The sequence below is a fragment of the Salmo salar genome, chromosome ssa09 (genome assembly GCF_905237065.1).
Source record: "Salmo salar chromosome ssa09, Ssal_v3.1, whole genome shotgun sequence".
NCBI lineage: Eukaryota > Metazoa > Chordata > Actinopteri > Salmoniformes > Salmonidae > Salmo > Salmo salar.
This window is the reverse complement of record NC_059450.1, coordinates 119,796,389-119,918,284: the sequence shown is the minus strand read 5'-3', so window position 1 is coordinate 119,918,284 and position 121,896 is coordinate 119,796,389. Positions and strand designations below refer to the sequence as shown.

The window sequence follows — 121,896 nt, the reverse complement described above, 5'->3', positions numbered from 1 at the left end:
CTACCATACCCTGTTCAAAGGCACACATACACAATCCATGTCACAATTGTCTCAAGGCTTAAAAATCCTTCTTTAACCTGTCTCTTCATCTACACTGATTGAAGTGGATTTAACAAGTGACATCAATAAGGGATCATGGTTTTCACCTGGGCAGTCTGTCATGGAAAGAGCAGGTGTTTCTTAATGTTTTGTAGACTCAGTGTATCTGTCAATAGAAACTTTAGGGCTCCCTTATGCCCTGGTCAAAAAGAAACCTTATGCCCTGGTCAAAAAGAAACCTTATGCCCTGGTCAAAAAGAAACCTTATGCCCTGGTCAAAAATAGTGCACTGGCCTCCTGCGTGGCGCTGCGGTCTAAGGCACTTTGAACGGTGTTTCTTCCGACACATTGCTGCAGCTGGCTTCCGGGTTAAGCGAGGCCGGGTGTTAAGAAGCAGGGCTTGACGGGTCATGTTTCGGAGGACGCATGAAATCGACCTTCACCTCTCCCGAGCCCGTTGGGGAGTTGCAACGATGAGACAAGATCGGAATCATAAAAGTAAAAAAAAGGTGGACTACATAGGGAATAGTGTGCCATTGTGGACGTAACCATTGAAATGGTAAATGTCTGTCCCTAATAGGCTTCAGCATGTCCAACATCACGTCCTCAGACCGTTAGTGTTGTACGCGTACCAAGTAGTGCACTACTTTTTAGTGTGGCCCATATAATCTCTCGTGGAAAGATTCTTCATGTAAACCGAGAGAATCTGTCAGGACTGAATGCGGAGGACAATGAGCAGCAGTACTACTGGCGCTGGTTATTTGTACAAATCCTGATTTCTCAGGTGTTCACCTCTTTCATATTTTGGTATGAGGGGGGACATTTGGCCTGTAACATGTGAAGAGAGAGAGGGTTCTGCTCCCCTCTCTAGCATCTCTTCTCAACACGTATGGGCCCAGAATTTAATCGAGCAGCTGACAAATTACGTGACACTTTAGTTCTGGGTTAACCGAGATTATGGCCCATAGGGTTCTGGTCAAAAGTATTGCATTAGAAAGGGAATAGAGTGCCATTTGGGACACAAATGCCATTACTATGTAATGAGCTGTGATTAAATGTTAAAGACTTCCGACATAAAAGCTAACAGCCTGTGAAATCATTCACACCAAGAGGACGGTTAAAGTGTGACTACATGACCCAGAGAGAGAAAGTGAGAGAGATTGTAGTTTGTACAGCTTACCCAGAGATGGTCCTTTTATGCGGCCTTTGGCTTACCTCCTGATGAATGTTTCAAGCATCTCAAGCTAAACAAAAAAGACATACATTTAAGACAATTCACTTGTTTGTTTTTTTATTTTTATTAGAAATGTACAGCTTATGAGTTTCCATTACTATTGACCTTTTTTCAATGTTATACTTTTTACAGTTTTTACTACTGTTAAAATATATTCTCCCATCGCTGATCTCCCAGGTTTGTGATACACAGAAAACCGTACTGGGCACAGAGCAGTGCCACTGTCTGAACAACATGATGACGAGAGTGTGTGTGTGTGTGTGTGTGTGTGTGTGTGTTTGGGATGCATATGTGAACATGTGCACAACATGGAGGCAGACTGACATGTCCCAACATTCCCACTAAAAAGGGACCCTGTACTAAGTGTTCACTAAGAAGAGGGAAGGCATAGCATTGTGCAATAGCCCTTTCCCCTCAGACTTGAGATGAGTTTAGTGCTAACCAGTGGCAGACTTCAGACCCTATTCACTTCCCCCTCAGGCCTGGAACCCACCACGGCAAGCATAAATAGATCAGATCTCCCAAACACAATACCAACATATAGCTTAATAAAAAAATAGCATGAAAATATGTTTATATATAGGCCTCTATTCTACAACAGGTTGTCTGAGAGGTAACAGAGGACATTGTAATGGGGAAAAAAGTATTTGATACTGTCCCAGTGTGTGAGATGGAGATAGATAATCAACTCAGGGAACCCAAACAGCTACAACATCACTAAGTATTAAGCCAGACTAGCAGGAGATGTGCAAAGGCAATCATGATTGGAACGTTACATTTGACAATCTTTTGGACATGATTTGACGGGGAACAGATAAAAGATCTTATCCCCTACAGGTTCATTAAATGTAATGAGCACGAGAGCAGTCAGGCGGATAGTGAAACGACGGGACGCCGTGGCTAAGAGAACATGAGTCAAGCTGACATGGAAGCGCTTTCAGGTGTCTAGGATCACACAAGCCGTGTGTGTGTGTGTGTGTGTGTGTGTGTGTGTGTGTGTGTGTGGGGGGGGGTCCATGTAGTCTCCCTGTTTCAGTCCGTTTTCAACCGTTTAGTTCCTAATTAACATGACCCAGATCCATCCGACAGACGATCACTAAAGTCCTTGAAGCCAAGAAATCAAACTAAATACGTGGAGTGCGTGTCACTAAGCTAAGTGTGACCGTTCATTTGTTTAGCACAGTATAAAAACAGGGCAGCTTCCCCAGTGCCCCCACAACCTACAGCAGGTGCAGTTTGTCATTTTGACAAAACATTTGTTCCCTATCTAGCTAGTCTGCCTCGAGTTGGCATATGTTGAAGAGCGAGCTTTGTATGGATCCCACTGTAGTGCGATTGAGATGATAAGCTTTGCCTAGCGACTGAAGCAGCCAATGGCTGCATAATATATAATACTGTCATGCCGCTTCCAGGGATTTTTCTACTGATCGCATATTATACCCCTTCCCTACCCCTTTGGCATCTGTTCAACCCCTTGGCTACTGACATATTAGAACATGACGGGTAGAGAACAAATCATCTATAGGAAGTAAAAAGTGAAATGTCACCTGGGAGGAATTGGACTGCTCCAGGACCATTTCACAAGTTAAGAGTTTGTGTGTGCGCACGTGTCAAGACCCAGTCAGACAGAAGGAGAGCGAGTATTGTCACAGCGCTTCCTGGTCCCTAAACGGGAACCATCATACATGAGACGACGTCAAAGTAAACATACATGATAATGTAACTCATGACAGTAAAAATACAAATCAATTGGCATAATAATAAATCACAATAATTCCAGTGTAAGTGTTTTTTTTTTTTTTCTTAAGTCAGTAATTCTTGTCCCAGAGGTACAGGCCAATGGATTGGCAAAAAAATAAAATCCCCTAGTCGTTTGTCCACGATGCCAAGACATGCTGTAGTGTACCGGGGGTCTGAGAGAGTAGCAAGGGCCCTCCTTAGCAGAGCCTGGGACTATAGTGGAGGCGGTGTCTGAGAGAGGGGTAGAGTAGGGTGGATCTCTTCCAAGGCCTGGCCCCCTTGTAGGCCACACTGACTGGCCCCAGCCCCAGCCTGCCTCGGTCTCATCAGAGTTTGAGGCGCTGCACAGAGAGGGGTGTTGAAGTAAAAGGATCCCCCCCTCTCCAAAGGAACGATAGACTGAGATCATAGTGAGATGAGAGCTGAGCCGCTGTGGAGCAGTGCCCATCTCCAGCATGCAATTACTCTCTCAATGGTCCACATTCCTCCTCCTCCTTAGAGTCCCCTCCCCCATAGAACTGCACTCAGTCCACTCAGGTATAGTATCAAGGGCTGCAGTGGATTCTCAGCTTTGTTCTATTGTCATATAATATTACCACCTGGTCTTCCCCCACTCTTCATTCCCTACCTTCGACTCCTCATTTTCTATTTATTCATCCTCAGAGATCTTCTTTTCGGTCTGCAGCCAATATAGCTTCTCCCCTTGGCTGGCATTTCCCTCTCCCTCGAGATGCCAACCTTCCAAGTGTCGTTCATCACTCGACTAGGAAGCTTGGAAATCGAGGCAACCTCCATCCCTCTCCTGCTCCCTCTCCCCTCCCTCCGTCAGTCTTGCAGCTCCCCTCGCCACTCCCCTGTCCGTCCCCTCTCTACCCCCGTCACTGTTTCTTCTCGCGGGTGGTGATGGTGACCAGTTGCTTGGCGGCCTTGGCGATGTCATAGGCGCACTGGATGACCTGCTGGGTGAGCAGCTGGTAGTCGACGGCGGGCGCTGACGGGTCCGGGGGTGCCGCCTTGCGACACTCCACCTGGAGGCGGGAGGCGCTGGACGCCAGGAGGCGCAGGGAGCAGTGCACGGCGTCTAGGGCGGGCCGCTGAGGGGAGACGGAGGGAACAGTTAGACACAGAGGAGACAACACTTACTGCTTACAGCTAGAATCTGTATTTGGTCACGAAAATGTGCAGTATATATTCTGCTGTTCTATCAGGCATCCAAAAATATAATGTTTGTTGTTTGAAGCAACCTCTTTGGTAATAATAATAACTGTTGGTGGCAGTTTCACACAATACGGAATCTCTAAGGAAATTCTAGAAAGAGGGAGAGCTAGAGCAAAACCTTACCTTGGGAAAGAGAGAGGCCATTTCAGTGACAGCAGAGTGGATCTTCTCAGAGCATGGAACGAAACTAGGGAACATAAGACATCCTCTTGTTACAACCATAGATAAAACGTAAGCCAAATTCTTGTTACCCCCGTAGACACAACGTAAGCCTCAGTCCGACTGTGTCATGGAGTGAGTCTCGTAGTCGGGGCCCTACCTGTCGTGTTTGAACTCCTGTGCGGCCCTCAGAAGCTCCTGGATGTTTTTGGTCACCTGCTCCGTCTTGAGGATGACGTCTTCGGTGCAGGGCAGGGTAGGATCCGGCTCACCCCCCCTCACCCCCACCCCACTCCTCCGACTCCCCCCGGCCCTCCTCTTCACTGCTGCGCCCCCTACTGTAGGACGCACACAATCAGTACACTAACATTAGCCTGCAATTCCCACATTGAGCAGAGAGTTAAGCATCTCTGAAGTAATCACCCACAGTAAATATGTCCTTGACAAATACAAACAGTCAGCCAGATGTATAGGTAGACCCTAGAGCCTGGCCTGTCTGCCCCTGCTACATGTTGGTGGAGACCCCAGAATGACTCGTTCACTGCCCAGCCACCTGCTCCAGATATCCCCCCCCCCCCCCCCAGCCTTACCTTAGCGACAACTCGTACATCTGAGTGTTGTCATAGTCACTATCAGTGCCACTGCCGTGCTTCTCTCCTTTAGGGACCTGTGGACAAACAGAACACCTTAAGGCTGACATCAGTGAGAGTATGGCAAGGCCTTTATTAACCAATCAAAAGCAAGTCATTCACACAAACATTTACACTAAGCCGCAATATATAATCCTCAGCAATGCATCAGCTCATATTGGTCTATAAAACAGTGTCAGTCAGTATCAGCTTTCATAAGACGCCCCTGAAGGTTTCAGCCGTCACGGTCTGGGGTTGGTCGCGAAGTAATCTAATAACCCTGGAAGTCACAGATGAGCTGACCAACTGTAAGGGAGGGCAACAGCCAGCCAGTCTTACCATGTATCTCCCCATCTCCATGGAGCTAGAGAGGTGCTGTCCTCCATATGGTGTCGGACCTCCAGGACCCCCCTTCCTCACCTGGAGGATAGACAGAACGGGACAGGAACTCAGAGAACGAAAGGAGGAAGCGCAGAAGGAACACTGCCTGACAGAATTTTTACGTTTTAGTAGGAAGATTCCAAATCAGACACTGGGATGCGCTATACATGCTTGAGCAGAGTCAGCTCAGCTTTGTGCAGGGAGATAGTAGCCTATATGTCGAGGTCAAATTAGATTATTTTTGTCAAATAACTGACTGAAACTCAACAGCCAAAGTGCCGAGCAACTTTCCCCAGGACAGGTTTATACTGAAAATGTGTACACCCCAAGATGACTGGAATTCAAAAGGAAATGTGTGAGTCTTGAGCTAGGTCCTGCCAAGTAGTTAGTGAATCACTGTCCCGGAACAACTCACACACAGGAGTACATCATTAACATTACCAGACACACAAACATACTGTCTGACATACACAGGAGAAGACAGAGGAGCCAGTTAACTCTCATTAGCTTGCCTGACATCACGTCTCCTCTCTAGTCACATTCACAACAGATGTATTCATAAAGCATCTGAGTAGAAGTGCTGATCTAGGATCAGCTTAGGCTTTTAAAATTAGAATAAATAGGGGGGGGGCCTGATCTTAGATCAGCACTCCCCCGAAACACTTTATGCAGGCCCAGACAGTCAGCACGATTATAGACACATCTTTAGATACAGCTGGCTGACATAAGGGGCTATGCTGTATGGCCAGTAGGCCACTCTTAGACTCATGGTTCCCTAGCGGAGAGCTAACTAGATGAAGACTGAACATCTGTATGCTGGCATATGCTTTATGATACACAAATAATGTCCATAAAATGAAGTCATCGGCATCGGTGCTTTTCAACAGAGCACTGGGTTTTTACCACTGTGTGGTCCAATATCTATGATGGGGTCCAAACTGTACAACTTTAAAAAGGGGCAATCTGGGATTGGTACATAGATTTTTTTTTGTACTTTTATATTAAATGATACAGTATAGCCATATCATTTTTTTAAAATTACTTATAAATACGGTATGAGCAACAATGCAAGACATATACAGAAAAAAAACACATTGTAAACACAACTTAACACAATATCCTAGCATATAGAACTCTAAATTCTATACAAAATAAAAATGTTTTTCTAACTACACAATAAGAAATTGTGCATTTGCTAATTGCTACGCTGTAATGCCCTACAAAATACAAACTAAAAAGAAACACGGATAAATGCACAGATAAACCAAACTGAATTGGGATTTTGCCTCACCCGCATGGATAATGGAATGTAAAGGTTGAAGGCAACAATGAGCACAACAAAAGACACACAGGATAGATAGATGGAAGTGCCCAGAATACGAGCAACAGATAGACAGAGACAGGAGTCAGGACAGATAGAGAGACAGACTGACTTTACCTCCTGGCTTCCCATTCAAGTTCCACACCAGTCGAAGTGTCTGGAAGCAGGGGTGAGTGTGTGTGTGTGTAAGTAGTGCATTAGCTTAGAGCGCGTCGGACCACAGATCACCGGCCGTCATTTTCTGTTAATTTCCACATGTTGAATTGCCACTGTTTGTCAACACACCCAACAGTTGATCCACACTCGTGTAAGTCAGCCTGCCCTAGTGACCGAGTGGGTCAGTGACTGACAGGATCCATTGAGAAGAGCGTATGGCTATTGGCTAACGGTGCAGGACAAACCACTAACTCTCCTCGTGTTTGAGCTACTCACACTAGAGATAGGGAATGGGAAAGCTATGATAGACACTCCCCTAAGGTTTGGACATCTTCACTCAATGGTGGGAAAGATACCTGCCATCTTAGCTTAAAAAAGAATTCCATTATACACTCAAAAGAAACCTCAATCTGAGAGATAAACTCATGTAAAGTGAGTGGAGGCGAAGAGTGATTTGCCACAGTGTCGAAGGCTCTGTATTTGTGTGTATTTGGGGCAGGTGCGGGCGTGCAGCATCTGGCACAGAAAGCTTTGCGCCAGCGGTAGAGGCTGGGGGTCAAAGGTTAGGGGTTAAAGTAGAGGCGCGCTCCACTGGTGAGCGGTGTGTGCATGCCAGACAGCAGTAGAGAAGGTAGGCAGCAGTAGCGACAGAGAGGGCAGGTGGTGTATATCACCATGACCACGGCAACCTGGGGGCCGTAGCGCGTTGCTCACACTTACACTGGGGTGCAGAGGCTGCAGGCGGCCCGTCAGGGAGTCCAGGCCCGGGGAGTGGGAGTGGGGCTTGGGGGTGGCGGGCCCCGGCTCGTACATAGAGAAAGCCTGTCTGTCCCTCCGGTGGGCGGGCGACGAGGACATGGCTAGGCTGGAGTGGTCCCCTCCCCTACCTCCCCCTCCGCCGCTTCTCACCCCCCCCTTGCCAATGTGCCGGGCTGCCTCCTCCCCCGCCTCCCAAACCGCCAGCTCCCCCTCCTCCGATGACCTGGCCCCCCCGCAACGCACTGTTCTCCGTCTGCATCCGCGAGATCTACGGGGAAAGGTGGGGACGGGGGAGGAGGGTCACCTTAATGTGTCAAAGGTCACATGGACAAGTATCCACATACACAGGTACTGTACAGGGAGCTTCATTTAGCTAACCACATACTAGATATGGATGAAGGTAAGATTATAAATGGGGATCAAGGAGTCTATAGGCCATCTATAGTCTATACTGATGGGTGGATATAAGGGGTTAAACTGGCTAGTCTGTGGATGGGTATAACTACATATTGGGTTACAGTGCCTTCGAAATGTATTCAGACTCCTTCTCTTTTTCCACATTATTAAGTTACAGCCTTATTCTAAAATGGATCAAATTAAATTAAAATCCCTCAATCTACATACAATACCGCATAATGACAAAGCGAAATCAGGTTTTTAGAATTTTCGCAAATAAAAAACAGAAATACCTTATTTACATAAGTATTCAGACCCTTTGCTATGAGTCTTGAAATTGAGCTCGGGTGCATCCTGTTTCCATTGATCATCCTTGAGATGTTTCTACAATTTGATTGGAGTCCACCTGTGGTAAATTCAATTGATTGGACATGACTTGGAAAGGCACACACCTGTCTATATAAGGTCCCACAGTTGACAGTGCATGTCAAAGCAAAAACCAAGCAATGAGGTCGAAGGTATTGTCCGTAGACAGGATTGTGTCGAGGCACAGATCTGGGGAAGGGTACCAAAAAATACCTGCAGCATTGAAGGTCCCCAAGAACACAGTGGCCTCCATCATTCTTAAATGGAAGACGTTTGGAACCACCAAGACTCTTCCTAGAGCTGGCTGCCCAGCCAAACTGAGCAATTGGGGGAGAAGGGCCTTGGTCAGGGAGGTGACCAAGAACCCGATGGTCACTCTGACAGAGCTCCAGAGTTCCTCTGTGGAGATGGGAGAACCTTCCAGAAGGACAACCATCTCTGCAGCACTCCACCAATCAGGCCTTTCTGGTAGAGTGGCCAGACCGAAGCCACTCCTCAGTAAAAGGCACATGACAACCCGCTTGGAGTTTTCCAAAAAGGAACCTCGAGGGATAGATGATCAGAGCAAAGTACAGAGAGATCCTTGATGAAAACCTGCTCCAGAGTGCTCAGGACCTCAGACTGGGGCGAAGGTTCACCTTCCAACAGGACAACGACCCTAAGCACACAGCCAAGACAATGCAGGAGTGGCTTCAGGACAAGTCTCTGAATGTCCGGACTTGAACCCGATCAAATATATCTGGAGAGTCCTACAAATAGCTGTGTGGCGACGCTCCCCATCCAACCTGACAGAGCTTGAGAAGATGGGAGAAACTCCCCAAATACAGGTGTGCAAAGCTTGTAGAGTCATACCCAAGAGGAATCAAGGCTGTAATCACTGCCCAAGGTGCTTCAACAAAGTAATGAGTAAAGGGTCTGAATACTTAGGTAAATGTGATACGTTTTTATTTAAATATACATTTGCAAAGAAATCTAAAAACCTGTCTTTGCTTTGTTATTATGGGGTATTGTGTGTAGATTAAGGGGAGAAAACAATGTAATCCATATTAGAATAAGGCTGTAACGTAACATGATGTGGAAAAAGTCAAGGTGTCTGAATACTTTCCGAATGCACTGTATCTTAACCAATACACATACATATTGGCGGTATTGGGGGTTGATCTTTAGTATCTTGGAAAATAATGGGACTACACATGCATGGTTTATTGAGGGGTACGGGGGGGGGCTGCTCTCACTGACACGGTGTTTTACCTGTATGTACCTGTCAACCTATCAACACTGGAAGAGAACTGCTGTGCATTTCCCAAGTGTGTGTGCAGGGGCTGACGTATGTGTGTCTAGGGGCTGGTATTTCTCCTGGCGTTAGACATGAGTGATGGGACAGACATGGGACAATAGCTCAGGCATTCATGAGAACAAAACAACAATACCACCATGGAGAGACAGGACAGGAACAAAGTGACTAAATATGGCGTAACAGATGGGAACGAAACCTGATATTTTGACAAACTGCAGTGCTTACACTAAAACTAACAGATACTGTTCTGAGCTGCACAATTTGCTTACTACAGTATAAGGACAGCTCTGGGAACAGACTAGATCAACACTGATAGTGATAACACACTAACATAATGAGGTAGAGAGGATACATCTTCCATTAACTAAAAATATAATTGAAAAAGCAGCTCTTGGTGTATTATAACACATCAACTGGTAGACATATTGAAATTCCGCCCATCTTTCTGTCGTGCATCCTGCCCTCCACCCTCCCTAACTCTCTCCCTCTCCACTCTATCCATTCCTCCCGTCCATACCTCCATCCTCTCCCTGCCATCATCCCTCCCTCACATTTTTTTAAAATCCTCCCTCTCCTTACCTCTTTCTGCAGCCGGCGCAGCTCTTCACTCAGGTTGTTGTTGACCTTCATCAGCTGCTGGACTTTAGCCTCGGAGGAGGCCAGGGCCTTCTTAACCTCCAGGTACTCCTGCAGAGTGATGGGCCCGTCTGACAGGTCCGACGAGTCCATGCTCTGAGGAGACACACACACACACAGAATATAGAAATAAAACAATCTAAAATACACACACAAGCATTTGGGAGTCATTTATGTGGGATATTGTCTGAGCAATAAGCGGCACTCGATTTCGTCATCAGTCTTAGCAGTAAATGGAGAAGTTAAAGCACAGCTTAAAATAACACTCTTTTCACATTCAACACTGAAACCATATTTGAGAAATCTCTTCTTAACTGGAAATGACTTTGATCAGCATTCACCATTCACAGCTCAGCCATATCTGAGAAGCACAGAGCTTCTGTCTGTATGACACCAGAACAGTGCTTCTTCACACAGTGGACATGAAATTCTCATTTTACAGCAGCTTTTCCACCACGTCCTGTGGCTGTGGGAGCGTGCTTTAACAGGGTTTCCACCCCCTCTCCCCCACCCCCTCCTCTCACTCACCCTCTCACCCACCCCCTCCTACTCACCCTCTCACCCACCCCATCTCCCCTCCTCTCACGCACTCCCCCACCCCATCTCCCCTCCTCTCACTCACTCCCCCACCCCCCTCCTCTCACCCACCCCGTCTCCCCTCCTCTCACCCACCCCGTCTCCCCTCCTCTCACCTCTCACCCACCCCATCTCCCCTCCTCTCACTCACTCCCCCACCCCCTCCTCTCACCCACCCCGTCTCCCCTCCTCTCACCCACCCCGTCTCCCCTCCTCTCACCTCTCACCCACCCCCTCCTCTCACACTCCCTCTCCTCCCCTGCTTGTAGAACAATGCTCCTCTGATTGAAGACCCAGAATAGCTGTGATGTCACTGTGGAAGTATGTGGCAGCAGCAGCACTGCCACTCCCGCAGGGCATGCTGGGACAGGCTGGGAGGAAGATACAGCTGGCTGCTGGGGATAACACTGCAATCACTAGAAGAAGCTAAGAAGAACTATGTGCTGATTTACGATCAGTTTTGCGTTTTAGATCATAATGAATATGATTACATGGACAGGGGGGACCTGATCCTAGATCAGCACTCCTATTTTGAGACTCTTGACACGTATGGACCCTTAACTCAAAGCAGGGCTGGGAGCATAGGACCACTTCCTGGTCACTTTGCTCCACCTCCATTTCTCTCAGTACACATTTTATCCATCTATTTACTGGGTTTAAGGGGAATACTTTGGCTGTTCTCTGGTACTCTAATATTGGCCTGTAGAGAAAAACATAACGGTTTGCAATGGAAAAAGAAAACAAGAGCTTCTTATTAGGCGAGTTCCAAATAGTACCTCCCCCTTTCACTATGTTTCAGGCTGCTTGGTGCCAAGTGAACACTGTGTATTCATTAGTGCAAACCGGTGCAAAATGTTTCCCATTGGACAAATTCAGGTAGGTCCCTCCTCATTTGGACCTATTCGCTTCCGTTTGATGCTTAATTTCTTATGGATGGTGGCAGTATTGAGTCGCCTGGATGACTGACGTGCCCAGAGTAAACTGCCTCCTACTCACTCCCAGAAACTAAGATATGCATAGTATTAGTAGATTTGGATAGAAAACACTGAAGTTTCAAAAACTGTTTGAATGATGACTGAGTATAACAGAACTCATATGGCAGGCAAAAACCTGAGAAAAAAATCAAACCAGGAAGTGATTTGTAGTTCTATCTAATCCCTGTTCAAACTAGTGTCTGTGGGGTCATTTTGCACTTCCTAAGGCTTCCGTTGGCTGTCAACAGCCTTTAGAAACTTGTTTCATGCGTCTCCTGTTACTGGGCAGAGAATAGGAGCTCAGTCTATCAGTGGACTGCCTGGGACCAGTGAGTTGTTTACTGCGCGGGCACGTTTGGCGCACCTCTCATTCTTTTTCTTCTGTAATGAATACGCTATTGTCCGGTTGGAATATTATCAACGTTTTATGTTAAAAAGACCCTAAGGATTGATTGTAAACATCATTTGACATGTTTCTACGAACGGTAATAGAACTATGACTTTTTGTCTCTTATTTTACGCTCACGCGTTATGCCTTTGGATAGTGGTCTGTACGCACGAACAAAACGTGGACATAAATATGGAGTATTTCGAACAAAAATAACATTTCTTGTGGAAGTAGGAGTGCTGGTAGTACATTCCGTCCAAGATCAGCAAAGGTAAGGGAATATTTATAATACTAATTCTGAGTTTAGTTGACTCCAGAACTTGGCTGGCATCTGTATAGCTTGCTTTGATGGTTGAGCTCTGTACTCAGAATATTGACAAATGTGCTTTCGCCGAAAAGCTATTTTAAAATCTGACACAGCGGTTGCTTTAAGGAGTAGTATATCTATAATTCTTTCAATAACTGTTGTAAATTTTATCAACGTTTATGATGAGTATTTTTGTAAATTGATGTGCTCATTCACCGGGGGTTTTGGTGGGAATACATTTTCTGAACATCACGCGCCAATGTAAAATGGGGTTTATGGATATAAATATGAACTTTATCGAACAAAACATACATGTATTTTGTAACATTGAGTCCTGGGAGTGTCATCTGATGAAGATCAAAGGTTAGTAATTAATTTTAGCCGACTTTCTGGTTTTTGTGATGCCTCTGCTTGCTTGGAAAATGGCTGTGTGGTTTTTCTTGTTTAGGTGCTGTCCTAACATAATCTAATGTTTTGCTTTCGCCGTAAAGCCTTTTTGAAATCGGACACTGTGGTTAGATTAAGGAGAATCTTATCTTTAAAATGGTGTATAATACTTGTATGTTTGAGAAATTTTAATTATGAGATTTTTGTTGTTTTGAATTTGCCGCCGTGCACTTTCACTGGCTGTTGTCATATCGATCCCGCTAACAGGATTCAAGCCATAAGAAGTTAATGAACACAACCCTTCTGTGCCCTTCTCTCCTCACCTTGGCCCGGTTGTTGCGCTGTGTGTTGTTGTTGTTCTGAGTGGTCAGCTCGCTGTCCGTGTCCTCGTCCGACGCTACGCTGTCGTAGTCATGCTGGTCGTCGTCGGCCCCCAGGTCCAGACTAGAATCTACAGGGATGGATCAGAGCAACAACATAGGCCCTGGCTCAATCTCAATTCATCTTTCCTCAATTCCTCGCGTACTCTCCTCGCTTCCTTCTGAAAATGCATTGGAGAAGAAAGTCCGAGGGGAGGGAACTTGGACCGTTTCCTTGAATATGGTTGAGAAGGAGGTGAGGAATTGCAGAAAGACGTTTTGAGATTAAGCCACAGAAAAATCTGGAAATACTACAGCTCAACTTAACTAGTGACAACTTAACCATAACACAACCAGGCAACCCCAACATTTAAAATACATCTCAGTAACTTTTCCTTTTCACTCATACATCGCAATGGAAGGATTGACTGAAGTGTGCCAAAACAGCTTAAAGTCCAGAGCATACTTAATTCATAAAAGACCTTGTTTGAACTGGCTCAGTCCCTGCCTTCTCCTCTCCTCTCCCCTCTGCTCCCCTCCCCTTCACACCTCTCCCTCTCTCCACACCTCTCCCTCTCTCCACACCTCTCCCTCTCTCCACACCTCTCCCTCTCTCCACACCTCTCCCTCTCTCCACACCTCTCCCTCTCTCACCGGTAGGGCTGCTCAGGCCTTTCCCCTGTTGCCTCCTCTTGGCGTCACTCAGGATGTCGATGATTAGCGTTGCGAACTCACGAGCGTTGAAACGGGCCAACTTCTGTCTACCCTGAAAGAGAAAAATAGGCAGGGGACACACGCATTCATTCTTGAGTACGGTACTCAAAAACCCTCCGACGCATAGACGTAGGTTTACAGGAGAAAGATGAATTCAGACATTTTTGGTGTATTATTAAAGAAAACACAAATTGAAGCCACAGTCTCTGGTATTGCAGTCCTGTGGTCACTGGTCATGTGGTGTGGAAAATCATAGTCATAGGGGCTACAGTTGATCATAGTAACACACACACACACTAAACATTGCACCTAGCAATTCACATTTGTGTTTGCATAAGGGGACAAAAATGCAGGCTTTGTATCCATGTGGTTTCAATTCTAAACACGATCCGACCGTGAGCACACTGTCGTGTGTGTGTGTGTGTGTGTGTGTGTGTGTGTGTGTGTGTGTGTGTACTACTGACCAGTCAGATGGCTCCAACCCTATTCAATCCAATCCTAGCTGGGGATCTCACTGTGGTGAGGGTGCTGATGTGTTAAGGCCTATGTTTACACTAACGAGCTAGCCAACTGTGGGAGGACCCACAATCACACACAACCCCTTTCGTTTCCCCTCACCCTCCCCCACAGCTGGAAAATCTCTCTCTCGCTGTCTCTATATCCCACTGGCCAGTGCAGAAGCTCAGACATCCCGGTGCAGCCACAAAACTATTAATAGAATGTGATCTTTCATCCCTCTCTCTCCATTCCAGCCCAGACTTTATCTTTCCTCGTCTGCCCTTCTGTTCTCCTTTTTGTTCCCGTTTTAAAATCTGTCGTGCTCTCTGAGGATTTCTCCGTAGTCTCTTCTACTGCCTGCCTGTGTCACTGTGACTAGCATCGTCTTCAGCCTGCTGTCATCACTAAGCCTACGCAGCGGTTGGAGAAGGATACATACTAAGATATTCAAGCATTTGCTGGCAGTCGTCAAACGTTGTTTTCGCGTGTGTGTGTGTGTGTGTGTGTGTGTGTGTGTGTGTGTGTGTGTGTGTGATAGTAGTGGTGGTGGTTACCTGGTTGCGTGTGGCTGAGTATTCGGGGTTGACAGGCAGGAAGGGCACCGCGCTGCGCTCCGTCACCAGAGTACTGTGGTTCTGAGTCGTCAGCCACACTGGGGAAAGGGGGAGGAAGGACAGAAAGAAAGAGAGATATTATACACTGATGTGTGAGTGAGAGAGAAACAAGGTCATTTCAGCTGGAAGTTGGAACATGCACAGCAACACACCCTGCCTGCCGCCCACACACACACACAGTGCACAGCTCCACTGGAACAGACCACAGAACAGTTACAGTCTTACACACTTTCTCTCCTCCGAGAATGTCCTGCTATACCTAGAGCTGTGTGTGTGTGTGTGTGTATGCATGTGTGTGTGCTTGAGCGTGTCCGGCTCTTGGTCTCTACCCCATCCTGCTTACCTGCGGAGAGTCTCTGTCAGACAACGCAGTCTGCGACTGCTCCTGCTTCCGAGAGAGAGCGAGGGAGGAGAGTGAAAGAGAGAGAGACTCCAGAATTCCTGAGGCACTTTCCTCACCAACTCGCTCTCTCCTTCTCACTTGCTCCTTCCCTCTAAATTGCCTCTCTCATCTTAGACCTCACCCAGTGCCCTTTTACAGACTTTGTTTATGCGTTTTTTTATGTTTCCTTTCTAAACAGTGACTCCTTCTCCAGGGGAACAGCCTACACTAGGGCCATGTCCCACATAACACCCTATTCCCTTTATAGTGCACTACTTTTTTTTTACCAGGGCTTGGTGAAACGTAGTGCACTATATAGGGAACAGGATGCCATTTGGGACGCAGACCCCAGAGTGGCCCAAACAGATTGCATGACTCAAAAAGGCAAAGACAGAAAGAGGAGCAGGATGGGGAGATCTAGAGAGAGGTGGAGGAGAGGGAGAAGCAGGGGATGGGTTACACAGGAGAGGAGAAGAAGAGGAGGGGGGTGTCTCACCTGCATCGTTCTCCCTGCGGTCCACTTCGTCATACACATCCATGGCCAGCTCCTCAAACAACCGATTGTTCAGCTGTCACACACAGGACATTTATGGGACGCAGACAGTGTACACAAGATCAATGACAAACATAAGCAATGCACGGCAAAACAGCAAATACCAGCGAGGGAAAAATATATATAAACACACACGGTTAAAATAATAGGACAACCATGTACAGCAATGCTGTCAAAACAAACAGTAGCACTACACTAAATGGCTCTGTCCTTTTACTGCCCGGGCCAAAGGAGAATTGATTATACCATACACAGGAAATGGGGAAAGTCATTGTCCTCTGTCATAGACAATTAGAGTCACTGATACAGACATGGCTCACTGCTTCAGTTTATTATCAGATTAGCTCGTTTTCTGGGTCGTGTGCATTAGGCACCAAATGGAAGAAAAACAGGGAGGGATACCTCGTTTTTGTTTTCCTTTGAAAAAGGTTTCAAAATGTTTTCCCTTGTGTGTCCTAATGAACACAAGCCAGGAAGTCTACCAGATGGATAGAGCCTTAACTCGAACCCATGACCCCTACCCTTTGACCACCCAGCACTACTCACCGCTTGGAGCTTCTTCTTAGCTGCCTTGGCCAGTTCTGAGAGGTCCAGGCTACGCAGAGACACAGACAGACAAAATGCCACAATGAAACAACCACAAACACCAACAGAGAGAGGGGGTGAGGAGAGAAAGAGAGGACATAAAGGTAAGGGAGGTGGAGGACATGGAACTGGGGGTTTTCTCAGGGTGGTGGGTGGGAGGGGTGAGACAGGAGGGGTGTTAGGTCATGGAGCGAGGGCCATGGCAGATAATCAGGTGAAATATACAGGTAACTGCCAAAATAATGGAAACACTTAGGGATACAAAGTGTGATTCCTGAGTTAATGAAGCAAATAACATCCCATCATGCTTAGGGTCATGTATAAAAATGCTGGGCAGGCCATTATATTGGATACCATGGCAATGTGCTCGTAGGATGACAATGCCCCCATCCACAGGGCACGAGTGGTCACTGAATGGTTTGATGAGCATGAAAACGATGTAAACCATATTCCATGGCCGTCTGTCACCATATCTCAACCCATTTGAACACTTATGGGAGATTCTGAAGCGGCGCCTCAGACAGTGTATTCCACCCTTCCATCAACAAAACACCAACGTTTTGGGAATTTCTTGGGGCAGAATAGTGTCGCATCCCTCCAATAGAGTTCCAGACACTTGTAGAATCTATGCCAGGGGTAGACAACCCTGTCCCAGGAGATCCACAGTTACTGCTGGAGTTTGTTCCAACTAGGCACCACACCTAACCAACTAAGCTGATTGGTCAGTTCAGTGATTGCCAAAATTGAACACACCTGGTCTTCCAGGTCAGTTAAATGAAAAACAGAACCAGGGTTGCCTACCCCTGATCCATGCCAAGGTGCATTGAAGCTGTTCTGGCTTGTGGTGGCACAACGCCATATGAAGACACTTTATGGTGGCGTTTCCTTTCATTTTGGCAGTTACCTGCAGCTCCTTCCATTTCAGTTTGGCAGCATTCAAAACTACAGGCCTAAGTACTTGTATGATCTACAATGAGTACTGGTGGTCTAGATACGGTAACCAACCTGATATTTAAAAGCAAAGGGGCTCTCGTCAATGTTTATTGAATCAAGACATCAAAGTAATACTACTATATAAAAAAAGGCAGACAAAATCTTACAGGAATCCCTCCCTCCCCTAACAACAGCGAGATGATGAGCGCACGGGATAAAAGACGAAAAAGAAGGGGGGGATGTTGAGTGAGTGAGTAAGAGAAAAGAGAGAGATACCTCTGTGTCGGGCACTTAGGGCGAGCTCTGCCTCCACAAGCGCAGCAAAGATGGAGAGAACAGAAAACGAGTGAGCGAGACAAGAAAGAGACAGGTAGAAAGTAAAAGAGAGAGGGGGGGATACACTCCATATCAACACAGTCTCTCAGAGTAGGAGTGCTGATGTAGGATCAGGTCCCCCTCTGTCTATATAACCATATGAATTATTATCTAAGGTAAAACTGACCCTAGATCAGCTACTCAGGCGCTTTGTGAATACCACCCACTAGTTCTCCACAGAGTATAGTACAGAGTACAGTACAGTAATAGCAGTGTTGTAGAAGTCTGTTGTTGCTCAGCAGACAGACATGCAGTCTGCATCAGTGTAACAGGGGCCCTCCTCTCCTATCGAGCAGTACAGACTGACTAACGACAGGGCACAACCTACTGGTCAAAACACTGCAATACACCTAGCCACTTCACTTGTGCCAGAATATTACATGGTATTCATAACATTTCATTGTAGATTCCAGAAAATCTAAGGCATTGCCAGAATATCATGTCAAAGACAAAAATGCTCAATAGAGAATCTCATTTGAAAATACGTTATAGTCCAGGATTAGCCTTAATCTGTGCCTGAAAAAACACCCCTATGTATACTTACATTTACATTTACATTTTTGTCATTTAGCAGAGGCTCTTATCCAGAGCGACTTACAGTAGTGAATGCATACATTTCATACAATTTCATAATTTTTTTTGCTGGCCCCCCCGTGGGAATCGAACCCACAACCCTGGTGTTGCAAACACCACGCTCTACCAACTGAGCTACAGGGAAGGCTGTATACTTAAGCAATAAGGCCAGAGGGGGGTGTGGCATATGGCCAATATACCACGGCTAAGGGCTGGTCTTATGCACGACGCAACGCAGAGTGCCTGAATACAGCCCTTAGCCGTGGTATATTGGCCATATACCACAAACCCCCGAAGTGCCTTACTGCTACTATAAACTGGTTACCAACATAATTACAGCATTAAAAATACATATTTTGTCATACCCGTGGTATACGGTCTGATATACCACAGCTGTCAGCCGATCAGCATTCAGGGCTCAAACCACCCAGTTTATAATAAATATCAACCACCATGCAGATTTATAAATATAGTCCCCACACCCTCCCACCCATTCTATGTTGACCCTGAACACGACCCTTCGACACTTACCTGTCAGCCATCTGAGGAATGATATAATGCCCATTCTTGTGATCTACAGGATAGAGTACAATGGAGTGAAATCATTGTATAGTGTAAAACAGTCATTGGGTGAAAAATCACCCTACTAGTTAAGCCTAACAGTGGGTCCATACTTGGAGCGATAATCAGCAAACTATCAACCACCAGCCAGTCATGTTCAATGGAAGGAGACACAAAGAGACACACAGCGACTTAGCGGTCGGCGAGGAGAGAACTAGTGACCAGAATTGAAAATGTCCCAATATTATGCAAATTTAGGGAGAGGGCAGCTCTTGTTAGCAAGCTCTGACATTAGCGAACAACAAAACTGCTGTCATGCTAGCTGTTTGAAGGATACACCCACCAAGCGAGATCTCAACGACTTGATTGCTGATTATCGCTTCAACTCGGAGCCCTCTGTAAGGTCCTTGGCAGGTGTAAAAAGGTCACCTACCAGGGCGTCGGCCACACAGGTAGAAAGCCAGCCTGTCTGTGAGCTCGTACTGACACTCAACCAGCCGCTCTGCCAGCTCCACCTGGCCCGCTTGCCTGCCACACACACACACACACACACACACAGACAGTACAACGATCAGATCCTATAACTGTATGACACAGCTTACTGACACAATACAGCAGAAAAAAATAACAAATAAACTGACTACCTTATGACAGAGTCATGTGTATGAATACCATGTTTAAAAAGAGTGAGCCGGGGGTGTATTCACAAAGTAACAAAAGCAAACAGGATAAAACGGGAAGGGACTACCTGAACTTGTCTGATAAGAGACCTTTAGAACATGTTTTGGAACAGTGTACACTAATGAATAGACCCCTGGTGTAGCCTACCTGGCGTAGTCCATGGGTGTGCGTCCGTTGATGTCCAGGGCTCCGGGGTCGGCTCCGTACACGACCAGCAGCTCTGCCTGCAGAACCTGGCCTGCCTTGGCTGCCACGTGGAGTGGAGTGGTGCCCTTCTCCTGAGAGGACAACCGCAAACGCACACCATAACTTCGAATTAGGGAGCATGGCCACAGCATAGACCGATTGGACCGATGCTCTATAGTGAAGTTGTGAGTGTGGTGAGAAAGTGGGTAATTTGCAGTAACGGGGTGGCAGGGTGAGTGGTGAGAAAGTGGGTAATTTGCAGTAACAGGGGGTGGCAGGGTGAGTGGTGAGAAAGTGGGTAATTTGCAGTAACAGGGGGTGGCAGGGTGAGTGGTGAGAAAGTGGGTAATTTGCAGTAACAGGGGGTGGCAGGGTGAGTGGTGAGAAAGTGGGTAATTTGCAGTAACAGGGGTGGGAGGGTGGGGGTGAGAAAGTGGGTATTTTGCAGTAACAGGGGGTGGGAGGGTGGGGGTGAGAAAGTGGGTAATTTGCAGTAACAGGGGGTGGGAGGGTAGGGGTGGTATGGGTCTCACCGGGTGGAAGAAGTTGGCCTGTGCTCCCAGAGACAGCAGCCGTAGACATGTCTCCAGACTCCCCGTCCTCACACTGGAGTGCAGTTGCTGAGACAGAAAGAGAGAGAGAGAAAGAGACCCTGTGAATCCCCTCATTAGTGGTGTTTAATAGGTCCACACAGCGGCTTCCATTAGTTATTCCTGTGGTGTCATTAAGGTGCTTCCTTCCTGCCTACAGGGGAGAGAAGAAGAAAGGCAGGCTCTGTGTGTGTGTGTGTGTGTGTGTGTGTGTGTGTGTGTGTGTGTGTGTGTGTGTGTGTGTGTAGCCTCAGTGGGAGGCAGCCCGGCCCACCAGCCATGGCCCTGAGTGGACGAGCCCAGCCTTTGAAGGAGGTCAACCTCTTACCCCTGACCTGAGGGGGCGGGGCCTCACCTTACTGAGATCCTTGGTGGTAACACCGTCGTCATCGCGGCACGGCAGCTTGTGGACGAAGGATAGCATCTGGTACTTGGAGCGGATGAACTCGGACTTGGTGGGACTGTGTAAGACATAAGGTAAGACATCAGCTGTATGTATTTTTTTTACCCTTTTTCATGGTATCCAATTGGTAGTTACAGTCTTGTCCCATCGCTGCAACTCCCATACGGACTTGGGAGAGGCGAAGGTCACGAGCCGTGCGTCCTCCGAAACACAACCCAACCGCACTGCTTCTTGACACAATGCCTGCTTAACCCTTGAAGCCAGCTGCACCAACGTGTCTGAGGAAACGCCGTACACCTGGCGACCGCCACAGGAGTCGCTAGAGCGCGATGGGACAAGGTCATCCCTGCCGGCCAAACCCTCCCTAACCCGGACGACGCTGGGCCTATTGTGCGCCGCCCCATGGGTCTCCCGGTCGCGGCCGGCTGCGACAGAGCCTGGACTCGAACCCAGAATCTCTAGTGGCCCAGCTAGCACTGCGATGCAGTGCCTTAGACCACTGCGCTACTCGGGAGGCCCTCATCAGCTGTATGTATGAATCATTGCAGCAGGAGATGCCGAGGGGCAAATCCTCTCTGATCTCATAATAGTCTGATACTAGTTAATGACCCAAGGCTGAGCTGCATCTAACACATAAGCTTATTAGCCTGATCGGACTATAACAATTGACCGAGTGAAAAGAATCTCTTGAGATCTTGGTGGGGGAGAGTGAGTTCCACAAACAGAGACTAAACGTAAGCGGGGAATGTTCCCACCCAGGTCATCATTGTAAATGAGAATTGGTTCTCATCTGACGTATCGTGAAATATATGTTGTGAAATAAAAAATAAACTTACTGAACTTTGTCCTGTGGGTTGGGTTTCCTGCGGCCGCTCTGCACCTGTGCTGGGTCAAGCAGGGAGTGCTCCCAAATCGAGTTAGCCCCATTACTGGCCAGAGTCTGCACCATCTAAAACACACACACTAATGAGACACACGACAACACAACCCTAACATGAAATTATCTAATGTTGGGGTTGAACGTCCTCGTAGAGCAAATCAAAGCCTCTTCCAGTGCCTGAGGCTGGTCTAGTGGGTAAAGCCACCGCCTGCAGCACCTATACACCACCAAGCGTGGGTGCGAATCCTGACCCCAGAGCCACTCTCTGCATCTTCCTCCCCACTAATTTCCTTCCTGTCTGAATAAAGTACAAATAGAAGAAAAAAACCCCAGTTCCTAACAAAAGTCTTCTCAAATCTTTTCTGTCCAGCAGCCAGGTAACATTTACTTTATATTAGCGATGGAGGAAAAAAAACTATTGATAGTTAAATATTGCAACTTTATTTTAAATGTATTTAATCGTTTTTCTAGGTAGCGTTAGCTAGCGCTAGTCGGCTGTGCGTGCGCCAAAACGCCTGTATTTTTCATCCTATAGCTTGATCTCAATCATCTTTTCAAATAGTGAGCCAACATGTTTTCAGCACTTTTATTTCCATGCTCACTCGTCTCTCTGCAGCAGACATATAGTGAGCAATATGTTTGGGACATCAATTCGCAATAAAAATCGTATTATCGAATCGCAATAAAAATATAGAAATCGGGAAAATCGCAATACATATCATATTGGCACCTAAATATTGTAATATCGTATTGTGAGGTCCCTGGCCCTAATTTATATATAGTTTATAAACTGTTCTTTATCAGTATGGATTTACATGTTATAAATCTGTAATAAACAGGTAAAGGCCTAATACAGTGGTTGAATTGGGTTACTTGTCATTTAGCTGCTTGCCAAATACTGAGCTACTTGTACACCCATCAGTAATGATCCCCAGTGCCCACTCCAGCCCCCTATCTTGTCCCTCCCCCAGGTACCTGCAGCAGTGCAGGGGGCCAGCCGCTGTGCCGCAGGTGCTTGACGATGGAGATGTGGCGTCCCAGGCTACGGTGCACCGAGCAGCACTCGTCACAGATCAGTACGCCCCTGTTGATGCTGGTCCAGCCTGGATCTGAAAACAGAGAAAGAGAGAAAGAGAAAGTGAGAGAGAGGTGGGGGTCAGGAGTGTACAACTTAGGCTATTTAGCAAAGACCCACCTCTGACAACTGTCTACTAGGCCCAGGTCATCTCAGGTTCATCGTTAGGCCTATAGCTTTGTTTTACCGTTTCTTACCGGTAATAAAGTTAGGCCTAATATTTGACATTATTGTTTACTGCACACATTTAAAATAATCAAATAGCCTAATGTGAGGGTGATGAATAGGCTGACAGTTTGCCTGACATGTGGAGTTCACAATGAGGAGTTCTCGAGACCATAAAAACCAACAAAACACGTATTATTAGCATCATACTGTATAGCCTAAATACAAGTCTGACCTTAAAAATTCTGGTACCACCCAATTGTGCCTTTAGGTGGTAATGAGATCATCATACTAGACAGGTCCAGAGTTCAGTGGGCACAGAGAGAAACATGGGCCACACAGTCTAGTCATTAAGTCTGGCTGGGGCAAGGTTAGCCTACACCCTCAGGATCCTGCTACAATTAGGCTAAGCTAACTGTGTACGACATGCAAACGGCCTATTTTATCCGAGGAACTAGATGGAGCATTTTTTCTCAATTGGTAGGCCTAAGAGCTTAACAGATTGGGCTGGGGAGGAGTGAATACGTGCAGAGAGAGAGAGATCTGTTCTTGAGGGACAATTTTGAAAAAAATAGCTATTGGCAATACTCAACAAAGCATGCCTACTGTTTTCCAATATTATAATCTATGAAAAGCAGCTATTCATTAGCCAACAGCATACCACCCTGCATCCCACTGCTGGCTTGCTTCTAAAGCTAAGCAGGGTTGGTCCTGGTTGGTCCCTGGATGAGAGACCAGATGCTGCTGGAAGGGGTGTTGGAAGGTCAGTAGGAGGCCCCCTTTCGTCTGGTCTAAAAAAATATCCCAATGCCCCAGGGCAGTGATTGGGGAAATTTCCCTGTGTAGGATGCTGTCATTCGGATGGGACATTAAACAGGTGTCCTGACTCTCTGTGGTCACTAAAGATCCCATGGCACTTATCATAAGAGTAGGGGTGTTAACCCTGGTGTCCTGGCTAAATTCCCAATCTGGCCCTCATACCATCATGGCCACCTAATCATCCCCAGCTTACAATTGGCTCATTCATCCCCTGTAACTATTCCCCAGGTCGTTACTGTAAATTAGAATGTGTTCTCAGTCAACTTACCATGTAAAATAAGGGTTAAATAAATAAATAAAGCAGAGCGCTAAATCAAATGTTAAGAGTGGGGAGCAGGACTCTTCATTGGTATAGATTCCAATCGTTGACACTAAAAGTTAAATCTCATCATAATTCATGCGTCACAGAACAACCTGGCCTTCCCTGTGGCTCAGTTGGTAGAGCATGGTGTGTGCAACGCCAGGGTTGTGGGTTCGTTTCCCACGGGGGGCCAGTACAAAAAAATAAAAAAATATAAAGAAAATGCATGAAATGAAATGTATGCATTCACTACTGTAAGTCGCTCTGGATAAGAGCGTCTGCTAAATGATTAAATGTAAATGTAAACAACCCCATTGCTCTTCCTCTCCATGTCCACACTTACTTCCACTTAGTGTGTGCAGCACCTAATGTGATTTCATGCACAGACACTGACCTAGGCTACACAGACACAGCGCATATGGGGCCACTCTAGTCTCTGTCAACACTACTGAAGACTATAGCCCTCTCTTCAGTCTAGCATTCTACCACATGCTGTGCTGCCCATCACAACAACCCCATAAAATGAACCATATTATGATAGAAAAACAAATAGGCCTTACGAGTATACTGGCAATAACAACATTTAATAGCCTATAGTGGCTATATGACTTCTTCCAAAATATGGAGGTTGTTTATGAGTCCAGTAGCTATTCCAGTGTGGAGGGTTGCAAGGAGTCACACATTAGTGGCTTGGATCAGCAGCTTGATAGAGCTGCCACTTCCCAGAAGGAGACAGGCTGCCGAGGCAGCAGAAAGCTGACGGTAGACTATAAGTAAGAAAAAGAAACGGCACAGTGCACACACAGAGTAGGTATACAAGCAAGCCAGGCTAACGCAGGTAACTGCAGAGGAGTGATGGTCAGGAGTGTCATAAATCAGCTGGGATAGCAGAAACACATTCCTGAAGGGAGAGCAGCAGTGAAGGAGAGAGCAGCTGCCCTACACCACACTCCAACCAACCCCCATCCCAAACTCTCCTCCCCCCCAAAACATTTGGCCAGTTGGGGTTAAATGTGTAAGGCCAAGGCTATGCCGGCAGAGAGGGCCAGGATGCCAAGGTTGGCATCACATCAGAGTTGTGGGTGCACAATAATGTTGTAGAAAAACACAGTTGGAGAATGTATTCATGATTTTATGAGCAACTACAAAAAAAAATGCCATGAAGGATGAAGCTAAAAAAAATTATGTTTTATGCCTACAGATGGAGCAGTCTAGACAGGTCAGGGGTCCAGATTACAGGCACTCACTCAATCACTATTCACAACCTATACTATCAACGCCCCTACTCTGCCCCGCACTGCTTGCTAACATTGGCTAGTTGCAGGCAGCTAGCTAGCCAACTAGCTTCAACTACTATTTTATGATCATTTAACTAGCTAGCTCGCTAACTAACTCAGTAACAACGTTCAACTAATCTTCTTGACTCTAAACGTTAGCACACTAGCTAGCTATCTGACGTTACACAAATTACAACGTGAAATTGGTCACATTTATAGAAGTACTCTGGAGGAAAACATGCCAAACTAGCTAGCCTGTCGTCTTCAAATGTAACTAACTACCTAGCCAGCTAGCTAGTTAGCCCGTGTGGCTACAGAGCCAACTTTACAGACAAACAGATGTGATAGCAAGCTATTCAAGTTAGACCAGACAAGACAGACACCCTTTCTCATTTGTTAGCAAACTAGGTACGTAGTTAGCTACCAGATAGATGTGGCGGTTAACACGAGAAATAAAAGCAAACGTTATACGTTGCTTGGCTAGCTGCGCTGGCTAGTCAAGTAGGCGAAACAAATCTGACACTCAAATTCATCTACAGAATATGATTCTTATCAAATAAACCAAAGTAACTTTCTAGTCACTTCATTTATTCACATGCACTAAAAATGCAAATTTCACTCTGTTTAAAGGCCTGACTAACTAACTGCCTGTGAACCTGCGCCGTTTTATTGTACTACTGACAGCAGTCACAGGCCTCCGCCGTCCCACCGAAATGTCGCCAGCTAGCACATATCAAAGACTAAAAACAACACATTGTTTCAGTTTTCATCGTACCTGGTGCACTGCAGTCGGCGCATACTTCGGTTCTGTGGACCTTTCTTGACATGTTTAGGGTTCCACTACAGCAGTGGTTGTATATCCAAATTATATCTAATGGATGTTCGCCCTTCCGAAGACCGCCTTCTGCTGTTTCTATATGCTGCCCTGAATCCCCGGAAACCGGCGTTGTGGTCTTTGGCTCTCCCGGCCCGAAGCTTTCCCTTTTCTTCCTAACCGGTTTCAGTCCTAAACTCCGGATTCAGTGAGTCGCAGGCCTCGTCAGTGGGATGATGATCACTGGCTAGCTCATATCTAGAGGGATTTAAGACACTAGCGCACACTGCATTGCCAATGTCGAGACCTAGGTTAACTGCGCTCCGTCCTACATGTCACTCGACTCGCTCTCCCACTACTTGCTCTGCTCGCCACTCTCTCTCACCAATGCCAATGGGAATAGAGATAGTTCTAAAATCATATCGTATTCGTCAAAGCTTGGAATCTCATCAATACCCACTCATGTAGGCCTACACCTATAAATGTTCATCTTTAGCTAGGTCTCTAGATATTATTTATTTGATTTTGTTTTGTTAAGCTTTATAGTGCCTTAGGCTAGTTTATATTACAGGCGAGGCTGTCGAAGGAAAATAGTGGTGGCTGGCAACGCAATTCTGATGTTTTAGACATTGACTAATCTGTAATAATATGGGGATAAAAGCAGGTTTACAAATAGCCTAAATAAATGTTCAGAGAGCTTCATGTTGCAAACACATTGCCGTGCTATAGCTTAGCCAATGTGCCAGTAGAACAGCATCAAGGGTGTTGGCCTTCGGGCTATTTGGATGTGATAACGTTATAGGCTAAGCTATATAGGCTGAATCTTTAGTTTATTCATATGAAGTAAAAAGTGAATAACTAACTCATAATGACTGGCAGGGGGCGTACAGTATGTAGCCACACTAGCCACTCTACTCGCGTGCACCTTATACATCACTCTCATCAGCATCCCTTCTATTTGATTGGCTGCTTACATTTTATTGCGGGCAGTCATCACTATCTCGCAACAGTGCAGAGGGCATCTCACAGTCACCGTTCGCTGTGATGGGAGGGAGCGGAGAATAGATGGGCGTCTGCCTCGCTAGTTTATTCAAGGAGGAAGAGAAAGGTATGAGAGGGGCAGGGCATGGAGAACAGAGGTAGGCTAGATTAAATACAAGTAAGGGGTCTCTTGCAGATTCTTCTTAGATCTAGGGCTGTTGACTAGTCTTTATCATAACCAACAGACTCCAAGGGAAATCATTGAAACATTGTATTCATACTTTCACATTATAATGCGGAAGGCATGTCTTGTAAAGTGACATGTCACGACAGAGCGAGAATATGAGCAAATAGTCAGTCAAAAGCGAAGCATTAAGATAGGTTTATACGGAACAACAACAAAAAAACAGAGGAGAGAAGGCGAACTATGACCGAAAATGATTTCTGCTAAGAAAACTCCGGAAAAGAGTCGTTATCCTATTCACTATATGGTGTGGCACGACAAACATCGGCAACTGGAGAAAGCGCTATCAGCGAACGAGCAGGTGAGTCTTCGGACGACACGTCCTCGTCTATCTGATAAAAAAGCGTGGGCCATGCCAATATCATTTGGATAGGTTTAGGTTAGCTGTGCCATCTAATGTGACCACAGTTCACGAACCGTGGGCTCGTAGAATAAATTGAACGGTAGGAGGTGGTGGAAGTTACATATGTTTCAATAGGTGGCTACCTGCCATGAGTTTACCTCGAGATTGCAAATTAGCCCATGCCATGAAATACCGTAAACCTCGTTTGAAATGTGTTTCCATCATTGTCGTTCAGTGGGAGTCAGAAAATGTGTATAGGCTTTGCTACAATTCCATATAATGATGTCATTGCATTTAGCGACCACATCATGAACTTGCAACATTGTATCATTATTGAAATCATCTCCTCTAGCCTAGTCAATTTCATTACAATTTCCTTGCTATTTGTTACATTTTCGCAAGCTATAGCTGTGCGTGCGTAAAGCTGCTAGTAATACTATTTCGTGTTGTGTCCAATACTGTACCTACCCACCACCTAAATGAAGAGGAGGAAACCGTGGGAGACAATGCAGATATAATGTGAGCGAATTGATGCACATGCACAGTGATGGAAATAATACCAGTCTTGACTCGGCTGTCAGAAGAGGATGTGTGGCTATGCCATGTTTACTATTTCTATGATATGTCCATTCCTACAGAATGAAATTGCATAGGTGGTCATGTATTCTTTCTGGGATGTACTGTCGGAACATTTTAGCCTGTCCGTCCATTTATTTGAACCCATAAATATCTAGAACATGGTGCATGCATACAATGGAAATAGGTACTACAGGACAGACTGTTGGACACAAGGCATGACAGACAGACACCTGAAAATACTGTCTTAAATGAACAGTCAGTGCACCTCTGCAAGAATATGGAATATCTAACACAGGTTTCCTGCAGTTTCCCAGCCACACGGACAATTCAGTAGGATGAATACGACTGAACTAAAAACCTCAAAACCTGCACACTATGCAAAGATTTAATTTCCATTTCTCATGAGGATTTGCATTATTTCAGTGCCTTATTATTTCAAGCAAGATTAATCACGTGTTTATAATACAAAGCATATAATGCAATGCATTTAATATTGACAAGAAATGGTAAGCAATTGCGAGAGTGCAGGTTTTAAATGACAGTAGACTGAAATGCCAGTTCCCTGTTCTGCTGCTTATTATGCACCAGGTTGATGTGCAGTACAGGCTTAGCTTCCCTACTGTAACACTGTCACATCAACATAAGGGCTGTGGTTGTTTTTCACTCTGAATGTGAGGGGGAAAAACTGTTTAAAGGGGAGTATTTGCATGTCCTTCATATGTCCGGTCACTGTGATTGACACCTTATTTACATGTAGATTTTTTTAGGACATTTATAAGACTAGTTTACTCTCACTCACATCTCCGAACCTGTCTCGAATGTCATACCTGCTCAGTCATAATTATATACTAATCCAAATTCAATTCCGTTCAAATAACTTTATTTGACAGTACACACTGTTAAAACGTATGGTAAACGCTCAGGCCTAGCACCCCTTGGCTCAAATGCAATGCTGTGCAGCGCACTGTGATGCTGGTGATGATTCAAGTCTGAGCCTCATTGATTATAACTATATAACGCACCCCCAGTTGATGTCATTTACAGGGCGCTGACAGATAAATCTTGGCCTCTCTTGGCAAAGCATGCAGGCTTATGTGTGTTTATGGCTCCATCAGGGGAAGAGTTAGACTGGCTGGCCAACTGTCTGTCTGGAACTCCCAGACTGACTGGCTGGATGTATGGACGGTCAAGTGTGCACATGAGTGGATTGGATATGGCTGACGGTGGTTGCATATGTGTCAAGGATCAATGGTATCTAAAGGAGTGACGGACACAAGAAATGCACAGGGTGTAGGGTGTAGGGAGCAAGTGCACACAGGGTAAGCAAGGCTTGCGCCTCACTGATGAAAGAACAGAGAAGTGCTGCGCCAGCAGAGAGAGAAAATGTTATTGGTATTGGGTATCCGGGAAGGAGAAGAAGAAGCACATAAAAGAGCAAAAGTAAAAAAAAGATAAATTGAGCAGGGAGGAGAGTGAAGAGGGAGAGCTCAATGCAGCTTCTTTAAGCAGTATCATCAAACAAAGCAGAGGGATTCTTGGATATAGAGACCTGACAACAAGGCAGAGACAAAGAGGAATAGCCAGAGGTTGTAAAGTAACATGAGGATGCAAGTGGGATAGTGAAGGGAAGAAACGAGGGAGGAGTGGAAGGAAGGGAGGGATGAATAACAGCAGTGTGCAGCAACATATCACCATATCCTGATCCAAGCACTAAAAATGCATCCCAGATATGTTTGAAATGGAACAAGATCCTTTTCTAAAAAATAACCTTCTACCAAAGAGGCGAAGAGGAGCCACCCTCACTCTAATGTGTAAGATGCTCACAGTCTCAGCTGGGCGCTCATGTCAACTCAGCAGTCTTGAAGTCTGATGATATCATACTGGGTGGGGACAGGCCTCACAAATTACATTGTCCTCCTTCCTCGTTTGTCTCTGCTGTACCATCTGTCTATCCCTGCCTGTAATCTACAGTACATTTCCCTGACCCGTTATACACAACATCCATCCTCCCCTCTGTCAGTTTCTCGCTCCCACACCCAACGTATCTTAGTTTTCCCCCGATTCCCCTCTATGGTGCTCCATACCTCCATCTCCTCTCCCCTCTACTTACCTCTACAGTGCAGTGAAACTCTACGCTAATTGCAGCAGTGCAGTGTCACTAGGGATAGGGGTGTGATTCGTCTACATTTAGTTCAATTGCGGAAAGCTTTTAACCGAGAGAGAGGACAGAAACAGACAGCAGTACTCCTTAAAGCTTGAAAAGATGTCCCTGCTAATATTGGGTTGCATTTGTGTGCCTGAAAAGGAAAGGAGGATATGAATGGTACTTCGTGGCCCATATCTGCCTTTGCAAACCATAACGTAGGGACAGACTTACTGTATATTTGCATGCGCACACACACACACACACACACACACACACACACACACACACACACACACACACACACACACACACACACACACGTTGTAAATAGCTATGCATAAAACTCTCTGAGGTTAGTACTGAATTCAACCTCCAATTCTCCAGATATCCTAATCTATATCAACGATCAGACATGGAAAAAGTTAATTTAATTTAATTAATTTTAATTTAATTTAATTTAATTAATTTTTTTAAAAGTTGTTCCACAATAGTCATGTTATTGTTTCCTGAAACAAACCGCCCCTAAGCAATTCCAGTTTCCGTTCCGACATTTTGTATTGATGTTTACTTAACCACGGTATCTTGTTGTCATTTCATTATGCAAATCCAGGGTATTTTCAGCTTCTATTCCGTGCATGAGATCAAATGTGAGGTTCCTACCTTAGAGATAGGAGTAGGTTCCTCCTCGCTTTGCATTGTGGGGGACTTTCCGCTATCCACTGTTTCGCTATTCACAACTTCCTCCTCCCTTCACACAGAATACCATCTGTTGTCTCCTATCACTGAGCAAAGTAATACATGTTATTACATTAGTCTTATGGTGGTATGACAAGTGACAACAATGGTTACAAGACATGTTGCCAATATAATGCGTCTTAAAAGTTTTAGTGATTTAACAGTAGAACCTGTAGCATAATGAAGGTTTGACTTTGGTTTAAAACACTAACACAAGTGTAGATGATTGTGAGGTTTAGTGGTGATTCAGATGAAACATTAAAGGCTGTAGCCTAATGGTTTGCCATTGGTTTGCATATTATCCCAAATATAAATGTATAGGTGATCATTTTCACCCTCATCCGCAAGTATGAGAGAGCTTAGAGTCTCTTAGAGTCTCTTCAGTTGGACATGTATCAGAGACTAGTGCTGTCACATCTGTTATCGAGGAGGAGGGAGAGACCCACATATCTCTCCCCGCCCTGCCTGTGACAGGTTCACTGACCATGGCAGAGTTATTTCACCCAGCTCCATCCTCCTCCATCCTCCCTCAGTCCCTCTGCTGCTCTCACCTCTGCCCAGCCGTCCCTCTCGCTCAAATTTACTGGGCTCAGACTGTCAGGCTCCAACTACTCACTCCTGCTCTGGCCTCATTTTCTTTCTCTGGCCTGCATTTGGTGATAGAGGGATGGCAATGATATTTAGTTATTTTGAGATATCTATAGGTCATGCATCTGATGGTGTGGTCTCATTTGCATACGCCCCACTTACACCATACACTCGCAGAGAATGACTGCATAAAGATACATTATCCCAAGCGCTGTCATTTAGTCATATACAACGTTTGGCTATAACTAGGCTATAACTCTCCAACACATATTGAAAATGGATCAATCACAATTGTACATAGTAACTACCGATTTTAAAAAGGGTAACACTGAAAATAAGGGGGACAGGTTGATTTTTTGAACCCCTCCCAATGAGCACACATATGATTCTCATGCGCTCTCCGCCCACCACAAACATATTTTGGTCTCACAATAAATGATTGATGTTGGTTTAAGTAGCTGCCAGAGAACATTAAGGCAAAGCAGAGAGAGTGCAGGAGTAGACAGAGATGTCTATCAATTATGCAGTTTCCACGGAGAGGGAGAGAGGGGAGGACCAAGGGAGGGGTGGAAGGAAGGGTGGAGGAGGAGAGGGAGATAGCGGAGGACCAAGGGAGGGATGGTGAAGGGTGGATTGAGCCACGGATGGACCCAATGAGGAAGAGAAAGAGAGTGAGCAGGCACTACGAGTCAGTCAGTGGGTGATTAGGATGAGCAGAGAGAATGGGGAGACCCAGTATGACATAATATCCTTACTGTATCCACCTGGGCCAGTCAATTCTGTAAGTGCCTCAGAGTAGGAGTGCTGATCTGGCATAAGGTCCCCCAAATCTTATTCATCATGATCTAAAAGGCAAAACTGATCCTACATTAAATCAGCATCTATACTGAGACTCTAGCTAATGCCTGCCCTGTCTGTGTGGGTGTGTGGGTCTGTACGTGTTTGTGTGCTAGATAGTACGGCTCCATTTGTGGGCTGTTTGTTGGTCAGAACCACATTGTTCACATGCGAATGAGTAAGTGTGCCACTGTGTTTCAAGGTTAATGTGTGCGCTAGTGTGAAGACGTGAGGATGAGGTGTGGACTAAGAGGTGCCGTGTGTCTGTGTACCACAGCAGAAAAGTGTTAGATTTGAGTGTATTGGTTTAGCGTGTCAGTTCTATACCGTAACTGACCAATAATGTTAGCAGTGTTGTTGTCAAGAGTGGTTTCCTTTTTTAATATATATATATTTTTGTATTTTTTTTTTTCATCTCATTTTACTGAGCAGATAGAGAGAGAGAGGACTTGTGTCTGTGCGTGATTGCGTGTTTGTTTGTGTGAGAAAGTTGCTGCTGTAGTGTTTCCATTTGAGTGTCTCAATGGTGTAAAAATAACATCAGACTAGGTCAATGGGGGGCCACTTGTCTTAAACAATAGGAGTTTCCTGAACACTCCCTCTCTATTCTCTCCCTTACTTATCACACCTCTCCGCCTCATAGTCAAGACTTCTTAGAAGGCTCTATGCTTGTATACTTAATTAGCTTTATACAACGGGTGGGTCTAATCCTGAATTGGTTTAAACCACATTCCAGCCAGTCTCTATTCCACAAGTTACCGCCGACTAAATCTATGACGTTAAAATGCCTATTTACTCTGTTTCATCTAACTGCGCAATCCACTGTCTCATCAACCCAGCCAGGCAATTTATAAACTTGATCTCTACTATAAAAAGCATCTGGACATTGTCTCACATTTCTTTTAGACTAACATTTCGTTTTCAACAGTGTAGATTTGTATAAACCTTGCTGTCTGTCTGTCTCAGACATTTACTCAATACTACAGTAAGAGTAGATTGTCCACATGTGTTATCCTGGCAAAAAAAGAGAAGTCAGCAAAATAACATTTCGATTCAGAGTAATAAATACATTTAATAATATATCTGAGCAAACCAAAAACCATTCAATATATACAGTGCATTCGGAAAGTATTCAGACACCTTGACGTTTTCCACATTTTGTTACGTTACAGCATTTTTCTAAAATGGATTAAACTGTTTTTCCCCTCATCAATCTACACATAATGCACATAAAACATCGCCACAACATGAGGCTGCCGCCACAATGTTTCACCGTAGGGAGGGTGCCAGGTTTTCTTGGTTCAGTATTGGTTTCATCAGACCAGAGAATCTTGTTTCTCATGGTCTGAGAGTCTTTAGGCGGCTTTTGGCAAACTTCAAGCGGCCTGTCATGTGCATTTTACTGAGGAGGGGCTTCCGCCTAGCCACTCTACCATAAAGGCATGATTGGTGGAGTGCTGCAGAGGTGGTTGTCCTTCTGGAAGGTTCTCCCATCTCCACAGAAGAACTCTAGAGCTCTGTCAGAGTGACCATCAGGTTCTTGGTCATCTCCCTGACCAAGGCCCTTCTTCCCCGATTGCTCAGTTTGGCCGGGCGGTTTCCATCCATTTAAGAACGATGGAGGCCACTGTGTTCTTGGGGACCTTCAATGCTGCAGGAATTGTTTGGTATCCTTCCCCAGATCTGTGCCTAGATACAATCCTGTCTCGGAGCTCTACGAAAAATGTCCTTTGAACTCATGGCTTGGTTATTGCTCTGAAATTCACTGTCAGCTGTGGGACCTTATATAGACAGGTGTGTGCCTTTCCAAATCATGTCCAATCAATTTAAATTACCACCGGTGGACTCCAATCAAGCTGTAGAAACATCTCAATGTTCAATGGAAACAGGATGCACCTGAACTCAATTTCGAGTCTCATAGCAAAGGGTCTGAGCGTCTGTTTTTTATTTGTAATACATTTGCAAAAATTCTAAAAACCTGTTGTCGCTTTGTCAAAATGGGGTATTGTGTGTAGATTGATGAGGAAAAAAAGTTATGTAATCAATTTTAGAATAAGGCTGTAACGTAACAAAATGTGGAAAAAGGGAAGGGGTCTGAATACTTTCCGAATGCACTGTATATATGAAGAAATATCAATAGAAAACAGGTCAAACTAAATGAAGTGCAGCTAGTTGCAGTCTTTCCAGCTTCAGTTTGAAATGATTGTATGAGCTGTGTTGTTGGCAACTCCTATGAACAACAGAGAGCACGTTTTCTATGCTAGGTGAAATCGTGCATCATTTGCACATTATTATGGATGTATCCAAATAAATGTCACTAGAAAACAGTTAAACAAACGCAAATGCAGCTACTTTGTTGTTATTCCTGCTGCACTGTTTGTCGTGACTGTAAGTTAGCCGTAGTTGGCAAGCTAGCAAGCAAGGGATAAGAATGTTGCCAGCCAGTATCGCAATAAAACATTTAGAACGAACGACTTGTTCTGTCCATAGATACAGAACAAAAATAATTAACAACTGGGTCGTGTTGTCTCTGGCAACCGATAGAACGAACGACCAGCCGGCTTGGGTAGCAACCCTAGATTTGTGTCGGGACTATATCTTGTGGAAGGATGAAATAGTATGAATAAATTCATCAAAATAAAGTTTTTTTTATTCAAATCATTATTTGAATATGTTGGTAACCCGTTGATAATGCCCGTTGGTAACCCCTTGAAGCCGTTGTTTGGACGATATATTGGCACAGTTTTCCGGCCCGAGAAGAAACACCAGCTTCTAGGGTATTATCACTTAAATATTGTAGCGAATGGTGACAGTGCAACACCCCTTGTGGCTTTTGAACCCAGGCCTCCCAGCCTGTAGGCAATCTTGCTAACCAAGGCAATCTCATCCAACACTAGGTTGTAATGAGCTTAGTTAGACAACAGTCGTTACAATATTCCCCCTCAAATTGTCAGAATACTACCGCAATCTTTTGCTGCTCTGCTCTTGCTGTTTATGTACTTTTCACCGTTATCTGCCAGTTTCACTCCCTTTCTTATCCTTTTTTCTATCCATCTATCCATCCATCAATCCATTCTCTCTCTCTCTCTTTCCTCAGTGTCATCCCCAGGGCCACTTGGAGGGCCCTACAAAGCCACTCTGACATCAATCGCTCACTACCCATTATTCAGTACACCCACAGCCTACGCCATCACCACCCTCTCTATCTCACAGTGCAGCTGCCGCCACTCAACCAGTCAGCTCCAACGCATAGCACACCTTCCTCCTCCTTCTCCCTCTCTCCCGCCTCTTCTTCTCTTGGTTGCTATAGCGATACACCTCTATTCTCTCCCTTTATTTCCTCCACACCTCGTCCTTCACCTCTGACAGTGCCTGTGTGGATTCCTCCTCCTGTTTTTCTGCCGTTCCATTCCTCCTCTCCGGCGTCCCCCTACCCCCTCTTTGGGATTAGGAGCCCCGGTTGTTGCTTACGATCAAGCGGTGGCGTCACTAGCACTAACGCTGGTCTTGCTAATTACAGAACAGGGCGTGGCCCCCAGGGAGGCCCCTGGAGAGAGAGGGAGCGCAGCGGGGGAGTTGAGGAGGCTCCACGTGGGAGGAGGGAGGCTGCTCCTGGTGAAAAACAACCCAGCCTCATCCCTCTGATGTACTGTACAACACACTCCACAATAACACACTGCAAAGTATACTCAACACACCAACACCAACCGTTGGGGCTGCACTGACCTGCACTGGGGCACACGTGAACCAAAACGCAAGCCCTCACACAACAGTGTGTGTACTTTGTGATTTGAAACATTTCCAATGCAAATATGAATAGACACAAAGCTCGGATGGAATTGTACCATAAAGCTATTGCGCTTATTCCCTGTTACAACTGCTCCTCCCCTCACAACAGCAAGCTCCATCCATCCATCCATCCATTTCCATGCATTGTCATTTCTTCAATACATTTTCCACATCCACCAGTAAGGCAGATTCAGATTCCCTAGAGCGTCTCCTTGTGTGCATCCCAAATGGCACCCACACCAGGGCCCTCACAGGGCTCCCACAGAGCTCTGGTCAAAAGTAGAGCACTAAAGAGGGAATAATGTGCCATGTGGGACGCACCCCAGTCGCCTTCTATCAGCCTCCCCTCATTAGGATGTCAGCGTGTGGTTGGTTTATTCTTGACCTTGGAACCTGCCAGGTGCTCTAATGAACTTTGTTTAATCACAAGCCAGAGACCAGATTTATAGACATAGAGACTTGCTGATTTAGACCAACTAGACTGCAGAGCAGAGAGCCTACATCAAACACACTGCAGTAGTCTACTAGACTGATATAGCTACTGTATCAAAACTGAGGCAGGAAGAGGCTGAGACAGACAGAGAGAGATGGTGTTACAAAAAAGGTCCAGTTGCCAGGACCACAAATACAAATTCCATCTAGACACTGTTGCCCTAGAGCACACAAAAAACGATACATACCTCGGCCAAAACATCAGTGCCAAAGGTAACTTCCACAAAGCTGTGAACGATCTGAGAGACAAGGCAAGAAGGGCCTTCTATGCCATCAAAAGGAACATAAAATTCGACATACCAATTAGGATCTTTCAAAAAAAATACTTGAATCAGTTATAGAACCCATTGCCCTTTATGGTTGTGAGTTCTGGGGTCCGCTCACCAACCAAGAATTCACAAAATTGGACAAATACCAAATTAAGACTTTGCATGCAGAATTCTGCTAAAATATCCTCAGTGTACAACATGCAACACCAAATAATGCATGCAGAGCAGAATTAGGCCGATACCCGCTAATTATCAAAATCCGGAAAAGAGCCGTTAAATTCTACAACCACCTAAAAGGAAGCAATTCCCAAACCTTCCATAACAAAGCCATCACCTACAGAGAGATGAACCTGGAGAATAGTTCCCTAAGCAAGCTGGTCATGGGGCTCTGTTCACAAACACAAACAGACCCCACAGAGACCCAGGACAGCAACACAATAAGACCCAACCAAATCATGAGAAAACAAAAAGAGAATTACTTGACAGACACATTGGAAAGAATTAACAAAAACATTTTGCCAACTAGAATGCTATTTGGCCCTAAACAGAGAGTACACAGTGGCAGAATACCTGACCCAAACTTAAGGAAAGCTTTGACTATGTACAGTGAACATAGCCTTGTTATTGAGAAAGGCCTCCATAGGCAGGCCTGGCTCTCAAGAGAAGACAGGCTATGTGCACACTGCCCACAAAATGAGGTGCAAACCGAGCTGCACTTCCTAAACTCCTGCCAAATGTATGACCATATTAGAGACAAATATTTACCTCAGATTACACAGATCCACAAAGAATTCTAAAACAAACACAATTTTGATAAACTCCCATATCTATTGGGTGAAATACCACAGTGTGCTAGCACAGCAGCAAGATGTGTGACCTGTTGCCACAAGAAAAGGGCAGCCAGTGAAGAACAAACACCAAGTGTAAATACAATCCATGTTTATGTTTATTTCTTTTCCCTTTGTACTTTAACTATTTGCAGATAATATGACATTTGAAATGTCTATTCTTTTGGAACTTTTGTGAGTGTAATGTTTACTGTTAATTTCACTTTTGTTTTATCTACTTCACTATGGCAATGTTAACATATGTTTCCCATGCCAATATCACCCTTGAATTGAAATTGACAGAGCGAGAGAGATTAACTCTAGAGAATGACAGAGATGTTACATCTAGACACTTACAGTGTAACTCACTATATAAAGCCGACCCATCTAGAACACTGGCACTCCGTTCATGTGAGGATGTGATAGCTCAATTATCACCTGTCTCTTCTCCTTCCATCACTCTCTCCTCCATACCATCTCTCTCCTTGCCAGATGAACCCTGCACACCATACAATACAATGACCCCAATTCTCTCCTCTTCTCCCTCAGGTGGAGGTGGAGACCCTGGACCCCCGGGGTCGGACTCCCCTCCATCTGGCTGTCACTCTGGGTCACCTGGACTGTGCCCGCCTGCTCCTCCAACATGGTGCTGACGTCAGCAAGGAGAACCGCAACGGCTGGACGGGTGAGACAGGGAGGGGTTGTAATAGTACGGTGGCATTTCGCTCCACCCGCAATAACATATGCTAAACACGTGAATGTGACCAATAAAATGTGATTGTTTTAATTCGTGTAGTAATAGTAGTAGTAGTAGTAGTAGTAGTAGTAGTGATAGTAGTAGCAGGCCTATTAGTAGTAGGAGTAGTAATGATGGTAGTAGTAGTAGTAGGCCTATTAGGAGTAGGGGTAGTAGTAGGAGTAGTAGGAGTAACAGTAGGAAGAGTAGGAAAGAGTAGGAAAGAGTAGGAAAGAGTAGGAAAGAGTAGTAGGAGTAGTAGTAGTAGGAGTAATAGTAGGAGGAGTAGTAGGAGTAATAAGAGTAGTAGGAGGAGTAGGAGTTGGAGGAGTAGTAGGATGAGGAGTAGGAGGTGTACGAGTAGTAGTAGGAGTAGCAGGAGTAGTAGTAGTAGTAGGAAGAGTAGTAGGAGTAGCAGGAGTAGTAGTAGTAGGAAGAGTAGTAGTAGGAAGAGTAGTACAGTTAGTAGTAGTAGGAGTAATAGTAGGATGAGTAATAGTAGTAGGAGTAATAGTAGGAGGAGTAGTAGGAGTAGTATTAGGAGGAGGAGGAGTAGTAGGAGGAGTAGTAGAAGTAGCAGGACTAATAGTAGGAGTAGAGGTAATAAGAGTAGTAGGAGGAGTAGTAGGATGAGGAGTAGGAGGTGTAGTAGTAGTAGTAGGAAGAGTAGGAGTGGTAGTAGTAGTAGTAGGAGGAGGAGTAGGAGTGGTAGTAGGAGTAATAGTAGAAAGAGTAGAGTAGTGGTAGTAGTAGGAGGAGGAGGAGTAATAGTAAGGAGGAGTAGTAGGAGGAGTAGTAGTAGTAATAGTATTAGTAGAGGGAGGAGTAGTAATAAGAGTAGTAGGAGTAATCGTAGTAGTAGGGGTAGTAGGAGTAATAGGAGTAGTAGGAGTAATCATAGTAGTAGGTGTAGTAGGAGTAGTAGGAGTAATAGGAGTAGTAGGAGGAGTAGTAGTAGGAGGAGGAGGAGGAGGAGTAGTAGTAGGAGTAATAATAGGAGTAGGAGTAATAAGAGGAGTAGGAGGAGTAGGAGGAGTAGTAGGATGAGGAGTAGGAGGTGTAAGGGTAGTAGGAGGAGTAGGAGTGGTAGTAGGAGTAATAGTATGAGTACCGTAATTTCCGGACTATTGAGCGCACCTGAATATAAGCCGCACCCACTGAATTAAAAAATTAAATTATTTTGAACATAAATAAGCCGCACATGTCTATAAGCCGCAGGTGCCTACCGGTACATTGAAACAAATTAACTTTACACAGGCTTTAACGAAACACGGCTTGTAACAAAAATAGGCTTTAACGAAACACGATTTGTAACAAAAAAATAAAAAATTAGCAGTAAACAGTAGCCTACCAAGAAAGTCATTGGTCACTATCTTCCTCCTCCTGTGCACTGAAACCAATGAAGTCATCTCCTTCGGTGTCGGAGTTGAATAGCCTCAGAATTGCTTTGTCCGATATTGGATCGTTTTCGTTGTCGCTCTCGTCACTGTTTGACCTTAACCCGTTCGGCAATTTCATTGGTCTAATGAAAGCTTCATGCCGCCAAAAAACTGAGCACGTCACTTAGTGTTTTTTTGGAGAAAAAAATTGAAAGCGGGAAAAATCCATATATTAGCCGCGTCATTGTTTAAGCCGCGAGGTTCAAAGCGTGGGAAAAAAGTTGCGGCTTATAGTCCGGAATTTACGGTAGTAGGAGTAATAGTAGAAAGAGTAGTGGTAGTAGGAGGAGGAGGATTAATAGTAAGGAGGAGTAGTAGTAGTAATAGTATTAGTAGAGGGAGGAGTAGTAATAAGAGTAGTAGGAGTAATCGTAGTAGTAGGGGTAGTAGGAGTAATAGGAGTAGTAGGAGTAATCATAGTAGTAGGTGTAGTAGGAGTAATAGGAGTAGTAGGAGGAGTAGTAGTGGGAGTAGGAGTAGTAGTAGTAGGAGTAATAATAGGAGTAGTTGTAGTAATAGTAGTAGTAGTAGGAGTAAAAGTAGCATTATCATTAGTAGGATTAGTACTAGTAGCATTAGCGGTAGAAAACTTTATCTACCCTCAAGGGGAAATTGTTTTGTCAGCAGAATCATCCATAAAACACAACAGGCATGTGTACTGTGAAAGCATAGATAAATTGTCTAGGAGAAGTCTAATAGTGACTCACAAGTAAAGGCTGGAAGGATGTACTGTATGGAATCTCTATAGAAATAGATTGAGGTGATTGGATTCTACGAATAGGAACCATTTGTTTGTGGATTAATGGTGAGCCAAATGGCCGTTGTGGATGGATCTAATCAAGTAATTAGGCCCACTTGCTTTTAAATGCACTTATTGATAATTTAAAATGAAATTGAAATTGATTGGGTAGGTTAGTCAGTTTCCTCAGAGAGTTGATTGAGGACTGTGGCACTGGGAAGGGACTTGTATAGTATTGTAAGGCACGACGCTGGAGACAGGAAGCAAGTACATAGAGAACATTTAATCAACTACGGAAATAAAACAGGACAGGACCAGCGTCTGGACGGGACAAAGTAACGAAATCAATGCTGACACAGGGAATAACGTGAGGAACAGACAGATAAAGGGAAGGCAATCAACTAATAATAGAGTTCATGTGGGTCCAATGAGGCGCTGGTGCGCGTAACGAAGGGGACAGGTGTGCATAAAGATAGGCAGTCTGGCGAGGGAGCAGGCATGACCGCCCCCCCCCCCAGGGGCGCCACCTGGCGTCCCATCGGGGGCGAGCCTGACGGGCCGGCCGAGGCATGAGCGCTGGGCACGCCGGCTGGGGCGTAGAAGCCCGATGAATTGGCAGAAACGTGGGAGCTTGGCGAACCGACTGAGGCGTGGGAGCCTGAAGATCCGGTTCAGGCGTGAAAGCCCATCGATCCAGCTGCGGCGTGGAAGCCCGATGATCCGGTGGAGACGTAGTGGCCTGACGAGCCGGCTGGGCGTAAAAAACCTGACGATCTGGTTGAGGCCCGACGTAGGATGGGCGCCTTCCGAGCCAACCGTGGCAAGGAAACCTCTCGAGCCAGCTAGGGCGTGGAAGCCCGACGAGCTGGCTAGTCACCCCCGGTTCTATCGGCGCCCTCGAGCGCCAGAGAGAGGGAGAGCGGGAGCAGGCATGACAAGTATACTTAAGCAATAAGACACCTCAGGGGTTCGTGGTATATGGCCAATAATATACTCCGCTTTGCGTTGGGCTTAAGAACAGCCCTTAGCCGTGGTATATTGGCCATATACCACAAACCCCTGAGGTGCCTTATTGCTATTATTAACTGGTTACCAACGTATTAGAGCAGGAAAAACTTTTTTTTTGTCATACCCGTGGTATACGGTCTGATATACCGAGGCTGTCAGTCAATCAGCATTCAGGGTTCAAACCACCCAGTTTATAATATACTATAGTGTAGTGTAGTATTCTGTATAGCATAGCACAATATACACTATTAGGTACAGCCATCTAGTACCGGGTCAGACCCTCCTTTTCCTCAAGGACAGCTTGAATTCTTCAGGGCATGGAAACGTTGCTCAATTGGTATCAGGGGTATCAAACATTCCCCACACCATTACACCACTGTCACCAGCATGTACCGTTGACACCAGGCAGGATGGGCCATGGACTCATGCTGCTTACACCAAATCCTGACTCTGCCGTCAGCGTGACGCAACAGGAACTGGGAATCGTCGGACCAGGCAATGTTTTTCCACTCCTCAATTGGCCAGTGTTGGTGATCGCGTGCCGATTGGAGCTGCTTCTTCTGGTTTTTATCTGATAGGAGTGGAACCTGGTGTGGTCGTCTGCTACAGTAGCCCATCCGTGAGAAGGACCAACGAATTGTGCGTTCCGAAAGGCCGTTTTGCACACCACTGTGCCATTATTTGCCCGTCTGTGGCCCGCCTGTTAGCTTGCCCGATTCTTTCCATTCTCCTTTGACCTCTCATCAACAAGCTATTTTCGCCCACAGGACTACCTCCGACTGGATGTTTTTTGTTTGTCGCACCAGTCTTGGTAAACCCTAGACACTGTCGTGCGTGATAAGCCCACGACTTAGCTCACTAGTTTTTCCCATTCTAATGTTCAATTCAACAGTAACTGAATGCCTCGATGCCTGTCTGCCTGCTTTATATAGCAAGCCACGGCCACGTGACTCACTGTCTGTAGTTAAGAACCATTAACTGGCCCGTGAGTGTGTGTCTATACGTATGGTGAAGATTGTCTTCCTCTCTCCCATAGTGCTCCAGGAGGCAGTCAGCACACGAGACCCAGAGCTGGTGCGCCTAGTTCTGCATTACCGTGACTACCAGCGGGCCACTAAGAGACTGGCGGGAATCCCTGTCCTCCTGGAGAGACTACACCAGGTGAGAGGCACTGACACTGAACACAAGTACAGAGCACAACAACTACAGACATTTAGGAAATACTTGTATATTTTGCATTAGCACTTATCTGATTGAACAACACTGTAAAAAAAATATATTATTAAGTAACTGGTTCCACAGCTTTTTTGTGTTTACTCAACTATTCGGTCAAAGTGATACCCAGAACTTAACTTTTAGATGGCCCAAAAATTCAGTCAACTTAAAATGATGTGTATGCTCAAATTGTCTCATGTTCGTTCAAATACAAATTCTTATTTGGGCATTTTACTTAGAAAAAGGCTGTGGAACTAGTTACACGCACACAGTGCTTTCAACATACATTGTATTGAATGTACACATTTGACACCTTTTGACAATGTGCATGTTCATTTATACAGTAATTAATATTCAACATTTCCTCACTTGGGATTTGACCTCACAACCTCTTGATTCACAGCATTTCTGCTACGCCACTATGTCTGTGTCAATAACTGATTTCACCTGTATTGCTACAGAGCAAAGTACATCTCAGCTCTGTTAAAAGTACACTCCAGATTATTTTTTTTTTTTTTTATCATAACGATTAACACCGAGCCCAAACCGGCTGCGTACATAAATGTATTTTGTCCCCCTACACCAAACGCGATCACGACACGCAGGTTAAAATATCAAAACAAACTCTGAACCAATGACATTAATTTGGGGACAGGTCGAAAAGCATTAAACATGTATGGCAATGTAGCTAGTTAGCTTGCACTTGCTAGCTAATTTGTCCTATTTAGCTAGCTTGCTGTTGCTAGCTAATTTGTCCAGGGATATAAACATTGAGTTGTTATTTTACCTGAAATGCACAAGTTCCTCTACTCCGACAATTAATCCACACATAAATCGGCCAACCGAATTGTTTCTAGTCATCTCTCCTCCTTCCAGGCTTTTCATCTTTGAATTTATATGGTGATCGCATGTAAACTTTCATAGTATTACCATGACGACCGGCAAAACAGTTTGTCTTTCAATCACCCACGTGGATATAACCAATGAGGAGATGGCACGTGGGTACCTGTGTACGGCAGTGTGGGTGCAATAATTGAATAACATGTATTTCTAAATTTATTTTGTGACGCTCGCGCACGCGACATGTCCGGTCTGGTCAGCATGTAAGGAGTAACATTAAAACAGAATAATATGCCCCACCAACAGGGGTATGCGCAATGCCGTCAGGGGTACGCCAAATACAATGCTCTTAGTTTTAAAGATGTTCAGAACCGAATATGGTTGAATCATCAGCATACATGTACACACAGGCTTTGTTTAATGCCAGTGGCAGGTTATTGGTAAAAATAGAAGAGTAGAGGGCCTAGAGAGCTGCCCTGCGGAACACCACACCATACATGTTTAAAGAAATCCCTCTTAGTTCTATGAGATATATACAGTTGAAGTCAGAAGTTTACATACACTTAGGTTGCAGTCATTAAAACTAGTTTTTCAACTACTCCACAAATTTCTTGTTAACAAACTATAGTTTTGGCAAGTTGGTTAGGACATCTACTTTGTGCATGACACAAGTAATTTTTCCAATAATTGTTTACAGACAGATTATTTCACTTATAATTCACTGTATCATAATTCCAGTGGGTCATAAATTTACATACACTAAGTTGACTGTGCCTTTAAACAGCTTGGAAAATTCCAGAAAATGATGTCATGGCTTTAGAAGCTTCTGATAGGCTAATTGACATCATTTGAATCAATTGGAGGTGTACCTGTTGATGTATTTCAAGGCCTACCTTCAAACTCATGGGAAAATCAAAAGACCTCAGAAAAATAATTGTAGACCTCCACAAGTCTGGTTCATCCTTGGGAGCAATTTCCAAACGCCTGAAGGTAACACGTTCATCTGTACAAACAATAGTACGCAAGTATAAACACCAAGGGACCACGCAGCTGTCATACCACTCAGGAAGGAGACACATTCTGTCTCCTAGAGATGAACGTACTTTGGTGCGAAAGGTGCAAATCAATCCCAGAACAACAGCAAAGGACCTTGTGAAGATGCTGGAGGAAACAGGTGCAAAAGTATCTATATCCACAGTAAAACTAGTCTTATATCGACATAACCTGAAAGGCCGCTCAGCAAGGAAGAAGCCACTGCTCCAAAACCACCATAAAAAAGCCAGACTACGGTTTGTAACTGCACATGGGGACAAAGATCATATTTTTTGGAGAAATGTCCTCTGGTCTGATGAAACAAAAACATAACTGTTTGGCCATAATGACCATCGTTATGTTTGGAGGAAAAAGGGGGAGGCTTGCAAGCCGAAGAACACTATCCCAACCATGAAGCACGGGGGTGGCAGCATCATGTTGTGGGGGTGCTTTTCTGCAGGAGGGACTGGTGCACTTCACAATATAGATGGCATCACGAGTTAGGAAAATGATGTGGATATATAGAAGCAACGTCTCAAGACATCTTGTCAGGAAGTTAAAGTTGTGGCTTAAGGACAACAAAATTGCTTAAAATGGCTTAAGGACAACAAAGTCAAGGTATTGGAGTGGCCATCACAAAGCCCTGACCTCAATCCTATAGAACATTTGTGGGCAGAACTGAAAAAGCGTGTGCTAGCAAGGAGGCCTACAAACCTGACTCAGTTACACCAGCTCTGCCAGGAGGAATGGGCCAAAATTCACCCAACTTATTATGGGAAGCTTGTGGAAGGCTACCCGAAGCGTTTGACCCAAGTTAAACAATTTAAAGGCAATGCTACCAAATACTAATTGAGTGTATGTGAACTATAAATGTGTATGGTTACAGCTATAAAATGTGTACGGATACAGTTATACAATGTGTATGGATACACCTATAAATGTGTATGGTTACAGCTATAAAATGTGTACTGATACAGTTATAAAATGTGTACGGATACAGTTATAAAATGTGTATGGATACAGCTATAAAATGTGTACGGACACAGTTATAAAATGTGTACGAATACAGCTATAAAATGTGTACGGATACAGTTATAAAATGTGTACGGATACAACTATAAAATGTGTACGGTTACAGCTATAAAATGTGTACGGATGCAGTTTATGATTGATATGCACCCCTTTCTTCATCCCTCTCTCTCCCAAGTCCAGAACGTTGCAATCCCCCCACTAGTTCTATTATTAATCCCACCTCCTCCATATCTGTCTCTGTCTCACCACCAGCCCTGGGATGGGATTGGAACAGCTACAGTCCTTTGTTCCTGGCCACCCTAACCAAATTACTCTCTTTTTTCCTGTGGTGTCTTCCTTTCTCCCTCTCTTGTCCCTGTTCTCTCTCTGTGTGTGTGTGTGTGGGTGTCTCCCCCTTCTCTCTCTCTTTCTCTCTGTCTCTCTCTCTCTCTCTCTGTGTATGTCTCTCTCTCCATCTCTCTCTCTCTCTCTCTCTCTCTCTCTCTCTCTCTCTCTCTCTCTCTCTCTCTCTCTCTCTCTCTCTCTCTCTCTGTGTGTCTCTTTCTCTTTCTCTGTCTCTGTCTCTGTCTCTCTCTCTCTCCCAAGGCTCAGGACTTTTACGTGGAGATGAAATGGGAGTTTACAAGCTGGGGTAAGTCATAATAAGTAATGTTATCTGCCTCTCAGATTTGTATCTACATGGATGATGGCTTCCTGCTTGACTGTATATGAGCTTGGTGACAGACTTCCTTTCTCTGTGGGTCTGCATTGTCTCTATAGAAATAGACTCACTAAAATGGGTAAAGACCCCCAAATCACGGCAATAAAAACGTTGCACTCAAAATAGCCGCCAGTCCAACCATCACAGGGCCATTGACTAGAATGGGAGTGACCCCTGTTCTAGGAATTATATTTATATGGCTGTCTATATCTCTCTCTCTTTCCTAGTGCCGCTGGTGTCTCGTATCTGCCCCAGTGACACGTACCGCGTGTGGAAGAGTGGCCAGTGTCTGCGCGTAGACACCACTCTCATGGGCTTTGATCAGATGACCTGGCAGAGGGGCAACCGAAGCTTCATCTTCCGGGGTCAAGGTCAGGGGTCAGGGTCCAGTGTGTGCATGTCCGTGTGTGTGTGCGCGTGTGTGTGCGTGCGTGCGTGGATGCGTGCGTGTGTGTGTGTGTGTAATAGTGTGTGTGTATGTGTGGTCGAATCCTATTTTCTATTGTCACAGGACTTCCTTCCTTCCTTCCCCCTCTCACTGTCATCATTATGTTAGTCACTGTCTGACAGATCTCTCCAACTCAGGACGATATCCTGTTTTGATATTACTTCCTCTCACTGTCTTTTATTGACTCCTCCAGCTTTTTAAATCCTCCTCCTCCTCCTCCTCCTCCTCCGTCTTTCTGTTTCACTCCGTCTCTGTCTATGTGACCTTTCTCTTCACTCTCTCTCGACTCTCCTCCTACGTAAGTCAGTCTGAACCTCCTCTTTCCCACCTCTATCGCTCTCTCTTTAGTTGAACTGTTCCTCCTCCTTTCTGTCTTTGTTTCTCTTACTCTCTGTCTATCTCTCTCTAACCTGTCTTTCTCTCCCTTCCCATCTCTCTCTCTTCTCCATCCTTCTCTTTGTCCATCTCTCAGTCTATCTCTCTCTAAATCCATATTTCTTTCTCTGTCTGTTGCTCTCCCTATCCCGTCCTCCTCCTCTCCCTCTCTCTCTAGCCTTGTCTAAATCCAGTTCTGTCCATTTATCAGTGTCTTTAATCCACCCTATCTCCCTCTCTCTCTCTATCCAACCCATCTTTCTCTCTGTCTTTCTTTCTCTGTAATCCATCCCTCCCCCTCTCGCTCTCTCACTTTCATTCTTACTCTCACATTCCCTCTCTCTCTCTCTCTCTCTCTCTCTCTCTCTCTCTCTCTCTCTCTCTCACTACTCCTCCTCTCTGTCTATCCGTCAGACTCCAGTGCGGTGGTGATGGAGGTGGACCACGACAGACAGCTGGTGTTCTGTGAGACCCTGTGTGTGTCCTCTCTGACGTCTCCCACCTCGCAGCGGGGCACTGCCGGCCTGGGCCTCCTGGGGGCACTACAGCCCAGCGGGGAGCAGGTGGTAGCCCGCCTCTCTGCCCCCGTGGTCACCACCCAGCTAGACACCAAAAATATCACCTTCGAGAGGTGAGAGTTGGAGGGAACGAGAGAGGAGGTGTTAGCATTGAGCAGGAGCAGAGATAGGTATGAAAAGGAGTAGAAGAATGATATAGTGAGAAAGGGATAAGGGAATGAGGAGAGGGGATGAAGAGTTGAAAGGAGAGGCAGGGAGGGGGTCACAAAGGGCAAGACCAGACACATCTCTCATGCATGTCAGATTGTAAGTAAGGGAGGAGAATGAGAGAGAGTGAGAGGTGAGAAGGAGGGAGAGTGTAATCATCATTTATTGCTTGCTGAGTGTCACCTCTGTCGTTTTGGCAGCGTCAGGGGGATGCTCGACATGCCAATAATCCATTTATGAATATGAATTGAAGGGAGGGAGAACCTCACCTCTAAGTCAGGCCTGTTGTTTTGTGTTTGGCTCTGTCTGTCTGGCAGGAATAAGACTGGCATCCTAGGCTGGCGCAGTGAGAAGACAGAGATGGTGAACGGGTATGAGGCTAAGGTACAGACATGTAGTTGTTAATCCTTCTATCCCTGGCTTTCAATTTGGTTTTGCTCGAATGACCTAAAACACTCTAAAGTTCAAGATGTACAGTATATAATGTCATCTGTTCCCTGAGCGCTGGTTCTAGAGTAAAACACTATCAATATACAGATATACATAGACTCAGCAGTGAGCCCACCTCCCTACTACATCACTAACCTAAAGCAGTCACAGAATGTGCATCCCAATTGGCACTAGGAACCAGAGTCTCATAACCATGACATTCTTCTTGTCCTTTGTTTTCTCTGTTAGGTTTACGGCGCCTCCAATGTGGACCTGATCACACGAACCCGAACAGACCATCTCAGTGAGCCACTCAAGGCTAAACCCAAAGGTGTCTCTTTTTCCTGAAGTTCTACATATTAGTTTAAAAATCCCCTTGCATCAATACTGGTAATCTTCCACGTCACTTCCACATCTTGGCTTAGATGCAGTAAAAGGGCCCTATTCAGAGCTGAGATAAGCGTGTGCAACACAAACTTTGGTGTAAGTCATTCATTGACGTCAATGGGAGAATTGTGCAAAGATTTGAGTTGAGCGCGCTGATCTCAAGTCAGGATACAATCCTAAATAAACTGGAGTGTATTCGCGAGGAATCAAACGGAAGAAAATCGCCGAAACGGGGAAGGACTAACCTGAACTTGTCCAATAGGAAATGCTTGTTTTGGTTGCAAAACATTTAGCTATGGTTTGCACTAATAAAGAAGCTCTGATGGTGATAATTGCACAGAAGCCCCAACAAATGGCCCTAAAGCATTTTCCACAGTCATTTCCTTGGCCAGAGAAGACTATTGTCCTTGCTCTTGTCTGATCACCGGCCCATCCCTCTCAAAGCCCTCCCTCCAAGAACTCCCCCAGACCCTTATCCAATCTCCATCCCTCCAAAATTGACAAGAGACAGCAGTCGAGAATTCTTAGGTTAGTGTTGCAGACATAGAAATAGTATTAGTAGAACAGAGATTCCCACTCCTACTACCAGGTCAACGTTCCACTTTTTGTTTTTACCGTTCTACTAACCCTATTTCTATGGTCACAGACTTGTTCTGAGTTCCTCTCATGAATGTTCCATTGATGTGACCTTTTTCTCAGTCGGTAAGACGCCCCTGCAAAACTTCCTAGGGATCGCCGAGCAACACATGGGGCCCAACAATGGGGTTAGTGGTCATAGTCATCATTATCCTCATCATCATTTATCCAAATCATTATCCTCCTCATCATCCTCATCCTCCTCATCACCATCATCAATCCTAATCATCATCCTCATCATTGAATAGGGATTTTACCTTATAGTTAGAGTGGCTGTCAATTTTGACATGAGTAAAGAGTTCCCTGGGCATCTCTTCTCTCTCAAATATTGATCACCATTTGAATTGTCTTCTGCTGGCAAACCCGCTGACAATCTTTATCCCCCTCTCTCAACCTCTCCCTCTCTTTCTTTCTCTCTTTTAACCCTCCCTCCTTTTATCCCTCTCTCTTTCTCTCTCTCGATCTCTTTCACTCTGTCTCAATCTCTTTCACTCTGTCTCTCTTACTCTATATCTCCCTCCCTCTCTCTCTCTCCTCTCTCCCCATCCCCCCTCCCTCCCCTTCTCTCAACAGGCCCTAGTGACTCAGATGTCATGTCCTGCCGTGACCAACCCCACAGCCCTGACAGCCGAGGAGTACTTCAATCCCAACCTGCCCCTGGGCACCCGGGATATTGGCCACCCCTGTCAACTCACCACCAAGACTCAGAGGTGACAGCGACAGCCATCACAGCCCTTATAACACCCTCTATGCCTGAGGCCCTTGGCTATAATAGCCCTATCCAGAACCATACAACATGTCTGAATCCCAAATGGCACCCTATTCCCTTTATAGTGCATTACTTTTAACCAGGGCCCAATGTAATGCATTATATAGAGAATGGGGTGCAATTTTGGATGCAGTCTACAGTATGTCTCTGGCCCTGTCAAGTGTTTTGGCTCTGTCCCATGCATGTACATGTTTTCCTTCTATCCAATCTACAGTATGTAGGCTGTGTGATCTGATAAATTACTATGAAAATTGAGATCACATCAATAGCCGTTTAGAATTCTGCTGGTTATTGGATAGATTGTGACAAGACAACAGTGAGATGGTGTCCCAGCCCGATCACTAGGCTACTAGTACATTATCTCATCAGTTGAACATAAACATTGATTGTTCTGAACAGAATCCAGTGCAACAAATTACAAGATTTGATCAATGTTCTAGGATGAGATAGAATTAGAGTTCCAGTGTCTCACAGTTGTTCAATATGCCTGCATGACAAACAAAGACTCTTTCTGTGGGACACATTCCGGCATTGCACTGTGAGTAGCACGTAACGGAATAAAAATTCAACTCTTCATTTTACGTTTCCAAACATTTTGCTACGGTGAGCCCTACTGAACAAGAGTCAGGTGTATTGTATAATATATACACTACTGTTCAAAAGTTTGGGGTCACTTAGAAATGTCCTTGTTTTTGAAAGAAAAGCTAATTCTTTGTCCATTAAAATATCAAATTGATCAGAAATACAGTGAAGACATTGTTAATGTTGTAAACGACTATTGTAGCTGGAAACGGCTGATTTTAATGGAATATCTACATAGGCATACAGAGGCCCATTATCAGCAACCATCACTCCTGTGTTCCAATGGCACATTGTGTTAGCTAATCCAAGTTTATCATTTTAAAAGGCTAATTGATCAATAGAAAACCCTTTTGCAATTATGTTAGCACAGCTGAAAACTGTTGTTCTGATTAAAGAAGCAATAAAACTGGCCTTCTTTAGACTAGTTGAGTATCTGGAGATTCAGCATTTGTGAGTTTCGATTACAGGCTCAAAATGGCCAGAAACAAAGACCTTTCTTCTGAAACTCGTCAGTCTTGTTCTGAGAAATGAAGGCTATTCCATGTGAGAAATTGCCAAGAAACTGAAGATCTCGTACAACGCTGTGTATTACTCCCTTCACAGAACAGCGCAAACTGGCTCTAACCAGAATAGAAAGATGAGTGGGAGGCCCCGGTGCACAACTGAGCAAGAGGACAAGTACATTAGAGTGTCTAGTTTAAGAAACAGACGCTTCACAAGTCCTCAACTGGCAGCTTCTTTAATTAAATAGTATCCGCAAAACACCAGTCTCAACGTCAACAGTGAAGAGGCGACTCTGGGATGCTGGCTTTCTAGGCAGAGTTGCAAAAAAAGCCATATCTCAGACTAGCCAATAAAAATAAAAGATTAAGATGGGCAAAAGAACGAAGACACTGGACAGAGGAAGGTTGGAAAAAAGTGCTATGGACAGATGAATCAAAGTTTGAGGTGTTCGGATCACAAAGAACAACATTCGTGAGACGCAGAAAAAAATGTAAGATGCTGGAAGAGTGCTTGACGCCATCTGTCAAGCATGGTGGAAACAATGTGATGGTCTGGGAGTGTTTTGGTGATGGTAAAGTTGGAGATTTGTACAGGGTAAAAGGGATCTTGAAAAAGGAAGGCTATCACTCCATTTTGCAATACCATGCCATACCCTGTGTTCGGTGCTTAATTGGAGCCAATTTCCTCTTACAACAGGACAATGACCCAAAGCACAGATCCAAACTATGCAAGAACTATTTAGGGAAGAAGCAGTCAGCTGGTATTCTTTCTATAATGGAGTGGCCAGCACAGTCACCGGATCTCAAATCTATTGAGCTGTTGTGGGAGCAGCTTGATCGTATGGTACGTAAGAAGTGCCCATCAAGCCAATCCAACTTCTGGGAGGTGAAATCTCTTCAGATTACCTCAACAAATTTACAACTAGAATGCGAAAGGTCTGCAGGGCTGTAATTGCTGCAAATGGAGGATTCTTTGACGAAAGCAAAGTTTGAAGGACACTTCTTATTTCAATTAAAAATCATTATTTATAACCTTGTCAACGTCTTGACTATATTTCCTATTCATTTTGCAACTCATTTCATGTATGTTTTCATAGAAAACAAGGACATTTCTAAGTGACCCCAAACTTTTGAATGGTAGTGTATATATATATATATATATATATATATATACTGCTCAAAAAAATAAAGGGAACACTAAAATAACACATCCTAGATCTGAATGAATGAAATAATCTCATTAAATACTTTTTTCTTTACATAGTTGAATGTGCTGACAACAAAATCACACAAAAATAATCAATGGAAATCCAATTTATCAACCCATAGAGGTCTGGATATGGAGTCACACTCAAAATGAAAGTGGAAAACCACACTACAGCCTGATCCAACTTTGATGTAATGTCCTTAAAACAAGTCAAAAGGAGGCTCAGTAGTGTGTGTGGCCTCCACGTGCCTGTATGACCTCCCAACAACGCCTGGGCATGCTCCTGATGAGGTGGCGAATGGTCTCCTGAGAGATCTCCTCCCAGACCTGGACTAAAGCATCCGCCAACTCCTGGACAGTCTGTGGTGCAACGTGGCGTTGGTGGATGGAGCGAGACATGATGTCCCAGATGTGCTCAATTGGATTCAGGTCTGGGGAACAGGCGGGCCAGTCCATAGCATCAATGCCTTCCTCTTGCAGGAACTGCTGACACACTCCAGCCACATGAGGTCTAGCATTGTCTTGCATTATGAGGAACCCAGGGCCAACCGCACCAGCATATGGTCTCACAAGGGGTCTGAGGATCTCATCTCGGTACCTAATGGCAGTCAGGCTACCTCTGGCGAGCACATGGAGGGCTGTGCGGCCCCCCAAAGAAATGCCACCCCACACCATGACTGACCCACTGCCAAACCGATCATGCTGGAGGATGTTGCAGGCAGCAGAACGTTCTCCACGGCGTCTCCAGACTCTGTCACGTCTGTCACGTGCTCAGTATGAACCTGCTTTCATCTGTGAAGAGCACAGGGCGCCAGTGGCGAATTTGCCAATCTTGGTGTTCTCTGGCAAATGCCAAACGTCCTGCACGGTGTTGGGCTGTAAGCACAACCCCCACCTGTGGACGTCGGGCCCTAATACCACCCTCATGGAGTCTGTTTCTGACCATTTGAGCAGACACATGCACATTTGTGGCCTGCTGGAGGTCATTTTGCAGGGCTCTGGCAGTGCTCCTCCTGCTCTTCCTTGCACAAAGGTGGAGGTAGCGGTCCTGCTGCTGGGTTGTTGCCCTCCTACGGCCTCCTCCACATCTCCTGATGTACTGGCCTGTCTCCTGGTAGCGCCTCCATGCTCTGGACACTACGCTGACAGACACAGCAAACCTTCTTGCCACAGCTCGCATTGATGTGCCATCCTGGATGAGCTGCACTACCTGAGCCACTTGTGTGGGTTGTAGACTCCGTCTCATGCTACCACTAGAGTGAAAGCACCGCCAGCATTCAAAAGTGACCAAAACATCAGCCAGGAAGCATAGGAACTGAGAAGTGGTCTTTGGTCACCACCTGCAGAACCACTCCGTTATTGGGGGTGTCTTGCTAATTGCCTATAATTTCCATTTGCACAACAGCATGTGAAATTTATTGTCAATCAGTGTTGCTTCCTAAGTGGACAGTTTGATTTCACAGAAGTGTGATTGACTTGGAGTTACATTGTGTTGTTTAAGTGTTCCCTTGATTTTTTTGAGCAGTGTATATATATATATATGTGTGTGTGTGTGTGTGTGTGTGTGTGTGTGTGTGTGTGTGTGTGTGTGTGTGTGTGTGTGTGTGTGTGTGTGTGTGTGTGTGTGTGTGTGTGTGTGTGTGTGTGTGTGTGTGTGTATATATACAGTACCAGTCAAAAGTTTGGACACACCTAGTCATTCAAGGGTTTTTTTTATTTTTACTATTTTCTACATGGTAGAATAATTGTGAAGATATCAAAACTATGGAATAACACATGGAATCATGTAGTAACCAAAAAAGTGTTAAACAAATCAAAATGTACTGTACTTTATATTTGAGCTTCTTCAAAATAGCCCCCCTTTGCCTTGATGACAGCTTTGCACACTCTTGGTATTCTCTCAACCAGCTTCATCTGGAATGGTTTTCCAACAGTCTTGAAGGAGTTCCCAAATATGTTGAGCACTTGTTGGCTGCTTTCCTTCACTCTGCAGTCCAACTCATCCCAAACCATCTGAATTGGATTGAGGTCGGGTGATTGTGGAGGCCAGGTCATCTGATGCAGCATTCCATCACTCTCCTTCTTGGTCAAAAGCCCTTACATAGCCTGGAGGTGTGTTGGGTCATTGTCCTGTTGAAAAACAAATGATAGTCCCACTAAGCGCAAACCAGATGGGATGGCAGAATGCTGTGGTAGCCATGCTGGTTCAGTGTGCCTTGAATTCTAAATAAATCACTGACAGTGTCACCAGCAAAGCACCTCCACACCATCACACCTCCTCCATGCTTCATGGTGGGAATCACACATGCGGAGATCATCCGTTCACCTACTCTGCGTCTCACAATGGAACCAAATTGGAACCAAAAATCTAAAATGTTGACTTATCAGACCAAAGGATAGATTTCCACCAGTCTAATGTCCATTGCTCGTGTTTCTTGGCCCAAGCAGGTCTCTTTTTCTTATTGGTGTCCTTTAGTAGTGGTTTCTTTGCAGCAATTCAACCATGAAGGCCTGCTTCACACCGTCTCCTCTGAACAGTTGATGTTGAGATGTGTCTATTACTTGAACTCTGTGAAGCATTTATTTGGGCTGCAATGTCTGAGGCTGGTAACTCTAATGAACTTATCCTCTGCAAAAGAGGTAGCTCTGGGTTTTCCTTTCCTGTGGCTGTCCTCATGAGAGCCAGTTTCATCATAGCGCTTGATGGTTTTTGCGACTGCACTTGAAGAAACCTTCAAAGTTCTTGACATTTTTCGGATTGACTGACCTTCATGTCTTAAAGTAATGATGGACTGTCATTTCTCTTTGCTTATTTGAGATGTTCTTGCCATAATATGGACTTGGTTTTTTACCAAATAGGGCTATCTCTGTATACCACCCCTACCTTGTCACAACACAACTGATTGGCTCAAACGCATTAAGAAGGAAAGAAATTCCACAAATTAACTTTTAACAAGGCACACCTGTTAATTGAAATGCATTCCAGGTGACTACCTCATGGAGCTGGTTGAGAGAATGCCAAGAGTGTGCAAAGCTGACATCAAGTCAAAAAGTGTCTACTTAGAAGAATCTCAAATAGAAAATATATTTTGATTTGTTTAACACTTTTTTGGTTACTACATGATTCCATATGTGTTATTTCAAAGTTTTGATGTCTTCACTATTATTCTACAATGTAGAAAATATAAACCATTGAATGAGTGGGTGTGTCCAAACTTTTGACTGGTACTGTACATACAGTGCATTCGGAAAGTATAAAGACCCCTTGACTTTTTCCAAATTATTTACGTTACATCGTTATTCTAAAATGGAAGAAATAGTTTTTTTCCTCCATCAATCTACACATAATACCCCATAACAAGTTTTTAGAAATGTTTTCAAATGTTTGAAAAAAAAAAAAAAAACGGAAATATCACATTTACATAAGTATTCAGACACTTTACTCAGTACTTTGTTGAACCCCCTGTCGCAGCGATTACAGCTTCGAGTCGTCTTGGGCATGAAGCTACAAGCTTGGCACACCTGTATTTGGGGGAGTTTCTCCCATTCTTCTCTGCAGATCCTCTCAGAGTCGATGGGGAGCGTCGCTGCACAGCTAATTTAAGGTCTCTCTAGAGATGTTTGATCGGGTTCAAGTCCGGGCTCTGGCTGGGCCACTCAAGGACATTCAGAGACTTGTCCCGAAGCCACTCCTGCGTTGTCTTGGCTGTGTGCTTGGGGTCGTTGTCCTGTTGTAAGGTGAACCTTCGTCCCAGTCTGAGGTCCTGAGCGCTCTAGAGCAGGTTTTCATCAAGGATCTCTCTGTACTTAGCTCCGTTCATCTTCGCCTCGATCCTAACTAGTCTCCCAGTCCCTGCCGCTGAAAATCATCCCCACAGCATGATGCTGCCACCACCATGCTTCACTGTAAGGATGGTGCCAGGTTTCCTCCAGACGTGACGCTTGGCATTCAGGCCAAAGTTTTCAATCTTGGTTTCATCAGACCAGAGAATCTTGTTTCTCATTGTGTGAGAAACAATGGCAAACTTTTGGCAAACTCAAAGTGGGCTGTCATGTGCCTTTTTACTGAGAAGTGGCCCCTCTACCATAAAGTCCTGATTGGTGGAGTGCTGCAGAGATGGTTGTCCTTCTGGAAGGTTCTCCCATTTCCACAGAGGAACTCTGAAGCTTTGTCAGAGTGACCATCAGGTTTTTGGTCACCTCCCTGACCAAGGCCCTTCTCCCCCGATTGCTCAGTTTGGCCGGGCGGCCAACTCCAGGAAGAGTCTTGGTGGTTCCAAACTTCTTCCATTTAGGAATGATGGAGGACAGTGTATTCTTTGGGACCTTCAATGCTGCAGAAATGTTTTGGTACACTTCCCCAGATCTGTGCCTCGACAAATTTCTAAAAACCTGTTTTCACTTTGTCATTATGGGGTTTTGTATGTAGATTATTGAGGCATTTTTTTGTATTTAATCCATTTTAGAATAAGGCTGTAACGTAAAATGTGGAAAATTCAAGGGGTCTGAATACTTTCTGAATGCACTGTACATGTTTCCCGGTTTCCTCAGGTTCAAGGCTAAGCTGTGGCTGTGTGAGGCCCATCCACTGTCCCTAGCGGAGCAGGTGGCGCCCATCATTGACCTCATGGCAATCTCCAATGCCCTCTTCGCCAAGCTCAGGGATTTCATTACCCTGCGACTGCCACCTGGCTTCCCTGTCAAGATCGGTGAGAGAGTAGAGTACACTCCTGTAACCAGATAGTTTGCTCTGCATCCTAAAGACCTGACACATCATGGTAGTTAAAGTGGAGAGAAACCGGGAGTGGGTGATTATCAAAAGTAGACTAGTGGTGTAAAGTACTTAAGTAAAAATATTTTAAAGTACTACTTAATTAGTTTTTGGGGTATCTGTACTTTACTATTTACATTTTTGACAACTTTTGCTTTTACTTCACTACATTTCTAAAGATAATAATGTACTTTTTACTCCATGCATTTTCCCTGACACCCAAAAGTACTCGTACATTTTTAATGGCTAGCAGGACAGGAAAGTGGTCCAATTCACATACTTATCAAAAGGACATCCCGGTTCATTCCTACTGCTTCTGATCTGGCACATTCGCTAAACACAATGCGTAATTTCTAAATGATGTCTGAGTGTTGGAGTGTGCCCCTGGCTATTCGTAAATTTAAAAAGCAATAAAATTGTGCTGTCTTGTTTGGTTAATATAAGGAATTTGATTTATACTTTTACGTTTGACACTTAAGTATATTTTAGGAATGACATTTACTTTTGATACTTAAGTATATTTAAAACCAAATACTTTTTGACTTTTACTCAAGTAGTATTTTACTGGGTGACTTACACTTTTAACTTAATAGAAAATGTTTTAAGTATCTTTACTTTTACTCAAGTATGACAATTGAGTACCTTTTCCACCACTGAAGCAGACCCACCTGTCCTTATTCCATGTTGGACATTCTGGCTACTCCTTAAATTCATTCAGATGCTGCCTCAAATATGGTTAATTGGGATATTCCCAAAATGTGGTAATTTGAGCTCTTAACATGTTTGGAATATTTACATCTATTGCACATTAATTATGAATCCAGTGATAATCGTAAATCCTAAACATCTCTGTCACTGTCTCTGTCATCTCTTCATCTTCTCAGAAATTCCTATCTATCACATCCTGAATGCCCGGATCACCTTTGGGAACCTGAACGGGTGTGAGGAGGGGTCGGCGACAGGGCCGGGCCGGGTGGAGGGGGAGGTGGACGGACAGAAGGACAGCAGCCCCAGGACTGACACAGACACCCCCTCCCCAGGCAGCGACTCTTCTAGTGTCTCCAGCTCCAGCTCCACAAGTGAGAAACACACACATGGACACACACGCACACAGACAGTCACACACACACACACACACACACACAATCCATCTTTACTCTACAATTAGGGCCAGGAGTGTTTCCCAATCTCATGACTTGACCAGGACAAAGTCAGTTTTACCTGGTTGGACAGGAACAACTTTGACTCATAATAACATAACATAACATGAGGGTCAGTCTTAAATTGATGTGGGATTTGGGTATGACATTTTTATTTAAAAACACTGCTCAAAAAATAAAGGGAACACTTAAACAACACAATGTAACTCCAAGTCAATCACACTTCTGTGAAATCAAACTGTCCACTTAGGAAGCAACACTGATTGACAATAAATTTCACATGCTGTTGTGCAAATGGAATAGACAACAGGTGGAAATTATAGGCAATTAGCAAGACACCCCCAATAAAGGAGTGGTTCTGCAGGTGGGGACCACAGACCACTTCTCAGTTCCTATGCTTCCTGGCTGATGTTTTGGTCACTTTTGAATGCTGGCGGTGCTTTCACTCTAGTGGTAGCATGAAACGGAGTCTACAACCCACACAAGTGGCTCAGAGCATGGAGGCGCTACCAGGAGACAGGCCAGTACATCAGGAGACGTGGAGGAGGCCGTAAGAGGGCAACAACCCAGCAGCAGGACCGCTACCTCCGCCTTTGTGCAAGGAGGAGCAGGAGAAGCACTGCCAGAGCCCTGCAAAATGACCTCCAGCAGGCCACAAATGTGCATGTGTCTGCTCAAACGGTCAGAAACAGACTCCATGAGGGTGGTATGAGGGCCCGACGTCCACAGGTGGGGGTTGTGCTTACAGCCCAACACCGTGCAGGACATTTGGCATTTGCCAGAGAACACCAAGATTGGCAAATTCGCCACTGGCGCCCTGTGCTCTTCACAGATGAAAGCAGGTTCACACTGAGCACGTGACAGACGTGACAGAGTCTGGAGACGCCGTGGAGAACGTTCTGCTGCCTGCAACATCCTCCAGCATGATCGGTTTGGCGGTGGGTCAGTCATGGTGTGGGGTGGCATTTCTTTGGGGGGCCGCACAGCCCTCCATGTGCTCGCCAGAGGTAGCCTGACTGCCATTAGGTACCGAGATGAGATCCTCAGACCCCTTGTGAGACTATATGCTGGTGCGGTTGGCCCTGGGTTCCTCCTAATGCAAGACAATGCTAGACCTCATGTGGCTGGAGTGTGTCAGCAGTTCCTGCAAGAGGAAGGCATTGATGCAATGGACTGGCCCGCCCGTTCCCCAGACCTGAATCCAATTGAGCACATCTGGGACATCATGTCTCGCTCCATCCACCAACGCCACGTTGCACCACAGACTGTCCAGGAGTTGGCGGATGCTTTAGTCCAGGTCTGGGAGGAGATCCCTCAGGAGACCATCCGCCACCTCATCAGGAGCATGCCCAGGCGTTGTAGGGAGGTCATACAGGCACGTGGAGGCCACACACACTACTGAGCCTCATTTTGACTTGTTTTAAGGACATTACATCAAAGTTGGATCAGACTGTATTGTGGTTTTCCACTTTAATTTTGAGTGTGACTCCAAATCCAGACCTCCATGGGTTGATAAATTGGATTTCCATTGATTATTTTTGTGTGATTTTGTTGTCAGCACATTCAACTATGTAAAGAAAAAAGTATTTAATAAGATTATTTCTTTCATTCATTTCTAGGATGTGTTGTTTAAGTGTTCCCTTTATTTTTTTGAGCAGTATATATTTGGATACATTTTCCCATTCTAAATACATCTAATATGGCAGCTTAATGACTTTAAATATGTTTTACCATTATGAGAACATTTTGCCACCAGTAGGAGTAGTAACACTAATGACGGTAACACAACCAATGACAAATTTGAGGTAATTGAGGATTTTGTTAAATTGAAACCACAGCTCAAATCTAACTCTTAGATGTTAAGTACCTCATATGGTTCTGGACTGGTTCCGACTGACATTTTGGTGTGAAAAGTGCTCTGTGAACGCCATAGGGTTATAGTTACTTATAGTACCAAAAAGGGCCATCTGTCTGCTTTCCATTTCCACACCCTCTGCAGAGCTATATTTAGAAAGCATTTCAGTCATTTCAAGCTCTATTGCCCCACTTTTGTTAAATAAGAACAAAATCACATACAGTGCATTCGGAAAGTATTCAGACCCCTTGACTTTTTCCACATTTTATTACGTTACAGACTTATTCTGAAAATGATTAAACTGTTTATTTCCCTCATCAATCTCCATAATGACAAAGCAAACATTTTTTTTATATAAAAAAAATAAAAATCTAAGCAAATTGAAGAATGACCCATAACATCCCATCACTCCTGTCCTGTATCTCTCCTCCATGCAGCGTCATGTCGTGGAGGGGAGATCCCCCCATGTGTGTTCGAGCCCCCTCAGGGTTACACTGTGCTGGGAGGCAACCAGAGGGACAACAACATGCGTGGTGATGAGGAGGAGGATCTGCTGCAGTTTGCCATCCAACAGAGTCTGCTGGAGGCTGGCTCTGAGTACGACCAGGTCAGACTCACTCTGGCCCCTCATAGGGCTAACTGCCATCTCAAAACCTGGCTCGTCTTCATTAAAGAACACAAAGGAAAATGGAAAACAATTTGCAACGGAAAATGAAAATGAGCGTCCAGGTTGTCCCTACATGTTTAGTTTGTTTCCTGCCTCTTGGTGCCTAATGAACACAAACGTATGGTATGATGGTAGTCCTCTTCATTCCTAAGTGAAACACAAGGCATCGTATGGTTGTTTTGTAACCTTAACTCTCATTCGGATGTTAATCAACTACATGCACATCGCATTAATAGTGTGTACAGTTGTGCAAAGAGCTACAAATTCCATATACACTGTAAAGACGTTGACAAACAGTTGACTCAGTATCCTAGGGCATAATCCAGTATCAACACTGAGATTGAAACATTGAAATGACAAGAAAGTTTGGTGAGTCTTCTTGTTGACTTGACTATCTCTCTGACTCGGTCTGTCTACTTCCTGGTCTGTGTATAGGTGACTATCTGGGAGGCGCTGACCAACAGCAAGCCCAGCACACGTACTCTTCCCTGTGACCCCAGTCGCCTGCAAAGGTCTGCACTTTCTCCGCACTCGACTCGCTATCATTCTCAGCCTTTGTTTGCTAAAGCCTTGGCTCGTCCTTCTCCAGCACACTGGAGGCCAGAGAGCTTCCTGGCTGCATTCACAGCACACAATGTCACTATTGACTCACTCCCAGTCATGCACACACTGTTGTCTTTGTCTGCATTCCCTGCACTTCATACAGTAGATACACTCTGAGTGACTGGCCCCTGATATACAGTAACTCTGCCTCTCTCCTGTATGCCCTCTATGGGAACAATACACTGCATGTTATATAAACTCAAACTAGCACAATTTTGTGTGTGTGTGTTTTGGTTTTACCATCCTTGGATTTTACCAGATGTCCTCACAGGGATAGTAAAACAAGGAAAATTTGGACAAGTGGGGACATTTCGCCGTTCTCCAAAAGGAAAAGGGCTATTTTAGTCTTGGGTTAGGTTTAGGGGTTAGGTTTAGGGTTAGAATTAGGGGTTAGGTTTAGGGTTAGAATTAGGGGTTAGGTTTAGGGATTAGGTTTAGGGTTAGAATTAGGGGTTAGGTTTAGGGGTTAAGGTCAGGGAAAATTATGATTTTGAATGGGAATCAATTGTTTGGTCCCCACAAGGATAGTAAAACAAAAGTGTGTGTGTGTGTGTGTCGGTGTTGTGTGTGTTTGCATGTACACGTACGTGTGTGCATGCACATGACAACCCCTCTTTCCTACTCAAATTATGTCCTGTCAAAATGAATCTAGGTCCACCATATTTTTCAACCATTTCCAGTGTCACTGTCAATTCCTTTATTCTCCTTACACAATAACCAGGTTTCCAACCTCATTGTCTCCAACCCACCCACCCACACTCTTCCTCCAGGACTCCCCAGCACAGGCCTTGCCCTCCAGCCAGCCTCTGTAACACGCCCACCAAGAAGCCCCCCACAACCTGCAGCTACGACCAGCAGCTCCGCCTGGCAATGGAGCTGTCGGCGCGGGAGCAGGCAGAGGCCGAGCTACGGCGACGGCAAGAGGAGCAGGAGCTGCAGCGGATCATCCAACTGTCACTCTTGGAGAAATGAGAGCCTGATTGGCCAGATGGGCTCTAGGAGGTATGGGAGGAGGAGGAGGGTGGAGGTCCAGAGAGGGTAGTCAATAAGTTCACTCTACTCCTGGCTGTGACAGCCATGCTCCTCCGACCGTCCCATATCCCCTTTCCCACTGCGCTCCTTCAATAAGAGCCTGTCTGTGTGGCACAACAGGGCTCTACAGTGCTGATACAGCTACAGTACAGACTCACTACTCTCTGGTGCCACTCTGCACTCGCAGTCAGTGCAAGTTTACAACAAGAAACAAGAAGAAACACTTTTAATGAAATGCTACATTGACCGACCACATCAGTGGGGCTAGGATAATACAAATTGTGTTTGTGTTTGTGTAGGCCATTCTTTAATAAATGGTCCTGTGATTGGGGTATAGGGTTTGTGTCCACTTCACAGAACTGGGTCGTATTCATTTGGCACCAACGAAAGAAAATGTAATAAAACAGGGATGGACTACCTGAAATTGTCCAATAGAAACACTTCTTTTTGTTTACCATTGCAAATCATTCTGCTATAGTGTGCCCTAATGAATACTGCCCTCTGTGTGAGTGTCAGGTTGGTCAAGTGGGGTGGGATGTTGAAATACTCTGTTACTTCCTCATTTTTAATAGATTGCTACATCCCCCCCCTTTCATTTGCACAAAATCGAGACGTACTGTAATTAGACTGTGGATGGACACTTGATGACTGTTAATGGTTCTAATAAGTAGAGAGATAGAATAATAACCCTATTGAGTTAATGTTAATATGATAACACTATGACAGGAGTAAAGGTTAATATAATAACACTATGACAGGAGTTCATGTTAATATGATAACACTATGACAGGAGTTCATGTTAATATGATAACACTATGAGTACATGTTAATATGATAACACTATGACAGGAGTAAAGGTTAATATAATAACACTATGACAGGAGTAAAGGTTAATATGATAACACTATAGAGTTAATGTTAATATAATAACACTATAGAGTTCATGTTAATATAATATGTTAACACTATGACAGGAGTTAATGTTAATATGATAACACTATAGAGTTAATGTTAATATAATAACACTATAGAGTTCATGTTAATATAATATGTTAACACTATGACAGGAGTTAATGTTAATATGATAACACTATGACAGGAGTAAAGGTTAATATGATAACACTATAGAGTTAATGTTAATATAATAACACTATGACAGGAGTTCATGTTAATATAATAACACTATGACAGGAGTAAATGTTAATATGATAACACTATGACAGGAGTAAATGTTAATATAATAACACTATAGAGTTCATGTTAATATAATGACACTATAGAGTTAATGTTAATATGATAACACTATGACAGGAGTAAAGGTTAATATAATAACACTATAGAGTTCATGTTAATATAATAACACTATGACAGGAGTTCATGTTAATATGATAACACTATGACAGGAGTTCATGTTAATATGATAACACTATAGAGTTAATGTTAATATAATAACACTATAGAGTTAATGTTAATATGATAACACTATGACAGGAGTTCATGTTAATATGATAACACTATGACAGGAGTAAAGGTTAATATAATAACACTATAGAGTTCATGTTAATATAATGACACTATAGAGTTAATGTTAATATGTTAACACTATGACAGGAGTTAATGTTAATATAATAACACTATGACAGGAGTTAATGTTAATATGTTAACACTATGACAGGAGTAAAGGTTAATATGATAACACTATGACAGGAGTTAATGTTAATATGATAACACTAGAGTTAATGTTAATATAATAACCCTATGACATGAGTTAATGTTAATATGTTAACACTATGACAGGAGTAAAGGTTAATATAATAACACTATGACATGAGTTAATGTTAATATGTTAACACTATGACAGGAGTAAAGGTTAATATAATAACACTATGACATGAGTTAATGTTAATATGTTAACACTATGACATGAGTTAATGTTAATATAATAACACTATAGAGTTAATGTTAATACTATGACAGGAGTTAATGTTAATACTATGACAGGAGTTAGTGTTAATATGATAACACTATGACAGGTGTTCAAGGTAATTTGATAACACCATGACAGGAGTTAGTGTTAATATGATAACCCTATGACAGGAGACTGGTTCGTTGGCAGCTAGTCTGCTCACAACAGTTACAGAATCCTATACCTTTCAATGTGTACGGCCATCATACAGCTGCTGTTGCTCACCCTTTGGACTCCATAGGGGCTAGTATAACCATGACCTACACTATATATATACATAAATGAATATATACTGAAGAAAAACATAAATGCACATGCAACAATTTCAAACATTTTACTGAGTTACAGTTCATATAAGGAAATCAGTTAATTGAAATATGCATTAGGCCCTAATCTATGGATTTCACGATTGGGAATACTGATATGCATCTGTTGGTCACAGATACCTTAAAATAAAAGGTAGGGGAGTGGATCAGAAAACCAAATCAGTATCTGGTGTGACCACCATTTGCCTCATGCAGCAGGACACATCTCCTTTGCATAGAGTTGATCAGGCTGTTGATTGTGACCTGTGGAATGTTGTCCCACTCCTCTTCAATGGCTGTGCGAAGTTGCTGGATATCGTACACGTCGATCCAGAGCATCCCAAACAGGCTCAATGGGTGACATGTCTGATGAGTGTGCAGGCCATGGAAGAACTGGGACATTTTCAGCTTCCAGGAATTATGTACAGATCCTTGCGACATGGGGCCGTGCATTATCATGCTGAAACGTGAGGTTATGGCGGCAGATGAATGGCACGACAATGGGCCTCAGGATCTCGTCATGGCATCTCTGTGCATTCCGATAAAATTCAATTGTGTTCGTTGTCTGTAGATTATGCCTGCCCATACCATAACCTCACCGCCACCATGGGGCACTCTGTTCACAACATTGACATCAGCAAACCGCTCGCCCACACAACGCCATATACTGCCATCTGCCCGGTACAGTTGAAACCGGGATTCATCCGTGAAGAGCACACTTTTCCAGCATACCAGTGGCCATCGAAGGTGAGCATTTGCCCACTGAAGTCGGTTACGACCCCGAACTGCAGTCAGGTCAAGACCCTTGAGAGGACGACTAGCACGCAGATGAGCTCCCACGAGACAGTTTCTGCAGAAATTCTTCAGTTGTGCAAACCCAGTTTCATCAGCTGACCTGGTGGTTGGTCTCAGACGATCCCGCAGGTGAAGAAACCCGATGTGGAGGTCCTGGACTGACGTGGTTACAGTTGTGAGGCCGGTTGGACGTACTGCTAAATTTTCTAAAACGACATTGAAGGAAGCTTGTGGTAGAGAAATTAACATTCAATTCTCTGGCAAGTTATCTGGTAGACATTCCTGCAGTCAGCATGCCAATTGCAAGCTCCCTCAACACCTGTGACATCTGTGTGACAAAACTGCACATTTTAAAGTGGCCTTTTATTGTCCCCAGCACAAGGTGCACCTGTGTCATGATCATGCTGTTTAATCAGCTTCTTGATATGCCACACCTGTCAGGTGGATGGATTATCATGGCGAAATGGTCACGAACAGGGATGTAAAAAAAACGAATTTGTGCACATAATTTGAGCGAATGGAACATTTCTGGGATCTTTTATTTGAACTGATGAAACATGGCACCAACAATTTACATGGTGCATTTGTAATTTTGTTCAGTGTAGATCCATCTTTTTCATTGAGGTTATTACAGGGAGCACAGATATTGTAGGTTTCTGTTATCAAGGGAGAGGTGAGACATGGAGAGAATAGAGATGACAAATGGGGACTGGTGGAGACACGATTCATGGTGAGCTTTGTGAGTTTGATATTCTAATGAAAAAGCATCTGTACCTGATATGAATGGAGTTGTGATGTGTTTGTCTGTGTGGAGTGTGGAGTTGTGGTATTTGTATGACATTTCAGCATAGCCTACACTTGTGTGGGTTTTCATTTCTGACCTGAGCCAAACTCTGAGGGGGGGGGGATATATATGGGCAGGTGTCACAAGTTGCTTGGTTTTTAGTACAATTATTATTATTATTTTTTAAATTGTATTAGAACATCAGCACAAGTTAAGAGTCTGGTTCATACTCCTATTTATTGTTTAGCTTGCCAGATTAGTATTATTATTTTAAGTGGCTAGTTTTCACGAAGTAGGAGCTAGAGGTAATGAAACATTGTGGCGTATATAAAAGTGTATTAAAAAAGTTTTTTTTAACATCGGTGGTATTCCCGTTTCTTTCATTAAAGGAGCAATTCACAGCTTTTTAACATCAGATGACTTATCTCCAGCAACAAACCAGTGTCTAACAGGTATGTTAAACATTCTGTTAAAATTATACGATAAGAAGAAGTATTAAGAATTACTCTGGATGCCATCATAGAACAGGAAATACAATAACATGTATAAACCAGCATAATCTTCACTGCAGTTTATGACAACCCAGTACCTTGACTGACCTCTGAATATACTTTACTTTGTGCCAGCGGCATACCACCCTGCATCCCACTGCTGACTTGCCTCTGAAGCTAAGCAGGTTTGGTCCCTGGATGAGAGACCATATGCTGTTTGAAGTGGTATTGGATGGCCAATAGGAGGCACTCTTTCCTCATCTAAAAACACATCCCACAGCAGTGATTGGGGACATTGCCCATCATAGGGTGCTGTTGTTCAGATGTGATGTTAAATGGTTGTCCACTTATTGTAGGGGTGTTAACCCTGTTGTCCTGGCTAAATTTCCAATCTGACCATCATGGCCACCTAATCATCCCCAGCTTCCAACTGGCTCATTCCTGTAACTATTCCCCAGGTTGTTGCTCTAACTGAGAATGTGTTTTCAGTCAACTTACCTGTGTACAAACTGTATCCCTGCAGTCAGATGATACCAATGATAAGTATTACTCCTAGATTACACACAGGAGTACCATTTAGGTACACCTCCATTGTAAAAGATTTTGGAATCTATAGAAATGCCTTTATTAATGTCTACATTCATTTTTGACAAGTATATTCTATTACAGACTCCTCAATATATATTTGTAAATTATATTATGTTAACTGAACATTTACAGTACCAGTCAAAAGTTACCTACACATTCAAGGGGTTCTTTATTTGTACTATTTTCTACATTGTAGAATAGTGAAGACATAACTATGAAATAACAGATATGGAATCATGTAGTAACCAAAAGTGTTCAAATGTATATATTTGAGATTCTTCAAAAGTAGCCACCCTTTGCCTTGATGACAGTTTTGCACACTCTTGGCATTCACTCAACCAGCTTCATGAGGTAGTCACCTGGAATGCATTTCAATTAACAGGTGTGCCTTGTTAAGAGTTAAATGTGGAATTTCTTTCCTTCTTCATGCGTTTGATCCAATCAGTTGTGTTGTGACAAGGGTGGTATACAGAAGATAGCCCTATTTGGTAAAAGACCAAGTTCATATTATGACAACAACAGCTCAAATAAGCAAAGAGAAACAACAGTCCATCATAACTAAGACATGAAGGTCAGTCAATGTGGGAAAAAAAGTTTATTCTAGTGCAGTCGCAAAACCATCAAGCGTTATGATGAAACTGGCACTCATGAGGACCGCCACAGAAAAGGAAGACCCAGAATTACCTCTGTTTATTAGAGTTACCAGCCTCAGAAATTGCAGCCCAAATAATTGCTTCACAGAGTTCAAGTAACAGACACATCTCAACATCAACTGTTCAGAGGAGACCGCGTGAATCAGGCCTTCATGGTCAAACCACTACTAAAGAACACCAATAATAAGAAACTTGCTTGGGCCAAGAAACGCATGTAACGGACATTAGAACGGTGGAAATCTGTCCTTTGGTCTGATGAGTCCAAATTTTTGATTTTTGGTTCCAACCGCCGTGTCTTTGTGAGATGCAGAGTAGGTGAACGGATGATCCCCGCATGTGTGGTTCCCACCGTGAAGCATGGAGGTGGTGTGATGGTGTGGGGGGGCTTTACTAGTGACACTGTCAGTGATTTATTAAGAATTCAAGGCACGCATGGCTACCACAGCATTCTGCAGCGATACACCATCCCACCTGGTTTGGGCTTAGTGGGACTATCAATTGTTTTTCAGCAGGACAATGACCCAACACACCTACAGGCTGTGTAAGGACTATTTTACCAAGGAGAGTGATGGAGTTCTGCATCAGATGACCTGGCCTCCACAATCACCCGACCTCAATCCAATTGAGATGGTTTGGGATGAGTTGGACCGCAGAGTGAAGGAAAAGCAACCAACAAGTTCTCAGCATATGTGGGAACTCCGTCAAGACTGTTGGAAAAGCATTTCAGGTGAAGCTGATTGAGAGAATGCCAAGTGTGCAAAGCTGTCAAGGCAAAGGGTATAAAATATACACTGCTCCAAAAAATAAAGGGAACACTTAAACAACACAATGTAACTCCAAGTCAATCACACTTCTGTGAAATCAAACTGTCCACTTAGGAAGCAACACTGATTGACAATAAATTTCACATGCTGTTGTGCAAATGGAATAGACAACAGGTGGAAATTATAGGCAATTAGCAAGACACCCCCAATAAAGGAGTGGTTCTGCAGGTGGGGACCACAGACCACTTCTCAGTTCCTATGCTTCCTGGCTGATGTTTTGGTCACTTTTGAATGCTGGCGGTGCTTTCACTCTAGTGGTAGCATGAGACGGAGTCTACAACCCACACAAGTGGTTCAGGTAGTGCAGCTCATCCAGGATGGCACATCAATGCGAGCTGTGGCAAGAAGGTTTGCTGTGTCTGTCAGCGTAGTGTCCAGAGCATGGAGGCGCTACCAGGAGACAGGCTAGTACATCAGGAGACGTGGAGGAGGCCGTAGGAGGGCAACAACCCAGCAGCAGGACCGCTACCTCCGCCTTTGTGCAAGGAGGAGCAGGAGAAGCACTGCCAGAGCCCTGCAAAATGACCTCCAGCAGGCCACAAATGTGCATGTGTCTGCTCAAACGGTCAGAAACAGACTCCATGAGGGTGGTATGAGGGCCCGACATCCACAGGTGGGGGTTGTGCTTACAGCCCAACACCGTGCAGGACGTTTGGCATTTGCCAGAGAACACCAAGATTGGCAAATTCACCACTGGCGCCCTGTGCTCTTCACAGATGAAAGCAGGTTCACACTGAGCACGTGACAGACGTGACAGAGTCTGGAGACGCCATGGAGAACGTTCTGCTGCCTGCAACATCCTCCAGTATGACCGGTTTGGCGGTGGGTCAGTCATGGTGTGGGGTGGCATTTCTTTGGGGGGCCGCACAGCCCTCCATGTGCTCGCCAGAGGTAGCCTGACTGCCATTTGGTACCGAGATGAGATCCTCAGACCCCTTGTGAGACCATATGCTGGTGCGGTTGGCCCTGGGTTCCTCCTAATGCAAGACAATGCTAGACCTCATGTGGCTGGAGTGTGTCAGCAGTTCCTGCAAGAGGAAGGCATTGATGCTATGGACTGGCCCGCCCGTTCCCCAGACCTGAATCCAATTGAGCACATCTGGGACATCATGTCTCACTCCATCCACCAACGCCACGTTGCACCACAGACTGTCCAGGAGTTGGCGGATGCTTTAGTCCAGGTCTGGGAGGAGATCCCTCAGGAGACCATCTGCCACCTCATCAGGAGCATGCCCAGGCATTGTAGGGAGGTCATACAGGCACGTGGAGGCCACACACACACTACTGAGCCTCATTTTGACTTGTTTTAAGGACATTACATCAAAGTTGGATCAGCCTGTAGTGTGGTTTTCCACTTTAATTTTGAGTGTGACTCCAAATCCAGACCTCCATGGGTTGATAAATTGGATTTCCATTGATTATTTTTGTGTGATTTTGTTGTCAGCACATTCAACTATGTAAAGAAAAAAGTATTTAATAAGATTATTTCTTTCATTCAGATCTAGGATGTGTTGTTTAAGTGTTCACTTTATTTTTTTGAGCAGTATATTTAGATTTGTTTAACACTTTTTTGGTTACTACATGATTCAATATGTATTATTTCATAGTTTTGATGTCTTCACTTATTATACAATGTAGAAAATAGTAAAAATAAAGAAAAACCCTTCAATGAGGTGTCCAAACTTGACTGGTACTGTATATAAAAACATTCTATTGAGTAGTAATGTTACTATCCTCACTACAACAAAGAAATTCTTAAATGCATGTAATTTTGTCCTTGAAACATTTGAAATACTGTAGGATTCCATTCATTCCTATGGAGGACTGCTCCTTCTGAGTACCAGCCAATATGGCAGCCGGTGGCTTCAAACCTCTCATTGGCCATTACACAGCAATCCAGGGTTTATACACATCATTGGGTGATATAACCTTCCTACATACTTCAGTATCTACTAGCCAGCTCACCAAATGACTGAGAAGTGAAAGCACGAGCACAGTCCAGGAACCAGACCGGCTGTTTAGAGCAGCATTCACATCCACTTTCATCTTTAAAAACAAATCTGATTTTGCTGGAACGAATAACATTAAAACCACTAAGAGGGGCTCAGCGCTGTAAAAGTGTGGAGAATCTTTAGAGGTAGAGGATAAATCAAATATCCATCCCAAATGCATTTGGAGGGCACTAAGTCAAACATCTGCACCAAGGATGAGACTCTTCATTTCAACACTCCTCTACATTGACATCAGGGAGGGCAAATATTGAACTTCTTAATAAACCCATTCAAAATGTTTTAGAGTACAATTTCACAAATATCTCTGCGTTTTAGTTAAACTACTGAGTTTTAGGGGCAGGCTTTACATTTTATTCACAAGGCAGATTCTTTAAAAGCTTTCCAATATGACAGCACCCTGTGTATATCAGACACTATATCATCTGGGAGGCTGGCAACCTAAATCTCAGACTATTTTAATTAAACTGATGAACTAGGGAAGTAAAATTGTCAGTGTTAAATATTCTGAAGTGCAGACTTCACTACCTTAGGGAAACATTACTTACATGTAGAAGCTGGATATTTTTTTGTTAGTGGTGCTTTTTCAATTGCCATTTCCTTAACTCCTTAAATGAGTGGAACCTTGGACCTTCTCCAATACGTTTGAGAGGAAGGTGAGAAGACAGGATGCGAGAAATCACCGAAAGCCGAAAAGATGTGGAGCCAGCGTCTCCTCCCCAACTTAACATTGCACTTCCTGTCCACATGGGGGACGTCAAGACAGATCCTCCAATATAAGGCAGAGCCGTTGAAACCGGGGCCGAGTTCAGCAGGGCACAACGTTCAGCAATGTTCACATAGAAATATGTTACGTAGACCAAACATACCTGTCTGACATGTAGAATAAGCGACCATGTCGTCTCTGTTCAGACATTTCTATCAGCAACGCTCCACAACTGAACACAGCGCACCACAGGGGATCTCTTAAAAAAAAAAAAAACTCCTCTTGATTTCAATCATGAATCACAGGAGTCATGCTGTATGTATTTGTTTTATTTAATAGGTAACAGCGACGAACAAGATAAAAAAAACAACTGTCTCGTTTAAAATAAGAATAAAGGATGTGACTTACACTTCTCTTCACATACACACAAACAGGCTACCATAGAATCAGTGCAAAAATATTCCCCGGGTAAAAACTAAAAAAGAAAAAAGATTAAAACAAGAGTAAAGTGCATGTTTTTTTGAGAAACAGCCCCCTAATTTTAAGTCTACACTAACAGATTACATAGGGTCCAACACAGCTAGTCAGTGCACACATACGACAGACAAAGGCCCAAGGGGGACAGTCTGGACCATAGTGCACATGTAGGGCCTAGGCCACCTCCCCACACACACACACACACACACACACACACACACACACACACACACACACACACACTCTCTCTCTCATAGACACCCGGCCTAGGGCCGAGTGTAGTGAGGTTACATGGTATTGTAGAGCACAGTGGCAGTCCGTTTCTTGTCGGTAGCCTTGCGGACCCGCCGCAGTAGTTGACTCTTCCCGCTCTTCGGGGACTGGGTGCGGGTGAGCTGGGGGGAGAGGTCTCTCTCTAGCTCCTCCTCCCCTTGAAGAACAAGAGATGGAGGTGAGGAGGGAGATGGGGGACCACTCCCTGCAATCTGGGAGCCCATATCAGTCCTGTCTGGGTCCAGTGGGTACACTCCCTTTAGGGGGGCCCTGGGGGTGGTGGGGGGGCTCCGAGACAACACCCGCTGCTTCTTGGAGACATCTTCTAAGCTGGGGTGATGGTGGGAGCGGGGGGTGGGCAGCAATGTATGTCCGTGAGGGCTGGCAGTGGTGGGCCGTAGGTCCCAGTCACTCAGGTCGTTGGCTGACAGCTCCAGGCAGTCCAGCTTGGCCAGCGAGGCTGAGCGCTTCATCAAGGAGGGGGGCGTGAGGCCCGCCTGGCGGATCCGCACCTCGATCTCCATGGCCCTATGCCACACGGGCATCTCCCTGTGATGCAGGCCCTGGAGCTGATGCTGCCCCTGACCAGGTCTCTCTCCAGCCCCCAGTCCCAGCCCCCCCGCCTCATACAGGAAGGCCTGCAGCTCCCTCAGGGTCTCCTGGATCTTCTCCAGCTCCTCACTGCTGCGTGCCAGGGACAGCCTTCCGTGGTGGGGCGGGGGAGGAGAGGGGCAATCCGTGTCTGAGTCCAGGGCCGTCACTCCCTCCAGCCACAGCAGTGCAGGGGAGGCCCGGAGCTGGGCCCTAGATGGCTCCAGAGACGGGCACACGATGATTGGGATGGGCTCAGGGGTGTGGCGGGTGTCTGGGTAGTGAGAGAAGGCAGGCTCTGGGGCTGGGGCAACGTCCATGTCTAAGACGACAAACCCTCTCTCCTCTGTCGCTCTGGTTAACTCTGTGTCTCCTTTGGGCTCTGCAGACAAACTGAAAGCCTCGTTCAGTATTCTTCCTTGTTCAGGAGCAGGGGGGCAGTCTGTGGTAGGAGCGAGGAGGGGTGGGCAGTCCGTGCTTGTCGTTTGGAGAGGAGATCGTGTGGGGTGAAACTCTGCACTGGGGGAGTGGAGAGGGGAGCGTTGGGTAGACGTGTTGCTGAGAGGTAAGTCCAGCTCCTGCTTCAGCCGCTGCTCCAGCTGTTTGGTGGCCCTGCGCACCGAGCCGGCCGGCCAATCCGAGGGAGGCGTGGAGGGGGATTGTGGGTAGGAGGAGGGCGAGGTCAGTGGGGTCTCCTCGTCCTGGTCGTCTGGGCACAGCTGCTGGGGGCTGCGGGGAGCATGCTGAGCGGAGGAGAGGGGCGTCGCTGCCGGGGGGTGGGATATGGACTCTATCTCTGTGACGATATGGCGGACTGACACGCCGTTGTCGTGATGGGGAGGCGGCGAGGCTTTGGCGTGACTGGATCGGTCACTACAGTCCTCCGTATGGGGGGAACTCTGAGATAGAGACGGAACAGAGAGAATGGTTTGAATGTCTGCTTTAAATGATACCTAAGCAGTTACCTTTGTATTAATGCTGGAGCGTCACTAAAAGCATCCAAAAGACATTTTACAGAAAGAAAAAGGACACCACCATTACAAAGTCTGTAGACAACTGCTGTCTAAAAAGGTCTGGGCCATATGTACTGTATCAGGCGCCTCAGACTGCTGATCTAGGATCAGCTCCTCCTGTCAAGATAATGTTATTTGTTGTGATCTAAAAAAGGCAAAACTGATCCCAAATCAGCCCTCCTAGTCTGAGACGCTTGATACATAGGCTATTACATATTAGCAATGTATTAGCAATGGAAACTGATCATAATGTAAAGGTACTTCCAATAGGTGGCAGTATTGTACAAACCATCCCCAAAGACATCCTTGTGTTGCTCCCTCCCTATCCAATGGATTTGATCATAATCCATTCGATTGACTGTCTCCATTGAGTTCTGTAATCTTGTTAATTAGTCAGTAACTCTCAGCAGGGCTGTGGAGCTCTGAAGGCCATAGACATGAGGCTGGCGTTCATCATTCGAAGTAATTTCAATGTAAAAACAACAAAAAAACATGGCCGCCTCACCTTTCCCTGTTCCTCTTCCTCAGTGACTGGCAGTGCTCCAGCAGGGTTCTCGGGGGACAGCGGCTGCAGCTCCTGGCTGGGGCACCGTGGCTGAGGCGTCCGCTGAGCCATCTGCTCTGAAAGAATCCGAGTCCTTCCGTCTTGGGACAGGCCCAGGAATTTCTCCCGGGCGCTGAAGAAGTCGATGCTGTCTGTGCTGAGGTTGGAGGACGCGGTAACGCATGTGGTGTCAACGGGGTTAGCGAGGACAGTGTCTTTGTCACCGCCGCTGGGGTTGTTGTTGTCGTCATCATTGGCGTAGGGTCCTAAAGACAGAGGTGTTGTTGCGGTGAGAGGGCTCACGGCCATGGTGATCCCTGGGGAAGCCGTAATGACACTTTCCTCCCTCTCGCTCAGCGGGTCTGACAGGGAGCGTCCCAGGGTGTCCGAGTCGTCGCTGGACTCCAGGGTGGCCTGAGATGCAACCTCTGAACTGCTGAGATCAGGCAGATCGAGGGTCAGCGCTACACTCTGGGCTTTCTGTTTAGGCACAGGACTGGACAGCTGTGTGCACAAACCTAGATGGAGGGGTTTGGCCAGTGGCTGGTGGAAGGGAGAAGGGGGGGAGTATATGCAGTGAGGGGGGAGGATGGGGGGACGGCGGTGATTGGCACCGTCACGGCCACCACCGCCAGAGCAGAGTTGTCCATTCTCTCCTCGGGCACCACCGTAGCCGCCCGCGGAGTAGGCAGCGGCGGGAGGAAGGGGTCCTGGCGTGGTCCTCGCCCTCGAGAAGACAGGTTCTCCCGGGAGTCACACAGACCGTTGGACGCTGACGGGCCAGGGGAGTGGGAGTGTGAGCGGGTGAGTCGGACGGGCTCTGACTGTGTGTCTGAGATGTGGGAGCCCTCGGCCTTGTTGTCAGGGTCATTGGCGGCGTCAAGCGCCTGGAGCAGGAAGCGTTGCAGGGAGGGGGTGGGGCCATTGTTGTTGTTGTGGGGGTCCGAGCGGCCCAAAGTGTGGCTGTGAGGGCGCGTCTTACACAGCAGAGACTCGTGGCGCTCTGAGAGGTCGCTGTCCGAGTGGGAGCGCCACAACTTGTTGTGCCTCTGCTTACTGCAGAGAAAGGAGGAGGAAAAGAACAAACAATTGTCAATTTTCTTCATTCCATCATTTACACTGGAAAAGAGTCACTGCAGAGCCAGGTGTCTGTGTGGCCCAGGATGTGAGAACTGTGTGTGTGTGTGTGTGTTTGTGTGTGTGTGTGCGCGCGCGCCTACCTGGCCAGCAGGATACCCTGGTACTCCTCCAGCTGCTTCATGAAGGAGGGGTTGGGCTTGGTGACGCCGCGGCGCTCCTTGACGTAGTCGAAGGCCCTCTCCAGGTCCCAGCCGTACTCCTTCATGGCGTAAGCTATCACCGTTGAGGCCGAGCGACTCACACCCATCTTACAGTGGACCAGGCACTTAGCCCCTGCTTTCCTAATAGTGGAACACACACACACCCGTGCCGGGTTAGAGAGGGAGTGAAGAGGACAAGCTGATGACATTCACTAAGTATTCAGACCCCTTCTCCACATTTTTGTTATGTTACAGGCTTATTCTAAAATGGATTAAATTGTAATTTTTTCCCCCCTCATCAATCTACACACAATACCCCATAATAAAAAAGCAAAAACAGGTGTAAAAAAATAAAAGAAAAAAAGGATATGAAATTTACATAAGTATTCAGACCCTTTACTCAGTGCTTTGATGAAGCACCTTTGGCAGTGATTACATCCTTGAGTCTTCTTGGGTATGACGCTACAAGCGTGGCACACCTATATTTGGGGAGGTTCTCCCATTCTTCTCTGCAGAGCCTCTCAAGCTCTGTCAGGTTGGATGGGGAGCGTTGCTGCACAGCTATTTTCAGGTCTCTCCAGAGATGTTCGATCTAGTTCAAGTCTGGACTCTGGCTGGACCACTCAAGGACATTCAGCGACTTAGGGTCACTGTCCTGTTGGAAGGTGAACCTTTGCCCCAGTCTGAGGTCCTGAGCACTCTGTAGCAGGTTTGCTCCGTTCATCTTTCCCTCGATCCTGACTAGTCTCCCGATCCTGTCTCGGAGCTCTAGGGACAATTCCTTCATACTCACGGCTTGGTTTTTGCTCTGACATTCACTGTCAACTGTGGGACCTTATATAGACAGGTGTGTACCTTTCCAAATCATGTCCAATCAATTGAATTAACCACAGGTGGACTCCAATGAAGTTGTAGAAACATCTCAATGATGATCAATGGAAACAGAATGCACCTGAGCTCAATTTCGAGTCTCATAGCAAAGGGTCTGAATACTTATGTAAATAAGGTATTTCGGGGGGGGGGGTTTCTTCCCAAAAATTCTAAAAACCTGTTTTCGCTTTGTCATTATGGGGTATTGTGTAGATTGATGAGGATTTTATTTATTTAATCCATTTTAGAATAAGGCTGTAACGTAACAAAATTTTGAAAAAGGAAGGGGCCCGAATACTTTCCGAATGCACTGTATTGTACCTTGATATAGTGTCTCATAGTTATGTCATAGAGCCTTCAACCTCAACTCTGGACCTAGAAGCCAGTTTCACTGCTTGTTTTCATTGTTCCCCTCTAATCAGGGACTGATTTAGACCTGGGACACCAGGTGGGTGCAATTCATTCTCAGGTAGAACAGAAAACCAGACCATTCACATTGCTAAAAAGAACAATGCTAAAAACAAATTTTACTAAAAACGTTCTCAAAATTAAAGCGAATCCTCTTAAAACCGAATTAATAACACTACATTTTCTTTGACAGATGGCTTTCTAGACACTCAAAGACACCTAATAGAGTGCATCATATCAGAGTTCCTACTTGGCCTTGGTGATGAACTTGTAGGTGTCGTTCCAGTACTCCAGCAGGTTGGTGGCCTCCTCGTCGTACACGCGGATGTTGTGGTACTCAAACATGCCTGGGAAGAAGTTGTCGATCTCCCGCGTCACGTTGAGGATGTACCTCACACTGAAGGAGTGAAACGGAGAACGTTACTCGTTGGAACTTCTACTCAGTATTGAAACTGTGTTGCAACTGTCACAGTAACCAACAGTCTGTGACATGATGATAGACAACTCAGAATGGTCTCTAACCCGCTGTTCTGCAGCTCCTCCAAGTTAGAAGCGTTCCACTCAGAGCCCTGGATACAAAAACAACAGAATTAAGTCCAAACTCCACAGAATCTTAGATATCAGCAGACAGTCAGAAAAAGGGACATTAAGAGGAAGACTACTTAAAAGTAGTGCACTATATAGGCAATAGGGTGCCACGCAGTCCTTGACTGTGTTCTTACCAGGTAAACATGTTCAAAGATCTCTGTGGGGCTGTCCATCTGACCCAGGATGACGATCATCTCGTTGTCAATAAACTCCTTGAACTCCCGAAGGTTACACACCATCTGCATCTCCAGCTCTGTGCGAATCTGAGGAGGAACCAGTAGAGAACCCATTAGAACCCGTATATAACCTGTTAGAACCACAACCAGTAGTGTGTGCGTCAACATCTTTAACCTACCTCTTTGGAGGTGACATTCTCCAGGTCTTTCTGCATCATGATCTCTCGGAGGCGAGTCTTGATCAACCTCTCTGTGCGTTCTCTCTCTGTGGGCCTGTGGACACACAAAACACACCCTCAGTACACACACACCTCTGTCTACCTCGGAGGGTTACGGGGGCTCAATTTAACTCTCACCCAGAACAGCTTGACAGACACACCACACTAAATATGACTTAGAGGAACTCACTAAAGCCACTTAGTGCCCCAGGTTCTCCACATCATACAAAACCACAGAGCTCAGTCCAGATTTGTTCTTGTTATAATGAGTACCTGCCCTCCTCTCTCTAACTGCATTTGAGGGCACATTTAGCCACTTGCGCAGCACTAAGGGAAACATGCCCTGATCAGGTCCCATGAGACCCCGCTTCTGTTCCTCCCCCTCCCTCAGTCCCCCCCCCCCCATCACTCGCTCTATCCGTTCACTCACTCTCTCCCCTCCCTCTATCCTTGTCTGTTCCCCCTCGCCATCTCTCGCTCCCTCTCCTGCCAAATCACCTCTCGTCACAATTCACACCGTCATGTAGGTCAGTGGCTATGCTCCCACAACAGTCAACACTGTGCAGCAGCAGCAACAGGTGTGTTGGGCCTTTGTGTTGTTGTCCCAGTCTGATGATCCGTCATGCTTATTATCATTATGACACGTCCTTATTGGAACACCGGAAAGAGCCAGGGGTAGCTTGTTTATAGAAACAAAGACTTGATTGACCTCTTGAGGAAAGGGTTTGGGGACTTGGGACACTTGTTGCACATTCCAGGATGAGACAGAGCTACTGCCAGGGTTGGGTTACTGGCTATGCCAAGAGAGCCTGACCTCCTTGAATAACACACACACACACACACACACACACACACACACACCGCCAATGAACTCAAGGGTAGGGGTCCATTTAATTTTAACTCAGTCAATTCAGGAAGTAGACTCGGAATTGGAATCCATTGGAATTTCAGTTGACCACCTGAATTGAAGTTGACCCAAACACACTACAGTCGTAAGCACTACACTGTATGCAATTGCACACATTCAAGCTATACATGCACATATTTGCAGGGACAAATCTGGGTAAAAATCAGAGCATGGCCTCAATACTGAATAGAAGGAATGTGCAAAGAGCGAAGGCAAATATGATGTCCGTCATCGACAGGTATCTTAGCTTTGGCAGTGACCCCAACAGGATTTAATAACACAACATTAGCATAGTCTGCCTTTAAGTGTATGTGCACAGTACTCAAGCCTAACCAGGGTGTGTGCGCACGTCTTTCCGCTGTGCCTGCATGGCGCGCCTTAACGCTAGCTGGGACGTTTGATGTCACTGCGGAGGCTTAGGGAAGAGGCTTACTCTCCTCATCGCTCCAGGAAAATACCTTTAAAATCGCTTTGGGTTTGACCTCTTTCCCCTGCCTCGGTGTCACTCAGTCCATTCCTCTCCTTAAAACATCTCCCAGTGTGTCAAGTGGTATTATTTCTACTCAATTACTCATCAGTCACCCCTCCATCCCCTCCGTTTCGATTGCCCACCTGCTTCTGTCCATCCGTCCGCTCGTCTACCTCTGTCTAGTTACTTTTTCCATGCATAAATAAAGCGGTCACGGAGAGGGGGCTATTTTAGACGCTGCTGGCACGCAAGCCGAGTTCCGGCGTTACAGAAAGGCCCCCCCTAAACGAGGAGGCACACGTGACAGCGACTGGGTGGGGAATTTCCCCCGTTAATACAAACCCAAATCCCAGAGCTGCATCCTCCTGCTACAGCAGATTGTTGATACCTCGGTCATAACGAGGCTGGGTGTCGTGGCAACAAGGGAAGCAGATGGCACTGCACTTGTAATTGGGCAATGTTGTTTTCTTTGGGAGATAAGTTGGTCTGAGTCCAGCTGACCTACCACTGACAAGACCTCACCACAGTTGCTTAATATGGAAGTGTGTGTGTGTGTGCGCGACTGACAGTGGTATACTCACACGTCGGTGAAGAGGACGGGCGAGTCGGCGCGGTGGGACTGGACGTCCTGCATGGCGTTCCACTCGTTGATGCAGACCTGGTCAGAGGAGACCTGGCTCTGGTAGTAGCTGACCCAGGTCAGGAACAGACTACCGGGGTAGTAGTTGTGACAGCGGGCCACCTCGCACGCCTTGTGGAGCGACTGCAGGGCGGACCTGGGGGTGGAACAGGGGGAGGTGGAGAGATAAGAAGAGGGGGAAAGAGCGTACTAACAGGATAAACAGATAAAACAGGGGACAAGTCAGAGGAAGACAGCGGGGGGGGAAAAGAGACGAAGATGACAGGAGTGCTCACCACATGGCCTGGACAGAGACCGGTTTGAAGACATGGACCCTGTTGACCGTGGACACACTGAAGCCCCTACAGAGACACAGACAGGTTATGTGACAGTCCCACTGGGCAGAAGAACTACAGTAAATGCAGGGAGGAGGAAACGGGTGTAGTATCGCTATTCTTACCCATCTCCGTCCAAGTGGATCAGTGTGTCGCTCCACAGGGGTAGAACCAGCCCCATTGTGCATGAGCTGCAGGAGAACAGACAGCTGTTAAAGATGTTACACACACACACCTCCAAAGATGTGGGTCTCTGTAACACACACACACAGCATGCAGTGGTGGTAACTACGAACCTGTCTGCGGAGCCAAAGTCCATGCCCAGCACCACGCTCTCCTCCGTGTCCTGTCTCCCATTGCTGGACACCACCACCATGTAACGCGTGCACTGAGGCTGAGCGTACGCGCTCTCCAAGCGCACAGCCTTAGAGAAGACGGGAGAGAGAGGGAGAGAAAAGAGGGATGAGGTCAAACTCTCTGCATTTGGAAGTATTCGCCAGAATAGTTCTAGACTCATGTGTCTGCCATGTGAATGAAACGTCCTGAATTTGAGCTTGATGTTTGCGAGCGTGAGAGATGGCGTACCAGGCGGATGTTGTCTTCTGGCCGCAGCACAGTGAACATGGTCTGCAGGTGCTGCTGGAGGTCACCTGAGTAAGAAGAGAGAGAAAGAGATAAATCAGTCCACTAGCAGCATCGGACACATTGCACGCCATCTGTTCCTACTCATTACTCCTCTGGGTGAAGTCCACATTATGCAGGCATACAAAACACAGTGTCTGATTAAACGACGCTAGAAACTCCAAAAACACAGCTCGGAGAAACATTTACATTCAAAAGCAGCCGAAGAAACAGGAAGTATCCTTCACAGTTACTACTACAGGGGCCAAAAGGACATTTGTCACTGAAAATAAGACCCCATCTAGGGCTGGTACATCCCACTAACAGAGTTGGGAAAAACCTAGCAAACCCAGTGGAGTAGAGTTACAACAAATTATCTCTGCCCTTGAACACGAGGACACTGGTATGGAAAAACACACGCCTAAATAGCAACTATGGCAAGGCAACATGCAGTCAGTGGACCACCTGTGTCATATTGTAACAGCTATGGGGTCAATTGAACTGGACAGCTCTGCTCTGGTGACTTACACAACAGTGCAAGGGTTTGTTCCCTCAACACTGCAGAGTGCCTGCTGCATTCCAACGATAAGCAGCACTATGGTTTGGCCTCATGTTGGGGCTGTTTCAGTTTCCCATGAGTCTGTGTTGAGTTTTGGGGCGCATTCAGCAGGACACAATGTTGTGGAACATTCAAATAGGCTATTTCTATGTTATAAAGAGCTGAACAGACAGGCATCCCTGACATGTAAAGTAAGGAATCGTGTTGGCTGTATTTGTGGCATTTCGATCAGGAACGTTTCACAACGTTTGCCTAATGAACTCACCCCTGTCCTATGGTTGTGTTTGTTGGTTGGTTTATTGTCAGGGCATACCTGTGTGTTTGTTCTGCCGCTGGCTGATGCCGGGCACCGAGGAAGGGGAGGAGCCATTTCCCCGAGGCAGGAAGACGGCGGCGCCCTTCACAGTCAGGAAGCTGTCGCTGATGCTGATTGGAAAAGAGAAAACACAGGGTCACAGAGGGGCCAGAGACAGAGGCTAACAGAATGTTCCGGGCTAGAGGTTCACACACACACAGAGTTTCATTCTTCATAAGTCAGTCTGAAGAGCAACAACGTGGTCCAGGCGCTAGCTACTAGTCGGTGTAACTACATGAAATAAACAGACAGAGCCACGTGCACTCCAACACAGAACACAATGTTCCCCTCTGGCCAGGCCGCATCCCCTTAACAGCTGGGAGCTGGAGGCTTGGGGGAGAGGAGCAGAGCTCCCGCTGTGGGAGTTCATGTATGGGATCACTCCTCTGTGGTACCGCATAATCACGTTAACTATAGTACACAGCACACCATCACACTAGAACAAGAGGCGAGGTCACGCGACCTACAGGGGTTACTAGCTGATGGTGTGTAGCTTACATCTTCACTATCTACACAGCACAAAACATATTCTCACATGGTGGCACACTGACCTTACCTCATATCAGAGGGCGAGGAGACCTACTGAAGACTGTCAGGTGACTGATATAGGCCTAGGCTACCATTGTGCCTTATTGAAGAAGAAGTGTGTCTTGATGAGCTGCTACTATGCTACGCCCTACGTACTGATCCATACCCACACAGCCAGCCTCATTTCCACCACACAATCATATCTAGCGTGGATGATTGAGAGGCATAGAGTCAGTACTGTCCGTCTGTCTTTGTCCTCCTCTCACAGAATGGGGAAATGAGCAACGATGAGCCGAATAGCAGAAGCATGGAGGGTGGCGTGGCAGAGAGAGGCTGTGCAATCTTAGGAGTGAGGGGGACACGCCTTGACCACAAATAGAAAGAATACAAACCGAGAGAAAAACACTCGGCCCAGGTTGAGGTCATTTCCCATCCTGACCCAGCTGTTTCCTCCTTCTACATCTCTCGCTCTTTCTTCACACCGCTATGTCGCTGTGTTTCACACGGAACTTTTCTCCCCTCCTGTACAGCTGTATCTAATCCTGTCTGAACCACGGGGTGGAACACACGCAAGCCCAGGGCAGGAAGGAGGAGGAGCAGAGCAGCACCTCACATGGTGTGTACAGTACGTGCATTTGTGTGCACGCGAGAGAGGGAGTGTGAAAGCGAGAGAGCCTTATGTATTCACCTTGTGTTTCCCACTACGGAACACTTGAAAATGATGAGTAGCTATCAGACAGACAGCAGCAGACAGGACAGAGCTCCAGCAGGAAGCGGCACAATGTGAAGTGTAATACAACACTGACCCTTTAGCGAAGAGCTTTGCACCTCCAGCCGGCGTAGGAATCCAAAAGTAGGTAGCCAGACAAACATCACTGTCGAGTGGATCTTTACTGATGCTACAAAAAAATATTTATAAATTACTACAAATAAAATAACTAACTATTTAAATAAATTACTATAAAATAACTATAGCCTAGACTGCCTTGATCAGCCACCTTAATTCACATTCAAATGAAGCACATGAAATGGCTCTCCTTCAGGTGTATCTTTGCCGTGTAAGATAAACCCAACAGTCGGATAAGTAGACAAAGGGGGCATTGTTGTCCACTAACTAGCTCGAACACTCAGTGTAACTGGTTCCAATGTGAAATATTATCCACACCTCAACAACTGATAAGGCCCCTGCCGATCATTTCCCCAATATAGTTTGAAACTCATACACGGTCTGTCGTAAATATTTCAGAACTATTCTGACTATGCTAGAGTGTTCCGAATCACCACTGTGTGTGTGCGCGCGTCCCAGACGGCACCCCAATCCTGAAATAGTGCACTACTTTTGACCAGAGCCCTATGGGTGCAGCCCCTAACAGTGGAAACAATGAGTGTGGCTGTATGATGGTAGAAAGAGAGCCACTCTAGACTAGAGCCACTTTGGCCAATTCATGTCTACGGGCAGCAGGAGCGGGCATTGAGGCAGAGGCGACACTCATCTTTCGGCATGCAGCACAGGGCAGTACTTGTTAGGGCACAGACACAATCATCACTATGTGAGAGGCCCTTCTCTGATAGCCTAGCGCCCCACTCTCCTCCTACGCACAGAAAGACATGCGTGTGTGTGACTGACATCCCCCCTCTCCCTGCCCATATTAGTCCCATTAACTAGGAGAGATACAAATATAGGCCCAGGCTGCAGAGGCCTGGCTGCCATGGCCGGCACTGCTGAAGGCTCTATGAGTTCAGGCCAGAAAGATAGGGGTGGAGAGTGAGTGAGTGAGTGAGAGAGTGAGAGAGTGAGGTGGATAGAGGGGCTGCATTCTAGCACTTCCTAAGGTACAGATTAGGCAATGAGAGAGAGGTGCACGCACTCACTCGCACAGAGATGTGAATTAGCGAGCTATGTTTAAATACAGAGCAAGAGTAGCCTAACGGACGAGGGGAGCTAATTATGCCAGAGACCCTGAGAGCGAGAAGCAGACAGACAGGGAAAGAGACAAAAAGGGCAAGACTAAACCTCAACCTGCATTTATCACTAAACAGGTCTCAATCATTATCATAAAGGGATTGTTCTTTGTTTTTTTTGTTTGTTTCTTTACAAATACCTAATGCAACAATGATGTAATGTTACTAGGAGGAGAAAAGCATCTTTCAAATGATATCCCATCGTTATAAAGCGCTCTGCACGTCATCGTCGTTAACAGTTGGAAGCGCGGCAGAGAGTGAGACAGGGAAGTAAAAGCAGCGAAGTTCTGTATGGCAATACTTTGATAATGTTAAATGAAAAAGGCGGTTAAATAAATACACAAACTTGCAAGGCGGAACTGTGCTACAGTGGCAGTACAGGTGCAATGCTTAACCATCTGAAAGGGAGGCACCGTGAGACATAACCCGTTTCTGGCGGCAGTGAGAAAAATCACAGTGCTGATTACAGAAATGATTTCAGTTGATACGCAGCCATGGTCAATGGTAGAGGATGTCCTCTTCACTGCCCTGATAGCATATCTAGAACAAAGACTACAAGAAGCCATGTCGAAAAACCCTGACTGCCTGGATGGAGAAATTTTACAATGCTTGTTATGCAAGTATAAACCGCAAGCATACGTCACTGCAACGACCCATCACATTGATGAGAAGTGGGACATGGAGTCCCATGTGCTGACAACTGAGAAAATAGAGAGGGATACAGCAGAGAACCTAAAACGGCATTAACTACCATTATTTCTGAGTGGGTGGGGGACAGCAGTATGGTGCACACCATCTGGTAAGTAGCCAGGATCGTGGTAGATTGAACTGCACTGCCCCCTAGCGATCACACGCAGGATCATATCTGAACTGTGAATTCACGTCATTTATGATTTTTTTTCTCTTATCGTTTAAAACGATAGAAAATTGCAGTTTAAACGTTCAAAACATTTGTACGTTTGTCACATCCCCATTCCCTACATAGTGCGCTACTAGTAGCATCAGCATGGTAATGTCTCAGACTGCTGATGAACCAGATCTGTAACATCTTATTAATGTCCATGTCTCCCGTTCTGTTTATCATTCAGGTTTCCAGCAGGTATCCAAACACTGTAAACCTACAATTAGCCCAGCCCATGGTTAAACATTAAAGTCTTGCTGACACACATGCATTCCTCTGGATATTTATAGAATGGTTACACACTAATAACAAAAATCAGTTGGTAAATCAAAACCCATTGATTTTCTGGATTGGTTGGTTGGACAGAGAAAAGTAAACCATGACGCCATCATATAGCCTTTAGGTGGTGGTTTACCTACCCTGAAAAGGCTAAGAGAAAACATACTAAAACCTGGCCAAAGTTTTCCTCCAAAACAAGGAAGTTGGCTTTCTTACATCTGGTGCCATTTATGGCGTACAAGTGCCGGTGCGGGCCAGCGAGAGTGTGCGCGTGTACAGTACTTGTTTCTCAAATGAAGACAAACAAAATCAAGGCTGTTCAAATGACTAACTAGTCCAGACCATATAATAACGATGACAGCCCTTGTCATACACACAGTGAACTAGTGAGTGAGGAAATAAACTCTGCAAAAAAAGAAACAAATTCCCCTTTTCAGTAGAAAGGCCTCTTTAGTGTCCTAAGTTTTCACAACTGTGACCTTAATTGCCTACCGTCTGTAAGCTGTTAGTGTCTTAATGACCGTTCCACAGGTGCATGTTCATTAATTGTTTATGGTTCATTGAACAAGCATGGGAAACAGTGATTAAACCCTTTACAATGAAGATCTGTGAAGTTATTTGGATTTCTACAAATTATCTTTTGAAAGACACCCTGGGTCCCTGCTCATCTGTGTGAACGTGCCTTAGGCATGCTGCAAGGAGGCATGAGTACTGCAGATGTGGCCAGGGCAATAATTGCAATGTCCGTACTGTGAGACGCCTAAGAGAGCTACAGAGAGACAGGACAGACAGCTGATCGTCCTTGCAGTGGCAGACCACGTGTCACAACACCTGCGGGACAGGTACAGGATGGCAACAACTGCCCGAGTTACACCAGGAACACACAATACCTCCATCAATGCTCAGACTGTCCACAATAGGCTGAGAGAGGCTGGACTGAGGGCTTGTAGGCCTGTTGTAAGGCAGGTCCTCAGACAACACCGGCAACAACGTCGCCTACGGGCACAAACCCACCGTCGCTGGACCAGACAGGACCGGCAAAAAGTGCTTTTGACTGACGAGTCGCGGTTTTGTCTCACCCAGGGGTGATGGTCATATTTGCGTTTATCGTTGAAGGAATGAGCATTACACCGAGGCCTGTACTCTGGAGCGGGATTGATTTGGAGGTGGAGGGTCCGTCATGGTCTGGGGCGTTGTGTCACAGCATCATCGGACTGAGCTGGAGGTCATTGCAGGCAATCTCAACGCTGTGCGTTACAGGGAAGACATCCTCCTCCCTCATGTGGTACCCTTCCTGCAGGATCATCCTGACATGACCCTCCAGCATGACAATGCCACCAGCCATACTGCTCGTTCTGTGCGTAATTTCCTGCAAGACAGGAATGTCAGTGTTCTGCCATGGCCAGCGAAGAGCCCGGATCTCAATCCAATTGAGCACGTCTGGGACCTGTTGGATCGGAGGGTGAGGGCTTGGGCCATTCCCCCCCAGAAATGTCAGGGAACTTGCAGGTGCCTTGGTGGAAGAGTGGGGTAACATCTCACAGCAAGAACTGGCAAATCTGGTGCACTCCATGAGGAATGCAGCTGGTGGCCACACCAGATACTGACTGTTACTTTTGATTTTGCCCCCCCCCCCCCTCCCTTTGTTCAGGGACACATTACTCCATTTCTGTTAGTCACATGTCTGTGGAACTTGTTCAGTTTGTCTCAGTTGTTGAATCTTATGTTCATACAAATATTTACACATGTTAAGTTTGCTGAAAATAAAATCTGCAGTTGACAGTGAGGACGTTTCTTTTTTTTGATAAGTTTACAAGGCACCTACGCTACAGATAAGGCCTGCACTATCAGCAATGATATCTAATATCCCCCATAAGCAAATAAGTAGTACTACTACCCATGTAGCCATGGAAACCAGTGCAAAGTGAGTACATGGACAGCTGACAACACATTTGCATGTCTTCATTCAGCACTCATCAGAGCAAATGGTCAATCAATGCAAAAATCAGTCGGGAGCAACATCAGGGTTGCGTAACATCCAACACGGCCTGGACAGCCAGTCATTGTCACAGGGAATGTGATAAAAAAAATAAGTTAATTGCAGCTTTGATGGTCCGGTATTTGCAACGCAGATATGGCCTTTTTGATTCAAGCATATTGCATTGGTTCATCCAAAACACTGATCAAGTCTGTATTTATAGACTGTTACTGCCCTGAAACACACTGTAGACCTAGACTAAAACTCTGGAGCAAGGGTGTCTAGGCTAGTTCCAACATATTAACACTAACAGCTTGACTAAACTTGTATTAATCTGATGGACTTACACCTGGAAAGACAGGTTCCCTTACTTGAGTGCTTTCCTACGCAACAATCAAACATACAAATACAACCCACTACCTACCCTTCATCAGGCGGGCCATCTCTCTGTATTCAAAGCACTCCCCTTAACCTGTTTAGGATAGGGGGCAGTATTGACACGGCTGGATAAAAAACATACCCGATTTAATCTGGTTACCACTCCTACCCAGTAACTAGAATATGCATATACTAATTAATTACATATGGATAGAAAACACCCTAAATTTTCTAAAACTGTTTGAATGGTGTCTGAGTATAACAGAACTCAAATGGCAGGTCAAAACCTGAGAGATTCCTTTACAGGAAGTGGCCTGTCTGACCATTTCTTGAACTTCTTTTCCATCTCTATCATTTACTAAGGATCTCTGCTCTAACGTGACACTTCCCACGTCGTCCATAGGCGCTCAGAGCCCGGGAAAAAACAGAATGTCGTCATTCCAGCCCCAGGCTGAAACACATTATCGCCTTTCTCAAGTGGCCGATCAAGGGACACTGGGCTTATGCGCGTGACCCCGACCGCCCCCGCCTTTGGGATTTTTTCCTCTGTTTGCCGAAATGGAGATTCCCTGTCGGAATATTATCGCTTTTCTACGAGAAAAATGTCGTAAAAATTGATTTTAAACAGCGGTTGACATCCTTCGAAGTACGGTAATGGAATACTTAGAATTTTATTGTCACGAATTGCGCGCGACACTTCTTTACTATTTCGGATAGTGTCTGGAACGCACGAACAAAACGCCGCTATTCGGATATAACGATGGATTATTTTGGACCAAACCAACATTTGTTATTGAAGTAGCAGTCCTGGGTGTGCATTCTGACGAAGACAACAAAAGGTAATCAAACTTTTATAATAGTAAATATGATTATGGTGAGTGCTAAACTTGCCGGGTGTCTAAATAAGCGAGCCCGTGATGCCTGGGCTATGTACTTAGAATATTGCAAAATGTGCTTTCACCAAAAGCTATTTTAAAATCGGACATATCGAGTGCATAGAGGTCTGTATCTATAATTCTTAAAATAATTGTTATGCTTTTTGTGAACGTTTATCGTGAGTAATTTAGTAAAATGTTAGCGAATTCCCCGGAAGTTTGCGGGGGTATGCTAGTTCTGAACGTCACATGCTAATGTAAAAAGCTGGTTTTTGATATAAATATGAACTTGATTGAACAAAACATGCATGTATTGTATAACATAATGTCCTAGGGTTGTCATCTGATGAAGATCATCAAAGGTGAGTGCTGCATTTAGCTGTCTTCTGGGTTTTGGTGACATTATATGCTGGCTTGAAAAATGGGTGTCTGATTATTTCTGGCTTGGTACTCTGCTGACATAATCTAATGTTTTGCTTTCGTTGTAAAGCCTTTTTGAAATCGGACAGTGTGGTTAGATTAACGAGAGTCTTGTCTTTAAATGGCTGTAAAATAGTCATATGTTTGAGAAATTGAAGTAATAGGATTTTTAAGGTTTTGAAAATCGCGCCACAGGCTGGCAGTGGCTGTTACGTAGGTGGGACGAATTCGTCCCGCCTAGCCTAGAGAGGTGTTAACGGGTGAGTTCCAATCATTCCTGTGTTATGTTCACACCTGTACTACATGCCAGCTATCAAATCATTCTCTGGCCGGCCACCGGGATCTGATGACTGGTCTCACTCACACTGTATAAAAACAGAGGCACAAGTATGAACACCTCAGCCAATTAGGCTAGTTAGAATGGCTGCAAGCTTCAGAACAAAGAGCTTCAACTCAAAAACACAGATAGATGGGCTATAGAATATTCTCAGGACATGTAATACAACAATCAGAAAACACATCTGCCAAAGCATAATTGATCTATAAACACACATACACACATAAATAACCAGCGCAAAAAAATCAAAGGGCCTGCCATACACCTGGAGAAGCCAGTTTAGGGGCTTAGAGGACACAGAGGAAAGCCATACACCTGAAAAGGGGGGGTGGTGGGCTGAAGTGAGACTGGCAGGCTGATTCTCTGGCTTTAGTTCATAGAGCAGACACTGTTGCTTTATATGGATATCTGACTGACAGGATTCGTCAGACCAGTTTGGAGACAGCCAGGTAGATGATTCAGATATCACGCCATGCAGTCAAGGATAACCCATTGTGCTATCTGTGCTTTTATTTCTCAACCTGGAGAGGAAGCCCGGTCAAGATGACTTGCATCCTGTTACGTCACTCTCCGGGAAATACATGCAGTCAGGATGGACTGCCACAACGTTATTAGAAAATATGTCGGATACCTTCACAATAATGTTGCAACATCTGAGACGAGTGACAACTGAGCTAAAGTAAATTCTCTTCAATACAGCATGTCCACTATATGGGGAAATTATTCCTGTTGGCAAATTATAATGGGGAAATGTTTTCGTAATTTTGGAATCACAAAAATATTAAATCGCAAAAATGTTCAACTCACAGTTGGTTGATTTGGTTCTGAGACACAACTCCGTTGGGCGTCATTTTCGCTCCGCAGCAGGAGCAGAAGCAGCCCTCCGCCGAGCTCCCGGTGGCGGACACACTACCGAGCGTCATGACTGGACCACCGAACAGTAGACCGATCGTTGATGAGACCCGCGGCGTCAAATATCCTCGAAAATGTTCACTCCAATCCGACCATGGTCAACACTTATTAGTCCAACGAACCCAATAGATATTTGACAATATGTATGTCGACCTATCTCCTTTGCAGCATTATAAAATAGGCAGCTAGAAAATAAAGTATCCTGTTTGTAAAATAAAAACGTGTAGCTTATAAACTTATGAAACACACATTTTACTGGATATGAAGTACAGTATTCTTTAATTGCAACACAAATTCTGTAACACCGTACGGAATTATTCTTGCGGTAGGATCCTTCAAAAACGACCTATAATCAATATCTGTCAATGAAGAGCACTCGTGTCCGTCCTAAAGTAAAAGCTTTCAACTTCTAAACGGGACACGAGCAGGCACTACAAACTCAACTCGTGGGAGGGAGGAGTTGCTGACGTGTGCTTAGAAGGGCCCAATGGAAAGACGAGGGGAGGGCAACCAGGAGACAACACACTGGGCACACCTGCAGCGACAAGGTTGTGGAAGAGTAAGACACAGCCATATTTATGACTGACAAGTACAGTGAGGTGCTGAAGAGTGAAAGTACAGAACGAGCACACAGATAACTGCCAAAATAAAGGAAACACCAACAGTGTCTTAATAGGGCAATGGGCAACCACGAGCCAGAACAGCTTCAATGCACCTTGGCATACATTCTACAACTGTCTGGAACTCTATTGGAGGGATGGAGACACCATTCTTCCCTGAGAAACACAATAATTTGTTGTTTTGTTGAGGGTGGTGGAAAACACTCTCAGGCACCACTCCAGAATCTCCCATAAGTGTTGAATTGGGTTGAGATCTGGAGACAGACGGGCATGGCATATGGTTTACATCGGTTTCTTCTCAGGAACCACACCTGTGGGGAAGCACCTGCTTACAATATACCTTGTATCCCTCATTTACTCAAGCGGTTCATTATTTTGGCAGACGTGAACATAGCTATTGCAACCACATGTTCTGTGTGAGCTGTGTTTACCAACAACTCACTCCTTGGGATTGTGCTCGTGGACACTGTTTCACCTTACTGAGTACGCCCAGACAGCAACTTGACAAAGTCTCAAACACTGCTAAATAACTGAGGGAATTGGATTTGGGAACAAACTGCAAAATGAGCTGTACCTTTGCCATTCCGATCAGATGTAAGAAGGTGAACCATATCATATTCATGGAGTGAGAGACTGATCTCCTTTCTCACACTGACCAGGAGACAGTGATGTTACGCAAGGGGCCACATGAGAGGAAAACCAGGCGCGGTAATAAACCTATGACACATTGTCCATGGGGTGCATGTCAGTTACGTGCCCCAAGTTACGTGCCCCATTGTTATACAAAAACTATTTTGCGATGCTTATCTTAGGCCAGACTAATGTTGGCCTGTTATCTGGATCAGACTGTCAAGCCATATACAGTTTTTAAAATAGGAAAGAGAGAGGTCTATAAAGCAGTGTAAAATAGGCTACACGAGGGCACCGTGTTTACAACCCAACTGAGCTATATTCTATTCCACTGGGCTTGAGATCATTTGGGCTCCACTCGGCTACAATAGATGAATATCAATTGTGTTTCCTTGTTTCCTCGTGTCCGCTCTCCTCGCTTCCTTTTCAAAAACGCATTGAGGAGAAGGTCAGATTCCTCGTCTAGAACCTTCTCCTCCAATGTGTTTAGAGGAGGCGGCAAGGAGGAAATAGGACATGAAGAGTCAAGGAAGTACAATTAAGATGCATCAAATGTCATAAAGGCTAGCAAGTTAAAACCTGTTGGGGATAGGGGGCAGTATTTGCACGGCCGGATAAAAAAACGTACCCGATTTAATCTGGTTACTACTCCTGCCCAGTAACTAGAATATGCATATAATTGTTTGATTTGGATAGAAAACACCCTAAAGTTTCTAAAACTGTTTGAATGGTGTCTGTGTATAACAGAAGTCATTTGGCAGGCCAAAACCTGAGAAGATACCAAACAGTAAGCGCCCTCTCTGACCATTTCTTGGCCTTCTTTGTTATCTCTATCCAAAACAAAGGATCTCTGCTGTAACGTGACATTTTCTACAGCTCCCATAGGCTCTCAGAAGGCACCAGAACGTTGAATGATGACTCTCCAGTCTCTGGCTGAAAAACATTAGCGCATTTGGTAAGTGGTCGATCTGAGAACAATGAGACGGGTGCGCGCGTGCACGTGAAGAGTCCATTTTACTTTCTCGTCTTTGAACTAAAACAACGACTCCCGGTCGGAATATCACTTTTTTACGAGAAAAATCGCATAAAAATGGAGTACGGTAATGGAATATTTTGAAATGTTTTGTCACGAAACGCGCCGGGCGCGTCCCCCCTTCGTTACCCTTCGGATAGTGTCTTGAACGCACGAACAAAACGCCGCTATTTGGATATAACTATGGATTATTTGGAACCAAACCAACATTTGTTATTGAAGTAGAAGTCCTGGGAGTGCATTCTGACGAAGAACAGCAAAGGTAATCCAATTTTTCTTATAGTAAATCTGAGTTTGGTGAGTACCAAACTTGGTGGGTGTCAAAATAGCTAGCCTGTGATGGCCGGGCTATCTACTCAGAATATTGTAAAATGTGCTTTCACCGAAAAGCTATTTTAAAAAAATTAAAAAATAAATAAAATTAAAAAAATTAAAAAAAAAAAAAAATCGGACACCGCGATTGCATAAAGGAGTTCTGCATCTATAATTCTTAAAATAATTTTTATGTTTTTTGTGAACGTTTATCGTGAGTAATTTAGTAAATTCACCGGAAGTGTTCGGTGGGAATGCTAGTCACATGCTAATGTAAAAAGCTGGTTTTTGATATAAATATGAACTTGATTGAACAAAACATGCATGTATTGTATAACATAATGTCCTAGGAGTGTCATCTGATGAAGATCAAAGGTTAGTGCTGCATTTAGCTGTGGTTTTGGTTTTTGTGACATTATATGCTAGCTTGAAAAATGGGTGTCTGATTATTTCTGGCTGGGTACTCTGCTGACATAATCTAATGTTTTGCTTTCGTTGTAAAGCCTTTTTGAAATCGGACAATGTGGTTAGATTAACGAGAGTCTTGTCTTTAAAATGCTGTAAAATAGTCATATGTTTGAGAAATTGAAGTAATAGCAGGTATTTGAATATCGCGCCACGGGATTCCACTGGCTGTTGACAAGGGTGGGACGTGAGAGGTTAAGGGATTGTTATTACCAAGAATATACTTATTTTTCTTAATTCGACTTAGTTTGTGCCCATTTCAGACTTTAGAGAAGTGTGCAACTTCGATTTTTGCATATATTACTCAATGTCAATGGGAGACGTAAAAAAAATTGGAACAGAGATCTCAAGTGCGAGTACAGAAGTTCGTCACTGATCAAATTAAAATGTATTTGTCACATTAGCCGAATACAACAGGTGTAGACCTTCCTGTGAAATGCTTACTTACAAGCACTTAACCAACAATGCATTTCAAGAAAGAGTAAATCAAATAATTTACTAAATAAACTAAAGTAAAAAAATCTAAAATCAGTCAAAAGGTTACAAGAAAAGTACATAACAATAACAAGGATATATACAGGGGGTACTGGTACCGAGTCAATGTGCGGGGGTACACATTAGTCGTGGTAATCACAACAGTATCCCCAGAGCTAAGTGACAAAGCGGACTCTATGGAAGCTATTTTAGTGTGTCTGTTGGTGTCCATAAATGTTCCTATGTCACTGTACTATTACTGTACAAACAAGGCAGGCAACCATACAGTATTTAAGGTCTGTTCTACAATGAGTCCCCAGAGAGTCAACAACTCCATCTCCTCTTCCTGCTCCCCATTGTCCCTCGTCTCCGAACCAAGAGAAGCCAGTCAAGGAATTTCACTTTAACACGACCTGGCCTTGGATAAAGAATGAAAGCGGTAATGCGTGTACACAACAAAAGGTGATAGTTCTGAGAACACAGCTCTTCCTCTGTCCTTTACTTCCTTCCTTAATTCCTGGTCCGCTTCAGCCAAAACAAACATTGTATAGGCTTACATGGCTAAAAGTCCACCTAATAAAACAGGCCATAGTATATTTAAAACTAAGCTATAGCTTCATTTGGCCTCACTCATATTGGAAAGCTTCAAATGGTGGCGGCCAATGTACTTTCAAATGCTTTCCCACATGCCGTCTTTCCTTGGTTCCAGAGAGGCTAGGTCTGTAAGCTGTATTATGCAAATGTGGGGCACTTAGTCAAAACACTCCATTGATGTTTCCACTCCCCACGGTCTGCCATTACCCAAGACACTACATAAACACATGCAGCTGGTACACAAACAGGGAGCTACTATGCAAGTTCCTCTCTAAAGTCATAAAACCGAAGTGGCCAGAGAAAAGATGAGAAGGCTGGCCGCGACGGCGTGGGACATGGTTACACTCCATGTTTACAATGTGTGTGTGTGTGTGTAACACTTGACCCCTCGTGCACTCAGAAAACATGACAGGGAAGGAGACGTAGAAACACACATACCTGGGTGTCTTCGGTTAGAGAGCATCGTCACATTGTCTTCTCCATTCAGCAGGTCATGAGGTTTAGCCAGTCACCCATTGTGTCATCATCCCAGACAAACAACACATTAAAAAGCACTCTGTGTGACCAGCATCTGTGCTAGTTATGTGGCACAGAATGTTTTGCACAGCTATTAATAGGCGAGACCCACTACTAAATCACATTGTTTTGACTCTGGTAATGGGGTACGAACATGTGGGGGCAACACGTGAGTCCGATTGCGCAATGGCTTGTCTCTCTCTCGCTCTTTGAATGAGAGTTAGCAGAAAAAAGGTCAAGTGTTACAGGCAGCAGTCAGTCACTGGGTCTCTGTGTACTCCCCCAAGTTACCCCTTAAAACCCAGCGAGCAGCTGTTTCCTATAGGCCTGCTTCACTGGAGCTAGTTAGAGGAGCGCAGGGCTGAAATGAGACAAGCCAGAACACTTAGCCTACACTAACTGCAGCACTAGTAACAGACCTGGACATAAACGCTACAAGGCCAAGCACAGCCTAATGCATGCCCCGTCAAGCTAAAGTGTTTTTTACCTACCACTTCGCCTATTTGGTTGTGATCTGAGCACCTTGGGACCTAAGTGAAGGGATAAAAAAAAAAGAGAAACTTAAGGCACCAGGAATTAGAAGGAAAACAGTGATATGATCAGGAAAATCATTGTCAGTTGAGGTTAGTAGGGCGGTGCTGGTAGCCAGGAGAGGTGTTCCCGCCTGACAGACAGGTGTGAGAAACAGGACTCCAGGCCAGGGGTTTGAGTCAGCATGTACAGCTAGCTGGTTGCGTCTGCCATTTCCTTCCCACAACCGGTAATGGGACTGCGTGAACACTGAGCACAAGGTAACCCAAATCCAGAAGAACCTGCTCTGCCAGCCACATCTGAGGTGCTGCAGCAGGCACATAGATTATATAGTCAACCTGCGCCCCTCCCACTCACCAAGTGCCCTTTTGGGTGGTGGTAACATATTTTTAAAATAAAGTTTGTCGTTGTTATTCTGAACCCATTGCCCGCAAGTCGTTGTGAATTTCGCCACACCGTCCGTTGGTTGCGCCTGTTGGTCTGCCCTGTACAGCGCTTGCGCACGCCCGGTTGCACCCGTTACCAAGTCCGCCTTACACTGGGATTGTGCACACCCATTATCCAAACATGCATGGCTTGAGATGTGGTCACCGATTGAGTGTGTGTGGGTGTGTAGCTATTTACCTAGTTTGAATAGCAACAGTACTGCCACAGAAGCATAACATTTGATTATAAATTGATTTACATAGTCAATATACGATCTGGTTGGCTGAAACGCGCAGCAGAGAGGATCGGCTTCATCAACGACCCGCCGACTCAACTCCATCCCTTCTTCAGTCGGCAGCAGCAACACAGGTAGTCTAGACTAGCTAATCGCCATATATCATGAAGATTATGAAGTTATTGATACAGCGTTGAAGATAAATCACAAATCAGTAGAAATCACAAAATCAGTCAAATAAATCACAGCTATACATTTTAAGGAAAGCAATCCAATGTTTTTTGTTGCCTAGACTTTACTGCAAATGACACTTAAGTCCAGAGAAACACAAACTAATATTGCAGTTAGCCACCTTTATAATAGAACACCCGTGACCACACACACCTAAAATATCGCACTTGGGAGACAAACATCTTAAAGTAGAAATAGAATGAAACAGGCATTCTATTTTTGCTCTATTATAGTGGCCACTATAGTAGACATTGATTAATTGCACAAGGCTACATGTGTGTAAAAATAACGTTCACTGAGTAAATTATAATTTTTTTTAAATATCACAAAAATGTTACAGTATGTCAAGTGCAACACAACAAAAGCAATATATATATAAATAAATAAATAAATAAGTCTACACTGCGCATTAGTACTTTCTACACTTTGCCTGTGTACATCTGTTCTACAATGTGCCAGCAGCTGAGAATGAGACCCTGTTGGCATAATTGATCTCTTTCAGGCAGAGAGTACACCTGGCATACCATTTTTTATCCACCTTATTGAAAAAGAGGGTAAGTGTGTGGTGTTCCTTTCACCTCTGTCAGCATCCAGCTTAAGCCAGGCCCAGCTCCAGCTACACTTGATCCTTGAATCCACTTGTAACAAGCAACGCCTCATTTTTCACCTAATTATCTCATTCTGAAAATTAACTAGAGGGAAAACATTAGTTCATAGCTAACTAACTAGTTAACATTTCACAGATTGCCAGAGTCCAGTGAGCAACTAACGTAATCGCACCCCATTCCGTACAAATGTCGAGGCGGCAATGAAAACGAATGGGACTGTAGTGACTGTTGGCATCAAAATCCGGGGCGTGAACTACGTTTCGATGCAGCATTGATTGACATGGTAATGGACTAACAGTATTGGAGAAGAGATGAAAAAAACGGACCCCTCTTGACGCTGTACGTTACATCGTGACGTGTCACTACGTAACGAACAGCACACATTAGCAACTCATTTTGTGCCGTACAGCCTCTTTCCACCAGGGGTAGCCCTTCTCTCGCAGATTAAAATCATGCTTAACCATATACACTTGTAAGAAAACTTAATTATTCATGATTTGTCTAAATTAATATAATTATTGCTAATATTAAACTAATATTTCATGACTAGGGTGCCAATTGCATCTTTTTGCGCGTCATTACTGCGAGCCAGTTCACTTGTGAGGCTAACGTCAGCGCAGCCCTAATCCCCTCTTCAAATTCGACACAAACCTTCAAACAGGTATGTGATGAGACATTACATACACACATACATACATACATACATACATACATACATATAGTAGCTTGCTTATAATTTGTGACGAGTGAATGGGTTACATAAATAAAAACAGACCTATGCTCAATAAAAAAATAGATCTTTTTAAAACCTATACAGGAGGTATGTTATGAATTGAGATTTTTAAAGGCGTTAAAAAAAAAAAAAACCTGCCCCCTGAAAGGTCTGTGCACAGCCCTGCACATCAGTGTGTGTCTACCATCTCCAATCTTACGAGAGCCATGTTGAAGTTATCAGTAGGCATTTCCTTTCAACTGCTAACAATGAATAGACAAAGTCACAGAGAGGACCCTGAACATCCTTTAGCCTATCCCTTCTCCCCCTCAATAGGCCTGCGGTCCAACAGCCCTCTCCTTACTATTAACCACAATGAAGTAGGCCTAGGCCTGTACTATATAGTACATTGTCCTTGACATTCATCGCGGTGCATACACATCACACAGCCAGAGCACAGATTAATGTATTACAGTATGTTACACTTAAATCAGAGCAGTGGAACCAACAGCTGTCGTGTCTTTCGCGTGCGTGTTTGTGCGTGGCACAGAATAGATGACATTGGCACTCTTACCATAACTGGTAAGGGCTGAGCAAAACGTGGAACATCGAGTACTGCGCAATTTTCCCCCCTGAAACATTGCCTTCAATGTATTTCTAGTACTGGAATCCTTATGAGGTTTATGCATGCAACTGTTAATTTGTGCTTCTTGTTACATAACCAACGAGGGGGTCAGGCTGTTACAATAAAGGGGTTGGGTGAGAAGGAGTTGGGGGAGGAATTGGCAAAAGAGGCAGCCAAATGACAAAATAGCCCAAGATCTGAACACTCTCACAGAGGACATTGAATGGGCAGGGCGGGGGGAAATGACCTCACCATCGCAATAGTATTACCTAATAGATAATTGAGCCCACATGTCCTGCAGCATTGGAGTGCAGAGTGAAGTCAGTGCAAAAGCATAATGGGCGTTAAATGTTCTGGGGTTGTACTGGCCAAATGCACACAAATGTCATGTTGGCTCCTTCTCAGCATGAAGCCAAACAGTTCACAGTGGTGGAGCCAGTATGTTTGCAAACTAGAACTGCACTGGTATGGAGAACTCAGATTCCTATCTTGCATTAGCAGAATTCAATAGACTAATTCCTGACCAGAAGTAAAATGAAATCAATGCACAGAAAATACGCTACATTGCAAGGGTTAGGTGTACATAACAGTAACATGAGAACATAAACAGCCATGACAGCTGAATAGGCCTATAAGCAGTTAGTACAGCAGACATTATAATGCCGTCTTGATGCAAGCAGACTAGCTTACCAAAATAATGGCTTTTTCTATTACTGTGTAAAGTTAGGCTTGTCACAACGATCAGCTCTGTCATCAAGTAATTCTATGTAATATCATTATCATGACGTTGTGAATTTCTGAAGGTCCTATGATTGAGAGTTCAGGTGAAATTCTACTGACGAGAACAATACTTGACATTAGGCCGATACTCAAATCCAGACAAACACACACCCTTGTTTGTCATTTCCAAGGGTACTATAGCCAGGTCCTATTAGCCTATAGCAGGGTTCATTAACCAATTTGGCCCCTCAAGTTCTGAGCTAAGAAATAATACATACAGTCAAAGGTTTGGACACACCTACTCATTCAAGGGTTTTTCTTTATTTTTACTGTTTTCTACATTGTAGAATAATAGTGAAGATGTCAAAATTATGAAAAAAAACACAGAATCATGTAGAACCATCTCAATTGGGTTGAGGTCAGGTGATTGGAGGCCAGGTCATCTGAAGCAGCACTCCATCACTCTCCTTCTTGGTGAAATAGCCCTTACACAGCCTGGAGGTGTGTCAGGTCACTGCCCTGTTGAAAAACAAATGATAGTCCCACTAAGCGCAAACCAGATGGGATGGCGTATCGCTGCAGAATGCTGTGGTAGCCATGCTGGTTAAGTGTGCCTTGAATTCTAAATAAATCACTGACACTGTCACCAGCAAAGCCCCCCCACACCATCACACCACCTCCATGCTTCACGGTGGGAACCACACATGAAGATTATCCATTCACCTACTCTACATCTCACAAAGACACAGTGGTTGGAACCAAAAATCTCAAATTTGGACTCATCAGACCAAAGGACAGATTTCCACCGAATGTCCATTTCTTGCGTTTCTTGGCCCAAGCAAGTTTCTTATTATTGGTGTCCTTTAATAGTGGCGTCTTTGCAGCAATTCAACCATGAAGGCCTGATTCACACCGTCTCCTCTGAACAGTTGATGTTGAAATGTGTCCGTTACTTGAACTCTGAAGCATTTATTTGGGCTGCTGAGGCTGGTAACTCTGTTCATTAGACTTAACTATGGGTCTTCCTTTCCTGTGGCTGTCTTCATGAGAGCCAGTTTCATCAAAGCACTTGATGGTTCTTGTGACTGCACTTGAAGAAACCTCCAAAGTTCTTGAAATTTTCCAGATTGACTGACCTTTATGTCTTCAGTAATGGATTGTCGTTTCTCTTTGCTTATTTGAGCTGATCTTGCCGTAATATGGACTTCGTCTTTTACCAAATAGGGCTATCTTCTGTATACCTCTACCTTGTCACAACACAACTGACTGGCTCAAACACATTAAGGAAAGAAATTCCACAAATGAACTTTTAACAAGGCACGCCTGTTAATTAAAATGCTTTCTAGGTGACTACCTCATGAAGCTGGTTGACAGAATGCCAAGAGTGTGCAAAGCCATCAAGGCAAAGGGTGGCTACTTTGAAGAATCTCAAATATATAATTATACAGTACCAGTCAAAAGTTTGAACACACCTACTCACTCTACCATAAAGGCTTGATTGGTGGAGTGCTGCAGAGATGGTTGTCCTTCTGGAAGGTTCTCCAATCTCCACAGAGGAACTCTGGGCAACCAGCTCTAGAAAGAGTCTTGGTGAACGGTGTTCTTGGGGACCTTCAATGTTGCAGGAATTTTTTGGTACCCTTCCCCAGATCTGTGCCGCGACACAATCCTGTCTCAGAGCTTTATGGACAATTCCTTCGACCTCATGGCTTGGCTGTGTGCTAAGGACAACAACCCCAAGCATACCGCCAAAACAATGCAGGAGTGGCTTCGGGACACGTCTCTGAATGTCCTTGAGTGGCCCGGTCAGAGTCCGGACTTGAACCCAATCAAACATCTCTGGAGAGACCTGAAAATTGCTCTGCTGCAACGCTCCCCATCCAACATGACAGAGCTTGAGAGGATCTGCAGAGACAAATGGGAGTTGGGTGCCAAGCTCAATAACATTCAGATACTTGTCCTGAAGCCACTCCTGCATTGTCTTGGCAGTGTGCTTAGGGTCTTTGCCCTGTTGGAAGGTGAACCTTCTCCCCAGTCTGAGGCCCTTGGCGCTCTGGAGCAGGTTACCATCAAGTATCTCTGTACTTTGCTCAGTTAATCTTTCCCTTGATCCTGACTTGTCTCCCAGTCCCTGCCGCTGAAAAACAACCCCACCGCGTTATGCTGCTGCCCCCACCATTCTTCATCGTAGGGATGGTGCCAGGTTCCCTCCAGATGTGACGCTTGGCATTCAGGCCAAAGAGCTCAATCTTGGTTTCATCAGACCAGATAATCTTGTTTCTCATGGTCAAAGTCCTTTAGGTTCCTTTTTGGAAAACTCTAACCGGGTTGTCATGTGCCTTTTACTGAGGAGTGGCTTCGGTCTGGCCACTCTACCAGAAAGGCCTGATTGGTGGAGTGCTGCAGAGATGGTTGTCCTTCTGGAAGTTTCTCCCATCTCCACAGAGGAACTCTGGAGCTCTGTCAGAGTGACCATCGGGTTCTTGGTCACCTCCCTGACCAAGGCCCTTCTCCTCCGATTGCTCAGTTTGGCCAGGCGGCCAGCTCTAGGAAGAGTCTTGGTGGTTCCAAACTTCTTCCATTTTAGAATGATGGAAGCCACTGTGTTCTTGGGGACCTTCAATGCTGCAGAAATGTTTTGGCGACTTTACCCAGACCTGTGCCTTGACACAATCCTGTCTCGGAGCTCTATGGACAATTCCTTCGACCTCATGGCTTGGTTTTTGCTCTGACATGCACTGCCAACTGTGGGACCTTAAATAGACAGGTGTGTGCCTTTCCAAATCATGTCCAATCAATTGAATTTACCACAGGGGGACTCCAATCAAGTTGTTTTAACATCAAGGATGAACAATGGAAACAGGATGCATCTGAGCTCAATTTCGAGTCTCATAGCAAAGGGTCTGAAAACGTATTTACATAAGGAATGTTTTTTTTTTTATACATTTGCCAACATTTCTATAAACTTGTTTTCGCTTTGTCATTATGGGGTATTGTGTGTAGATTGATGAGGACTTTATATTTACTTAATCCATTTTAGAATAAGGGGATAATGTAACAAAATGTGGAAAAAGGGAAGGGGTCTGAATATTTTCCCAATGCATTGTATACATAGTTTGTTTGTGGAATTTTTGACTGCAAAAACACCAGGAAATCTACTCCAAGTTACTTTATTTTAAGAAATCGGATCTCAAGTATTCCCACGCACAATAGGGTGTCACGTGATTGTATACAAATGTAAGCAAGGTTTGAAAGGATTATGTTTTAGTCAAACGTTAGCTCTGTTTGGGCTTCTTGCTGTCAATTTGCAGTCTACAAATAACATAATTATGTTCTGCCCCCCGACCATTCACTCCAGAAAAAAAGAAATTGTCCCGCGGCTGAATCTAGTTGATGATCCCCGGCCTATAGACTATACAATAGGTTAGCCTATAGGCTACTAACCTATAGGGTAACCCATTATAACCTACAACCTAACCTCAGCAAAAAAAATTACCGTTTTTCAGGACCCTGTCTTTCAAAAGATGCATTTGTAAAAATCCAAATAACTTCACAGATCTTCATTGTAAGGGGTTTAAACAGTTTCCCGTGCTTGTTCAATGAACCATAAACAATTAATGAACATGCACCTGTAAAATGGTCATTAAGACACTAAAAGCTTACAGACGATAGGCAATTAAAGTCAGTTATGAAAACTTAGGACACTAGAAAGATGCCCAGGGTCCCTGCTCATCTGCGTGAACATGCCTTTGGCATGCTGCAAGAAGGCACGAGGACTGCAGATGTGGCCAGGGCAATAAATTGTAAAGTCCGTACTGTGAGACGCCTAAGACGCGCGCCCCCCCTTTATTCAGGGACACATTTTATTTCTGTTAGTCACATGTCTGTGGAACTTGTTCAGTTTATGTCTCAGTTGTTGAATCTTATGTTCATACAAATATTTACACATGTTAAGTTTGCTGAAAATAAAATGCAGTTGACAGTGAGAGGACGTTTCTTTTTTTTGCTGAGTTTATAACTATTAGTATGACCTGTGTGAATGAACCTTATTCCAAGAGACAGTACTGATAAACCCAACTGACAAGTGAACCAACACAAACAAACAGCAGTGATGTCCTGTCCTTCTATAAACACACACACTGACGTCAAGCGGCAGGTAACACAGATATCAGATACAACTACGCAAATATATCAGCAGGAGTAATCATACACGAGTACTACAAACCAACCCAAATACTTACACTGGCTGACTATATTGCATTTCAAAAATCCGAGTGTTTTGGAGATGCAAAACCGCAACCATTACCTTACGAGTCTACATGTTGATTAAAAGTAATTTAAGATATTAGAAAATATATTTGATCATATACTGTAAATTGAAAGGAGATATGCAGTCCCTCTTGTGTGTATGCTTTTTATAACAGCCCAGGCCTAATCATCATTTATATTTTGTTATTTTAACTAGGCAAGTCAGTTAAGAACACATTCTTATTTATAATGATGGCCTACCCCGGCCAAACTAACGACGCTGGGCCAATTGTGTGCCACCCTATGGGACTCCAAATCACGCCCAGTTGTGATAAAGCCTGGAATCGAATCAGGGTCTGTAGTGACGCCTCTAGCACTGCGATGCTGCGCCACTCGGGAGCCCAATGTTCCACACCCGGCTGTATAATATTCTTGTTCTGTTCAAGTGTTTGCTGAGACCCCCTCTGTCAGTCATTGTGCTGCCTCGGTCTCAGGCTAAATGAGAGTCAGTTGCCTCTGCAGCAGAGTATGTGAGCGGAGTTGATCCAAGAGACAGTATTGATAATCAACCCAACTGCCAAAAGAGCACATTAACTCTGGTCAACACACTCCCCCTGGTGGACAGTAGCTGGAACTACAGCTGAGCTTCCAGAGGTCCAATGACAGACATTTGTCGTCTCAGCTGACTCAGGCACTGAACACAACAATAATTGAGGAGAAATTCAGCCGGGCCTGGAAGGTTGTCAGTGCAACGCCCAAAAATACTTCAGAGTTGTTTGATTACAATGCGTTGACTTCTAACAGTAGGCTTCAGCCAATCACGTCAGCGTGACTGGTAATGGTCTCATCTTACCTCCGGGGCTGGGAGCGACGGTCATCCTCACCACTGTCTGCCTCCTGGGGAGAGAGCAGAGAACCAGTCAGAAACCAACAAACGCATGCACGTACACACTCTAATGTATTCATAAACGGACTACAGTAAGACTTATTTACAGACAGACACACCCATCAATATATGGCCGCACAGAGAGAGAGAGACAGCTGCCGTCACATGAATAGACAAGGTTGCTTGTTCACAATAACCGGCCTGAACAAGGAGATAAGCATATGAATCAAGTCAAGTGACTCAAATATCTAACAATGAGCCAAACAGATTCCTAGTACTACAGCAATAGAGGTGTGCCTCTGCCAGACCTTCTGAACAAGAACTCCACACCCAGTCGAAACAGCTGTTAATATTTAGGCTTGATAGATTTAAGTGTATAGCTATCTATTCAAGGGAGATTTTGCGTCAGGCACCGAGCAAGAGTGAATTAACCTTATTTTAAAGAGGATAATGAATTCCACAATGGCTAAATGTGCCGCTAAATATCCACTTTCATCCATGTCATGGGGTTTGGCCGTTGTGATATTTCACAAAACCCAGAATAAGGCAGAATAGATAAGGGTTAAAATGGCTGCCGGCCTGTTTGAAGCATCCCTCTTTCTCCACCCCCACCCACCCGCCCAGGCCAGGCAGTCTGTTGTCCCTGCTCAGACACAGACAGGCAGGCCATAATCCCAGCCTGTTCTGCTCCAGTAATCCCCAAACTCAGGGAACTTTCTCCCAGGGATCAGGCTGTCAATCCTGGACACAGCAGCCCTAGCAGATCCCCCCCCCACCTCTGTCCAGCCACACGGGGGGGAGACAGAACTGGGTTAATAAAGCCCAATGCACCACACATTGGCTACATTCACCATGTCCTATACAGACACATGATGTACATGACACACAGGGGATGGGAAGAAGTGGTTCAGCGAATGCATCTCCATAGAAGAGCAGAACACACACACAACAAATTCCAGAGAGAGCTCAGGCCTATACTCAAGAATACAAAAATGCTTACATTTAGGCCTCGTCTATGTAAAGAGATCTGCTTGTTGGGCTTGGGCGCACGACCATGACGGCACGCAAACGTGCACAAATCAAAAAGCAGACAGGTGTTAGTTAATGCTGGACTGCCACACTGAATGTACTGTAGACTACTACAATGGAGGCAAACATGTCTCGGCCTGGACATAAACCCTCACACATCAGAAATACAGTAAAGAAACATGGTGACTCAGGAGAATTATGACTCGAGGGAGCCGGCCGTCCCTTCAATGAGACGAGCTTTCCAAAACATCTCAACCGCTTTTTTTCAAACGGCGAAAGCAACAGAGGCCAATAGGCTGCTATAGAAAGGTGTTTTAGTGGAGAAGTGGAGAGACCACAAGCTTCCTCCTCTCCCCGTGGTTAAGTCACCATACATGTAATACTATGTACAGGCCTATCTCCATGGTTACCATGCCACCACATGGAGGAAGGATGTACAGTGTCGAGCCAATGAGAGGGTAGGATTTAGTGTGCTAATAGGCAGATTTCCCCCATTCTGCAATCCCCCTCTGATTCGATGTTCAGAATACAGAGCAGGCTTAATTAATAGGCGAGTCAATATTTGACACTTCAGTCTGCGCTGATACTTGCCTAAACAATAGTCAGTGGTAGGAGTGACAGAATCGGCCTAAATCAAATAAGCTAGGCCTAAAGTTTCCTTGCATGGTGTTAACGTCAATGGGATATCAGACACGGAGTTAAAGGAGATGATAGCGCTATGTCCACACACAACAAAGGCAGTCAACTGGAATGCTCCCCCCCCATCATGACCATCCATCGTTCCAAGGACGCCAGCCATAATAACCCTGAGCTGCATGGCATCTTGCTGTGGTAATGGCCTACCAGTAGAACACAGCGAAGGAGGCGCTTTCTCAAGAGGAGAAGGCTTTGGCATCTCACAAGAGCACTCACATGGGTGCCTCATAGGTCACACGACAGGCAGCTGGTACCCTCAGCACCATCGCTGTGCCAAAATAGAGGAAACACTGGAGTAAATGAGGGATACAAAGTATGTTTAAAGCAGGCGCTTGTGTGGTTCCTGAGTTAATTAAACAATTAAAACATCCCATCATGCTTAAGGTTATGTATGAATATATATTATTTTGGCTCCCATGGCTAGTAGAAGACATCTCAGTGACTTACAAAGAGAGGTCTCAAAAGGCGCATAAGGAAATGGGGATACTAGTCAGTTGCACAACTGAATGCATTCAACTGAAGTGTGTGGAGCAGTTGGGGGGGTTGGGGTCGGGGGGGTATAGGGGCGTGTCTCAGTCACCAGATTTCAACCAAATTGAACACTTATGTGAGATTCTGGAGCAGCGCCTGAGACAGCATTTTCCACTACCATCAACAAAACACCAAATTCGGGAATTTCTCTTAAAAAAGAACGGTGTTGCAGCCTTCCAATACAATTCCAGACACTTGTCTAATCTATGCCACGGGTCATTGCAGCTCTTCTGGCAGCTTGTGGTGGCCCAACGCCCAAACGTGTCTGGCTGACAGGTTAGAAGAGCATCCTAAAGTCAAGAGAGCTGATCAAAGTGAAGGAGCGGATCTCAACCACCAACACACACCCCCCATCTACCAAACCAACACTGATTCAGACCATCCTACCCATGCTAGATTACGGATAAATAATTTATAGATCAGCAGGTAAGGGTGCTCTCGACCGGCTAGACGTTCTTTACCAGTCAGCCATCAGATTTGCCTCCAATGCTCATTATAGGACACATCACTGCACTCTATACTCCTCTGTAAACTGGTCATCTCTGTATACCCATTGCAAGACCCACTGGTTGATGCTTATTTAGAAAACCCTCTTAGGCCTCACTCCCCCTTATCTGAGATACCTACTGCAGCCCTCATCCACCACATACAACACCCGTTCTGCCAGTCACATTCTGTTAAAGGTCCCCAAAGCACACACATCCCTGGGCCGCTCCTTTTTTCAGTTCACTGCAGCTAGTGACTGGAACGAGCTGCAACAAACACTCAAACTGGACAGTTTTATCTCAATCTCTTCTTCCAAAGACTCAATCACAGACACTGACAGTTGTGGCTGCTTTGTGTGATGTATTGTTGTCTCTACCTTCTTGCCATTTCTGCTGTTGTCTGTGCCCAATAATGTTTGTACCATGTTGTGCTGCTGCCATGTAGTTGTCATACTATGTTGTTGTTTTAGGCCTCTCTTTATGTAGTGTCTCTTGTCATGATGTGTGTTTTGTCCTATATTTTAATTTTAAATCCCAGCCCCCGTCCCCGCAGGAAGCCTTTTGGTAGGCAGTCATTGTAAATAAGAATTAGTTCTTAACTGACTTGCCTAGTTAAATATAGTTTATTTTTTTTTAAATGGACACTTCAGTTTCTTTATTTTGGCAGTTACCTATAAATAGTCTATCTGCTCCATTCACCTTCATAACCTGATTTCTCTGTCTGACTGACTGCTCTTAACACATCTCTACATTTCAGTGTTGACCTTTGCTTTAGCTGTTTTCATGGCTGTTGAGAGAAAGCTAGTGCATCCCTCATGGTCCTCTTTCCCATTTATACTGGCCTAATGTGATTCAGGCATGACAATTCGCACAGAGACATGTCACAGCAAAACAGCAACTATTTTTCTCTAGCCACAGACTGCTCGCAATGGATACGTCACAAATAGCACCCTTTCCCTATAGTCCACTACTTTAACCCTCGATGTCATATGGAATCTTCCCCAATGTGGATCATAAAAGGTCGTTTGACAGCCATGTCATACTAATCCGGTTTTCATGCAAAATATGAGAATAACTTGAGCCTAGTTGATATGGAACTGTTGTGAGAGTCCATTACATTGTTTTAGCTAGGTCTGTTTAACAAAAATGATGAGTTTTAACTCTATACAGTACAAACACTTATGGCAGTGACCGAGTGCAACACTATGATCAGCTAGCTATGCGCAGGTAAACTCGCCAACACAGATTGACACCGACTAAGAAAATTAAGCTATTGATGAGCTTACTTCTTTGAGTTCTTTAAGAACATGTATATAATTGACTTGGGGATAAACAGGTCAGATATGCACTGGAGTTATTTGCATTGCTAAACAGTCACTACTGTATCTAGCTAGCTAACTTCACTAGCTAGCTGGCCAGGCTGTGGTAGCTAAGCGACAAATTGTCTGGAAATGGGGAAGTTCAACTTTGTATATGCAAAAGTCAAGTGTTTTTATACACAACGCAGACAGCTAAAACACATTTCAGTTTAACCATGTAGTAGGAACGCATGTGCACAAAAAAAGCAGGACATTGCCAGCTACTGTAGATAGCTGGGACACTTTTCACCGCACTTCGTTTCAAAGTGATTTTCGTCGCAGGTTAGGAGACCTTTTCCTAACCTTATCCTAAATCTCCTGCTACGAAAAGGTCACTTCGGTATCGAAATGCCGTGAAAAGTATTTCCCCTAGCTAACTAACTGTAGTGCATGGGACAACAACCTGCTTGTTAGCTATATCCACCCTAAACAATAACAGTAGAATTGAGCCTTAAATCCCGTGATATGACAGACGACCAAGTCGACAACTCACCGACACGCAGGGGCTGGAGGTAACGCTGGGTGTTGGCGAACGCTGAACCGTGACCAACGCCATTCAAGGTCCAGGAAAATGATACCTTAGTTAGAGAAAGCAGAGGTGGCGAGATGTTCATAATTTGAGTAGAAGATGTGCAAGGCGCCCGAGGTTATTCGTTCGTTGCTGATTTCCCTCCTATTCATTCAGCAGCGTATTTTGGCGCATGCGATCCACTGGCCAGCTGTCAAACGACATTTGTTTAATGCTGCATTGATAACAATTCGTAAATACTAGCATACTACTGGGAAAAATCCACGTGAACGCCCCTCCAACTCGTAATTACTTGTGGGGAAATCATCTCTGAGCTCCACCTTCTCCCACATGATGAACTCAAACGTCACATACTAAGGGAATAAAATCAAATTTTATTGGTCACATATACATGGTTAGGAGATGTTATTGAGAGTGTAGCGAAATGCTTGTAAATGACTTCGATAACAGAATTTTCGGCAGTTAAATTTAACAAAACATTATATATAAAAAACGATATATTATTGTAATTTTTTAACAGTATAATTTGTTTGAAAGCATGATAGCTGTACTTTCACCGCTAGATTGACATCATCTGCATAGTGTTTAAACCGTAGTCAAAATGTAATTTTCAAACGTGTAGGACTACATTATTTTCTTCCACCCTTGCCTGATACAGTTTCCAGCATGGTTTTGCTGCGTTCATAACAACTGGGAAACCTGGAATAGACTAGGCCTACATGTAAACTGGAGAATACGGCTGCTGTGTGCATTCATATGCTTTGAACTCGATTGACACATTTTGTGAACGGGATTTAAGGCTATGAACGCAGCAAAACCATGCTGGAAACTGTATCAGGAAAGGGTGAAAGAAAATAATGCAGTCCTACACGTTTGAAAATTACATTTTGACATGAGGCTCCTAACACCAAATATAGCTAATTACATAAATCTACGGTTTAAACAGTTTGCAGCTGAGTGATCTGCAATGGATGTGAAAAGGCAATCCACTCTGGGCACAAACTGGTTGAATCAACGTTGTTTCAACGTAATTTCAACAAAACAACTCAACGTGGAAAACTGATTCTATTTGCAAAAAAGTAATCAGCAAGGGATTTTAGTATTTTTTTCACCCAAATTTTAACCAAAATTCAACGACATGGTGATTTCTTTTAGTTGATTTTACATTAGTTGACAACTCAACCAAATGTAAATCAAAACTAGATGTTGAACTGACATCTGTGCCCACTGGGTAGTTCCTGTGAGACTTCTTATACAGTGCCTTCAAAAAGTATTCATACCCTTTGACTTGTACCACATTTTGTTGTGTTACAGTCTTAATTCAAAATGGATTAATTTTATTTTTTTCTACACACAGTATCCCATAATGACAAATTGAAAACATGTTTTTAGAAATTGTTGCACATTTATTGAAAATGAAATACAGGAATATATCATTTACAGAAATGTTCACACCCCTTAGTCAATACTTTGTAGAAGCACCTTTGGCGGCGATTCCAGCTTCATTACATCGTCTTGGGTATGTCTGTAGCTTTGCACATCTGGATTTGGGGATTTTCTCCCATTCTTCCTTTCAGATTTTCTCAAACTCTTAAATTAGATGGGGAGCGACTGAAAGCAGCAATCTTCAAGTCTTTCCAACGATTTTCAATGAGATTCAAGTCTGGGCTTTGGCTGGGCGACTCGAGGACGTTCACATTCTTGTTCTGAAGCCATTCCAGTGTTGCTTTGACTATGTGCTTGGGGTCATTGTCCGGTTGGAACGTAAATCTTCGTTGAAGGCTATGGTCGTTTGCACTCTGAAGCAGGTTCTCATCAAGGGTTTGCATGTATTTGTCTCCATTCATGGTTCCCTCTATCCTTGCCCGTCTCCCAGTCCCTGCTGCTGAAAAGCATCCCCATAGCATGATGCTGCCACCACCATGCTTCACTGTAGGGGAGGTGTTAAACGGATGATGAGCTATGCCTGATTTTCTCCAGACATAGCGCTTTGTATTCTGGCCAAATACTTCAAATTTGTCTCATCAGACCACATAATATTTTGTCTTACAATCTCAGAGTCTTTCACGTGCCTTTTTGATAACTCCAGGAGTGCTGTCATGTGCCTTTTTCTCAGGAGTGTCTTCCGTCAGGCCACTCTTCCATAAAGCCCAGATTGGTGAAGTGTTGTAAAGACTGTTGTCCTTCTGGCCCTCTCAGCCAAGGAACTCTGTAGTTCTGTCAGAATGGTCATTGGGTTCTTGGTCACCTCCCTGACCCAGGTCCTTCTTGCCCGGTTGCTCAGTTTGGTCGGACACCCACCTCTAGGCAAAGTCTGGGTAATTCCATATTTTTTCCATTTCCCAATGATGGAGACCACTGTGCTCTTGGAAACTTTCAACGCTCTCGAAATTGTTTTATACCCTTCCCCAGATATATGCCTCGTCACTTGGACTTCATGGTATAGTTTCTGCTCTGACATGCACTTCTTTTTTTGTTATCATGGCGTTCACACATTTTGTTTGTGTGGTACTGTGTGTTCAATCACGTTACATTTGTGATACAATAAATATAAAGGGGGAAAAAAATAACAATTGCACCACCAACCAACCCTACACCTATATACCACTATTTAAAAGAATAAAAGTCTCAAAACATCTTACAACTCTTCTACAGTAAAATCCTCACAACCAGGTACTTCTCTGCAGCTGCCAACTACATTAATAAAAACCCACTTCCCTATTCCACTACTTTGACCCCATCTGCTCCTGCACCATGCCAACGGCCTGGGAGGAAAGGCTACCACCCCTCAACACATCCTGTAACTCTTCTGAAGTCAAATCTCATATACCCAAATACTTTTCTGCAGCTGCCACCACAACATACATTTTCTGTGATTTACGTTCCATTTCTGCGGTACAGTTGACAACCATTGCTATGAACGCTAAGAAGACAATCTCACTAAAGCATAAATCACTCATTGGCCTATCCCTCTGTGCTGGCAAAAATCTATTACTCACTGGGATCCTCTTAGGATCCCTCACCCTTGACCCATCCCCCTCTACTTTATTCACTGCCTCAGCATACAACACCTTCTGCACTAATCTGACTCTGGCCACTTCAACCTGCCTCTCTCCCCTCACACTTCCAATCCGCAGCAACATGGGCACCCCTACAGTTGACACACACAACTTTATCCACCAAAACTGCACAATCCTTTGTCCCATGCCATCCTGCACACTTCCCACATTTTGGAATCTCCCTCCTACACACTGCTACGACATGACCATAAACGCTGCACCTGATAACTGAGATATGCTAACATGACTTTGTCTGGCAGAGACTCTGACTCAAAACTCAAAAGGACTGACAGTGACTCCTCTGTTTCACCAGGCTCCCCACCTGGTCTGCGTCACACCAAACGGCAGGTGTCACAAACACCAGGAATTTTCTATATCAATTGCTCCACCTCCACACTTAACGCTACCACAGAAATCACTCCTTTCAATGGTGCCTTGTTCCTAAGAGAAAAGCAAGAAACAGATCTTGAATTTCCACTACAGGTTACCTTCACTGATTCAACTCCACCCAGCTCATTTTTCACCTACCCTGAAACCTCAAATGGATCTGCCAAAAGGTAAGGGTCCAATTTCTCCATAAATTTCACTCCTACTGGACCAGATTCTTCTTATCATGTCCAACGATGTCAAGCTCGGGTTCCAAGCTCTTCACTTCACTTAACACGCCCTCATTCACTTCCATTTCCCCTCCAGAACTCAGTCTGGCGCAAGTCTCACTCTGTTTGCACGTATTAAGAATCTCGCAGAACAGTTTCATGGGCTTAGTAGACTCAAATTCAGAGAACATGCCTATGAATTGGCATATCAAAACAACATCCCTGTCCCAGACAACTGGTCAAGAAATGGAAGGGTAAGTGATATTGAACACAGAGATCTATATCTGAATGTAGGCATACATTTAAGATATGCAATATACCACACCCTATCTTAATTTTTATCACCATCTTCCTCAGATTCAAATCCAACCTCTGCTTTCCTCATTCTCTTCAACCTCCTCTTCCTCATTTTTTGCCACCATTCCTCTTCAGAAAACCACGTTTCTGTGTCCCTGTCCCAATACTCCTGTTCTTGTTCTATGCCTCCCGCATATGTCTCTCCTCAAAGCAGCACACTAAACTAAAAAAACTCTGACATACTCTTCTTCTTCTTCTTCTGTGGGTTTTATGGCAGACTACAATCCAAAACGGTGTATTGCCGCTACGAACTGTACGGGGTTGAAAAAACAAGGTAAAAATAACATTCATACAGAAAACTAACTTAATCCACCCCCCAAAACAATTGTACATTGACAAAAACAAAACTCCCACTTCTATCCTTCAAATCTCAATATTTCTCTTCTCATGCTCTTGGGCCTGAGAGGATGGTACAGCTTGTGACAATACTCCATGCAACTCCTCCGCCGAGAAGATTTTCAGTCCCAGGAACCGCTCTACCGCATCCACAACGATATCTATTTTCCTGGACTTCCTCTCCAAGTTGGCAGTGCCATTAGTCACCATAGCTATAAAGGCCACAAAGTCCACCTTCTTAACCTTTAAAATATCTGGGTCATGCTGGACAGAAAAACTCTTCACTTCTTCTTGTAAGGACCAACGCCGGAGACGAGAAGCAAGTACAGGGAGTGAACATTTAATGGAAAAATGGACATCAAACAGAGGAAGGACAGTGTCTGGACAGGGGTAACTTAACGACATTACAACAATAATGCTGACACAGGGAATAAAACTGAGGAACAGACAGATATAGAGGGGGAAATCAACAACGTGAAGGAGTCCAGGTGAGTCCAATGAGCGCAGATGCGCGTAAAATGGTGACAGGTGTGCGTAATGAAGGGCAGCCTGGCGCCCTCGAGCGCCAGAGAGGGAGAGTGGGAGCAGGCGTGACAGTGCGCCCCCCTCTAGGGGCGCCAACCGGCCTCCCACCTAGGTGAGCCTGACGGGCCGGCCGAGGCATGGGGGCCCGACAAGCCGGCTGAGCCGTGGGAGCCCGACGATCCGGCTGAGGCGTGAAAGCCCGACGATCCGGCTGAGGCGTGGGAGTCTGACGATCCCGCTGAGGCGTGGGAGCCTGACGGGCCGGCTGAGGCATGACATGGGATGGGAACCTGATGAGCCGGCTGAGGCGTAGGAGCCCAACGAGCCGGCTGAGGCATGACGTAGGATGGGAGCCTGCCGTGCCAACTGAGGCAAGGAAACCTTTCGAGCCAGCTAAAGCGTGGAAGCGAAGCCCGACGAGCCAGCTGAGGCACCCCCGGTTCCATTGGCTGTGGCACCCGGTCCCGATGTCACCACCAAAAACAAAAACTCCCTGATGCTTCAAATAGTGGTGTCAGCATTCTGTAAGGACCGACGCTGGAGACAAGAAGCAAGTACAGGGAGTGAACATTAAATGGAAAACGGACATCAAACAAAGGAAGGACAGTGTCTGGACAGGAGGAACAAAACGACATTATGACAATAATGCTGACACGGGGAACAAAACTGAGGAACAGACAGATATAGAGGGGGCAATCAACAACGTGAAGGAGTCCAGGTGAGTCCAACAAGCGCAGATGTGCATAATGATGGTGACAGGTGTGCGTAATGAAGGCCAGCCTTGCGCCCTCGACCGCCAGAGAGGGAGAGCGGGAGCAGGCGTGACAGTACCTCCCCTCTAGGGGTGCCACCCGGCGTCCCACCTGGGCGAGCCGGACAGGCCGGCCCGAGGCATGGGTGCTGGACTAGCCAGCTGAGGCTTAGAAGCCCGACAAGCCGGCTGAGGCGTGGGAGCAAGACAAGCCAGCTGAGGCGTGAAAGCCTGAGGAACCCGCTGAGGCGCAGAATCCTGACGGGCCGGCTGAGGCATGACGTGGGATGGGAGCCTGATGAGCCAGCTGAGGCGTAGGAGCCCAATGAGCCGGCTGAGGCATGATGTGGGATGGGAGCCTGTCGAGCCAACCGAGGCAAGGAAACCTCTCGAGCCAGCTAAGGCGTGGAAGCCCGACGAGCCTGCTGAGGCACCCACGGTTCCATCGGCAGCGGCACCCGGACCTGACATCACCACCAAAAACCAAAAACAAGAACTCCCCGATGCTTCAAATAGTGGTGTCAGCATTATTGTCGTCATGTTGTTTTGTTCGCCCCATCCAGAAGCTGGTCTTGTTTTGCTTGATGTCCGTTTTCCATTAAATGTTCACTCCCTGTACTTGCTTCTCGTCTCGAGCATCGGTCCTTTAACTTCTTCATTCACCACACAAGTCATCCAACGTGCATCAATCACTCCAGGAATATTTTTAATCTCTGTAACATCGACTTCCAATAAGACGCCAGATATTACCCCCTTGAGGGGTGCCCTGTTCCGAAGAGACACAACACAACAAACTTCTCAAATCGGTTGAGACGCAACACACTTTCCGTCTGATCCTCAGATGTAAAAAAATAAATCTAATCCTTACAGCCTTCACTTTACCCAGCACTCTCTCCACCAGTTTGGATATCTCAAATGGATTCTTCAAGATTGGCAATCCAATCAACTGCTCCTCACGCCCTGACCTTGGAGATCCTTTTATGTCTCTATTTTGGTTGGTCAGGGCGTGAGTTGGGGTGGGCATTCTATGTCCTTTTTTCTATGTTTGGTATTTCTTTGTTTCGGCCGGGTATGGCTCTCAATCAGGGACAGCTGTATATTGTTGTTGCTGATTGGGAGCCATACTTAGGCAGCCTGTTTTCCTTTGGGTTTTGTGGGTGGTTAATTTCTGTTTAGTGTTTTTGCACCTGACGGAACTGTTCAGTTGTTCTTTTGTTTGCTTGTCGTATTAGTGTTCAGTTTTAACATTAAAATGACGAACACTTACCACGCTGCATTTTGGTCTGATTTCTCTTCCCCTTCATCCGAGGACGACGAAGACCGTTACAGATATTCTCAGCACTGTACGCTACTTTGCTCTGTTTTCCATCCTTTTGGACAATAGTCCAATTCTCCTTGATTCCACCGCCATTAGGTTTAAGCTCCACATCAGTTTCAACCATCTTTTCCTCCAAAACTCTGCCCTCTGACATGCACTGTCAATTGTGAGACCTTATATAGATAGGTGTGCTTCGTTGTAGATCATGTCCAAACAATTGAATTGACCACAGGTGGACTCCAATGAAGTTGAGACGTCTCAAGTATTGTCACGACTTCTACCGAAGTCGATGCCCCTCCTTGTTCGGGCGGTGCTCGGCGGTCGACGTCACCGGTCTTCTAGCCATCATTGATCCATTTTTCATTTTCCATTGGTTTTGTCTTGTCTTCCTACACACCTGGTTCCAATCCCATTCATTACATGTTGTGTATTTAACCCTCTGTTTCCCCTCATGTCCTTGTCAGAGATTGTTTGTTGTTATGTGCTCGTGTTTTTGGATTGGTGCGCGACGGGTTATTGTACCCACGTTTATTTTATTATGTACTTTGGTTTTGGAGTTTGTTTTTACTTTATTAAACTACTCCAGTTACACCAAGTTTGTTTCTCCTGCGCCTGACTTCCCTGCCACCTACACACACAAAGTGACAAGTATGATCAAAGGAAATTGGATGCACCTGAGTTCAATTTGGAGTGTCATAGCAAAGGGGTGTGAATACTTGTTTTCACTTTGTCTTTATGGGGTACTGTGTACAGATGAGTGAGAAAAGGAATCAATCCATTGAATTCAGGCTGTATCACAACAAAATGTGGAATAATCAAGGGGTATGAATACTTTCTGAAGGCACCGTAGCGCTTTCAGAAGGATTTTTAAAGATAGCTTTTCAGTGAGTTTCAGTTTTATGATGCAGAGAGTATCAGGTCATTGTACAAAAGGTTGATTTGAAAAGGAAATGTGAGTTCTGTCACTTCCCAAATACCATGACCTAGCCTGCATTTCCTCTTGAATGCAACAGAGGGGGGAAAATGGGAAAAGAAAACACAAGAACATTTTGTGCAAAAATACAGGCGCCAATGTATATTCCAAGTAGACTCCATGTCACAGTGCGTTGACAGATTATGTTGAAACAGTGGGATGGGCCCAGTTGGATGGGTTTAGCCCCTCTTGAGGTTCTTGAGAGAGCAGCCAAGGAAGTGAGAGAAGGAAAGACGTCCATTCAAGCAACAGCAAGGGATGAAAAAATTATTGAATGACACTAAAGAAAACAAACGTACCTGTGTGAAATAGAGGCTACAATAGAGTAGCAGAGGCACACAAGGTCTTATCTGATGACATGGAGTCTGAGATTGCTAAACATATTAAGAATCTCGCAAAAAAGTTTCACGGGCTTAGTAGACTCAAATGCAGAGAACATGCCTATGAATTGGCATATCTAAACAACATCCCTGTCCCAGACAACTGGTCAAGAAACGGAAGGGTAAGTGATATTGAACACAGAGATCTATATCTGAATGTAGGCATACATTTAAGATACACAATATACCACACCCCCATTCCATGAATTCAACTTTGACCTACCAGCACCATCACCCACCGTCACAGGACACCATCTACCACTTACCCCAAGGCGGCTCAACTTACCCTGTCCCTATGCTCAACTTACTCCATACCCGGAGTAAGTTGTGCCAAGAGACCACTTTTTTGGACAAGCTATGTTGTTAAAACTGTTATTTTTACATGAATTCTGATTATTTCCAGGGATAGACAACATCCTGAAATATATGTAGATATATTTATTAGAAAAATACTATATTTCCCTTGACAAAGTGATGCTGAATGTAAAAAAAGGCTTAACTTACCCCTCTCTCCCCTATTGTGAAAAGGCCTCCCAATTAAGTGTCAAAATAAAAGGGAGGCAATCTATCATATGAACCACACACTGCTCTGCAGTGAAGCTGAGCTGAGCGATGAGGTCATGTTTCAGTGCCTGTGACCCCTCCCTCCCTCCCTTTGCCTCCTCTCATTTACAACAAGTGATCTTTCTCCTTCCCTTGGTGACCATCAAACAGAGACCTGTGCCTAGCAACAAGCAGACGCCACCCCTACACACACCGGGGAGGGTGTTGTTGGCTACAGGGGTAGATCGAGATTTGAGGTGCAGAGATTAATTTCCATCGGGTTGTTTATTGACTGCTTGCATTGCCACCTTTCTTTGGGAATTGTACTCAAGGGGAGAGAAAGGTGAGGATTCGAATGTTGTCAATCCATTTCACACAAGGAGAACAAGGAAAAGGTAAACAAGGAGTCTGATGCAGAAGCCAAAGGGAAAATATCAGGGGGTCAGGGGGTTATTTGTGTATTTTCCATAAATTAATCATATTTCTTAGGGTAGTTTGTTATGCATCAATTACTCTTGGTTATTCAAGCATTTTCTGCACAATTCTGGCATAATTTTATGTTTTTTTGTTGAATATAATTATTGTATTGCACATGCATATCAGCAACAACCTCTCAAATGTAAATACCTATCTTAAATACCTTCTTTCTGAAAGAAAATTAATTTGAGTGCAAAATAGCCTACAAGCTCCACTCCCCTTTCTGCCAAAGATACCCACCAATCAGATCCGTTGCCCCAGTTTTCTCCTAATTTTTACATTTTACAGCAGACCCTCTATCCTCTCTCCATCTGAGCAGGGAAATGGGGGATGAAAATGGAAGGGTCTCAGGAGGACAGAGAGGGGTGGGAGAGCACTCTGGAGAGACAGATCACCAGCCGAGGGTCAGAGCTGGGGCGCAGACTGGACTTCCACAGGGAGTGTGTCCGCAAAGCTCAGCTGACCCAAGGGGCGTGGGCCTTGACTGACCCTCTTATCCAGTGCTGGCTCAGTCAGGATGGAGAACAATCAGCTCGAATTCAAATCAAATCAAATTGTATTAGTCACATGCGCCGAATACAACAGGTGTCGACCTTACAGTGAAATGCTTACTTACGAGCCCCTAACCAACAATGCAGTTTAAAAAAAAAATATGGACAAGACTAAGAAATAAAAGTAACAAGTAATTAAAGAGCAGCAGTAAAATAACAATAACGAGACTATATACAGGGGGGTACCGGTACAGAGTCAATGTGCGGGGCCACCGGTTAGTTGAGGTAATATGTACATGTAGGTAGAGTTAATTAAAGTGACTATGCATAGACGATAACAACAAAGAGTAGCAGCGGTGTAAAGGGGGGGGTAGCCATTTGGGTAGCCATCTGGGTAGCCATTTGATTAGGTGTTCAGGGGTCTTATGGCTTGAGGGTAGAAGCTGTTTAGAAGCCTCTAACCTAGGCATCCATGGAGTCTAGGTTAGAACATTCATCTCCCCATTCCCCAATCTGATGTAGCTCATTTAGCAAGAAAATTTGCACCACCATGTATTATTCATGAACGTGTGCTGTCTTTGTAGGATTTACCTGCTGGAGAAGGTCTTACCATCTCTGGTCCCATGTGTGGTGCAGCTCCTTAGAGAGGCAGAGCGGAGGGGAGAGACTGAGGGAGAAGAAGGGGAAAGGAGGAGGGCTGAGGTTGAAGAGGGTTCATCTCCATTCATTCCCCTGCTTTATTAGGGCCATGCTTGATAAGGTCCTCCTCCTCCCCCTCTCGTCATCCACCTCTCAATTCCATCCCCCTCCATTCTGACCGAGAAGAGGCAGAGGCAGCCCAGTACCGCCTGGGGGCTGGAGCTCACCCTGCAACTGCTACAGGTACCAGGCAGCCAGTGGGATATATTCATCACCTCTGAGCGAGATAGAGAGGGTGATAGAGAGGAAATCACAGATGGGAAGCAATACCAAAGTGAAGACGAGGAAGATTGAGGAGGGGGGAGAGGGAGAGATGATTGCATATGGAGTAGAGACAGAATGATTGATGGCATCTCCCCCCCCAACCGTATTGCTCCTCTTCCGTCAGTGCAGGCTTGGTTAGGATGCTACTCTACCCTAATAAGAACCGAAAGTGACAATCTACTCATGCGCCTAATTCTCATACCGTGAATGTTTCTTTAAATTGGTATTTGTATTCAATAGAATAGCAATATCCTGGTGGAGATTGTTGATGGTGGAACGTACAGTGTATCTGGGCCTCCATGTGCCTATATGCTCATTCCTTGGCTCATTGATTGTCACAGCCCAGAAGGCTGCTCTCACCCGACCAGAAGTACTGTAGTACCTTATTTCTCTCATGTCTCAAATAATCTGCCACACTGTTATTCAACTGAAACATACACGGTACTCCTCATTTGGCTACACTCTCTTTCACACACAGAAACAGGGAGAATCAAGAATTGAAGGCAGACGATTGTACAGCATTTTCATCAGTAAGCACTCTAAAGACCATGATGGAGGCTGTAATCTACTGTATTCTGTCAACAAGAACTCCCCCCCCCCCCCCAAAAAAATACAATATGTATATGCAATTGCTGTGTAACCCACCAGCGCTGAGTACTTTTAAAGACAACATTGAGATGTAAAGTGACTGGTTCTTCCACTGTGTTCTACTAGAGTTATATCACCTTGCAGCAGAGCAATAGGTCACACTTTATTTGGATAGTCCAGATAGTCATACTATCAACAAACTATCTGTTGATAAGCAACTGCTTGCTAAGGTTACGGTTAGGGTTAGGTTTAGAATAAGGGTAAGGGTTAAGGTTAGGTGTAGGGTTAGGATAAGGGTTAAGTTTAGGGTTAGTAGATAGTTATTTGAAATGTTACTGATAGTCTGTAGAGCATCTACAGATGGACTATCCAAATGAATTGTTACCAAGCAATATTGTGGGAATTTAATGGATATCTGTTCAATGTCCAGGGAAAAGCATACCATTTTGGAGAACCCCTACAAACGTCCTTATTTAACCCCTGGTTAACCATTCCCATTTTTCCTATGTTGTCCCAGCTTCTCTGAGCTGAAGAGGCAGATGAGGCAGTGCAGGGTGGAGCTGCAGAGGGGAGAGGAGATCCAGAGGCGTACCGTGGAGAGACGGAGGGAGTGTCTGGCACTACACTTCACTGACTGGAGGCGCCAAGCCGACCACACATTCTCTCTGCACCTGGTAGGAACAGACCACACTTATAAAGGGAGGAGGTGTTGACATATGAGGAATACAAGGTAGGGCGTTGTATGATGAGGTCCACAAGTTTTCCCTGACCATATAGGGTCCAGAGTCGTCAGGAAAACGTCCTGGCCCTATTCATTGTGTATATCAGACCATTACAGTGCAGATTTGTACATTGTACCTCAGTGTTGATCTGAGCTAGTGTCTATCTACCTCCGTGTGGATTAGTGGATTGGAGAGAGTAAGGATTAGGATTAATGCTGGGGATAAAAGCTTTAGGGGTTTAACGTCAAGACAGACAATAAGACTACAGAGAACCCAGCTTTTAATTAAAGCTGCTCTGTGTTTGGATC

At 44.9% G+C, this 121,896-nt stretch overlaps 4 protein-coding genes across 9 annotated transcripts; 1 reads left to right on the top strand and 3 right to left on the bottom strand.

Annotated features, from left to right (window-relative positions):
- Positions 1-1,313: 1,313 nt before the first annotated feature.
- LOC106612648 (ARF GTPase-activating protein GIT1) lies at positions 1,314-26,673 on the bottom strand. Of its 4 annotated transcripts, XR_006771136.1 has the most exons (20): positions 26,263-26,673; positions 22,826-22,959; positions 21,807-21,919; positions 20,923-21,028; positions 20,511-20,597; positions 19,939-20,069; positions 19,544-19,638; positions 19,081-19,123; positions 17,878-17,904; positions 16,630-16,678; positions 16,027-16,099; positions 15,089-15,186; positions 13,977-14,088; positions 13,287-13,414; positions 10,275-10,427; positions 5,359-5,439; positions 4,981-5,057; positions 4,551-4,728; positions 4,355-4,418; positions 3,881-4,107 (listed from the first exon to the last, which is right to left on the bottom strand). XR_006771136.1 is itself a non-coding variant. In XM_045724423.1 (19 exons), the coding sequence occupies exons 1-19, from the start codon at positions 26,312-26,314 to the stop codon at positions 3,892-3,894; spliced, it is 1,866 nt and encodes a 621-aa protein (XP_045580379.1). In that variant the 5' UTR covers positions 26,315-26,673; the 3' UTR covers positions 1,314-3,891. The 4 variants fall into 4 exon arrangements, 1 of the variants encoding a protein (XP_045580379.1); XM_045724423.1 differs by lacking the exons at positions 5,359-5,439; positions 17,878-17,904 and adding an exon at positions 18,301-18,303 and having other exon boundaries at positions 1,314-4,107; positions 4,551-4,749; positions 5,003-5,057; positions 10,320-10,427; XR_006771137.1 differs by lacking the exon at positions 17,878-17,904.
- A 646-nt stretch (positions 26,674-27,319) lies between these two features.
- Positions 27,320-63,899, top strand: LOC106612649 (ankyrin repeat domain-containing protein 13B). Its single transcript, XM_014214016.2, has 15 exons — positions 27,320-27,827; positions 38,681-38,816; positions 43,090-43,214; positions 46,758-46,803; positions 47,100-47,243; positions 48,110-48,326; positions 48,738-48,804; positions 49,099-49,180; positions 49,936-50,000; positions 50,446-50,582; positions 57,485-57,642; positions 58,589-58,783; positions 61,157-61,326; positions 61,822-61,898; positions 62,760-63,899. The coding sequence occupies exons 1-15, from the start codon at positions 27,720-27,722 to the stop codon at positions 62,959-62,961; spliced, it is 1,929 nt and encodes a 642-aa protein (XP_014069491.1). The 5' UTR covers positions 27,320-27,719; the 3' UTR covers positions 62,962-63,899.
- Positions 63,900-72,456: 8,557 nt separating this feature from the next.
- Positions 72,457-75,580, bottom strand: LOC123744724 (uncharacterized). Its single transcript, XM_045724422.1, has 2 exons — positions 75,002-75,580; positions 72,457-74,382 (listed from the first exon to the last, which is right to left on the bottom strand). Exons 1-2 carry the CDS (start codon positions 75,347-75,349, stop codon positions 72,907-72,909), a joined length of 1,824 nt encoding a protein of 607 aa, XP_045580378.1. The 5' UTR covers positions 75,350-75,580; the 3' UTR covers positions 72,457-72,906.
- On the bottom strand, positions 75,559-109,825 carry LOC106612650 (protein phosphatase Slingshot homolog 2). 3 transcript variants are annotated; one of them, XM_014214019.2, is made up of 14 exons: positions 109,474-109,825; positions 104,849-104,892; positions 82,404-82,516; positions 81,496-81,560; positions 81,207-81,334; positions 81,036-81,101; positions 80,872-80,937; positions 80,538-80,732; positions 78,542-78,635; positions 78,321-78,449; positions 78,121-78,167; positions 77,849-77,995; positions 76,261-76,461; positions 75,559-76,096 (listed from the first exon to the last, which is right to left on the bottom strand). In XM_014214019.2, exons 1-14 carry the CDS (start codon positions 109,534-109,536, stop codon positions 75,559-75,561), a joined length of 1,896 nt encoding a protein of 631 aa, XP_014069494.2. In that variant the 5' UTR covers positions 109,537-109,825. The 3 variants fall into 3 exon arrangements, with proteins under 3 accessions (XP_014069494.2, XP_014069493.2, XP_045580377.1); XM_014214018.2 differs by lacking the exons at positions 104,849-104,892; positions 109,474-109,825 and adding an exon at positions 90,911-91,436; XM_045724421.1 differs by lacking the exons at positions 104,849-104,892; positions 109,474-109,825 and adding an exon at positions 83,366-83,754.
- Between the last annotated feature and the right edge of the window lie 12,071 nt (positions 109,826-121,896).

Excerpts from the sequence above, each read along its gene's own strand:
- LOC106612650 (XM_014214018.2), bottom strand. The coding sequence starts at position 91,026 with ATGACGCTCGGTAGTGTGTCCGCCACCGGGAGCTCGGCGGAGGGCTGC. Across the intron at positions 78,168-78,320 it reads TCTTTGAACATGTTTACCTG|GGCTCTGAGTGGAACGCTTC; the intron begins GTAAGAACACAG and ends TTTTGTATCCAG. Across the intron at positions 77,996-78,120 it reads GAGGAGCTGCAGAACAGCGG|TGTGAGGTACATCCTCAACG; the intron begins GTTAGAGACCAT and ends TCACTCCTTCAG.
- LOC123744724 (XM_045724422.1), bottom strand. The coding sequence starts at position 75,349 with ATGGCCGTGAGCCCTCTCACCGCAACAACACCTCTGTCTTTAGGACCC. Across the intron at positions 74,383-75,001 it reads AGGAAGAGGAACAGGGAAAG|AGTTCCCCCCATACGGAGGA; the intron begins GTGAGGCGGCCA and ends TCTCTATCTCAG.
- LOC106612648 (XM_045724423.1), bottom strand. The coding sequence starts at position 26,314 with ATGTCAAGAAAGGTCCACAGAACCGAAGTATGCGCCGACTGCAGTGCA. Across the intron at positions 21,029-21,806 it reads AACCCACAGGACAAAGTTCA|TCCCACCAAGTCCGAGTTCA; the intron begins GTAAGTTTATTT and ends TGTCTTACACAG. Across the intron at positions 4,750-5,002 it reads TAGTGACTATGACAACACTC|CTGATTGTGTGCGTCCTACA; the intron begins AGATGTACGAGT and ends AATGTTAGTGTA.
- LOC106612649 (XM_014214016.2), top strand. The coding sequence starts at position 27,720 with ATGATTTCTGCTAAGAAAACTCCGGAAAAGAGTCGTTATCCTATTCAC. Across the intron at positions 50,001-50,445 it reads ACATGGGGCCCAACAATGGG|GCCCTAGTGACTCAGATGTC; the intron begins GTTAGTGGTCAT and ends TTCTCTCAACAG. Across the intron at positions 57,643-58,588 it reads TGGCTTCCCTGTCAAGATCG|AAATTCCTATCTATCACATC; the intron begins GTGAGAGAGTAG and ends TCATCTTCTCAG.